Source organism: Heteronotia binoei, chromosome 2 (genome assembly GCF_032191835.1).
Source record: "Heteronotia binoei isolate CCM8104 ecotype False Entrance Well chromosome 2, APGP_CSIRO_Hbin_v1, whole genome shotgun sequence".
NCBI classification, from domain to species: domain Eukaryota; kingdom Metazoa; phylum Chordata; class Lepidosauria; order Squamata; family Gekkonidae; genus Heteronotia; species Heteronotia binoei.
In genome coordinates, this window is record NC_083224.1 from 84140664 (window position 1) to 84283538 (window position 142875).

General features: G+C 43.6%; 2 protein-coding genes and 1 non-coding gene across 3 annotated transcripts; 2 read left to right on the plus strand and 1 right to left on the minus strand.

Moving 5' to 3' along the window:
* The first annotated feature begins 6436 nt into the window (after positions 1-6436).
* On the plus strand, positions 6437-13734 carry RPS10 (ribosomal protein S10). Its single transcript, XM_060231481.1, has 5 exons — positions 6437-6654; positions 6904-7075; positions 10276-10353; positions 10917-10972; positions 13641-13734. The coding sequence occupies exons 1-5, from the start codon at positions 6505-6507 to the stop codon at positions 13680-13682; spliced, it is 498 nt and encodes a 165-aa protein (XP_060087464.1). The 5' UTR covers positions 6437-6504; the 3' UTR covers positions 13683-13734.
* A 16126-nt stretch (positions 13735-29860) lies between these two features.
* NUDT3 (nudix hydrolase 3) lies at positions 29861-104547 on the plus strand. Its single transcript, XM_060231480.1, has 5 exons — positions 29861-30319; positions 89313-89423; positions 94353-94397; positions 94859-94943; positions 100291-104547. Exons 1-5 carry the CDS (start codon positions 30221-30223, stop codon positions 100461-100463), a joined length of 513 nt encoding a protein of 170 aa, XP_060087463.1. The 5' UTR covers positions 29861-30220; the 3' UTR covers positions 100464-104547.
* Positions 39567-39633, minus strand: TRNAL-GAG (transfer RNA leucine (anticodon GAG)). Its single transcript has one exon. It is a non-coding gene; the product is annotated as a tRNA-Leu (tRNA).
* Positions 104548-142875: the final 38328 nt, after the last annotated feature.

Here is a 142875-nt window from a genome sequence, read left to right on the forward strand (position 1 = left end):
CGGATCATTTAATATTTTTGTCTTATCTTCCGATAGATTTGTCAAAAATTTGTTAGCTAAATATTCCTCTTGCTTTCCCTTAACTATGTCCACCTTTTTATATAAATCTGTATAAAAGTCTTTTATTATTGTCTTTAAATCTTCCATTCGCGATTTATGTCTTCCCTCTTTGTCTTTTAATACCTTTATTGTCTTTTTTTCCTTTTCTTTCCTGATTTTGTAAGCTAACCACTTTCCTGGTTTGTTTGCGTTCTCGAAATACTGTTGTTTGGAATACGCAATTTTCCTATCCATTTCCTCTAGCACTGCTAAGTGAAGGTTATGTTGTAATTTCCTAATTTCATCTTTAATATCCTTTTGTAGGGGATTAGCCTTTAACTGAGATTCTTTTTGTTTAATTAGATCCGTCAATTCTGCCAGGGCTCTGGAGTCTTCCCGTCTTTTGTTCGCTGTAAAGTTAATAACCAACCCTCTAAAATAGGCCTTACTTGTTTCCCAGACGGTCGTATATGACATCTCATCCTGTGTATTCACTTGGAAAAAAAAGGTCAACTCTTCTTTTATATATTCTACAAACTTCTTATTTTTGATCAAGTCAGGATACATTCTCCAACCAGATTTCCTTCTACTACTCCCCATCTCATAGAGTATGGGACAATGGTCCGCTATAGTTGAAGGGAGAATTTCTACCTCCTGCACTAATTTCACCATACCTACTGATATCCACATCATGTCAATCCTTGACCATGAGTTGTGCCTATTTGAAAAAAAAGTATAGTCTCGTCTATTCGGATTTAAGGTACACCAAATATCTACCAAAACAAGATCATCTACCATTTTGAGGAAAATCTTAGGTAAAATATTACTTCCCGACACTTTATTCTTCTTTTTATTGCTAATCGTAGAACTCCTATCCAATTGTGGGTCGCTCACTGCATTGAAGTCACCCGTAATGCAGAAATTTTCGTATTTACAATTACTCACCTTATAACATAGATCTTTATAGAATGCACCCTGCAGGTCATTAGGGGCATAGACATTAACCAAAAGAAATTTTTGTTGCTCTTTCACAATTTCTATGCCCTGAAAGCGTGCATCTTTAGCTTCAAAAATTAGCTCAGCTTGGATGTCACCTCTAATATACGTTACTAATCCTCTTTTTTCCCCCCCTCCTCTGAAGTAATTATAGCTTTCCCTAGTCCTTTATTAGCTAACAAATGCTCATCCTTCTTTTTTATATGAGTTTCTTGTAAGCAGATAACATCTGCCTTAAATTTTTTAAGTTGGAGGAAGGCTCGTTTCCTTTTCTGGGGAGAATTTAAGCCGTTAATATTTAATGAGATAATCTTCAATTTATTTGTCATGATTTGTTTTAAACTTTCTATCACTCTATCAACTGAGTTTTTTTCTTCTTCTGTAGCCTCGTTTCTCTATGTAAGCTTTCTTCTTCTTGGGCTACTTCTCCCTCCTCCCGTTCATTTGAGTATGGAGGGTCTGTTAATTGAGCAAAGTCATTCTGTACTGCCGTATCCTCCGTATCTTTAGAATTTTTTGACCTCACCTTTCTTTGCCAATTTCTTGTGTGGTTCCTGATAAAATCCTCTAGTTTAAAGACGGAGTCTATCCTATATCTGGTGTTGGCATATGTAAATAGCATTCCTTCAGGGATTAACCACCTGTACATAATACCTTTCTCTTGCAATTTCTCTGCTAACTTTGAGTATTCTCTTCTCCTACTCCTTATTGACCAGGGCACTTCTTTCATGATTTTAATTTTGACTCCTTTTATCATTAACTGCATTTCTTTAACTTCCCTCCATACCCTTTCTTTAATAACCCTTCGTGCGAACTTCACATGCACCTCCCGAGGGAGGTCATTCTTTCTGGCATATAAAGTATTAACCCTGTAAATGCTGTCAATTTCCTTCTCTATTTCCTCATTCTCCATTCCTATAATATCTGTTAATGCATCCCATTAGTTTTAATAAACATTCATTCTTCTCCTCAGGTATATTGAGGAATCTGAGAACGTATTCAGCCTGTCCCATTTCAATTTGTGCCAATTTATTGTTAAGTTCGACCTGTTTTTGCTCTAAATCCCCAACTTTACTTTCTGTCAGTTTTAATTTATATTCTATTGATTTAGTTATTTTTACCACTTCCGATAGATCCTTTTTGGTATCATTAAATTTATTATCTAGACCTTCCAGTTTGTCAGCTAATCCTTCTATCTGTTTAGATAGACTAACCTGCATTTGGTTAAGTGCCTCTACGAAATTCAGCTGTATTTCTTTGATCGAATCCTGTGGAATTGAAGCGCCAACAGCTCTTGGTTGTCCCGGAGAAAATTTAGATTTCCCTTGTTGCGACATCATAACAACCCTTGACTCAAACACAATTAGTCTTGTGCATTGGTTACAAAAAGAAAAAATAATATACCAAAAATGAGGGCAATTCTGAGATCCTAAATTAAATTCACTCTTATTAGCTATTAAACTTCTAATCTTTATAAACTTACAGACCTGAGCTGTAAAAATCATATACATTGTTTTCTCTTTAATTCTAAATGGATTTATAGATTTAAATTCTTAAGTTAAGCTTTTTCTTTTTTTTCCTTCTTTGTTCTTTCCACACCTATTTCTAAACACCCCACCCCTATTCTAGCACACTAGCACACCAAAGAATAAACACAAACCAACCAGAACTTAATAAATTGTTGACCATACCAAAATAAATAAATAAATAGTTAACCATACCAAAATTGTAAGAAAGGCTAGCCCACTCAACTAACAGCTGTTAGATCTCTTAGATCACCTGGATCTTTTTGACCTGCAATATCAAACTGAGACTGCAGCAAACTGAAATAAGCAAACTCCGTGCTATTGACCAAAACTTGGGTATTAGGTCTCTTAAATCAGCTATTACAAAAAAAAAATGAATCTTCCCTCTTTCAGTCCTTTTCAGTATTCTACACAGTCCATTGTCTGTCGTCCTTGCATCCTTGTTTCTGCGTTACAACCAGCCGGGCTGCCTAATTAAGTCTTAAAGCACCTACGCCGGAGAGAACTGTAGTGTTGCTCTTTCCAGTCTGTGCCTTCAAAACGAAATTGATCTTCTGAGCCATCGTCCTGTCCCGACCCGTCTCAGCTCTCCAGCTCCGCCCAGAATCAACAAGCAGCCCACAGTCAAAGGAAACAAAAATCTTCACGTCTTGAAATAAATACAAAAGGCATCCACCAGCAACACATCCAACACGTAGTAGATAAGAGCATTCGCCCGTTCTCCCGTCTTCACTTCAAGCCGATGCCGGCACTTCCGCCTCAACCCCCACAAACGGAGGAGGGGGGAAGAGGGCTACTATCTCCAATAGTAATAATGTAAATAGAATAATAAGTCAGACCACCGACCAAAGTATCCAAAAGGAGAGCAGAAATAAAGAAAAATCGTGCCTTTCACCGCCTTCCACGCACCAACTCGGTGGACCGGTGGCTGGAGCTATGTCGTCCTGGGACGCCTTCTGCCTTCGGGAAACAGGCTGGGAGGGAGGCTTGCTTGGGGGAAGCCGACTGGCTCACCCCTTCCCCTCGCCCCTTCTAAGTACTACAGCTCTTCCACAGAGCAAGTACGGACCTGGCGGCCCCCCGAAAAGGCTGAAAATCGGCAAGTTTCGGACCGATGGTCTGAAACGCTGCCGCTCCGCCGCAAACCGGAAGTTGTTGAGAACATTTTTTTTTGCATCTCTTCTCCCCCCCAAAAATAAACAAAAACATCTGTAAATCCTGAAAAACATTGAAATATACTCAGTGCTTTCTTATTTTACTGCTTTAACATAAGAGCATAAAAAGAGGCCTGCTGGATTATACCAGTAGTCCATCTAGTCCAGCATCCTATTTCACACAGCAGCCAACCAGTTCCTCTGGATGACCAACAATATAGGGTTGCCAGCCTCCAGGTGAGGCCTGGAGATCTGCTTTTACAACTGATATCCAGTTGGCAAAGATCAGCTCCCCTGGAGAAAATGGCAAACTCTACGGCATTGTACCATGCTGAGGCCCTCCCCAAACCCCACCCTTTCCCAGACCCACCCCCAAAGCCTCCAAGTATTTTCCAACACAGACCTGGCAACCCTAGGGTATAGTGGCCAAGGCCTTCCCCTGATGTTGCCTCCTGGCTCTGGGATTTAGAGGATTAGTGCCTCTGAATGTGGAGGTCCTCCTTAGTCATCATGGCTAGTAGTCACTAATAAGACTTATCCTCTATGAATCTATCTTTTAACAGCTGTTTACTCCTGCAGCCATTGTTACATCATCTGGCAGTGAATTCCACATTTTAACCACTCTCTGCATAAAGTGGTATTTCCTTTTGTCTATCCTCAACTTACTGCCCATCAGCTTCATTGGATGCTTTCAAATTCTAGTATTTGGGGAGAGGGAGATGTCAACTAATGCATATATAAAACTCTATCATCATGTCCCTCCCTTAGTTGTCTCTCTTTTGAACTGAAAAGTTCTACACTCTTCAGCCTTTCCTTGTAGAGAAGATGCTCCAATCCCTTAATAATCTTGGTTGCCCTCTGTACCTTTTCCAGCCCTCAATGTTCTTTTTGAAAACGGTGACCAGAACAGTTTTCCAAATAAGGCTGCATCATAGATCTATATAGGGGCATTACAATATTGGCTGTTTTATTCTCAATCCCTTTCCTAACAATCTCTAACATATAGCTTTTCACTACTGCAGAACACTGGGTTGACACTTTCATTGAGCTATCCACTGCAACCTCCCGGCAAGCTGAAGTTGGATTTTTTGTTCCAGTGTGCATCACCTTACACTTACCAACACACTGAACTCTATTTGCCACATTGTCAACTGTCTGGAAAAGGAAAAGATAAAGGTGACAACTGGAGGGTAAGGTAAACTAGGCGAATTCATCTATGTGTCTTTTGTGCCCCCTCCCCGACCTCCCTGTGCTCCTTAGCGTACTCAGAACTTAAATTCTCGAAATGTATCCGTCCGATTTGGATTGGGATCAAAGCACATGATGAACGGGGCTTACTCGCCCCCTTTTCCATACCTTTTCCAGAAATGGCCAGAAAGCTGTCATTTGTCCCACCGGCGAAACCTAAATGTACGGGGCAAAACATAACAGCGCGTCCTCAGGTAGGAAAAGGTGAATGTGGTTGGAGGGTCTCACTGAAATGGGTCTTCGTGGTCGGTATCCAAAGTCTCGCTAAAAGCATAATATTACGTAATGCAAAGCCTAGGTCTCTCATTTAAAAAAAATATGAATGTGACCTTGAATTTAGCCTTCAGAAGAAAAAGAAGCCCGCTGTTACCGTTTTGAGTAATCCCGCTTCAGTCGAAACCCTTCTGCAAACGACCACTAATCAGCCCCTTTTCTTTGGCGGCTTTGCGCCTCGCCAGCATTCCAGCACCGGCTCTCAGGCACTCGCGTAGTCGCCTCTAAGCGTAAAGGTCCTTCTGAGACAGGAAGTGGTTGTGTTGCGCATACTCTTTCCTTTTCAGCGTTTGCTCCCGCCGCTGTCGCCACGGTAAGGCCTTGCTCTGTCTGTTCAATCTTCTCATCATCGTCGCCATCCTGCTGCTAGTTGTTCGGGCATCTTTCTTGACTGCATTCAGACCTTCTGCTCCTCTTCTTTGCTGTGCTCGTTTTCACCGGAGAAGAGGGAGAGAGTGGAAAATGAGAGAGGGGTGGGAACTGGGCAGCTGTGGGGAGGCGGAAATCCAGGCAGGCCTTGGCTTTTTGTAGAGCGAAAATACAAATAGATGGTTGGTGCCTAACCTTCATTCTTTGTGTTATGTCTTTCTTTGTGCACAATATCAGGGTGATTGATTGCATTATGTGCTTGTCTGATAATTGTATTTATACCATGCTTTTCTCCCCCAACGGGGTTTTATAACAATCATTCGTTCATCTTCTGTTTTCTTCTCCTGACAACAACCTGAGATATGTTCGCCTCAAACAGAGTAACTGCTCCAAATTCTCTTACTCACATAGAGTGAGGTTTTGAAACTGGTTTCCCCAAATCCTAGTCGAACAGTATTTAACCATGACATCAGCACACTAGACTTGCATTTTCAAACGATGTAAGGGTCTTTGGGTATAGGTACTGCTAACAATGAAACTTCATTAGCTTTTGCAATCAATTTTAAACTGCTTTCTTGTGGTTGCTGGCAGGGGCTGCTGCTCCTTTGACTATTGGTAACATATAAAGAATTTTACACATACAATATGCTCTTTATATTTGTAAGGGTACACAGCATTTTACTTTGAGCTTTGTGGGCTGCTTTGACTTGCTATGTGTAATTGCTTCGAATCCTTAGGAAAAAATAATGTAAATAAATAAAATGCTGCTCACTGTTTTGGCTTGTGTGTGTGTGAAACGAGTGTATTGGATTGTATGATGCAGCCTTTCTTGATACAACTTGGGGGCTTGTTAGGACTGAAGAAGCTACTGCTGACATCTTAATTTGTATTTCTTGTAGATGTTGATGCCTAAAAAGAACCGCATTGCCATTTATGAGCTCCTTTTTAAGGAGGGAGTGATGGTAGCCAAGAAGGATGTTCACATGCCGAAGCACCCAGAGCTGGCAGACAAAAATGTACCCAATCTCCATGTCATGAAAGCAATGCAGGTAGGGGAGACAAGAAAGGCAAGGCAGTCTCACTTTCTTGCTATTGAAAGGGATTTGGTGTCTAAGCATGTGTGGTGACTTTACAATGCCATGTATCTGCTTGGTATGCCCCATACTCTGTGTGAATTTGATTACTTTTTAAAATTCATCTTCAGTGCATAGTTGGGTATTCAGTATGAAAGCTTTTCTTGTGTTACTGCTTCATGCACCTGTTGAGACTTGCTGAGTAACCTACAGTCTGTTTTCTAGTCACTAAAATCTCGTGGCTACGTCAAGGAGCAGTTTGCATGGAGGCATTTCTACTGGTATCTGACCAATGAAGGCATCCAGTATCTGCGGGATTATCTCCATCTGCCACCTGAAATTGTGCCTGCCACCTTACGTCGCAGCCGTCCTGAAACTGGCAGACCGCGGCCCAAAGGTAAGCACTGGCTGGGAAAAATGACATTTCACTTAGTGGTACTCACTGTATGGATTGGGAAGGGCTACATTTGGAGTTAGCCTCAGCCAAAAAAGCTATGTTTAGAACCATCCCCAGTGTGAGGCCTGCACTTCAGGGAGGCTTGCAACTTTTTACAGCAGCAGCAGTTTTAAGGTTGGGACCACTTGCTAACTACAGGTCCTACCAGGCAAGAACCTTGCCTGCTTTTATGAAACATGGGAGAGATACTAACCTGGGGAATGGTGCTCAGAAAAGCTGTAGATGGCATGTGAAACAGCCACTGGTAGCTCTCAAGTGACTTAAATGGTTTTGAGTTTTTGGTGAGATCCAACAGTGCTTGTCTAGATGTGCTATTGACATAATCTCTGGGCTGTGTTTTATTTTCAGAGGAAGAATTGCAAGTAGGGATGTACTTGTGTATGTTAATATAATCATGTTTAGGGTCATACTCTAAAATTTGCTGCTCAATTTATGATTGTTATGCTAGAATATATGTATTTAAAATGTTTATACTTTGCATTTCTCTAGAGCACAAGGCATTTTCCAAGTACTTTAACATTAGTTGATTAAATGAACAGTATATTACACCAATATCATAACAAATAGACACTACATGCAGCTTAGTGTAAAATATAAAGCACTAGTAAACAAATAAAAGCCAGCACATAGATCTGAATGCACTTTCTAGCAGCCATAACCCCAAGTCAGCAAATAGCTTTGCAAAAGAGCAGTACCTTAGAGGTCCTCCTGAATGTTGCTGATGAAGGGGCTCCATAAGGTAGGGCAGCTGTTGGGAAAACGCATGAGCAAGTTGCAAAGGGAGTGCTTGATAGCAAGCATACTCACCTGTAGGGGTTGTTTTTGGCAGAAAAAGCCCAGCAGGAACTAATTTGCATATTAGGCCACACCCCAACACCATGCCTGCCAGAACTGCATTCCTGTGCATTTCTCCTCGAAAAAAGCTGTGCTCATCTGCAGTGTCACAGACTGACGGTGGGGAGAAGCAACTCTTCGTTGGTGGCCTTCATTGAGTTATAGCTACATTTGTACTCACAGATTATTAGGTTCTTGGCATCAGGACAAGTCCGTGCTGATTCAGTTCACATTTTCTAAGCATCTGCTGGTGGCACTTGTGGAAGACCTCCCAATATGCTACTCCAAACTATATTTTTTAGACTTAGCATTGAAGAAAAATGGGATTGATTATAACCTCTCCTGGGCTGAGAACAACCTTGTCACTTGTACATATCCGAGGAAGCTATATTTCACTGAAGCAAAGTTAAGAAAGATAGTATTGTGAAGGAGCTTAACTTGGGGTTTGTATCAACCCTAACTTTCCAGAGGTAATCTTCTTTTCTGATGATTGACATGGAATATGTCCGCCCCCCCCCCCCATTGCAGAAAACTGCTTCATAGTCAGATTAATGCCTACGTTTGAGGGGAAACTATTTGCTCAGGTGTTGGAACCATATGCGGTTCAAACCATGATAGTATTTCCCCCAGACTAAATTCCTAATGATATGTATGTTTCATATTTTCGTGTCATTCTTTTTGGATGACGTGAATATTTGCATTTACAAACTGGATAGTTTATGAACACTGCTAAGTACAATGGGTTGGATCCAAAGGTTCTCTTTCTATATACTGGAGCCTTCTTGTGGTGGCAGAGGTGTGTTCCAACAGCCTGGAAGACACTACTGTTAGCAGAGCAGGTCCTTTGGATCCAACCCAGTGAATTCTTATTACTATTAGATGCTCTTGCATCAGTAATGGAATCACAAAGTAAGGATGGATCGCTTACAATCATTGCTGCAACCCCATATAATGCTTGGATCCATTAGGGTGATGTTTGTAGCGCTTCTGTGTTTCATCAAGGAGAACTTTACTCCCCCGCTTCCAGGTGGTAATCTTGGCCTCCAATGCTTTTATTTTATCTACAGTATTGGTCTTGGTGAGTATAGTTGTGATACAGCAGAGCCCTGCTGAATCAGTCTAGTAGTCCATCTAGTCCAACATCTTGTTTCACACAGAGCCCAACCAGTTGCTTTGGAGAGCCAACAAACTGCATAAAGGCCAAGGCTTTCCCAGATGTTGCCTTCTATTCTGATGTTTACTGCCTCTGAAAATGGCTAGTAGCCATTTATCCTCCATGAGTCTTTTTAAAAGATTAATATTGTTTTTTAAAGGAGAGACATGTTTTGGTTTGCTTAGGGCAGAGATGCCCGAACTTGCTTAACATAAGAACCACATAGAATAAACATTAGATGTTTGAGAGCCGCAAGACAGGGAGAGAGGGAAGAAAGCAACTTTAAATGCATTCTCCAAGCTGCTGGCTGGCTTGGCTTGGAGAAGTGATTTAAAGAGAGAAATGCCTTTTCCAAGTTAGCTGATGGGGTGTTGAGGGCTTCAAGAGCCACATAATATGTGTGAAAGAGCCACATGTGGCTCCAAAGCCACAGTTTGGCCACCTCTGAATTAGAGTCGCCTTGTAATGTTTTCAAATTCACTATGATGTAACATGGCTTTCATAAAGGTTTTTGTTTCGGTCTGATGGCAGATTTTGGCCCTTCTGGTATGGCTTTTTAAAAGAATGTTGCATCATCACTGTACCATTAATTCCATTACTATGGTTAATTAAATAATGTAATATCATTCTCCTTTTTAGATTTCCATTTAAGTAATAGGTAGCCAGTATGTACACAGTTTTGTACAGGCATGATTATTCAACTCAATCTCCTTCTCCAAGGAGTTCAGGGTGGTATATATGGTTGGTTCCCCCCCCCACCCCCTCCCGGTGGTATATATGGTTGGTTCCCCCCCCCACCCCCTCCCCGTTTATTCTGACAACTTTTCTGTGCATTGACCTCCTTTGTGCAAGCATGTGCATTCTGCTATTTGTGAAGAAGGGCAGTTGTGGGAGATGCAGGCCAAAGAACTTAGGTTGGACTGTGTGGTGGTTTATGGTTATTTTAATTAAGTCGTTGACATGAAATTTTATTATGGCACAATTTAGCTGTCTAACTCTTTGAAGTATTATTTTTCTTGTAAATGCTTCTGGAAACTTTGAATAATAATTTAGCGTAGTCATATTTGGCAAGACTCCCAGATTGATTGTGCATTTTTATTGTATTGTTGCAGACCACTTTTAAGAAACTTTAATTGTGCCATTCTGATTTCAGGATTGGAGGGTGAGCGTCCTGCTCGCCTTACCCGTGGTGAAGCTGACCGGGACACATATAGACGTAGTGCTGCTCCTCGTAAGTGCTGAAATCATGGTCAAAATAGTAGATTGACAAATCTGTTTTTTCTGTATTACCATTGGGCTTTATGTTGTCAAAGATGATACAAATTTTGGCTGGTCTTTTAACCAGATAAAATAATGAAAAAAACTTTTCAGCTCTTTAGAGCAGGGGTCCCCAACCACCAGGCCGCAGACCGGGCCGGGTCTGTAGCCTGCTAGCAACTGGGCTGCGGAGTGAGGCACAGGTGCTGTATAGCTCCCACTGTACAGGACGTGGGCAGACAAAAGAGGCAGTGCAGCCTCACTCCGAAGCTGCCTCCCCTTGCAGGGGAGCAGGGAGGTGGCAGAAACAACTCCAATTACACATACCCCATTTAAAGGCCCCCATGGGGGCAGGGGCAAAAAAACCCAGTGAGGGGGGGCAAAAACCCCGAGTGCTGCCCCCCCCCCCCCCCCAGTTCGTGGAAAAATTGTCTTTCATGATACCGATCACTGGTGCCAAAAAGGTTGGGAGCTACTGCTTTAGAAGCACAGTGTGATATAGACAAGCTCCTTCCAAATAATGTTTTCTTTTCCCAGCTGGTGCTGACAAGAAAGCTGAAGCTGGTGCTGGTGCGGCTACTGAATTTCAGTTTGTAAGTATTGTCATGTGAAATATTTAGACTTGTACAAATGCAAGGGAATATTCTGGAGGAAATAGTGCTCTTATGTCTCCTGAAATTGCCTATCTGGCCCAGCTATTATACGGTCAAGTGTGTGCATTCTACAGTTCTGTTTATACCACCTGGATTGCATGCTAGTAAAATACCATATTTTTTGCACCATAAGACGCACTTTTTCCTCCCAAAAAAGTGGGGGGAAAAGTGTGTGCGTCTTATGGAGCGAAGGTACCATACGTACCTTCCTCCCGGGGGGGGGGGGTGATCCGCTGCCTTTGTCCTGGCGCTTCCCGCCCCTGTCTGCCTGGCTCCAGCTCTGACGCTTACAGCAAGCGCCAGGATCGCTCCCTCCGCCCTCCGATCCCAGCGCTTGCTTTAAGCATCAGCGCTGAAGCCAGGCAGGCAAGCAGGGAGAAAGCACGCCGCCCCCTCCACAGCCAGCGCTTGCGAAGCGCTGGGTTTGCGGAGGGGGCGGGTGCTTCCTCTGTCCCTGTCTGCCTGGCTTCAGCTTCTGCTGATAGCAAGGGCTGGGTTCGGAGGCAGCCAAGCCTCCGATCCCAGCCCTTGCTATCAGCAGAAGCTGAAGCCAGGCACAGAGGAATCACACACCCCCCCTCCGCAAACACAGCGCTTGGTGAAGCGCTGCGTTTGCGGAAGGGGGGGGTGCTTCCTCTATTCCTGTCTGCCTGGCTTCAGTTGCTGCTTATAGCAAGGGCTGGGATCCCAGCCCTTGCTATAAGCAGAAGCTGAAGCCAGGAACAGAGGAATCACCCCCCCCCCCCGCAAACGCAGCGCTTCCCGAAGCGCTGTGTTTGCGGAGGGGGGGGGTGCTTCCTCTATTCCTGTCTGCCTGGCTTCAGTTGCTGCTTATAGCAAGGGCTGGGATCCCAGCCCTTGCTATAAGCAGAAGCTGAAGCCAGGAACAGAGGAAGCACACACCCCCCCCTCTGCAAGCGCAGCGCTTCCCGAAGCGCTGCGTTTGCAGAGGGGGGGGGGGTGCTTCCTCTATTCCTGTCTGCCTGGCTTCAGTTGCTGCTTATAGCAAGGGCTGGGATCCCAGCCCTTGCTATAAGCAAAAGCTGAAGCCAGGCACAGAGGAAGCACCCCCCCCCCCCTCTGCAAACCCAGTGCTTCACGAAGCGCTGGGTTTGCAGAGGGGGTGGCATGCTTTTTCCGTGCCTGCATGCCTGGCTGGGAGACAAGCTGCGAGATCGCTTCCTCCGACCCCACCGCAAACCCAGCACTTTGCAGGGAGCGATCTCGCTGCTTGTCTCCCAGCCAGGCATGCAGGCGCGGGGGAAGCACGCCAGCGCCTGCGTGCCTGGCTGGGAGACAAGCGGCGAGATCGCTCACTGCGAAGTGCTGGGTTTGCGGTGGGGGTGGAGGGAGTGATCTCGCCCTTGTCTGCCAGCCAGGCACCTGCGTCTAATGGTCCGGAGCGTCCAATGGACCGAAAAATAGGTAATTATCTCATTCAATTTAGTATGCACTCAGAATAAAAGTCAAGGGGCAACCAGGATGGGACAGACCACAGCGAAAGTGTACTTGTCAGTAATTGGGCACATGCCACTAATGGTGGTCCCAGACACACATTAAAGGATGCATCCAGCTACTTTTCAGGCTTGGATGCATATCACTAACACAGTTGGAAATGCTGACACAGATATAACTTAACGGTGAGCACAGAAGGCTGTTGATGTGCTGTGATTTTGTACTGGGTGAAATGGCAATACAGGATTTCTGTATTTTTTAAGCAAAAGAAATGGACTAAAAAGTGGATGTAGCAGTAGAAGTGTGGAACATAAGATTCTGCTTTCTGTGTGTGCGTATAGAGAGAAATCTCCATTGCTGCTTTTGTGCTAGCTAACTTCCCATGTGTTTTTCCTGCATTGTCACAGTGCACCTTGTAGAAGTTATGAATTGATCCCTGTACAAAATGTCTTCCCCTGCCAACTCAGTGCTGAAAACACCTTTTACATGTGATGCATTCAGTCTTTTGAAATGCATACCTCTACAGTTCCAGCTTGAGAATTTTGTATTTAAAGACCCTCACTGAAAGTTACCCTGTGCTTAGAGGCTGAAATTTCAAATGCTGGAGCTATGTCATACTGCTTTTCTCCTGTATTCTCAAATCTTGCTTGCTAAAGCAGTTCCTTAGTAGTCTCTTTGTGTCCCAGTAAACTCCAGTATTTGCTGTAATGTAACCCTTGTAACATTAAAAGAAGAACTGCAGATTTGTACCCCGCCCTTCTCTCTGAATCAGAGACTCAGAGCGGCTTACAATTTCCTATATCTTCTCCCCCCACCACAAACACCCTATGAGGTGGGTGGGACTGAGAGGGCTCTCACAGCAGCTGCCCTTTCAAGGACAACCTCTGCCAGAGCTATGGCTAACCCAAGGCCATTCCAGCAGGTGCAAGTGGAGGAGTGGGAAATCAAACCCGGTTCTCCCAGATAAGAGTCCATGCACTTAAGCACTACACCAAACTGGCTCCCCACTCCACTCTATCCATCTTAGAGCTCTACTGTTTGGCTTCTGAGACAAGAGGTATACAGACATTAAGGAGGCAGGTCACAGACAGATTTTGGTTTAGTAGTTATGGATGTGCTTATAATCTGTGTCTATTTCTTTTTCAATTTGCAGAGAGGTGGATTTGGGCGTGGACGTGGTCAGCCGCCTCAGTAGAAATCTGCTGCTGTTGGTGTGTGTAGTGTATAATAAATGGATGTCAATTTCACTGATTGTATCCTTCAGTTATTCAACTTTTTTGAAGCCTGATGGAGGAGGGGTGAAGTGTTGGTTTAGCTGCAAACTCCCAGTGTTTCTTTTTAAATATAATAGATGAGCCTCAAGATATAATGAGAAGTAAGATGGCATCATGGACAGATCTCAGGTGTTCAAGTTTTGAATCCTGATGAATGCAAATAAGGCTGTGATTGGCAGTGGACGGCAGTGGCTTCCATTTGTCTGTGGGGTGGGGACAGGTGGACCTGGCACTAGTTGTTGGTACACTTTCTGTCTTGGGGCCATTCTTTCCTCATTCTGCTGAAGTCTTCCTTGTCCTTTCTGGAAATGTTGCTCAAAGACAGATCCTGGAAGAGCAGTATGTTGCACAACATTACTAAATGATGTTACTGAGCTCATTGCTTCTTGTCTGATCAAACCAAACACTGGAAAAAATTAATTTGAATTAAAAAGGGAGCCTGTTCTGTAAGTGACTCATCAGGGAAGAGAGAATTTTACCCTAGCCTCTTATCAGTTGTGGGAATTACCATATTTAGAGGAAGGAGATATTGGAATTATACCCTGCCCTTCACTACCCAAAGGAGTCTCAGAGCAGTTTACAATTTCCTTTCCCTTCCCCACAACAGGCACCCTGTGAAGTAGGTAGAGCTGAGAGAGTTCTAACAGAAACTGCTCTTTAGAGGAACAGCTCTGCAAGAACTTGTGACTGTCTCAAGGTCACATCAAATGTATGTGGAGGAGTGGGGAATCAAACCTGGTTCTCCTAGATAAAGTATGCACACTTAACCACTACACCAAATTGGCTGTACCTGAACATGACTCCTTCCCCCCCCCCCCCCTTACAAAGTTAAATCCAGAAACATTACCCTGAATTTAATGTGGTCTACCTTTCTGCTTGATCTGGGAGCTGCTCAAAGCCCAGAGACCCCACGGCCATTGGAGGTGCTCTTGCATGCACATCTTCTCGATGAACCAGGAGGTGTAGAACCAGCAAACTCTGTTGCTTGCTGGGTCCTGGGAACTACTCCAGACCTTGGTTGGCAGGGGAAGCATTCCCCTTCCCCATTCCCCCCACAAACACTTCGGCAGGGAGATGTAGGGTGGCCCCTGACAAGCTTGGTCACCAAACCAGTAGGTGGAAGAAGTCCCCACCAATCACCTGGGTGTAGTAGACCCCAACTTTCAGCACGGTCATATATCCAAATTGAAAATGACACACCCACTCCAGTTTTAGAGAGTCAATGGGTCAGTGTTGTCTTAATGTGATGGTTTGTTTTAGACCTTGTCTGAGATGCTGGTCATGCATCTGTCTTTGTGAGAACCATGTTACATGGGTCACAATGCCATAGTATTGGTGGAGAACTAAAATGGAGGTAATGAGAGGCCCAAAGCCATTCTTTAATGATTGAACCCAAGTCAGTCTATCAGTGGTTAAAGCTTTGGAAGAGAACTTGGAAAGAAAAAAGTAGAATACAAAAGTGATCACTGAAGGATGTCTTGTCTGCTGATTACGTAATGGGATACTGAAAGTACTTGCTAAAATGATGTAAATGGTATGTAGTATACAGTTTTGCCAGTAGATGGCACACCAATATAAAAGTAGCATACAAGTCCTGTTGCTTACATTTCTGGCTCAAATGTATCACAGTATTTCAGAAGCCCAGCATGTCTGCTTTTATATCTGTTTTGTAGAGAGAGACTGTTTTCACTTAAAAATACAGTCAAATTCTGTTCCTTGCAGTATAGAAGAAGAAGAAGAAGACTGCAGATTTATACCCCGCCCTTCTCTCTGAATCAGAGACTCAGAGCGGCTTACAATCTCCTATATCTTCTCCCCCCACAACAGACACCCTGTGAGGTGGGTGGAGCTAAGAGGGCTCTCACAGCAGCTGCCCTTTCAAGGACAACCTCTGCCAGAGCTATGGCTAACTCAAGGCCATTCCAGCAGGTGCAGGTGGAGGAGTGGGGAATCAAACCCGGTTCTCCCAGATAAGAGTCCACGTACTTAACCACTACACCAAACTGGCTAGTCTAATGTCTAGTCTAATGTCCCTTGTTCTGAAACATCCATAATACTTTTGAAGGTTGAAAATATCATGGCTGGTTCAAGCACTGTTTTTGCAATGTGTGGTGTTCTGCAGTAAGCACTGCTGTACATATCAATCAGTTTGTATTGCATTAGCAACAAAATGCCATAGCAACTAACAACTAGACTTAACAGTAGAAAAAAACTCAAGTAAATCGTTCAATACAACAATAAAATTATATGAATCATGATAAGCTGTACAGATCAAGACTACACAATCTGATGGAGGCACTCCTGGAATTTCCCTGTGTTACCTCTGCCATGGCTAAATTCAAGTATTTGAACAAGTTAAAAAAGCTAGATTAGATAGCTGAAGACCATGTAGCTAGCCTTTAAGGCAGTGAAGGTGGGTGGTGAGCAATAAGAGTTAAACCTGATAGCCTAGTACAGGGGTGGCCAACGGTAGCTCTCCAGATTTTTTTTTCCCTACAACTCCCATCAGCCCCAGCCATTGGCCGTGCTGGCTGGGGTTGATGGGAGTTGTAGGCAAAAAACATCTGGAGAACTACCATTGGCCACCCCTGGCCTAGTATATTTGCACCCTGGATAGCCCATATTTTGGAAGCTCAGTGAAGAAATGATATGGCCGTAGTTCTGATTTTAAGAAACCCAGTATCTAGATTTCTTTTTCTACCACAGTGGGGTTACTATGGTCTGGTACTTACTTGACTCTAGGCCTAGGATTCTAAATATATTGTTACAAATTGCTCTTGCATAAACCTGGATGGCTCAGGCTGTTCCTATCTCATCAGATCTTGGAAGCTAAGCAGAGAAGCTAAACAGGCCCTTGGATAGTATTTGGGCGGGGAGAAAGAACAACTTTTCTCCCTTTCTCACAATACAATAACTCATGGATATTCAATGAAATTGCTGTGCAGTTGCATTAGAACTGATAGAAGGAAGTACTTTTTCACCCAAAGGGTGATTAACACATGGAATTCACTGCCACAGGAGGTGGCGGCTGCTTCAAGCATAGCCAGCTTCAAGAGGGGTTTGGATAAACATGGAGCAGAGGTCCATCAGTGGCTATGAGCCACAGTGTATTGTTGGAACACTCTGGGGCAGTGATGCTCTGTATTCTTGGTGCTTGGGGGGCACAGTGAGAGGGATTCTAGTCTCCTGGCCCCACTGATGGACTTCCTGATGGCACCTGATTTTTTGGGCCACTGTGTGACACACAGTGTTGGACTGGATGGGCCATTGGCCTGATCCAACATGGCTTCTCTTATGTTCTTATGAGACCTCTAAGGAATACCAGGGTCATGACAGGGAGATAGGCAATGGCAACCACCTCTGAATATATCTTTCCTTGAAAACCCTACAGGGATTGCCATAATTTAGCTGTGACGACAGCAAACAAAAAGTATGTTTGCACAAATACAGAACTGGTTTCAGAATCTTGATGTGGCCGTCTTCCTGTTAAAACAAGCTTCTAGTTCACTAGACTACCAAGTTAGCCTTGAGTTCACCTAGCATCTGCTATATGCTCTCAGAAACCTCATTTCCAGAGAACAGAGTTTCAGTGATTTGCATAGCTCCTTGCTTTCCCCCTTGATTCTCAGAAATCAATACATCTTGTATCATGTATATAAAATGCAGTAATTAGCTTTCTATTTTAATATTTTGCTCTGCTTTTATAACACTCTGGGGACTCACAGCAGCGTACAAAATGAAGTCTGCTCATACCACTTAAACTTACAACTCAGAAGGCCCCAGTACCTCCTTGAAGCAGGTAATACGGTAATCCCATGGTTGTAATGGTTCCTGCAAGGCTCTCGCTAGACCATGGTTGTGAACTAAAGGCTAAGATGCAAGGGCCAGAAGCCCTGTTTGCTTTTACTTGATGGTTGCACCAGGCTCCAAAGGAGAGAGACAAACACAGCTTCTAGCAGTGTCAATTCTGCCCTTTTCTCTCATATATACACACACACCCCAGGGGTGTCAAATGTTCAGCCTGCGTGACAGAACTGGCCTGCCCAGCACCGCCGAAGTTCCCAGCGCCTCCTCCTTTGTCTTTGCAAGCTGAAGCAGGAAGCAGTTCTGGGCTTGCAAAGAAAATGCAGAATGGACTTTCAATTAAGGTCTCTGAGCCCTGATAGACTACTCTGGGAGTGGTCCATTGGCAGAGACTTCAATGAAAAATCTGTTCCATGTTTTCCTAAGTCCAGAGCATTTTATATTTTTGGTTTATATTTTTGTGTCTGCTTTGATCCTTGTGCTTTTTTCGAAGTTTTTGTTTTTAAAATTGCATTGCCAAATCCCACTATTCCCCCACTTTTCCATTTTAAACAAAACATTGCAAGCATTTTAAGTATGTATTTTAAGTAAAAAATATTGTGTTTCTCTGTATCTTTTATAAAGTTTATATCTCCACTACCTGGCATTACAATTTATGATACACATGGCCTGATCCATAAATGGGACTTTGTCGGCCCTCTGCCCCTTGTAACAAATTAGTTTGACACCCTGGTGTACCCAAATAGTCTATATGCTATAAGATTCCTGCCACTGTAGTTGCAGTAGACTATAAGATGTAGTTAGGTCAAAATGGTTTAGCTGTATGACAGAATGCAGCTAGAAGAATGTTTAATTGACTTAATTCAAACTTGAGTTAATATTTTCAGTCTGTGCTGACTTTGAAAAGGCATTTCTCTCTTTAAATCACTTCTCCAAGCGAAGCCAACTGGCATCTTGGAGAATGCATTTAAAATTAAACCTGTTTTTTCCCACCTCTCTCTCCCTCCTCCCTTCCCCATCTATCTTCCTTCGTCTTGTGGCTCTCAAATCTGACATTCATGTCTTGCAGCTCTCAAGCATCTTACGATTATGCTGTGTGGCTCTTACATTAAGCAATTTGGCCACCACTGAGATAATCTGTTCAGTTGCACACTAGGAAATATGTGCTGTGTGGCTAAATAATTAAAAGTTCCTATTTGGTAATTCATTTATTTGGCATATAAATGGTATACAAATTGGTTGATACAGTAATGATAAAATCCCGTTATTCTATTTAGGAGCATAATCAATAATTGGCCTGAATTCTATGTTTACTGTAAAATTATATTTGCAAGGGTTGGTAAAGGGAATTGTGAAATTTATTATGGATGCATATATAAGATCATTGATGTAAATGAAACCCTATGCCTATCAAGTGGAACAATGGTAGTAATTCCCATTGTATTCAGTGGGACTTGAGTACAGAGATTTAGAAATACTTACGGCTGTAGCTGTCTACAGTTTTCCAGAATCAGTGGCTTCGCAGTTAGAATAGTGTTTGTGGCCCTAGCACCAAGGGGAGGGTGTGGGAGAGGTTGCCAAAGGGTGAACCCTTATTCCCCATGCCCCATTAACCCGTTTTATGACCCAGATTTGAAAACCACATGGCAAAGAGGGAGACCTGGAGTGCCTTGGCACCTTAAATGGCCCTATTGCTCCCCTGTCCCTTAGCCCTCTATGACCCCTGGGATAGGTTTGGCAGTGGGTCAGGATGGAACCAAGCTTCCTGTACTTGTTGCAGCCCAGCTGGCAAGAGCTACCCTAATCGCCATCACCCTCTTTGCCCTTCCTGCAGGGCCACAAACAGGACCCATGGTAAATCCAGACCCTAGCTTCTCTGTGACAAAAGTATGCTATACTGTTTAGTTGGTAAATCTAAACACAAGACATGAGTATGACATCACCCAAGGTCAGTGGAGATTCTGGCATCTCTTAAATCTCTGATGGTGTACCAGTTGGTGGGTCTTATAGGAATCCCATCATAATGATAAAAACATAAATGACTATTATATTGTTAAAGCTTAACCAAATAAGTAATATTTTATCCTATAGTCATTATACAATTTTTAGTTTTTAAACTGGATTTATCAGTGAGGTTTGTTTAGGTTTATATATTATTGAATACTTGGTATCAGATTAATTTTACATTATGTTCACTCTCCACCAAACTGCTGGCTGTGCCATGCATACACCAGACCTAGAGGAGAAATCAAAAATAATCTCCTGAAACATTATAAAATACACCTCTGAATGGTTTTTCATGGATATCTAAGAACTACCATTATTTCTTATTTTCACTTAATAAAAAAATAAAATCATGTTTAAAACACCCTCAGAAGAAGTTGTATTCTCCACCTTGATGTTCAACACCTGAGATTTCTCAAGCAGTTCTAAAAATATAGCCCAAGATTAACCAAAGGAACATCAGTTACAATGTGATGACTAAAATCCTATACTCTATACATATAGAATGCTTCCAGAATATACATATGCTACAGGCAGCACTCATTAAAGGGTGCTGCATAATTTTGTGACCAAAATCTAACTGCTAACTGAATTATTAAGAATATGTCATTGCATTTCCAGGTTAACTACCTCAAAATCAAGATTTATTATTCTCATTGGGTTGTATTCTGCTTTGGAGTGACTAGAACATTCACTCATGTATGCTTTGTGTCATCACATTACTTCCGAGTAGCCCCGCTATGAATCAATGACCTCCATGATGTCCTATAATTAACAGCCTTGTTTGCAGCAAGAATGAAATGTCCTACTCGTGACAATTTAGGCACCAGAGTATACTGCGAATCTGCATTTGCCCCCAAGAAACTTGATTCCACTCAATAAATACTGGAAATATTGTGAAAATTAGTAATGTGGATATGAGTTCTGTTTTCTACAAAGTGTTATGAGTAGGCAAGGACATGAACTAGGAAAATGGTGGCTTGTGTTTTGTTTGATTGCACAAACCACTAACTTACATGGATTTTTTCAGTTCCTGAACTGGTTGTGGTTTGTGGTTTGTTTGGTTTGAGAGGTAGTAGGTAGTAGAACAGCCCCCTTACAAGTTAGAGACAAGCTCTCAGGGAGACTTCAGTCTGTCCTCCACCCACCCTCCAAGTTTGGCAAAGATTGGATTTGGGATGTCTGAGTTATAGCCCACCAAAGTAGGTGCACCCAAGAAAGCTCAGTTCTGATTTGGTCCCTGAAACCACAGCAAGGAGCATCTTCCCAGCCAGAAGAGATGTTTAAAAAATTGTCCCACTGTGTGTAGGGGAAAAGAGTCCCTCAAAGCTTCCTCTAAATCAGTCATGTAGCAAACAATTTTACTGCTCTCATGACCGCTAACTCTTCTCTCTTTGTGCTGCAAAGTGAAAGCAGCTGAGTCAGAGTGTGGTATTATGCTGGTATATAATCTTTCATACAGCAGAATGGGAGCTCCATGGTTGGCTCCCAAAGCTGCCAATCAAACCATGGACAACTGCTTTGGTGTTTCTAGGACTCTCTACAAGTCCACCCCCAGCATTGCCTAAGAATTGATTGAATCAGTGCCTGGCTGTTGGAGAATGAATCACAAAAACAAATCACCTGAACCTCCATGGAAAAAAGTTCGTTTTTGGGCTTGGGAATGATGTGACCAAATGGATTCATTCAAAATGAACTGTAAACAGACCCGGTTTGTGCTTGAACCACAGTTCAATTTTTGGTTTGTGCCAAATACAGGACTCAGAAGCCCCTGCTTTCATCTAGTTTTCCCCTCAACTCATATACAGAGGTGGTAATCATTAGGATCTGTTTATTCATTTACTTTATAGCTTTAGGTTGCTGGGCCCTGGCCTCACTTTGTGAGCACATGTGTTTATACTCTTCCAATTGAGGCTTCATGCACCTGAAGAATTGGACTATGTCACAAAATCTTATGCTAGAATGTTAATTTATAAGAATCAACGGGCTTCTGCTTAGTTAAATAAACACAAGTATTCTGAAAATCAAATGGATTTTATTCTTGGTATAAGACTGTCCATCCATGCCTAGCATGTTTAGAGGCATGGAGGGTAAGGAGATACTTCCTGTAGTATCTCCTACTTCCTGTAGGACAGCCTGCCAGCATGGATGTTCAGGGGTCACACTATGCAGGCAGGGGTGGGGTGGGGGTCAGATTTCCATTCCATCTCAGCTGGAAGGTGGTAACTAGGTTTTCAGGCTGGGACCTGAAAAGAAATCAAAGAAGAGAAATCAGAGGCATGCTTAATCCATTGATGGAATAATTCTAGGCTTGCCAATCCTCATGTCCCAGTGGGGGTTCTTCCGCTTTCCCAGGCTCCTTCCCGCCCCCAGTCAGCTGGCTGGTGGGGGGGAAGGGGAAATTTCTGCTGGGCACTTCATTATTCCCTATGTGGAGATCAGTTCTCATAGGGTATAATAGGGAATTGATCTGGATGTATCGGGGGCTCTGGGGGGGATGTTTTTTGAGGTAGAGGCACCAAATTTTCAGTATAGCATCTAGTGGCTCTCCCCAAAATACCCCCCAGGGGGTCCAATTCTATGAGCCCCAAAAGAAGGTGCCCCTATCCTTCATTATTTCCTGTGGAAGGAAGGCATTTTAAAAGTGTGCTGTCCCTTTAAATGTGATGGCCAGATTTCCCTTGGAGTTCAATTATGCTTGTCACACCCTTGCTCCTGGCTCTGCCCCCATTGTCTCCTGGCTCTACCCCCAAAGTCCCCAGATATTTCTTGAATTGGACTTGGCAACCCTAAATAATTCTCTAGAAATTGCTTTCATCATTGCAAACAAATGTACATATTGATGATGACATCAATACAGTGCTTTGGTGTAATCCCAGTTTATCATTTCCAAGAGCAACAATCATTAGCATTAAACTGAAACAGCATGTTTGTCATGCCACAGAGTTTAGTATGACTGCTTCATCTGTTTTAAAAAAAAAGTGGCTATTGCATGCAGTCTCCTCCATACTGATTTCTCCATCTTTGTATATCCTTATTGTCAGGACTTTTTTGTGTGTGAAAAAAGCCCAGCAGGAATTTATTTGCATATTAGGCCACACCCCCTGACACCAAGCCAGTCAGAACTGCGTTCCTATGTGTTTATAAATCTAAACTTGTGCGATTACTGTCACGGTACCTAATGAAGTATTAATCTATCACTGGGTTTATAAAGTTTTATATTCATGTAAGTGCACTAGAGTAATAGTTAGAAAAAGAGGAGTAAAGTATGTACTCTGTTTAAATAGGTAGAGGCATCAATATTTTAGTGAGCCACTCAACTGGTGCATTGGTGCAACTGCACAAAAGCAATACAAAAAAAGGAGGAAGTGGGAACTTTGTGCCTTGATTTAAATAGGCAGTGGGCAGTCCAAGTAGGTCAAGGGGAGGGTGTATAGAGGAGTCTCTTAGCTATTGCAAAGCAACAGACTTGGAACAGTAGACCACATTACAGAACAAGGGTGGCAGCTAGAATGGAATAATTTTAGTATACTCTGTAAAGTTGTGCTGTTTACACAGTGAAAGTGAGCAGTGATCTCTGATCAAGTGAAGGATAAAAGAGTGAAGAGCAGTATCAAATGGGAGAAAACATTATAAAATGCCCTTGATTACCTGGAAGTGCATTCATTGTGTTGATGGAGTGCATTGTCTATGTGATGTTGAACTTGTTTGCTAGGAGAGCGAGATCTGACACAAATGGGACTTTTTGGGGCTGGGCCATGTGCTATGCTCCCTCTAAGCTGTGGAGTCTTGTGAACACAAATTCTACTTTGTGAGTTATTGGCATTAAAGCTGTGAGCTACTGCATAAATTAGTTTGCTCTGGGGCCATTTTTCCTGAGCTAAGACAAAAATGAGTGAGCCAGAGGCTAAAAAACTGTGAGGTAGCGCACACTAACTCAGTTTAGGGGGAACACTGACCATGTGTGCCATAAAATGTATTGTTAGGTAGCAGAGATATAAACTTTATAAAGGACACAGACAAACACAATTGAAGATATTATTTAACTTAAAATACAGACATGCCTAAAACTCTTGCAATATTTTCTTTAAAATTGAAAGGTGGAGGAATAGTGGAATTTGGCAATGCAATTTTTAAAATAAAACATCAAGAAAAAGCACAAGGATCACAGCAGAAACTAAAAATATAAAATGCTCTGAGCCTTGGAAAACAATGAAATGGCATTGCAAGCTTCTCCCCCCCACCCAGGGTCTACTCAGATTGGCAATGGCTCTCCAGTGTAATATCCCCCTTTAGCTGGAGTTTCCTAGGTTAGAGTACTCACTAAGTCAGGTCCATTCAGCAGGGAGAAGCTGGCTCAAAGCATCAACCCTTTATTTGCAAGGACACAACTCCAGGAAGCATGAGCTGTTTATATAGGAATGCTGAAAATTAAACTGATCATTGACACACACTGCAGCACAGAAAAAGTTGCAAGGAAAACATGGAATAGATTTTCTATTAATGGAAAATCCATTCCACATTTTCCTCGCAGTTTTGCTTCCTGCTGCAGCCAGCAAAGACAAGGCAGAAAAAGCAGGGAACTTCAGCAGCCTCAGAGCTTCAAAGGGTGAAGATGGGGGGGGGGGGAGAAAACAGTCCCGTGGGCCTCAATAAAGCCCTGGGCAGGCCAGTTCTGGCCCACGGGTCAGACATTTGACACCCACTGGTTTACTATGTGGATAATTCCTTAAAGTATACCAAAGTCTCCACCCTAGCATGCATATTTCTGTTCAGCTTCCCCCTTGACCAAGTCATATCTTTGTGTTTGCTAAAACTTCTAAACATCATTCTTATACAGTCACTATAAGATCAGTAATAATTTCATAATTAGTTCCCTTGTAGATTCTGTAATTCTGTAATGTAGTCAATGCATTAATGCATGTTTCCATAATTTAAAGGGATTTTGATCTAAAGTTCTCTTACACATAACAATCATTGTTATTATTAAGGTCTTAATATAAACTAAGAGATGGTCTTGCTGTCATATGTAAGTACTCCTGTGGTCGTTTTTTTTCATATATCTTAAGGGAGAAATACTATTTTTAATTGAATACCCTGTATTAGGGATTTTCTGGCTATAGAGTGTCTCATTAGGCAGTGCAAAACGGCTGTGCAGTCAGCAACTTTCATATTAAAATCTTATGGCTCAGCGCTGGAATAGAGAAGTGAATTGTACTTCTATCTAGGCTTCTCAAGGGTCATATAGGTTTTCTATTAATGTTTATGCAATGCTGTTTGCCTGTTATCCTGAGGGCTGCCAAATAGGGAGGTCAATTTGATATGCTGTGCAGGGCTGCTATTTTTTAAAAAGCTATCTTTATAGTATTCACATCATTCAAAACAAGGTATAGCCCATCTGCAGAAACACAGCCCTATAAAAGACTTGAACTTCCAGTTCCAAATGCATGGAAGGGCCACAGTTATCCGTGTTAGGGAAAACCATTCTGTTCATTTATTTGGAGATGTTCTCATATGTTCCTAAAGTTATTTCAGAAACTAAATGAGCTTAAAGCCCTGGTTCTTTCTCACTTAAATAGAATTTGGGCCTCATTTAATTTGGGTTCGCTGAAAATTTGATTTTGATAATTACAAGAAATCATTAATGTATTGGTAAGTGTTAAGGTAGTGTTAGCTTAGAGCTAGTGTCTGTGACATGCTTGCCCGCTGGGGTGGGAAGAAAATAGGGCTAGGCAGGGCATATGAATCATACCTATTTTGCATTCCTCCACTGGTTCAGTTCAAGGTACTGGGTAACATTGACAAAGCCCTTACTGGCCTTTGACCTGCATATCTGTATACTGTTTCTCTTACTATGCTCTGCAATGACAGCCTTACTTATCGGAGCAAAATCTTCTGAGGCCGCCACCCTGTAAATGGGTAAGATCTGCAACAGCCTGTACATGTGCATTCTCTGTTTTCTGTCATTTTGCAGAAATGTTCAGGAAGGCAATTGGATGTGTAGTAAAATGGAAAAGCTCAGGAGGATGCTTTCATAAGGGAACAGGATTGTAGCCTATTGTAGTGCTTATTGGATGTAATACCTTGCTTATTGTCTTCTGCATTTGTAATCTACTTTCTGAATTCTGGTATTGACATGCGTTTGACTAGGGGTGGCCAAACTGTGACTCTTTCACACATATTGTGTGGCTGTTGAAGCCCCCATCAACCAGCTTGGAGAAGGCCTTTCTCTCCTTAAATCACTTCTTCAACCCAAGTCAGCCAATGGCTTGGATAATGCATTTAATGTTAAAGTTGTTTTATTTCCACCTATCCCTCCCTCCCCTCTATTTGCCTTCCTTTCTTCTTTGTGGCTCTCAAACATCTGACATTCATGTCTTTCAGCTCTGATATTTATCTGGTATTTGATTATCTGATTAAATCTGATCTTTATGTGGCTCTTACGTTAAGCAAGTTTTGCCACCCCTGCGTTAGACAGTTTGTTGCTTGCATTGTTTTCTAATTCTGTAATCCTATTCCTATTGTGTTGTTTATTGTATGTTGTATGCTTCTTAATATATATATATATATAAATTTATTTACTTCACTTATACCCTACTTTTCTATCTAATGGGGGACCCAAAGCGTTTACACTGGTCTCCTCTTATCTGTTTTATTCTCACAACAACCCTGCAAAATAGATTAGATGAAAATATGTGACTAGACTAAGGTTATCCAGTGACTTTTCATGGCAGAGTGGGGATTTCAATCTGGGTCTCTCAGATCCTAGTCCAATACTCTAATCATATTGTTTCCAATTAGGTTTTATAATCCACCTTGAATCTCTGTATGTGTGTGTCTGAGTATTTTGTGTGTGCATGCCTGGAAGTCATGGCTGACTTCTGGCAACCCCTAATGGGGCTGGGAAGCAAGGACATTTAGAGAGAGAGCTTATTATTGCCTGTCTCCGCATCTCAGCCCTGGTATTCTTTGGAGGTCTCCCATCCCAGTACTTGCCAGGGTCAGTCCTGCTTGGTTTACAAGATCTGATGACATTGGGCTTGCCTGGGCTATTAAGGGCTGGGCCACCTTGAGTCTTAATGAGAAAGGCAGGCTGCAAATGAAATGGTAGTTCAGTTATAGCAATATAAGAACATAAGAGAAGCCATGTTGGATCAGGCCAATGGCCCATCCAATCCAACACTCTGTGTCACTCAGTGGCCAAAAAATTTATTTATTTGAATATATGTGTGTGTGTGTGTATATACACACACACATACTGTGGCTAATAGCCACTGATGGACCTCTGCTCCATATTTTTATCTAACCTCCTCTTGAAGCTGGCTATGCTTATAGCTGCTACCACCTCCTGTGGCAGTGAATTCCACATGTTAATCACCCTTTGGGTGAAGAAGTACCTCCTTTTATCCGTTCTAACCCAACTGCTCAGCAATTTCATTGAATGCCCACGAGTTCTTGTATTGTGAGAAAGGGAGAAAAGTACTTCTTTCTCTGCCTTCTCCATCCCATGCATAATCCTGTAAACCTCTGTCATGTCACCCCACAGTCGACGTTTCTCCAAACTAAAGAGCCCCAAGTGTTTTAACTTTTCTTCATAGGAAAAGTGTTCCAAACCTTTAATCATTCTAGTTGCCCTTTTCTGCACTTTTTCAAATGCTATAATATCCTTTTTGAGGTGTGGTGACCAGAATTGCACACAGTATTCCAAATGAGACCACACCATCGATTTATACAGGGGCATTATGATACTGGCTGATTTGTTTTCAATTCCCTTCCTAATAATTCCCAGCATGGTGTTGGCCTTTTTTATTGTAATCGCACACTGTCCTGACATTTTCAGTGAGTTATCTACCACGACCCCAAGATCTCTCTCTTGGTCAGTCTCTGCCAGTTCACAACCCATCAACTTGTATTTGTAGCTGGGATTCTTGGCCCCAATGTGCATTACTTTGCACTTGGCCACATTGAACCTCATCTGCCACATTGATGCCCACTCACCCAGCCTCAATAGATCCCTTTGGAGTTCCTCACAATCCTCTCTGGTTCTCACCACCCTGAACAATTTAGTGTCATCTGCAAACTTGGCCACTTCACTGCTTACTCCCAACTCCAAATCATTTATGAACAAGTTAAAGAGCATGGGACCCAGTACTGAGTCCTGCTTACCGTCCTCCACTGCGAAGACTGCCCATTTATACCCACTCTCTGCTTCCTATTAATTAGCCAGTTTTTGATCCACAAGAGGACCTGTCCTTTTACTCCATGTCTCTCAAGCTTACTAAGGAGCCTTTGATGAGGAACTTTATCAAAAGCTTTCTGGAAGTCAAGGTAAACAATATCTATTGGGTCTCCTTTGTCCACACATTTGTTCACCCCCTCAAAGAAATGTAACAAGTTAGTGAGGCAAGATTTTCCCTTACAGAACCCATGCTGAGTCTTCCTCAATAACTCGTGTTCATCAATGTGCCTACTCATTCTGTCCTTGATAATGTTTTCTAGCAACTTTCCTGGTATTGAAGTCAGACTGACTAGCGTGTAGTTTCCCTTTTTAAAGATGGGGTGACATTTGCTACCTTCCAGTCCTTAGGAACGGAGGCAGATTTCAATGAAAGATTACATATTTTTGTCAGAAGATCCACAAGTTCAACTTGTATGAACTTGTCCAGATGTATGCCATCTGGACCTGGTGACTTATTAGTTTTTAATTCGTCAATCAGTTGTAGAACCTCCTCTCTTGTCACCTCAATCTGACTCAGGTCTTTCAACATCCCTTCCAAAATAAGAGGTTCTGGAGCAGGCAAACACGTCTCATCTTCCACAGTGAAGACAGAGGCAAAAAATGCATTCAGCTTTTCAGCTATTTCCCTATCCTCGTTCAGTAATCCTTTTACCCCTTGGTCATCCAACGGCCCCACTGCCTCCCTGGCTGGTTTCCTGCTTCTAATATATCTAATATATCTGAAGAAATTTTTATTTTTGGTCTTTATATACTTTGACTTTTATAGAATATGCAGTAGACATTTAGATTTTACTTTTATGCAGAATTAATCTCATCCCATGAAGGTTTTGCAGCACTTTAAAAGATGGACAAACTTGTGTGTCACAATCTTTTATAAGGCAGAGCCTGCTTAGTCAGAAAGATTATGGCATAATAAATTAATCTGTAAGGTGCTGCAAGTCTGTTATTTTGCTGACTAATCCTCTGGACTTTGCTTGCAGAAGGAGCCACTTTCAAACCCCAGCCTCTCCCTCTTTAAAAAAGAAAGATCAGATGGATCAGTTACCTGCTATTATATAAGGCATGTTCATGATGCCAGATTCTTAACAGCATCAAACTCTGGAGCTCTAACCCAGTGGTAGAGGATGGCCACAGCTGTCTTCTGTGGAAGGAACTCCCATATGAAAAAGCCAGAGTCCTTGGATAGCTGATCTCTGGCAGATTAGCTACATGGACAATAGGTTGAGATATGAAGTTACTCAGAAATCCCACTGAGGTCAACTGGATATATTCCCAAGTAAGTGTGCATGTATCCATCATCTGCAGTGAATGTGGATGATAGCAGACTTGAAACCCAAACTTCAAAGAGCAGCTGCAAGGAGTTCTGTATCTGTGACAACTGTACAGTCACCTTCTACAAAACATTTGGTATCATAACATGATGCTGGCTGAAAGACATGGCGAACACACCATATTTTCTTAGTGATAAAATGTTGCCACGTGTGGCAGGCAACCACGATTTCCTCACAAAAGACATGGGAAAGGTCCATTAGTTTCAGTCCCTCGCTAAGGGGATTGAAACAGTAAATTATTTGGCGTTACACTGGTGTCACTTTATTTTGCATAATGCTAAACATACCCTTTCTTCAGCCTATCTAAAACCATCCTTTCCTCGCCCTCTTAATTTCAAGCTTAGACTTCTGCTTCGCTACGTTTTTGGCGTGCTGCTGCTCCTCGCAACGGTGGGCATTGTTTCTCTCGAAGTAGGCGTTTTACGCAAAACCGCTGTCAAGCCGGCAGCCATGTGCAGACCCTACGCCAGATATCTGGCTCAGCGGTATTCGCCTACGGAGGTGGCGTGAGGGTGCGATGGCAGCGGAGCGCGTCAGGCGCCCCTCCCCCTTATTTGCGATACGATTTTACTGAGTGTAACTGGGCGCAAACCTCGCGCTGGGAGACGCTCTGTAACGGGTGTCCGGTGTGGAAAGGGGCGAACGATTCCCAGTTCTCGTATACGCAGTTTGCGCAGTGGTGGCTGCAGAAGAAAGGCCGGCCCGCGCCTTTCTCCGCCTGCTGCTTTTGCGCCGTTGGCGTAGCATGCCCCAAGATGGCGTCGCGGTCGTCGTCGTTGGCGGCGGTGGCCGGAGCGCTGGTAGCAGCAGTAGTGGCGACGTGGGAAGAACTGAGAGGGGGAATGAGGCGGTGGGCGGCGGGCGGCAGCATTAGCAGCCAGTAGCGACCGCAGAGAGGGGGGTCCCCCCTCCCTCCCGGTGCGTGAGAGATACTCCCCGGGATAGCGGGTCCCCCACCCCCTTCGGAGAGGGAGACCCCGACTGCTCCCCTCCAGACCGCAAAGCCGACGACACCGTTTGCTGGGCTCTTCCTGCAGCTGCTTCCCGGGTGGGTCTCCCCCCCGCCTCCTCACAGCAGAGGATGATGAAGCTCAAGTCCAACCAGACTCGCACCTACGACGGAGACGGATACAAGAAACGGGCGGCTTGCCTCTGCTTCCGCAACGAAAGCGAAGAAGAGGTGGGTGAAGAAGCAGATCGGGGGGGGGGGGCGGTGAGAGAGCGGGGACGATGGATATTTAGCGGTAAGGGAGCGTCCAAAGAGGCATAGTAATGGGATACTCGACATGCAAGAGACGAGGAGGAGGTGTGGCAAATGGGCTCGGGTGTTGGGAATGAAGAGGGGGGAGGTGGCTGCGTGATGTTGAAAGAGACCGAGAGAGAGAGGGGAGGGGAGGAGCTTTGGAGGGTGGGGATTCCTGAAGGATTAGTAAAGCGGGGGAGGGAGTTTAAGAATGGGTGCATGCGAGTAGTTCACTTTTTTCTGTACACCTATTCTGTAGAAAGCGTATACCTTAGTGACGAAGATCTGTAGCGGCTTGGCGAGAATCGACTCGACGCCCCTTCTTAACAGCTGCTCGTAAATTATTCTGGGGCGAGAGTTATACTTCCAAAAAGAGTGAATGCTCTCTGCTTTGTTGAAGGAAGGCACACCGTCTGTGCGTTCTCGTATGATTGGGAAAGGTGTGTGAAGTAGATAGTCTTATGATACAGTTCTAAGCATGGACGTACCCAGACGTAGAGTCCACTTTTTTCAGTGGGGTTGCTCCCAAGTAAGCATGCATGAGATTGTTGGCTGCTTCTGCTAGAGTAAATTACTGTGTGAACATGAGTTAAATGGGAGGAGCTAGATTAGACCTGCTCTTGAGTCTTAAGTATCAGAAATTAATTTCTGAAGAGAAATCTGGGTAGGTGGTGAAAGAATTTACTGGCAGGGAAGGAAAAAACGGATGTGTTAATCAGCATTTAATGAGCAAGAGGTAAAAAGGTAAAGTGAAAATTGAAGGTGCTGATTAGGGAGTAAAGAATGTAAAGTACTTAGTTTTCAGGAAGCTGGATTTTTAAAAGTAATATTGCTTTTTAAAAACCCTGCAGTGTATCAGGTATGCAGAGTGATAAGAATTGCTTATGTAGATGCCAATTTGTATGAGGATGAGAAAGAAGTAGGAACCTGTCCTTTTTTATATACAATTTAGTCATATATGCTGCTGACATGGAATACATAATGTCTAACAGCAGCTTCCTGTCTCCATCCTTAGTCAGAAGCATGGACAAGCAGAATATATTTTGTAATATTTTAGAATGTAAAAGAAACCTTTTGTGTTTCTCTCATTTTTGGTAGTCTCGTTGGAGGCCCAGGTCACAGCAGCTGCCAGGTCTGCCTTCTACCATCTACAGCAGATCAGGCAGCTAGTGCCATATCTATCCCCCCAAGACCTGGCTACAGTAATCCATGCAATGGTCACTTCCAGGTTGGACTACTGTAACTCACTCTACGCTGGCTTGCCCTTGAAGCTGATCTGGAAACTGCAGCGGATGCAGAATGCGGCAGCTCGCAGGCTGACTGCATCACCTGTATGGGTGAGCATATGGCCGGCACTCCACAGCCTGCACTGGCTGCCCATAGAATACTGGGTCTGTTTCAAGGTGTTTTTTTTGACTTTTAAAGCTTTGCACAGCCTGGGACCAGCATACCTGTGGGACCATCTCTCCCCATATGTGCCCTGGAGGTCGCTTTGTTCGGCCTTCCAAGATCTCCAGCCCAAGAGATGCCCACCCTGCCTCTACCAGGGCCAGGAATTTCTTGGTCCTGGCCCCAACCTGGTGGAATCAGCTCCCTATGGAGATCTGGGCCCTACCTGGCTTGTTAGCCTTTCATAGGGCCTGTAAAATGGAGCTGTTCCGCCAGGTTTTTGGATGAGTCGGCGGGCATCTACTTGTTAGATCAGTTGGCCTCCTCTGCAGTACTACTGCAGGTAGTACAGTAGCTACCACACTACTGTACCATCCTATTATATCATTCTGTTGGACCATCCTGCTGTACTACTAACTTGCTATTGTAACTGATTTTATTGTAATTTATTGCGATTTTACTATTATCTGTATTAATGTACTCCATCCTGAACCCCCATGGGGGAATGGGCAGAATATAAATATAATAATAATAATGTCTTGAGGAGGCCTAGGTACACTTGAGAGTCAGCTTAGCTGAGACTTCTGAGATGATGTATATAAGATTTGACTGCAAAATGACTGAATTTGGTGTAGGAATAGCCCTTCCCAAGTATAATTGAGAAAATGAGAGTCTTCAGTATAGCCCTGGAAAAGCACACACACACACACACCCCAGCACACAGAATGAAAGATTTACAACAATAAAGGGTGACATGAACTGGTATGGCATGGCATGGGTTTTGGCAGAGGCCTACTGCTTCCATGCTCAGTTAAGCACATCATATGACCTGGCAGAAAGAAATTTGAGTCTGGATGTATAAAAAGAAACTAGAATAAAAGGGGCGGATTCCTGCCAGAAATTGTCATTAGAAAAGTTGGGATGGAATTAGATTAGTTCGCCCTGAGTACAGTTTTCTGTCTGCTCATAGGAATTTGTTTGTATAAGTTTAGCAGTTCCTTTTAATATAGCATTTATTATGGTATTAGGAGTGCTAAGTTATAAAACAAACCAAAAGAGAGCCATTATAAAGAATGTGTTCCTAAGCAATTTACCAAGAATAAATTTTAAAGGAGAAGCCTTGCTAGTGTTCTGCAGCAAAAATAAAGGGTTATTGTATTTAAATGCTGAAAGATGCCTTCATGTTTTTACTTGGAATACATTTCATTGAAATTTATATTTATATAAAGCCCCAAATACTCTTTCTCATTGATTCTTACAAAAACTTTTTGAAGTAGGTCAGGTATTACTATACCTATATTGCAGATGTGGGGTAAGGCATCTTATCTACAGCTATCTACTGATCTAGAGTTGAAGATTTTCTGAGTAACATTCTTAGCTACTACACTGCCCCCTTTATTTAAGTTTCCCAGGTAAAAGATTATGGTGTGGAAGAAATGGGGAGAGGTGGTGTGTATAGGCTCATGCAATACTTCCATGCAGTTTGAAACAGCTCATGCAAGATGGTACTTCATTGATCTTCTCAGACTTGGCTGCAAAATGCAGTACCCAAGCTGGTCATTGGAGGGTGGTGCTGTAGAACAGAAGTTTGAGTGCAAGCTGTTATTGTAGTACCGAAGGGAAATAAAATTATTTGGCTCTTTTGCTCAGGTCCCAAGTTCTGACCTTTGACATCTTATAGGGTGCCATTATTATGTCCATTTAGCTGTATTTGGTTTACTGGTTCATAGACATATATCTTTGCTATAGTTGTATCTAGTAGAATGGGAAGGGGATAATTTACTAAAGGAAAGTGAATTGGAATACAACTTTTTGATGGTGCAAAGAAGTAACCATGCTGTCATGATGTTAGTTAATTAATGCTTTGAATAATGGTGGTTGTTATTAAAGCATTTGTAAGTGAGTTTTCTCCAGGATCCAAAGTAGAGGCAACATAAACATTTAAAACAATTAGTACAGTTCCTTCTCTCTAGTGAACAGGGTGTGGCTCAAAACTTGCAGAAATTAATATTTCTGCCTCCCTCAGCCACTGAGCCCCATGAAATTTTACTTCTGAAGACTAGGGGATTCTTGCAAACAGGATGGTGGCCAATGTGGGGGTCTGATTGGGTGGTGGTGTTGGCAAAATCCTTCCATTCTCTGATAATGGAAGGATACTTTTTCAGTGGACATCATTATTGCAGTTTCAAAAATGAATATAAAAAGTCATATCAGTAGCAATTCTGTTTCATCATATAAATAACTTGTATAAGAGAAGTGTTCTGCAGTTAAAAAGGAATAATGGCTACAAAAGCTAACATGTTGTAATGGTTTTGTGCTGCTGCTTATGTATATATGGAAGCTGTATTTCTGCAAGAGAATACTTGATGCATGTATGTCAGCATTTTTGAGTCAAACTTTGATACTGTTATTCTCTACAAGCATGCTTCAGCCCAGCTGGATATTGATGGGCCAAAGAATTTTTAGGCTGCAATCTGCACCAAAGGCTGGGCTCCTTTGCCCCTCTGGCGTGCTCTGGATCAACGCTGGGTGCAGCAGCGGTGAGTGACCCGCTGAAAAAGCAGCGGCGCCCTTGCCTCCTCCCCAAACTGGCTGGGCAGCATCTGCACTCCGTGAAGCCTGCTTTCCATTGGGAAACGCAGACTTCAAGGAGCACACAAGCTGCGCATGGGGAGAGGGGGTGCCTGGCATTACCCACTAGGTCACATGGTGCCCTAGATGGCCACCTACTTGACCTACTCCCACACACCAGCCATGTTCACTGTATAAGGTATTTTTCAGGTATTTTTAAAAACTCAGCATTGCTTGAATGCACACCCCTACATCTTTTCTTACAGAATCCATGATGGTTCTTCTTCCAGAGCTTTTGTTCCTCAATGTGCCTGCTAATTCTATCTTTAAAATGGATTCCACCAACTTACCTGGTATTGAAGTTAGACTGACCAGCCTGTAATTTCCCAGATCTCCTCTGGAACCTTTTTAAAACATGGGGGTTACATTAGCTACTTTCCACTCCTCAGGTATGGAGGCAGATTTTAGTGATAAGATTGCATATTTTTGTCAGGAGATTCACAAGTTCATGTATGAGTACTTTCAGAAATCTTGGATGTATGCTATCTGAACCCGATGATTTGTCGGTTCATAATTTGTCCATTAGGCACATCTTATCACTGCAATCTGAATCAGGTCTTTAAACACCCCTCCTGAAATTGGTGGTCCTGGAATGGGCAAACACCTTCCAACTTCCACAGTGAAAACAGAGGCAAAAAATGCATTCAGCTTCTCTGCCATTTCCCTGTCATCCTTTAGTAATTATTTTACCACTTGGTCATCCTGTGGCCCCACTTCCTCCCTGGCTAGTTTTCTGCTTCTAATGCATTTGAAGAAAATTTTATTGTTGGTCTTTATGTTTTTTGCAATATGTTCCGCATAATCCTTTTTTGCCTGTCTGATCACCAACTTGCATTTTATTTGCCAAAACCTGTGCTCCCTTTTATTTACCTCACTGGGATTACCCTTCCACTACTTAAAGGAATCTTTCTTACCTTTTATTACTTCCATTATTTTGTTTAACCATGCAGGCCTTTTAAAATAGCTATGTGTACCTTTCCTAACTCGTGGTATGCATTTTATCTGAGCTTCCAGGATTGTAGTTTTAAACAGTCTCCAAGCTTCCTGAAAGGAGTTGCCCTTTCAGTTTCTTCTTCACAAACCCTCTCATTTGAGAGGTTACGCCTTCTAAAGTTGAATGTGATGGTGTTGGCCCTTTGGGGCAATTTGCTAGTTACATAAATGCTAAATTTAACGGTGTTATGGTCACTGTTCCCACTGGTGCTATCATATTTACATCTCTCACCAGGTCTTCAGTATTACTTAAGACCAAGTTCAAGATCGCCTCCCCCTGCTAGATTCTGTGATCTTCTTTTCCATGGCACAGCCATTGAAATTATCTAGAAGTCTGATCTCTTTTTCTTGAATTGAACACATATTGATCCAATCAATGTGTGGATAGTTAAAAGGAGATTGTGAACTGCTCTGAGATTCAGAGTGAAGGGCGGGATACAAATCCAATATCATCATCTTCTTCATCCTATTATGACACAGTTATTTAATCTAGCTGCTTTTTAAAAATTCTTTTACTGTTTTTAAATCGTTTTCTAACCTTTAATCTGGGGGGCAATAGCAAACTCCCAGAGTTAAGTTTCATTTTGGGCACACTAATTCCACCCATAGTGTTTCTGTAAACTAATCTGTTTCTCTTACGTTCTCAATTTTACTGGACTGTATATCCTTTCTGACATACAGAGTCACTTCACCTCTGACCCTTCCCTCCCTGTCCTTCCAATATAATTTATATCCACGAATCACCCGTATCCCATTTATTACCCTCATCACACCAAGTTTCTGAAATGCCCACAATGTCTATGTTTTCCTCTGGTACTAAGCATTCCAGTTCCACCATTTTATCTTAATCACTTTTAGCATTTATATATAAACTTCTATAATTTCCCAGACACGTTAGGCCTGCAGCCTTTCTCCTGTGGCTTCTAGACCTTGTCAGGCAATCAGTATTGTTTGTCACCTCCTCAGTGGCCAGTGCTAATCCATTTCTCTCTAGAATGGTAATAGTTACCCCTTCATCTCTTAGAGATGAGCCAACTTGAACCAGAGACATAGAATCATAGAGTTGGAAGGGACCTCCAAGGTAATCTAGTCCAACCCCCTGCACAATGCAGGAAACTAACAAATACCTTCCCCCAAATTCACAGAATCCTCATTGCTGTCAGATGGCCATCCAGCCTCCAAGGAAGGAGAGCCCACCACCTCCTGAGGAAGTCTGTTTCAATGAGGAATCGCTCTGATGGTCAGGAAGTTCTTCCTAATGTTGAGCCGGAAACTCTTTTGATGTAATTTCAACCCATTGGTTCTGGTCCTACCTTCTGAGGCCACAGAAAACAATTCCACACCATCTTCTATATGATAGCCCTTCAAGTACTTGAAGATGGTTATCATATCACCTCTCAAATGACTCCTCTCCAGGCTAAACATGCCCAGCTCCTTCAACCTTTCTTCATAGGCCTTGGCTTCCAGACCCCTTACCATCTTTGTCACCCTCCTCTGGACCCATTCCAGCTTGTCTATATCCTTTTTAAAATATGGTGTCCAATACTGAACACAGTACTCCTGGTGAGAGCAGAGTAAAGTGATACCATCACTTCACGTGATTTGGACACTATACTTCTGTTGATACAGCCCAAAATTGCATTTGTCTTTTTAGCCACCACATCACACTGTTGACTCATGTTCAGCATATGGTCCACTAAGCCCCCTAGATCCTTTCGCACATACTACTGCTAAGACAAGTCTCCCCCATCCTATAACCATGCATGGGATTTTTCCTACCTAAATGCAGAAATTACATTTATCCCTGTTGAAATTCATGTTATTAATTTTAGCCTAGTTTTCCAGCCTGTCAAGGTCATCCTGTATCCTGTTTCTGTCTTCTAACGTATTTGCAACCCCTCCAAATTTAATATAATCTGCAAATTTAATAAGCATTCCCTCTATTCCTTCATTCAAATCATTTATAAAGATGTTGAACAAAACAGGTCCCAGGACAGATCCTTGAGACACTCCACTTGTCACTCCTCTCCAAGAGGATGAGGAACCATTCACAAGCACTCTTTGGGTGCGATCTGTCAATCAGTTACAGATCCACCTAACAGTAACTGGATCCAAACCACATTTTACCAACTTGTCAACAAGGATAGTATGTGGAACCTTATCTTACTGAAATCAAAATAAACGATGTCCACAGCATTCACCTTATCCAGCAAGGTAGTCACTTTCTCAAAAACAGAGATCAGGTTAGTCGCAGCCATCCTTTCTAAATGTTCCAGGACTGACTGTTTGATTATTTGTTCTAAAACTTTACCAGGTGTAGACGTCAAGCTGACAGGTCAGTAGTTACCCAGATCCTCCTTTTTTTCCTTCTTGAAGACGGGAACAACATTCACCCGCCTCCAGTCTTCCGGCACCTCTCCTGTTTTCCAAGAATTCTCAAAAATAATAGCCAGAGGCTCAGAAATTACATCCTCAAGCTCTTTTAGAACCATTGGATCTGTCCCTGAGGACCTAGTTTCATTTAGAGAAACCAGGCGTTTATGTACTACCCTTATGCTGATCCTAGGTTGGAACTCCATACCTTCATTATATGTTCTGTTTTTACCATGTTGAGCACTGTTTCTCTCAGAAGAGAAGACTGAGGAAAAATAGGAATTGAGCAGTTCTGCCCTCTCTTCATTACCTGTTAAAATTTCACTTTCCTGCCCTTGCAATGGGCCTACCATGTCCTTGCTCTTTTTCTTACTTTGAACATAAGAAAAGAACCCCTTTTTGTTGTTTTTAGCATCTTTGGCCAGCCTAAGCTCATACTGAGCTTTAGCTTTCCTAATTTTTTCTCTACAAGCACTGGTGATTTGTTTATATTCATCCTTGGTTATAAGGTCCTCCTTCTGATTCCTAAAGGAGTCTTTTTAATTTCTCAAGTCTTTAGAGAGCTGTTTATGGAGCCACCTTGGCTTCTTTGGGCTTCTTTTTGATACAAGCAGGATTTCATGTCCTGTCAGCTTTCCCCGAAGATTTAGTTTAAAAAACTGCTATGCCACCTTCTTGATTTTAAGTGCCAGCGGCCTGGTTACTTCTTGGGACAAGTGGAGACCGTCTTTTGTAAAGGTCCTGCTTGTAGCAAAAAGCATCCCAGTACCTAACAAACTTTAACTCATCCCCCCACACCATCATCTCATCCATGCGTTGAGACTCCTAATTTGTGCCTGCCTGGCTTTGTGTGGAGCAGGCAGTACTTCTGAGAATGCTACCCAAGGTCCTGGCCTTGAATCTCCTGCCTAGCAGCCTAAATTTTACCTCCAGGACCACACAACTACATTTCTCCACATTTGTGCCAACATGTACCACAACCACTGGTTCCTCCTCAGCGCTGTCTACCATCCTGTCTAGACCTCATGTAATCTCTGCTGCCTTCATATCAAGCAGGCAAGTCTGCAGGCAGTTAATTCATGAATTTGCAACTTGCCTAAGGATTGAATCACCAACTGCCAAGACTCCCCCCTCCCTCCCTGCGCAGGGATGGTTCCTTGGTGTAGAAGGATACCTGTTCACCAACTATAGGAGTGGTCCGTTCTGAGGGAACATTCCCCCTTCAGCATTGTACCCTGTTTCCCCTTGACCCTCATGCTTCCTAACAGTGGTGGAGCTGCCATTCTTAGAGTGGGACACAACTAATGTCCCTGAGAGCCTTATTCATGTACCTAACTGACTGTCTCTGCTTCTCCAGGTCAACCACCTTGACCTTGAGGGTGCAAACTCATTCCCTGAGAACCAGGAACTTCTTGCATCAAGCCCACACCCATGGCTTCTGTCCAGCTGGCAGATGGTCATACATGTTGTACTCAGTGCAATACACTGGATAGTCCCCACCCCCTTGCAGGCGTTATACGGTCATATTTTTTTTAAAAAAATATCTTCCCACCAATATTTAATGAGCACAGTGTCAGGGCCTAGTTAAGTATATTTTAGAGCAGGCTTGGCTGATTTTAGAGAGCACCCATCACATTTATATTCGGTGGAAATAGAGTATACAATGAACATATGAAGCTGCCTTATACTGAATCATACCTTTGGTCCATCAAAGTCAGTATTGTCTTCTCAGACTGGCAGTGGCTCTCCAGGGTCTCAAGCGGAGTTTTTTTCACACCTATTTGCCTGGACCCTTTTTTGGTGATGCCGGGGATTGAACCTGGGACCTTCTGCTTCTCAAGCAGATGCTCTACCACTGAGCCACCGTCCCTCCCCAAAGGATTGTCCCCAAAGGACAATCCAGTCCAGAAGCAGATTCCTAATTTTATTTCTCATCGCTTGTAAAACTTAGTTAGATTTTCTTTGTATTCATTCTTTCTCTGTCTGGTGCACATTGTGAGACTGTGATGGTGTGCACTTATAACCATCCAGTCTGATTCTCAATGTAGTGCATTGTCATTGTGCGGTAATGGAATAATTGTTTACTACCGTTACCTGAGCAACCTGGGTCTCTCTGCAACCGAATTTTTAAATTAAAATATTATAATATACAGTTTCAGGAACAGTGTATTACTGAGCATGAACACAGTGAACCTAAATGAATCTAAAACTCTAGCACTGATCTGAGCATAAGGCCAAAAAAAGGGGGGGGAGGGTAGTAAACTGTTTGTTGTTCATTGTAGGGTTAGCCAGTGTGGTTCAGTGGCTTGCTAAATTTGGACATGGAGAACTAAATCAGTTTGTGCTGAGCTATGAAAGTCATTGGGTGATCTCAGGCTTCCTCTTTCACTTAATGTAGTAGCTTATATTGGTGACTGTCACTAATAATTTTTGTCACAAGTACCTTTTTGTCACAAGTACCTTTAGCCTTTTCTGTTTTTAATAGGTGTAAGGGAATGTTTAAAACTAGCAGTTATGCACATGGTTGTTGAAAAGCTTTCGAAATATCATAAAAGTTTACTTTTCTATTATTAATAAAATAGCAAAAAAGTTACCACTGATGAGCTCTCTCTTTCTGCTTCTTTTCCGTTACATTTTCTTATTCTACACAGGTAGTTGGGTTAGTGTGGGCAACCTGGGGGACTCTAGGGGTGAGTTATCATTGTATCATTTATTTAAGAAAACTGAATAAAAATCTTAAGATAGTGTCATGAACTGAGGCTTAATGCAGCTTAGAGGGCAGGGAGAAACCTGTCTTGGAGTAGATACAGGGTCCTGCATCTCCCAGGATTCCTTCTGTCCCTTTGATTGGGTGTCAGAGTTTTGGAGGGACAATTAGCCCAGAGGGGATGGGACCTGGGAGGAAGGCATAAATAGGCCTGGCTGGAAGGAGAAGTTGTTCTCTCTGGAGAGGCTGCAGGTAGAATAGTTCTCTTTGGAAGGGTTGCAGTCTGGAGAGAAGACTGTAGCTAGAAGAAGAGATCCCTCACCCAAATGGGGTGGTGAATTTTGATAGTAGCAGGGAATGTCTAGTTCAGGGGTGTCAAACATACAGTTTGGGGACTGAATCAGGCCCCCGAGCAACTGACTTTCATCTACTTCCTTCTCCCTCTCTCTTGCTTCCTTCTGCATCACAGTTTGCTTTGCCAGACTTGCTCAATTGCACAGGACATACAGAGCAAAACCTCTGTTTTCTCCATTGGCTGAGGCTCCTCCCTTGGAGAGGAATGGGGGAGGAATAGCTTGCTTTGCCAGGCTCTCTCAATTGCACAGTAGAGCTACTGTGTACCAAACTGAATCTTGGGGGAAAACCAACAGGAGATGAAATGTCTCTGGTTCAAGATGACTCATCTCAAAGAGATGAAGGGTTAGCTTTTACTTTTCTACCAGGCAATGGATTAGAGTTGTCCACTGAAATGGTGACAAACAGTATGGACTGTCTGCCAAAGTCTCAAGGCAGCAGGAGGAAGGTTGCAAGGCCTGACTTGCCTGGGAAATTATAGATGCTTATATACAAATGCTAGAAGTGTTTTAGGTAAAATTGAGGAGTTGGAATGCTTATTTTGGGAGGGGTATTGAAAGACCTGAGTCAGATTGAGGTGACGAGAGAGGAGGTCCTACAACTGATAGACAAATTAAAAACTGATTAAGTCACCAGGCCCAGATGGCATACATCCAAGAGTTCTGAAAGAGCTCAAAGGTGAACTTGTGGATCTCCTGACAAAAATACGTAATCTTTAATTGAAATTTGCCTCCGTTCCTGAGGACTGGGGGGTAGCTAATGTCACCCCCATCATTAAAAAGGGTTCCAGAGGCGATCTGGGAAATTACAGGCCAGTCAGTCTGACTTCAATACCGGGAAAGTTGGTAGAAACCATTTTCAAAGAGAGAATTAGCAGACACATAGATGAACAAAAGTTATTGAGGAAGACTCAGCATGGGTTCTGTAAGGGATGATTTTGTCTCACTAACCTGCTAGAGTTCTTTGAGGGGGTGAACAAACGTGTGGACAAAGGGACCCAATAGATGTTGTTTACCTTGACTTCCAGAAAGCTTTTGATAAAGTCTTCATCAAAGGCTCTTTAGTAAGTTTGAGAGTCATGGGGTAAAAGGACAAGTCCTCTTGTGGATCAAAAACTGGCTAATTAATAGGAAGCAGAGTGTGAGTATAAATGGACAGTTTTCGGAGTGGAGGATGGTAAGCAGTGGGGTGCAGCAGGGCTCAGAACTGGGTCCGATGCTTTTTAACTTATTCATTAATGATTTGGAGTTGGGAGTAAGCAGTGAAGTGGCTAAGTTTGTGAATGACACTCAGTTGTTCAGGGTGGTGAGAACCAGAGAGGATTGTGAGGCACTCCAAAGGGATCTGTTGAGGCTGGGCGAGTGAGTGTCAATGTGGCAGATGAGAGTCAACGTGGCCAAGTGCAAAGTAATGCACATTGGGGCCAAAAATCGTAAATAAAAATACAAATTAATGGGGTGTGAACTGGAGAAGACTGACCAAGAGAGAGATCTTGGGGTTGTGGTAGATAAGTCACTGAAAATGTCGAGACAGTGTGCGATTGCATTAAAAAAGGCTGGGAATTATTAGGAAGGGAATTGAAAACCAGCATAATAATGCCCCTGTATAAATTGATGGTGTGGCCTCATTTGGAATATTGTGTACAATTCTGGTCACTGCACCTCAAAAAATATAGCATTGGAAAAAGTGCAGAAAAGGGCAACTAGAATGATTAAAGGGTTGGAACACTTTCCCTATGAAGAAAGGTTAAAACGCTTGGGGCTTTTTAGCTTGGAGGAACATCGACTGAGGGGTGACATGATAGAGGTTTACAAGATTATGCATGAGATAGAGAAGGTAGAGAAAGAAGTACTTTTCTCCCATTCTCACAATACGGGAATTCGTGGACGTTCAATGAAATTGTTGAGCAGTCAAGTTAGAACGGATAAAAGGAAGTACTTCACCCAAAGAGTGATTAGTACATGGAATTCACTGCCACAGGAGGTGGTGGCGGCTACAAGCATAGACAGCTTCAAGAGGGGATTGGATAAGCATATGGAGCAGAAGTATATAAGTGGCTATTAGCCACAGCTTATTGTTGGAACTCTCTGTCTGGGGCAGTGATGCTCTGTATTCTTGGTGCTTGTGGAGGGCACAGTGGGAGGGCTTTTAGTGTCCAGGCCCATGGTGGACCTCCTGATGGCACTTGGTTTTTTTGCCACTGTGTGACACAGAGTGTTGGACTGGATGAGCTGTTGGCCTGATCCAACATGGCTTGTCTTATGTTCTTACTGAGCCAAGCCTCTTTTCTTTCTATTGGCTGAGGCTCCTCTCTCCTGTCCCCTGGGGAAGGAAAGAGCCAGAGCTTCCTTTGCCAAGTTCCCTGGATCCCATGGGAGAAATACAAAGAAAGCATCTTTAAGACTAATGAGTGCTAACATTTTCAGTTTTTTAAAAAATATATTTGTGTTTGTGTTCTTTATAAAATTTATATATCTGCTACCTAATCTTAAATAGGTACACACATGACCTGGCCCGACATGGCCTGATACAACGTCTCATTTATGTCAGATCTGGCCCTCATAACAAATGAGTTCGACACCCCTAGTCTAGTTAGATGTGTCAGGACATTTACTTCTTTGTCCCAACCTTTACTGTTTTCTTTATTCACTATGCACTAAGAAGTTTTACAATCCACTTATTGTTTTGAGCACTTGTAATAAATTTCTTGTTGTTAGTGTTATTGCCTGGATCATCACAACTCTTCGGTCATGGTTAAAAGCTTTTGCTAAAAAGGATGATACAGGGGTTGTTGGGTCCTCTGTGTCCTCCCATACTGACCCTTACCAGAGTGGTGGCAGCCAGTAGAAGGCCCTTCCTGGTCCCCTACTGTGTGACAGATACTGAAAGAGCTTAAAATAACTAGAGCTTTCTACAGTAAATGGTAATACTGCCAGAATTGCTCTTTTTCATCTCATCTGGATCATTCTAAGCTCTTTTTTGTTTTTAAAAACAATTACTGAATCATTAAACTTTAAAAAAATTGCCTAGGCAGTGGTTTAATTGGAAAAACAGAAGTGTCTTGCACTCAGCGACAGCATTTTGTGGTTTCCCGGTTGTGGTTGTGGCTGTGACTGCAGATGAAATGAAGTGGCAATGGGACTTCCACAGGATAGGGTTTCTCACAGTTTCACTGACCAAATCTCCCCAAAGCAGCCACCCTTTCACTGGGCCATAAGGGCTTCTGCAATTTTTAAAATCACAGCTTTTGTTATATTGGTATAGAAATGTACTGATAAGTGTAGCAGTTTCTCTGACTTCCCAGCTTTCATTTAAAAAGTCTCTAATCCCTTCTTGCAGAGGTTTTTCTTAATATCTTCACAAGGGAAGGGACCACTAGACACTTAAAAAAAGAAAAAAAAAGAAATCTGGGAGTTCAGTGTAGCTGCTAGGCTTTTTGATACAATGGTGTATTGATATAATATTTTAGTGCCAGTTCTTTAAAAAATAAAACACCTTTCGGGATGCAGGAGAAGAAATGGCTGCCATGGGGTGCCAGCTGGTATTCTGTGGCAGGGAAATAAGCAACAGGCACACTGGCATGGCACAGACTGCATAGTGATAGTGCCAGGGCTTTTTTTGAGCAGGAACACACAGAAATGTGGTTTTGAGCAGGAACGCACAGAATGCGGCTTGGTGTCGGGATGTGACCTAATATGCAAATGAGTTTCTGCTGGTTTTTTTTTTTTGTTACAAACCCCCTGTGCAAAACAATGGTGACATCAGGGGATGTGGCCTAATATGCAAATAAATTCCTGCTGGGCTTTTTTTACAAAACAGCCATGGATAACAGTGGAGCTTCTAGCAACTCTGACAACACCCACCAGTCAAGGAGTGACATCCTGCTGCTGCCCTTTGAGTGACACACAGGGGCACAGCCATCCTAAACTGTCAAATGCAGCTGTGGTTTTCTGATGTCAGGTGAATAGTACACCAAAGAAGAAAAGAAAGGCAAGAGTCTCGTCTGCCCACTGTAAGAAGCACTATGGTGTGATCGTGAGGGGACACAGGTGGAATGTAGCCCAAGGAGCTCTACAGAACTGTTTCTGGGGGCATATATAGAAAAGGATGTATAGCTATTCCAACAACAGCATACCTGTGTTCCAATACCTCATTCATCAGGGCAGCCATGATAGAAACCCCCTCCTCATTCAGAGGTTCGGATCCCAAATGGGGGATTAGTCTTTTGCCTAGCAAGAGCAATTTAAACACTGAGGCAACAGCAGTGAAAAACACAACTGCACCCTTCACAAAGGCAATCCTGATATCTCATGATAGCTCACTGGGATAAGGCACCTATGTGGCAAATGATGTAACAGCCCCTGAATGCCCCACAGAGGAACACACCTATGAACACACTGTGCACAATGTACACTCTTACCCTCTGAATGCTGATGCTGAACAGTGGATGCTGGTTGTGCCCCAGAGAGCACTGAGATCCAGCTCACAGAACTTACTGACAATCCCTGGGCCAAGAGAAGCCAGGCTGAGGGCCACTAGGGAGCAGGCCTTCTCGGTGATAGCCCCTCGTTGGTGGAACGACCTTCCGGAGATGGTGCGAGCCCTGCGGGACTTGAACCAATTCCGCAGGGCTTGCAAAACATGTCTCTTTCAGCTGGCCTTTGAGATGGAACCCGACTAATTTGATGAATGGACAACTAGTCATCTTGTGGATATCACGACTACAGCATTTAGCACCTATTTTATTATATATTTAACTTTTAAATAATTTTACTGTAATTGATATTTAAAATTGTTTATGTTGTTTATGATTCATGGGATTCCCATGCCTGTCAGCCGCCCTGAGCCCGCCTCGGCGGGGAGGGCGGGATATAAAAATAAAATATTATTATTATTATTATTATTGTGTGTGTCAGTGTCTCAGCAAACACAGATATAAACAAATGGCAGCCTGTAATATGGGCCTCTCATGGATTGCTGCCTTGACGTGGAGAGAGGGCTTGCACGGTTCAATGAGACTGTGAGCTATGCCATGCAGGGCCACCCAAGATGGACAGGCCACAGCTGAGAACCCAGACTAAATGTGATCCACTGGAGAAGGAAATGGCAAACCACTCCAGTATCCTTGCCAAGAAAACCCCATGGACAGTAACAAAAGGTTAAAAGATATGGCGCTGGAAGATGAGCCCCTCAGGTCAGAAGGTGCCCAATATGCTACTGGAAAAGAGCAGAGGGCAAGTCCAAGTAATCACAGAAAGAGTGAAGCTGCTGGGCCAAAATTGAGAGGACGCTCAGCTGTGGATGTGTCTGATGGTGAAAGGAAAGTCCGATGCTGCAAAGAACAATACTGCATTGGAATGTGGACTATAAGATCTATGAATCAAGGTAAGCTGGATGTAGTCAAACAAGAGATGGCAAGACTGAACATCAACATCTTGGGAATCAGTGAACTAAAATGCATAGGAATGGGTGAATTTAACTCCAGGGGTCACTACATCTGTTATTGTGGGCAAGAGTCCCATAGAAGAAACAGTGTGGCCTTTATAGTTAAGAGAGTGAGGAAGGCAGTAATGGGATACAGTCTCAAAAATGATAGAATGATTTCGGTCCGTATCCAAGGCAAACCGTTCGATATCACAGTAATCCAAGTCTATGCCCCAACCACTGATGCAGAAGAGGCTGAAGTGGACCAGTTCTATGAAGGTCTACAACACCTTTTAGAATTAACACCAAAAAAGACATCCTCCTCATCCTAGGGGACTGGAATGCCAAAGTAGGAAGTCGAAAGGTAACCGGAACAACTGACAAGTTTGGCCTTGGAGAACAAAATGAAGCCAGGCAAAGGCTAATAGAGTTTTGTCAAGAGAACAAGCTGGTCATAGCGAACACCCTCTTCCAGCAACCTAAAAGGCGACTACACATGGACATCACCTGGTGAGCAACACAGAAATCAGATTGATTATATACTCTGCAGTCGAAGATGGAGAAGCTCCTCACAGTCAGCAAAAACAAGACCTGGAGCTGACTGTGGCTCAGATCATAAGCTACTCATTGCAGAATTGAGGCTTAAACTGAAGAAAACTGGGGGAGCCATTAGGCCATTCAGGTTTGACTTTGATCACATCCCTTATGAATATACAGTGGAGGTGAAGAATAGGTTTAAGGAACTAGAGTTGATAGAGTGCCTGAAGAATTATGGACGGAGGTTCGTGACATTGTACAGAAGGCAGCAATCAGCACCATCTCAAAGAAAAAGAAATGCAAGGAAGCAAAGTGGATGTCTGATGAGGCTTTGCAAAAAGCTAAGGAAAGAAGGAACGCGAAAGGCAAAGGTGAAAAGGAAAAGAGTCACCCAACTGAATTCAGATTTCCAGAGAACAGCAAGGAGAGATAATGAGGCCTTCCTGAAGGAAAAATGCAAAGCAATCGCGGAAAATAATAGAATGGGAAGGATAAGAGATCTCTTCAAGAAAATTGGAGATATCAAGGGAACGTTTCGTGCAAAGATGGCCATGATAAAGGACAAAAATGGTAGGGACCTAACAGAAGCAGACGAGATCGGGAAGAGGTGGCAAGAATACACAGAAGAATTATACAAGAAGGATCTCAATGTCCTGGACAACCATGACAGTGAAATCGCTGATCTTGAGCCAGACATCCTGGAGTGTGAAGTCAAATGGGTCTTAGAAAGCATTACTAACAACAAAGCGAGCGGAGATGACAGTATCCTAGTTGAGCTATTCAAAGTCCTAAAAGATGCTGCTGTTAAAGTGATGCATACATTATGTCAACAAATTTGGAAAACACAACAGTGGCCACAGGACTGGAAAAGATCAGTTTATATTCCAATCCCAAAGAAGGGTAATGCCAAGGAATGTTCAAACTATTGCACCATTGCACTCATTTCACATGCCAGCAAGGTCATGTTAAAGATCCTACAAGCTAGGCTTCAGCAGTATGTAGATCAGGAACTACCAGAAGTTCAAGGTGGGTTTCAGAGAGGTAGAGGAACTAGAGATCAAATTGCCAACATTCGCTGGATTATGGAGAAAGCACGGGAGTATCAGAAAAACGTCTATTTCTGTTTCATTGACTACACTAAAGCCTTTGATTGTGTGGATCACAACAAACTGTGGCAAGTCATTAAAGAGATGGGAGTACCAGCCCACCTCACATGTCTCCTGAGAAACCTGTATAAGGGTCAAGAAGCAACTGTCAGAATGGGATATGGAACAACTGATTGGTTTAGAATAGGAAAAGGAGTTCGACAAGAATGTATATCGTCACCCTGCTTATTTAATTTATATGCAGAGTACATCATGCAGAATGCTGGCCTGAATGAAGCACAAGCCGGAATTAAGATTGCCGGGAAAAACATCAACAAGCTCAGATATGCAGATGACACTACTCTAATGGCAGAAAGTGAGGAAGACCTAAAGAACCTCTTGTTGAGGGTGAAAGAGGAGAGCACAAAAGTAGGCTTGAAACTCAACATCAAAAAAACTAAGATCATGGCATCTGGCCCCATCACACCTTGGCAAATAGAAGGGGAAGACATGGAAATAGTGATAGACTTCACATTTCTGAGCTCCAAGATCACTGCAGATGGTGACTGTAGCCATGAAATTAAAAGACGTTTGCTCCTTGGGAGGACAGCTATGGCGAACCTGGGCAGTATAATAAAAAGTAGAGACATCACCCTGCCAACAAAAGTCCTTATAGTCAAAGCGATGGTATTTTCAGTAGTAATGTATGGCTGTGAGAGCTGGACCATAAAGATGGCCGAGTGCAGAAGAATAGATGCTTTTGAGGTGTGGTGCTGGAGAAGAATCTTGAGAGTCCCTTGAACTGCAAGAAGATCAAATCAGTCTTTCCTAAGGGAAATCAACCCAGGCTGTTCCCTGGAAGGTCAGGTGCTGAAGCTCAAATACTTTGGCCATCAAATGAGAAGGGAACACTCACTGGAGAAGATCCTGATGCTAGGAAAGACAGAAGGCAAAAGAAGGGGACGGCAAAAGATGAGATGGGTTACTGATGTAACAAACACAAATTTGAGCAGACTTCGGAGGGTGGTGGAAGACAGGAGGACCTGGTGTGACTTTGTCCAATGGGTTGCAAAAAGTCGGACTCGACTGTGCGACTGAACAACAACAAAAGGAGATGAAGAAATAAATCTGACCTATGTGACCTTTTCCCTGACCACCTCCTACTCTGGTAAGTATGGAGGCCAGCTGGGTCTGGTGTCCTTTGGAGTGTGGCAGTGTTCCCTAAATATATCCTGTGACACCTCGCTGTCTCTGGCTTACATCTTCATTGTGTTTCATCTTTGTCAGTATAAACAAACTCTGACTGTTTTCCTCTGGTAAACAAATTTTATGTTAATTCTGGGGTTATTGAAGGAAAATTGTTGCTTCTAAGTATAGCATTAAGTCAAGGATCAATCAGATTAGTATCAGTTGGTCATCTTGCACCTGGGAAAACATCCTGAGAGGATGCTTCGCACCCATTTTTGTAAATGCGAATCAAGGTTCAAAGCTAAGAAATTTCCTTCCCCCCGGCTCAAGAATGCACACTCACATCCCCTAAAATTGTATAAAAAGTCACCCCTACTAGAGCTCAGTGTGATTTTGTTGGATGTCCAGGTAGCAGACTCCCCTGATTAATATAAAGTCTTGGTACATGCATTGTTGGTTGCTGCATGCAGCCACCCCCTCGCAGACCTTCAGGCTTGTCCACCTTCCTAGATAGAAGTACTTATTTATTATTTTATTATTATTACTTTCAATTTATATCCCGCCCTCTCCGCAAGCGGACTCAGGGCGGCTTACAACATCATAAAATACAATCAATCCTATAAAACCATAATTTACGTATATCAGCTTTAAAACCATTCTATAGCGCTATTTCAGTACAGTATAGGCGGTATTGAATTCTTGACTATGATCGCCAGCATTCTGTAAGAAGTATCACCCATACCTCCCCCTATTGTATCTGCTATTGCCGTTTATTCCAATATCTTGTTGAATGCTTTGATCTGAATGTATATATAAATCCTGTTATCATTTTTCCACAATAAAACTCACTTTCTTTCATACCTGGCCTGGTTTGTGGCTCCCATAAAGGGTGTATCAGGGACAGCTCTCCAAAAACATAGATTGATAGCTCCTGCTTATACCTCTGCCCCTTTACTGCCCTGCCTTTGAGCTAACTTCCCCATCTTAAATCAAAAGGAAGAATATTCAAACCAGCTGTTATGGGGTAACAATGGGAATTATGAGCTCAGTTACCAGGAATGGTGATGCTGGCCAGAAGGCAAAACGCACTTTTTGCCCAGCAGCAACAAAAAGGAGGCAGAAGCTGTGCTCCATCCACTTGGGAGTGGTTCTGTAACTACTCACCTAATGGGTACACAGAAATGTGACATGGCAGAACACATCAAGGCTGCAAAGAAATACCTACTTTTTTTGCTAATGATATGTAGCAGAGCAGGGGAAAGGCAGGCACAGTGGAACAGCACAAGTGCTGCACACCCAAGGTCCAATTCCACATTATTTATTAACTTAGAAATTTTCTGTGCTACCTCTCCAGGGAACTTGCACATGGAGAAAGCCCTAGGGCAGTCCCAAACTCAGCTGAAGTTTTGTCTCATCACACAAAGTCAAATGGATGCACTTGCTCATGCTGGTTGGCTTTGCAATTCCAGTTGTGGGAATGCAGCCTCCTCTTTGGTGTCCTGGGCAAGTATCTGTAAGAGTTCTGAGCAGTGCAGTGTTGGGCAATTGCAACAAAAAATGCTTGGTTTTTACCCTGTCTGCTTGCCCTGAGTGGCCTCTCTGGTGATAAATGTCCTTTAGGTGCATTTCCCACTATCATAGTGCAAGGTTCTGTAATGTTAAGCAGGGCTCAACAAATCCCAAGGTGTCTAGAAATTTCATTGTGGCACCTAGTATTTTTATCAGACATTTATTGTAAGGGCTTCTTGGTGATTCCTATTTAGGGATAGAGGTTAGGGGGTTTTTTTTTGTGATAACAACCAGATTACCTATTATTTATTTATATGCTCCAGTGCTTTTGCTACAGCTGTAAAAAAAGAGACAAGCAATGGTGAAGACTTTAGGATTAAATTTTGTGGTAGCAATAATCAGAAAGTTTGGCTGTTAAAATATAAAACCCTGAAGGCTGAATAATAAGTCTATCTTCTGAATTTTTGGAGTGATTCATAAAGCTGATGAAAAATGTTCAAGGCCGGCTTTTAAGAATTCATGGCATGAGCCATAGAGATAGAAACTTTGCCATGAACTCTAGCATCTAAATTCTGTGTTCCTTGCCAAGAATTAATATGGTGTTGTGTGGGCTGTAGTTGTATGCCACGGATGTGTGTGAGTGTGTCACTGTCTGCCGGGGAGGGATGTGATTGCCTCCAGACTTTTTAAAAATCGGCAATTGAATAATGTTGTATTACTATAATGTTGTAGCAGTCTATATAAAGATTATCTGAATGCTCAGCATTCTTCTTTTCTAGCATTTTTTGTGTGTATGCGTATGTGTGTTTGTGCCCCTGTGCCTGGAAGTCATGGTGACCTCAGTCTACTCCTGTCGGAGCATGAAGGAAGTTCAGAGAAGTGGCTTGATAGCTTGCCATTGCCTCTTAACCTTTGTGTTCTCTGGAGGTCTCCCATCCAAACACTTGCCGGGTTTGGCCCTGCTTAGCTTCTGAGATCTAACGAGATCAGGCTTGCCTGAATGCCCAGCTTTCATAAGTCTCCAACCCCTTTTATTTTGGAGATGTGGGGGAGAGACTATAAAAAGATGAAAGTAGGGGATTCAAGGAATCTGTTATACAAATTGTTGCAATGTTATACAAAAATGTTACTCAATTGCCAATTTAAAAAAAAAATCTGGAAAAGCTCATTAGGCAGGGCTGGGGCAGAGAAACACAGGGAAACCTGTTATGTGGGAACCTAGTGCTTCTGTACTGTATCAGCAGCAAAGAGGAGACTACACAAGCTTGTCCCTGTGTGAAAACCATCATATTTCAGTTTCTTTCCAAATTTCCTTTTTTATGGCTTCAAGGTTTTTAGATATATTATATTTCCACCTGTTAGTCATATGTACGTGTTAGTAGTCTGACAGGGCAAAAAGAGAACCACTTCCTTCCAAAACCTTTTCTTGTCTACTGAAGCTTTTTCTTACCTGAAGAACCAGCAGCAACTCACAACGACTTTCTCCTTGTACCTCAGATGCGTAAACATGTGCGAGATGTTAAGATATTATTTTTAAGAATTTAAAAATTAGGAGACTTCCGGTTTTGAGTCATGGAGGATTAAGGTGCTTCTCAGTAGAGGAGCAAACCAGAGCCTCTGTTCTGGGCAGAGAAGGCGATCCAAATGCCTGCTGCCTTCTTCTCCCAGGCAGGGAGAAGCCCAAGACATGCATGTTAAATTCTGAGGGGATTTACTTTGGCTGACGAGGAACTCCAGTGGGGTTCCTTTTTGGCTTTGAAGGGTCCCCGGAGAAGGATTGCATTCCAACGTCTACACAGGACTTCTGAGGTCATTAAATTGACTTAAATTCACCAGGATTCAAAGCTTCTTTGGAACTGAATAATGTCTACTTTTGAAGAGAACGGTGTTTAAAAGGATCGCAGTTCTAAAGGAAAACATCTTTATCACTCCGGGACTAAAATAAGACTTATTTGAAATAAAGATAAAGGTCTGGATCCAACTATGTTATGTTAAAGTAAGGAAGATAAAGGAGAGGGTAAATTTGGAACTAATGAACTTGGAGAAATAAGGTTAAAAGAAGGAAAACAATTGTTGTTTTGAATACCTGTGGTTGGGCTTGACAACCCCCTCCGAAAACAGATCTGCTGACTTGTGGGATGTCACAGGTAATGACGTTATAGAACTAACGCGAGATTTCTCAACTATCGAAAACGAGACTTCGTGGCAAGAAAGGAAGGAAGTGGCCATTAAGAGAAGAGAAAAGTGCAAGCCTCCTAACCCTCTTTGGGACTATAAATCATAGAGAAGTATTGGCGACCATTAAAAGAAGGTCAAAAGTTTAAAAATTTTTAAAAAGTAAACGGGACTTTAAAAAATAGTGGAGCCGGAAGATATCATCATTATAAGGTGAGATCTATTGGACTATATGTTTTGATTCAATTTTGGAACACTCCAGCAGAAAAAGGAAATTTTTTTAAAAAGCAAACAGAAAGGGGGGCGGAGCGTCGCTGGTGCATGGCAGACGCGTTTTGAAGAGGCTCCTGAGCTTCCCCCCTTATGTCTAATAATTAACGACACCAGACTTTACAGTTGAAGTCCTCCTGATGGGACAGCAAACAAAAAACAGAAAGAGATCATCTTCCAAAGGTGGAAAATCGGTTGCTGACTTCTTTAAAGCAGATAACTCTGAAAAGGTTAGTCTCCCCCGTACTAGATCAGTTTCAAACATGGCCGCTAGCAATCCTCCCTCCCCGAGATTGAGCCAGGAAGACGAAGAAGTGCCTCTATGTAAGAGGGACCTAGATGGCCTGAAGGCTGATATCCATCGTTTCTTCACAGAATCGATGGAAAATTTTCTTAAACCTATTCAGTCCCGTGTGCAGGAACTCTTGGAGAAGCTGTCAGTAACAGCCAAACTGGCTGAGCAATCAGCGGAGGCCGCCATGGGGCTCAAAGAGGACATTAAAGCTATGAAAAAATATGAGTCCTTGCTGGAAAACAGAATTGCGCTGCTGGAAAACCGTTATAGAGCAGCTAACCTCAAATTTCGAGGCATAGAGGAGGGGGAGGGAAAAGGCACAGATCTACCCATATTCATAAATAAATGGCTGACAAAGGCCTTAAAAATGGAGGAGGGGTCTTCCATCGCAATAGCAAAGGCCCATAGACTTGGTGTAATGGTGGCTGCAAAACGCGGGAGACCACGAGACATCTTAGTGAGTTTTGTTTTCCCAAAAACAAGAGACATGATTCTGAGAGAGGTGAGGCTGAATGGGGCACTTCTCTTTAAAGGAAAAAAAGTGTTGGCTCTACTTGATTTACCCCCTGAAGCCCTGATGAAGCGAAGGAGACTCAAGCCCTTTGTTGCAAAGCTGCACTCAGCAAATGTACGCTTTAGATGGAGTCTGTCGTCGGACATTTTAGTTTTCAAAAATGGCGCGATGCACAAAGCTTACAACGTTGAAACTGGGAAAGAACTAATGAACTCCTTAGCACTAAAACTGTCTCCTGCTGAAGAAGAAGCCCTATCAAATGAGGAAGACTCTGGAGAAAATGCATCAAACGAAATATAACTGACTTAAATTGTACTTTGGTTATAAAATAACATCAGCAGTCTTTATTTGTCTTTGGCGCCATTTCCGTTAATGTTTGATTTAGGAGAGACGGTACTTTGGCGCCCTTTGAAACAGCGCGTTCGGCGGCTCAGCACTCATTTTTTTGAATATTTAGTTACATGGTGCCTAATCGGTATATTAGTATAATAGTGGCAGGAGTGCCAGTGATATGTTTGGGCATAAGTAAGAAAGATGTAATATTCCTTACTGGAGTAACTGTAGTGGAGTGCTATGAAGGAGCTTTTTATGTATGGTATTTTTTGATTGCCTGACTGTTTTGGGTCTGAAGTCTGTTTAATTAAAATAGTATTTTGTGGGTGATGTTCTGTGAGAGATGTGCGCGTGGGTGAATTGGTAACTGAGGCTGTTAGGGGGGCGGAAGTGAGAAGGTGTGACTGGCAGGATGGTGTTTATATGTGGTATAAGGTGAGGGAGGGAGTGTAGGATGAGAATGCGTGTATTGAATGAAATGAATAAGTGTGTAGTTGAGTGAGTGAGGGAGTTCTTTATGTTAAAATAACTAATGAAATATCTGGGGTGGGATGCTATTAATGAATTGCTCTTTATATCTAGACACTGAGAGGGAAATCTGCTAAGCATATACTGGGTGGAGTTTGAGTGAATGACTGTGGTTATGTGTGGCTGGTTTTTATCCTGATGATTGCACTCTATAAAATATTCTTTTTAAAGCTTTAACTTTCTACTCTGTATGCTCAGCACCTTTAGAAGCTCCTGGAAGATCTGAGCCACTGTTATTTCTTGGAAGAGAACCTTGAACACTGTTGGATATTGTTTGCTGTTCATAATCTGACCACAATGTCAAAGAAGTTTGGATATGTATTTTTCTTTTCTTTCTCTTTTCATGGGGGGGGGGGGTGATGGAGCTTTAATACTTAGATTGTGTACGTAAATAGCTATACTTATTGCTCCCCAGTTGGAGTTAAGCAGTTTCATGTTAAGGGAGTACCTTGCGTACTTCTCCCTTGTTCTCCTAACATTGGGGGTTGGTGAAACTACTCCTCTGAAGTGGGGGAGTTGTGTTTCTTGTTATATATATAATTTAACTGTTGGGTGAAGCCCTTTTTATTTGGGTGCATTGCCTGGTTCTTTTAATATTTAGGTGTTGGGTGCTTTTGAACCCAGAATAGAGGGTGAGAGTGTATTTGGACTCATTACTTATTTAACCTCTTTGAAACCCTCTCTATTTAAGTTGGGGGGGGGGTAGGGAAAATTTGGAATATTTTTGTGTTTCCCTTTTTGTATTAACTGTTTGTTAAGAGTTGGGCTTTTTGACCCAGGTTAGTTTTGTATGGTTAGATGGCTGGTCACATCAAAATAGCCTCATGGAATTGTAGGGGGTTTAAAAATCCTATAAAACGTAAACGCATCTCTAATTATTTGGAAAAGAAAAAACTCAATATTGTATGTTTACAGGAAACTCACATCAAGGAAAAAAAGATCCATATCCTTAAATCGCGGTGGTTTGTCCAATCCTTCCAGGCTCCAGGTACCTCGAAAGCGAGAGGGGTAGCTATACTAATTTCAAAACACACTCCTTTTGTCTGCTCTCAAACAAAGCTAGATTTTTATTCGTTAAAGGGACACTAGATGGGGTACCTACTACAATCGCCTCAATTTATGCCCCTAATTCTGGACAGATTGACTTTCTTGAGAATGCGTTCTTGGAGCTGCAAAACTTCCAAGAAGGCAAAAAGCAAACAGAAAAGCTGTGGATGCCATTTTGAAGAAAATAAAACTTAAAAAAATTAATATCTTGATTCAGGAGCCTCTGAGAACGGCGATTATAGGCTCATCTAAAAGGGCATGCCTTAATCTATAAGACTGTGATATTGAAAATTAATTTGATGAGGTCAACTTCTAAGCCTATTTCAGCAATGGGCAGACAGTGATGTCTGTGAATAAATCAGGAGCAAAGCAGTTTCGTACGAGGGCTAAGACACTTGAAGAAGCAAAAATATCTAAATGGCAGGAGGCAATAGAGGCCATGGAGGCAAGATTGGTAAAAGTAATAAAGGATTCAGTAACAGAGAGTAAGAACGAATTTTAAAAAGACATTGAATCCAGTGCAGAGGTGATTAAAAAAGAATTTAAAAAAGAAATTGAAGATCTCAGAAAAGACTCCCAAGCAGCGTTAAAGAAAGTGCAGGAGGTTGAAGGAAAGGTGAAAGACCAAGATTCAAGAATTGACACAGTGAATTCCACTATAAAAAAATGCAGGAGAAAGCAGTGCTACAAGACTGTAAACTAATGGAAAACCAGATACGTTTGAGATGGGTGCCTGAATCTATTGAGACTGATTTAAGGACATACATAATAAAAATCATTGCAGAATTTTTGGGGGATGATCCTGATGAAACTAGTTATTTTTATGACTATGTTTACAGGGTTAATTCAGAGTATGCCAGAAAAACAAACTACCAAGAGATGTGGTTGTAAGATTTGTGACAAGAGATATAGTGGGAAAGATTCTAAGTAAACAATTTGAAAATGCATTGGAGGTGGATGGCAGTAGTGTAAGAATCATGAAAGAATTGCCAAGGAAAGTTATAAATGGCAGGAGATAATACAAAAAAACTGACTGAAAAGCTGAGAGAAAATGAAATGAGATACAGATGGATACTTCCAGAGGGTTTAAGTTTTGAACATAAAGGAAAGAGCTTTACAATTACAAGCACCCAAGAAATGATGAAGTTTTTGGATGAACATAAGGAGTTTGGGGGTACAGAATAAAAATAGAAAATCATGATGGATTACAAGTTAATAACTTGGAATGTAAATGGACTTAATTCACCACAAAAAAGAAAGGCAACGTTTAATTGGATTGGGAAACAAAAATGCAATATAATTTGCCTACAAGAAGTACACATTAAAAAAATGGATTATAAATTTTTATGGAATAAACAACTGGGTGTGGAATTCTGTTCATTGGCTAAGGAGAAAAAAAGGGGTGTAGTTTTCTATGTTAAACAAGAATTGGACCCAAAATTGATTTTTAAGGATGATGATGGCAGATATATTGTGGTGGAAATGACGTTGAACTATAAAAGAACTTTGTTATTGGGATTGTATGCCCCAAAAGACTCTTTCTTTAAAGACATTATGTAACAATTAGACCAAGTGACATATGAGCAAATTATGCTAATGGGGGACTTTAATGGAACAGTTAAAAACATTCTGGACAGATCTGGGGGGAAACATAATGAAGGAAAATTACCAAAGTCATTTTTTGAGTTAGTAAAACAAGAAAGTCTGGAAGATATATGGAGGGAATTTAACCCTAAAGAATGTGATTATACTTTCTTTTCAGCAAGGCATAATTCTTTCTCAAGAATTGACATGTTATGGAGTGCAAAAAATCTTAGACTTATAACGAAAAAAATAGAGATTCTTCCTAAAGTAGGAGCAGACCAAAATCCATTAATGTGGTCTACAAAACCCGTAAAAAAGACTCTAAGATGGCGGATAAATTAAGATTTGCTACAGAAAAAGGAAGTAGTAGACTGTCTGGAAAAGGAGACCAAGTCTTTCTTTCAAATAAATGAAAAAGAGGACAATCAATATCAAACTGTGCGGGATGCATATAAAGCGGTAATGAGGGGTGTTTTAATTACATTGAACAATGAAGATAAAAGAGCCAAAGACAAGCTAATGGTGGATATTCAGAAAGAGATTGTAAAAAGGGAGAAAGAGCTTAAAAAGAGACCTGGGAAAAAGAAAATTATAAGGGAGATTACAATATTACAAAGTCAATTGAGACATTTGTTAAAGAAGTGGAATGGAATTTAAAAAGACTTCAACAGAAATCTTTTGAAGGAGCGAATAAACGTGGAAAATATTTGGCCTGGCAAATGAAAAAAAAAGGGAGAATAAAATTATTAACAAAATAGTATCGGGAGGTAAGGATATTGTTAAATTAAAAATGTGTGTGTGTAGAGGTCCCCCAGGTTTGCAGAAAAATTGGTTTGGGGTAAGTGTGGCCCCAATCCCTGAGTTTAGTTATCTATAGATAGCTATACTTGGGAAATATATAGGTGTATTACTTCAAAATCTTTTAAATGCAATACCTTGCTGTTGGATTTCTAAAACCATTTTTATCATTGTCATTTCAATCATTATCAGTCTTTTCAATCATTATCATTGCCAGCTCTCTGCAGGGTTGGGAGAAGTCCTGGAAGTTGTAAACATCTACAAAAATTATTCTATTTTATTCTAAGGGTCTTGGGACTTGATAGAGTAGGGGTGGCCAAACTTGCTTAATGTAAGAACTGCATAGGATAAATGTCAGATATTTGAGAGCCAGAAGGAAGGAAAATAAATAGATGGGGGAGGGAAAGTTGGAAAGGAAGCAAATTTAATTTTAAATGCATTATCAAAGCTGCTGGCTGGCTTGGCTTGGAGAAATAATTTTTAAAGAGACAAATGCCTTCTCCAAACCCAGTATGATTCCCCACTCCTGCACTTCCAGCTGCTGGAATGGCCTTGGGTCAGCCATAGCTCTCCTAGGAATTGTCCTTGAAAGGGCAGCTTCTGGGAGAGCTCTTCTCAGCCGCACCCACTTCACAGGATGTCTGTTGTGGGGTGGAAGGTAAAGGAGATTGTAAGCCGCTCTGAGGCTCAGATTCAGAGTATAGGGCGGGATATAAATCCAATATCATTATCATCATTATTCAAGCTGGCTGACAGGACAGTGGGGGCTTTGAGAGCCATCCAATACGTGTGAAAGAGCCACATATGGCTACTAAGCCACAGTTTGGCTACCCCTGTTCTAGAGTGTCATGTGTGTTATCAGTGGTAGACAGTGGTCGTTTTCGCACTCACCTCCAGCCGGCGCGACCCCCCTCTTCACTGCGCAGGATCTGCGCGGATTTCGCACTAAATGCCGTGGAGCAGCCTTTTGCTGGAAACTCCTGTCGCAAAAGCCGCGCAAACGGAAACTGCTTTTTGGCGATTTACGTTTGAGCGGCTTTTGCGCCGGGAGTTTCCGGCGCAAAAGGCTGCTCCGCGGCATTTAGTGCGAAATCCGCGCAGATCCTGCGCGGTGAAGAGGGGGGTCGCGCCGGCTGGAGGTGAGTGCGAAAACGACCAGTGTGACTTATGAGGATAGAACAGCAAATGGAGCATCTTACTTTTAAAATAATTTCACTTACTGAACTCTATAATACAATTTGACTGCTGTTTTTATTAAGATAACTTCTTCTTTATCATTCTCTCTAATATTGTATACCAGGGGTGGCCAACGGTAGATCTCCAGATGTTTTTTGCCTACAATTCCCATCAGCCCCAGTCAGCATGGCTGATGGCTGGGGCTGATGGGAGTTGTAGGCAAAAAAATCTGGAGAGCTACCGTTGACCACCCCTGTTGTATACAAACGGTCACTTGTAGAACGCAGATTATCAGTGCAATCCTAAAAACACTTTTTTTGGAGTAAGCTCCATTGGCTACATCTGAGTAGGATTCTTAGTAGACCTGCTTGGAATGACACTCTGTATAGTTCCCCTCACCCCTTCAGTGTATTTGACAGTTCCTCAGTCACTTGTCATAGTGCATTATACCTGAGTCCTCAGTATGTTGAAAGAAAAGAAGAGGTGGAAAAATGATGAGGAAGTTGGTCATTTGTGCAAAATACTTGATAAAGAGACTCTTTCATAAATGAAACTTGTGATCCCAACCCTTTCCACTAAATTAGGTAAAGGTGTGATGTAAATAGGGATTATCCTAGCAGATAATTCTTGCTTCTTTTCCTTTGATGTGGTCTTATTTCTTTGTTGCTAAGGTAAGCAGAAATATGACTAGGAGAAGTGAGTCATTTATCCCTGCTGTACTTAAGCAGTTTGCTATTAAGCTTCATGAGGCAGTTTCGTCCCTCCTTCATTCTGACTCTGCTGTTCGATAACTATGCTGAAAGGTCATGGGACTGGAGTACTAGGATCCAATTCCTGTTGTGTTCCTCACACAGTTGAGCAGTCTGTATACACCATAGTGACCTTCCTTGTCTTTCAAAAAGTTTGGAGAAGTGCTGTTTTAATGTTTTTAAAAAGAAAATTAGAACACATTTATTTAAATAATGTTAATTGTATCTGAAAGTTGTAAACAGAAGGGTCTCCAAAGCATAACTCAGACCTTTTTCACACATCAGTGTTGCTGCTGTTTCCTGGCTGATGCTCTGACTTTACTGCACCCCTTTTGCAAAAGGACATTTATTTCAGGGATTTTTTTTTCTTTAATTCACATCCGACCCTTCCCATGTGTTCCACAGTTCTGTTGAAAGGGGGTTGTCATGTCATTGTGTACTTTGTCAGTGAAGGAGCCTCTCCCCACCCCCCTGTGTGCAGTAACATATAATAACATTGCCTTTTCAGAGGTTCCTCACTCCTCCTTAGTCACCAACTAATAAATGGCTGGCGATCATAGAACTGGATATACCAATTCATAACACCGTTATTCAATAATTATGAAGCATGTTAAATGTGATGGAAACTCCTCCTTTGCAAATACTTGTAGTAGTCATCTCACTTTCCCCTGTACCCTTCTATCTACACTTTTCCCCTTTCCTTTATCCTAGCAGCCCCATATCCTCAGGAGTGTTATAACAGTAGTGTTATAACATCATAATATCATTTTAAAAGGCCGGGTGTATCATGGTGAACATGTCAAAGATCTCCTCTTAGTAGTGAACTACAAAAGTGACTGGCGATTGTTGAACTGGATACACCAATTTATAACAATTCTGTTCTATAATTATGAAAGCACAAACTAGGGGTCTTAGTGTTGAAAATGAAGAAACAACACAAGTGTGCAGCATCAAAACCTACTCACCAAAAAAGAAAGAAAATAAAGGAACGTCATGAAACCTCATTGTCTGTTTTGTCCCAATGTTATAACATTGCTGTATAATAATGGGGGGGGGAAAGCTTTTGTGTTGTAATACAATCAACATTAGGTTTAAAAAATTTAGCAGATTGCTCAGGACAACCAGAGGGGGTGGAGCAGGTAAACACATGACACTGATGACACAAAAGGATGGCAGAAAGCAAAAATTGAAATTGGGAATTCCTCACTGGAAAACTGAGTTCAGATCCGAAGGAAAATAAATCACAGAAAAAGTGGATTTGGAAAATGCAGGGTAGTGGGAGACTAAATTCAGATCTACTCCTAGGGAGACAAAAAGTTGTGTGGAAAGTTTTACAAACCAGTTGTTTACGAAATCCAATACAGAGATTTGCACTTGTGTGGAAATGGTCTCAGTTGGATTATGTACCTAGCATTTACTGAATAGTTAGCTAATCAGATTGTTTTCAGAATTTGATTTTAGCTTCCCTTAAGAAAGAACAAACAGTTTGAAACTTATTGGGAGGGGGGTGAGAAAGGGCTGTAGTAGTCACTAAGAGATAAGATATAGGGCCAAGGCTGATGAAGTGAAAAACTGGGAACGTTGAGTAATAAAAAAAAATCAGCATTCTCAAATTGTTTTCCCAACAGGCTTCTTCAGGGAAGTCTCTTTGTTTTGCGGTGATTCCTCAGAAAGTGTAGAAGATCAGCCCTGATGGTTTTAGTAGGTAGTCTTGGACTCTATCTTTGGAGGAATAATTTCTCTTTCTCAACACTCTTGTTATGTGCAAGTGGGACACAACCACTGTGGAGTATACAGGGTTGAATCCTGCCTAATGCCTCTGCTGATGGGTGGGAAGTTAAATACAGCTAAAGATGGGGGGGGCACATGAAAGATGCAGGTTGTTTGGCTGGTGGGAAGGAGAGAAGGAACCAAGGAAAGGTGAGGATATGGGGCTGCTAGGATAAAGGAAAGCGAAATAGTGTGGATAGAAGGGTACAGGGAAAGTGAGATGGCTCCTACAAGTATTTACAGGGTTTTTTACTACACAACTGAGCATGACCCAAACCAACAGGAGGACTTGTTCAACTTGGCCAGAGTTTTCCAATGGAAGAAAGAAGGGAAAGCTGAAGACAGAGGTAGATGAAGGTAGGTTGGCTAGTGGTTGGGAAGCAGGAAAATAGGAGAGGCTATGGGAGCTTTCAGGGAAGGTAAAGAACTAGTGAGGGAGGGGAAGTGAGACTCTCCCTTACAGGTCTTTATGAGTACACCACTTGTCTTGAATAATTTTGTGACTCCTGCAAGCTTAGTTGATTCATTAGTCACTGGTGCATTCAGTTGTGAATGTTAATAGGGTTTGTTCTAGTACAACTTTTATTGGGGGAGTGTTATACGTTGTACTTTATTGTAAAAATTGTCCATTCTGGCTCTTAGATTAGATTTAAACCTTACTGGTAATAAGAGACTCTTTCCTCTGAATCTAAGATCTTTGCATTTATTTAAGAACATAAGAGAAGCCATGTTAGATCAGGCCAATGGCGCATCCAGTCCAACACTCTGGGTCACACAGTGGCAAAATTTTATATATATATATATATATATATATATATACACACACACACACACACACACACAATACACACTGTGGCTAATAGCCACTGATGGACCTCTGCTCCATATTTTTATCTAAACCCCTCTTGAAGGTGGCTATGCTTGTGGCCGCCGCCACCTCCTGTGGCAGTGAATTCCACATGTTAATCACTTCCTTTTATCCGTTTTAACCTGTCTGCTCAGCAATTTCATCGAATGCCCACGAGTTCTTGTATTGTGAGAAAGGGAGAAAAGTACTTCTTTCTCTATCCCATGCATTATCTTGTAAACCTCTATCATGTCACCCCGCAGTCGACGTTTCTCCAAGCTGAAGAGTCCCAAGCGTTTCAGCCTTTCTTCATAGGGAAAGTGTTCCAGCCCTTTAATCATTCTAGTTGCCCTTTTCTGCCGCCCTGATGATGATGATGATGATGATGATGATGATGGACTTTCTCTAATGCTATAATATCCTTTTTGATCCTCTGAGGAGCAATTTGACCCTGAACCGAAAACAGTCTCTGAGACAGAGTGTGGAGTGGTGGGCTGACCCCAACAACTGATACAGGACCAATCCAGTGTCTCAGATCACATTCTGCAACTTTTCAGATGTGAATCTCTCTAGCTGGAGAGCATCACTGCTCGGCTATCAAGCCCAAGACATATGGGCATCAAAGGAAAAGACAATGGACACCAGTGTCTTGGAACTCAGAGTGGTCAGGAAAGTACTCACCTTCTGGGCAGATGTCAGGATCAACATGTCCTCATCAGGATGGAAAATATTTCAGTCAAGACCCATATCAAGCAGGGGGGCGGGCTCCAGATCATCCCCTACACATAGATGCCAAATTTATCACTTTTCTAGGCAGAAAAACCACATATCCTTCACAGCAGAACATATTCCAGGAACTCCTGAACTTCTAGGCAAACTGGATTAGCAGACAGAGCATCAGCAAAAATGAATGGTTCATCAAATGGGAGATCTTCCTACTGATTGCAACCAAAGTTGAAATGCTAGAAATGGATCCATTTGCCTTGGCACCCAATCATCAAGTACTAAGATTTTTCTCCACATACCATCTCCCTTGGTCAGAGTGAGTGGATGGTCTAACCTCTCAGTGACCCAAGGGCCTACTGTACACACTTCTACCCTTCTCAGTGTTGCCAGGCTCTATGGAAGATATGTGAGGAAGAGGTGGAGGTGATCTTTGTGGCTCCAGTTTGGCACCACTGGCCATGGTTTCCATCCTTGGTGAAACTCTCAGTTAAAGCCCTCTGGGAGATTCCTGTGAGCCCCAGACATGTTGTGGTAGGTTCAATTTGGCAACCAGATTCAGAGTGGCTCCATCTTACCATGCGTCTTTTGAAAGGAATGGGGTCCTGAACCTTGCAGAGACCATTGCGGCTTCCTGGAGGGCCTCCACGGGATATGTCTGCAATGCTACAGGGGGAAAAACCTTCCTCAGGTGATGCCAATGCAGGCACATCAACCCCCTCAGTCCTGGCCTAAGCCATTGGTTGGCCTTCCTTCACAGGATGTTCATCAAAAGCTGTGACTGGACACTGCTATTGGAAGTCCCATTCCAAGATGCCCTCCTTAGAGAGAATGGGACCATAGATATTCAGTGTGAGGGTTCCTTCTGCTCTGAGGTTAAATAGGCATCTTGTTTCCCCTTCCAACTCCCCCCCCCCCCTTGAAAGAACAGAGGACTATCTGCAAAAGTGAGATCCTGAATCTGATCAAACTTACATGATCAGGTTGCTGAAAAAGATGCCTGGTGGTTCTAATCCTTCATTAACCCTGTTCATATTTTTTCTCTGGTTATCATTGGTTATGCTTTTAATAGTAACTTGCCACTTCCCCTACTTTCCTGTTCCTGGGTTCATTAGCTTGTGAAGTAACCAAACACACAAGAGACAGGAAGTTGAAGAGTTTAGTCCTGCCTCCATAAGCAGTTGGTGGGAAGCTCCCATTCCAAGATGCCCTCATAACCTCAGGAGAAGGAATCCTCACAGTGAGTATCCAAGGTTCCATTCTTCAGTTCTGGACAATGGATTTCATCCATGCATAGTTGTTAAGGTTAACTGTGAGTTTCTCCATCTAAAATTCTTTGGAAGCAGAGGTTCTCTTTGGTCCGATCCTTTTGCTTCACTCTGCCTCTTTAAGGTTGAACATAAATTCATACTGCTAAATTAATTTTGACTTTGTCTTGAAAGCTGTAAGAATTGACACAGATTGTTGTCTTCACACAAAAGGTAACATTTCTGACTGCCATTTAATTAATAGAATGGAATACTCCAAAGTTACAGGAGTATGCTTACTTTGGTGCTAGAAATTACCATTGTTTCTGTCAAAAATTACAAATTAGTATTAAAAAACCCATCAAGCATCAGATAAATTATTGTATAATCCTGTAGATTAACTGTTTAATTTATATTTACTGCGTCCAAGTAAATAGTTTAAACTGAACATCAAAACTCTGGCGCTGAGGTTTTTGCCGCCGCTTGCAAGGCTCCACCTCCCGCCCCTCCAGTGGGGGAGGGCCCCCAGTGCCTGCCCAAATGCGGGCCCGTTTGCATGGAGAGCTCCTCTTGAGGAGCCCTCTGTTCAAAAACCCTCCCTACTCGACCTCCCCGTGGCATGGGGAAGCTGAGCGGGCCAGATGGCAAACACCCACCCCCTGCTTGACCTCCCCGTGCAGCTTGACCTCTTGAGGAGCCCACTGTGCAAAGCCCCCCCAACTTTCCCGTGGCGCAAGAAAGTATTGGGTGGGGAAAAGAGGCGGCGTGGGCCCTCTGCCTCGCTCTCCGGCTGCCTCCCCTGCAAGTGAAGGCAGTCTGGGAACGAGGCCAAGCTGCCTCTTTCCTCTGCCTGAGTCTTGGGTGGGGGAAAGATGCCATGGGCCAGCTGGCGTGTGGGGAGGGGCACAGCAGCGCACTGTAGGCCATGCAGTACCCTAGGCAGCTGCCTACATGGCCTAATCCCATGTGTCAATTTCATAGGTTCAGCACAGTTCCAGTATAAAATAAAAGGCATCCAGTATCAGCAGAAAATTCCTTGCAGATAACTTTTCCACCTGTTTTATGTGCAGAAATTTTATCCATGATTGGAACAAAACTGACTATAACACTTGGCATTTATTTTGTAAGCCAAGCTTGTCCTAATAATAAAAATCTTTGAAGGGTTCACTCTGTTGTTTCTTTTAATGGTCCATAGACTGGAGGAGAGGGGTTATTTGGTTTGTTTTAAATTGAGTTTTATCTAAATTTGTAAGCTGCCTTGAGCTGGAAAGAATGACAGGATATAATTTTTTTTTAAAATACCATTCATTTAGCAGTTCATGTTTTTTATTTGCTATGGTTAGTTTCAGAATAAGGAATGATGAAGGTTTTCTGTTAATTATGACTGCATTTTAATTGTGGATACAAAGTAATCTGTGCTTTCAAGACTTTCCAGGGTTGTCTGAGTGATGAGAAAATAAAAACATGGTGATATCCAAAAATATATTCTGCTCTTAGTTTAGTTTAAGAATTTTCGTTTCCTTTGGTTGTAATGGGAAATAAATGTCTTGTAACATCCTCATACTCTGGAAGGATGAAATTATGAGGAATCCTACCCTCATGCAAGGATTCCTACCTTCCAAATTTCAGGCAGGTAGATATAAGAAAGCATTCCCATTCTGTAGACAATCAATATTCTTGCCTGCAGTTAAAATTCTTGCCTGCATGGATTACCTCAGTTGCCATGCAAGTGAGTTTTTGTCCCCTTTCCTGTTATCCTTACAGGGATTGAGGTATCTTTAGGGGTTTTTTCTTTTAAATTAGAAATGGAGCATGTGGGTGAGGGGAGCTGAACTCTGCTCCTCCCGCTAACTCACTGCCTCCATTTCTTTCAGCATTTTTCTCCCAGCCTGGCTGACTTCCCATATTGGAGCTTGGCCAATTTTACTTCAAACAATGGAACCAAAATAAGGTAAGATGAGATGGAGGACAGGGTTTGCTTCCTCTGACCATGTCTTCCAGTTTTATTTAAAAATAATTACTTTGCTTTACACTTGAACAAAGGAGTCTTATGCATGTTGAACCCCCTCCCCCACAATACTTTTCAAGTACAGCATAGATGCCGTTGAGAGCTCAGATCTTGAATTAGTGGTTCTGTCACTCATTGATTCTTTATCATCAGTTATCTATCTTAGCCAGGTCTCCTAAATGTGACTACTTGCTCTTTAATATCATGGGGAAATGCTTCTGTCACCCTCCCCCCATTTGGAAAAGTGAACTGTTAGTTGTCAGAGGAACAAAGGCTGTGTTTTTGCCTCTGCCCCCCCCCTCCAATCTCTGCAGTTTATTTTCCAGCATGTGCAAACAAAACATTTGTCTCCTGAACCAGCAAGTAGGCTGGCTTCCTTTTGTGGCTGACTTCTGCCTCTATTTATTTACATTTAGTTACTTAAAACATTTCTGTGTAGTTTTTCTGCCCAGTTAGGGTCATCAGGTTGGCAAACAATTAAAAAGACATTTAAAACCAACTTTTAAAAACAGTACATATATAAAACCAACAATTAAACAAACAAAGAGGAGGCTAGGTAACAATATGCCAGATGACACGGAAACATCTTCACCCACAAAAAAAAGACAGTGACTGGGGGACATAGACCATTTCCCTGGAGACAGAATGCCATAATTTTGGGGCCATGACCAGGATGGTTCTTTCTCTGGTCACCACCTATCTAGCCTCAGATGTTCCCCTCAGTGTGCTTTGTGTACCTGTCAGTGGATAGAAACACAACTTTGTCTCAGTCTACTATATACAGTTCAAAACCACAAAATCTATACCTGTGTAAAATCAGAAATCCCTCCTAGAATCAGTGACATGGTGATTCACAGGCAGTGGAAGAATTATGCACAGAAATTTTGGTTGGAATGATCATCTTTGGTGGGAATACAGGCCAACAGTTAGGTTAAATGACATCCTGATGCATTGCATTCCCCCTTTGGTGCACTCCTAAATGCATGAGGAACTGGAACCAGACAGTGAGGTAGAATAACTTGTCAGATTGGAAGTTTTCTGATTACTCCTGACTATTCTGTTTAGATTTGGAGCATTTACTATATTTGTGAATTACCGTTTGGATCTTGATGAGTTAAATATCTTATCTGCACATCCATAGGTGAGTCAATTGACTATTTTATGGCAGTAATTTAGAAAGCTAAGCTAGCAATTTTGTGTACATTTATTAGGGAGGAAACCCTACTAATAAATATAGTAAAGCTTACCTTTGAGTAAAATGCATAGGATTGGTCTGCAAATGTGGAGTTATTAAACCATGTAACAACAATATAATTTGTTATGACTGTGTTTTTTCTTCATTCTTGAGTTCAGGGTTGGAAAGTGATTCATAATAATAATAATAATAATAATAAATTTTATTTATATCCCGCCCTCCCCGCCTAGGCAGGCTCAGGGCGGCTGACAAGAGTTCGATAAAATTATACAATATAAAATATACAATATAAGGTAATTTAAAACAACATTTAAGTTATACATTGATTTAAAACAACAATCTAAAACCAGTTCCAAATGTCTGGATCATTCCATAGTTTAAACGGCGGTGATCTTCCTGATGTTATCTGTACACTTGTATTATGGCAGGGGTCACTAGATAAATAGTTGGTAATTAAACAGCCATCCTATCAAGTTCTACAAACGCCTGCTTGAAAAGGATGGTCTTACAGGCCCTGCGGAATTGGTCCAAATTCCGCAGGGCCCGTACCTCCTCCGGAAGTTGATTCCAAAGGCACGGGGCTATAACAGAGAAGGCCCGTGCCCGTGTACTCTGTAATTTCGCCTCCTTTGGCCCAGGGATAGTCAGCGTGTTCTTCCCTGCCGACCTCAGTGCTCTTTGGGGCTCATATGGGGAGAGACGGTCCCTCAGGTAGGCAGGTCCTCGGCCATATAGGGCTTTAAAGGTAATAACCAGCACTTTGTATCGGACCCGGTATGTAACTGGCAGCCAGTGCAGTTCACGCAGCCCCGGCTGTATATGCTCCCATTTCGGGAGTCCCAATAACAGCCTGGCCGCTGCGTTCTGCACTAGCTGCAGCTTCCGGGTTCGACACAAAGGCAGCCCCATGTAGAGGGCATTGCAGTAGTCTAGTCTTGAGGTGACCGTCGCATGGATCACTGTTGCCAGGTCCCGGCGCTCCAGGAAAGGAGCCAGCTGCCTTGCCCGCTTCAGGTGGAAGAATGCCGACTTGGCAGTGGCCGCTACCTGGGCCTCCATTGATAGTGAAGGCTCCAGTAGGACTCCCAGGCTCTTGACCCGGCCCGCCGCCTTCAACGGCGCACCGTCAAAAACCGGGAGAGGTATTTCCCTTCCCAGAGCGCCGCGCCCCACGCAAAGGACCTCTGTCTTCGTCGGGTTCAGCTTCAACCCACTCAGCCTAAGCCAAGTTGCCACGGCCTGCAGTGCCCGGTCTAAGTTCACTGGAACGCAGTCAGGCCGGCCATCCATTAGCAGATAGAGCTGGGTGTCATCCGCATATTGATGACAGCCCAGTCCAAAACTCCGGGCAATCTGGGCAAGGGGGCGCATGTAGATGTTAAATAACATCGGGGAGAGAACTGCTCCCTGAGGCACCCCACAATCTAGTGTGCGCCTCCGGGAAAGCTCACCCCCGATTGCCACCCTTTGTCCCCGACCTTTGAGGAAGGAGGAGAGCCATTGTAAGGCCAGCCCCCTGACCCCTATGTCGGCGAGGCGGCGGGTCAGTAGCCGGTGGTCGACCGTGTCGAACGCTGCCGACAGGTCTAACAGCATCAGCACCGCCACGCCTCCTCGATCCAGTTGCCGGTGGAGGTCATCTGCCAAGGCGACCAGCACTGTCTCCGTCCCGTGGCCCGGGCGAAAGCCGGACTGGCAAGGGTCTAGGACGGAAGCGTCATCCAGAAAACCCTGTAGTTGCAGCGCCACTGCCCTCTCAATAATTTTACCTAAAAACGGTAAATTAGAAACCGGTCGGTAATTTGCCAATTCGGCCGGATCTGCTGTGCATTTTTTCAAGAGGGGGCGGACCAAAGCCTCTTTCAGAGGTGATGGGAAACGCCCCTCCGTGAGGGATCTATTTATTATGATTCAGATTCTTCTATGTCTTATCAAGTTAGACATAAACTAATACTGAGAAATTTGAATTATTTTCCAGCCAGTTATGACTTCATAATGTACATGCTTTTCCTGCTCATACATGTTTGATCATTTAACTTCAAATTAGTTTCTGTTGTAACAGATTGTCTGCAGTACCATTTTAAGAAAATGTTTCTCTCTCTTTTTTTTTGAGTAACATGGGGGTGAAGGCAGAAACTTTTCACAGCTTGCTACCTTTGAATGATTTGCTTTTCATTGTTCTGCATTCTAAAGTATTGGAGGGAAACCTTCATGGGTTAGGTCCACTGGGAAGGTTCATGAAAAAGTTGACAGAGTTGATCTTTCCCTGCCTTCCCCAAGGCATTAATCCCAGAACTCTGGGAAATGCCCCAAAAAGCTATAGAAGGAGAGACAACCCCACTCAGTACAGGAGTTTGGCAGGGAAGAAACACAGTTGGGCATTACCTCCATTCCCATCCACTCAGATGAAGAGGAGGGGGAGTGGCTGGGGAGGATTCTGAGGACAAAGACACATCCTCCAAATCGTTCCAGCCTGAACACTTTCAGAGATTCCTCAAGAAAGTTATTTCTACCCTGAACTATTCCTCTGAGACAACAGATGACACTACAACTTCAGCTTCCTCCAATTTAGACAGACTGATACAAATGTCGATCTCCAAACCATGGAGACTTCCACTCTGGAAAGACTTACTAAGTCATGGACCAATTCTCCATCCATATCCAGATTGGATAAAATTGATGGCATGGAGGTTGAAAGGGGGGACTTAAGAAAACTCAGGTCTGTCAAGAGAGATAGTTGATGCCACATTCCAAGCAAGATGTCTGGCAACAAGACAGATAATAGAATCATAGAGTTGGAAGGGACCTCCAGGGTCATCTAGTCCAACCCCCTGCACAATACAAGAAACTCACAAATTTCTCTCCCTAAATTCACAGGATCCGTATTGCTATCAGATGGCCATCTAACCTCTGTTTAAAACCTCCAGGGAAGGACACCCCACCACCTCCTGAGGAAGCCTGTTCCACTGAGGAACCGCTCTGACTGTCAGGAAGTTCTTCCTAATGTTGAGCTGGAAACTCTTTTGATGCAGTTTCAACCCATTGGTTCTGGTCCTACCTTCTGGGGCAACAAAATAATTCTGTACTATCCTCTATATGACAGCCCTTCAGGTATTTGAAGATGGTAATCATATCACCTCTCAGCTGCCTTCTCTCCAGACTAAACATGCCCAGCTCCTTCAACCTTTCCTCGAAGGACATGGTCTCCAGCCCATCACCATCTTCATTGCCCTCCTTTGGACGCATTCCAGCTTGTCTATATCCTTCTTAAAATATGGTGCCCAAAATTGAACACAATACTCCAGGTGAGGTCTTACCCAGAGCAGAGTAAAGCAATACTGTCATTTCTCGTGATCTGGACACTAAACTTCTGTTGATACAGCCCAGAACTGCATTTGCCTTTTTATCCTTTGGATCTATACTTATACCTGGTCAGCATTCAGGAAGTGTGCAAAAGAACAGCGAGTGGATCCTCTGAAACCATCACATTATGACATTCTTGCCTTTCTTCATGCTGGTTGGAAAAAGGGATCTAACACCTTGAAATATCAGGTGGCTGTGATTGCAGCCATGTTGGGAACAGAGGGGTGGTCAAAGTGGCAGCTAACAGACATGTTAAAAGGTGTCTAAAGTTAAACATAGCTTCCCTACCTGGAGCCTATTCAAGGTGCTTCAGGAACTAGTCAAACCTCCCTTTGAGCTGCTGAAGTCCGTAGGAATTAAGACTTCTATCTTGGAAAGTTGCTTTCCTAGTGGTCGTAACTTCTGCAAGAAGGGTGCCTGAAGTGAGCACACTTTCGGTGAGAAAGGAGCTGTGTACTTTTTACAGAGTTTTGGTACTTTTCACAAAGTTTCAGACCCATCATTCATTCCTTAAAATCTATTCAGCATATCATTTAAACCAACAAATAATACTTCCATCTTTTTACCTTAGGTCTTCTCACCCGAAAGAGAAGATGTTGCACAAGTTGGATGTTAGGAGGGCCCTCTGGATTGACATCAAACAAACTGCCATGTTTAGACTATCAGACACTGTTCGTATCCCACGGGACTATGAATATGGGGGAAAGGGTCACTAAACCAACCATAGCCCAGTGGATTAAGTTGTGCATCTGTCAGGCATACAAGGACCAAGTCCCACAAGTACCTGTGGATCTTCTTCATGGTCTCTGTGCTTCACACTCATGGGATAGAGTGCCTGCGCCGATCCCCGAATCGGTACCTAAAAAGCCCGAGATTTTTTCATGCTCGGCACCAGCGGGCATGCGCAGGCGTCCCAGTACGCATGCTCGCCAGCGCGAGGATCCCGCCAGTTCCTTTCTAACCGCTGCGCTGAGAGGATCTCCTTTCGTGTCCCTGGTCAGTAAAGTAATCTTTGGATTATTTCTCATAGTTGTATATAGCCCATTTGTTGTTTTCCTAGTGTAGTTAGTTAGTTGTTAAGATAGTGTTGTTTGAAAAAAAATTGTTGGACTTTGCCCTTCGGGGCCCCGTTTTTCCCGTTTCTTCCCCTCAGAGTTATTTTCTGTGTGGTTTTTTGTTGGCGTCTATGGAAAGACGTTGGTTTTTTTTTAAGAGGTGCCGTTCCTGCGGAAAAAAGATCGCACCTCCCAACGGCCACTCTCTCTGTCTCCTGTGCTTGGGCGAGGGACACCGCGTTGATTACTGTCTGCATTGCCTGAGTTTTTCTAAGCAGACTTGGAAGAATCATGCGGCGAGACTTTCGGCTGCTCTGGTGGAATCGGCACTTCGTCCTTCGAAGATGGCATCGGGCCCGTCTGTACCAATGGGAGAAGCTGTGGCCCCGGTGGTCACATTGGTTGGTACGTCGCCGATTCGGACCAATATGCCAGTCAAGTGAGGGCGTTCCACGAAGCGGCCCTCTGAAGGGTCAGTGGACACCCCGGCTAAGAAGCGTCGGGATGATTCGGGGACCAGATCATCCTTACTGAAGAAGGCGAAATCCAAGGAGAAGTGGAAGAAAAGACCGTCCCGCACTCCTTCCCCTTCTCAGGACGCTTCAGCACCGACTGCTCAACCCAGAAAGATCTTGGCATCTCCACTTAAAAGCCCTTCGGTGTTGAGAGGCAGTGCTTCACAGCAGTTGCGTTTGTCGGCATCGGAGCACGAGATCGACTTAACCCAACGTTCCCACTTATCGGGATTGTATCGTCGCAGTGAGAGTGGTTCTGTCTTGGAGGTAGAAGTTTCGGTACCAATGGAGCCGTCAGCACCGCTGGATCAGGCGAGGGGACGGAGAGAGCTGGAACCAACCACCATCGCTCATCATTTCCCACCGCTTCCACCGTGGGATCAGCACAAGTGGCCTTCTCCCTACGCCTACCCATACCCACCGTACCAATGGTACCCCCCGCGTGAATTTGCTGATTGGGACCAACAGTCCGAGGCATCTCATATGTTGAGGATTTCGCAGCACTCTAGGTGTCGTCCGTCAGCATCGGTGTCCATCCCGCCTGAGAGACGCGGCATGATGGTGGAGGAAGTCCGGGCTCGGTCATCAGTGTCGATTCGGTCACCTGTGAGAGAGTCAACCCCGGGACTTTCAGAACATTCTTTGAGGAGGGATTCTTCATTGTCGGACTCCGAGGTCAGTACTGACGATCCGGACAGGGCTTTGGAGCCTTCGCCAGTGTCACATACCGCTGAGGATCTTCCCATATCACCATCGGAGGATCTAAAGTCGTATGGGGACCTGGTGAAGAGAATGGCACTCTCCCTCTCCCTCCCGGTGACGCAACTGCAACCAGTCGTAGACGATACTGTATTCGACATCATGCAGCGGGACACGTCGATGGCGGTTGCCTTGCCTGTTACGGAGGTCATCTTACAGGCGGTGAAGGAGCCCTGGGCGAAGCCGGCTTCTACACCTGTGTCTTCAAGGAGATTGGACCACATGTACCACGTCCAAGAGGCTGGTGCTGAATTCCTTTTCACCCACCCGAAGCCAAACTCAATGTTTGCATCCTCATCTAAGGCATGCAAGACTCACTCCTCCCCACCAGAAAAGGAGGGAAAGAAGCTGGATAATGTCGGGAGAAAGTTTTATTCTGCGGGAGCGTTGGGGGTAAAGGTATCTAACTATGCTGCGTGCATGGCTAGATACCAATACTCTGTGTAGGAACAACTCACCCCCCTCCTGTCTTCCCTGAGTGAGGAGAAGAGGTCTGCCGCTAAGAAGCTGCAGAAGCAAGGCTTGGCTGTAGCCAAGCAACAACTGGCTGCAGCAAAGCACATGGTGGACGTTTCAGCAAAAACAATCACATCTGCTGTCTGTCTCCGCCGCCACTCCTGGCTCAGATCGACGGCTCTTCAGCAGGACACCAGGGCCTTCGTTGAAGATCTGCCCTTCAAGGGCAAAGGCCTCTTCAGCTCGACCATGGACAATGCTCTTCAGGAGATGGTTAAGAGCATAAAGACCTCTAGGAACTTGGGTGTCCTGCCTTCTTCTCGGGCTGCTAAACCGAAACAGTGGCATAAACCCTGGTCCCAAGAAGCCATACCAAAAATTTTCCCCGGAACAACAGTGGAAACCTCGCTCTGCCCAACCTGAGAGTAGGTCCTCTTATGGGGAACAACAGAAACCGCTATGCTTCAGCTCAGACCACTGGCAAGTCTAAGGGTGCTCGCCCGTAAAAGCAAGGCCTTTGACTTTCTGGTAGCACGCGTCACTGCCCCCACTTCTTCAACTATCCGCCTTCGTCCATTCCTCCTGGCCTGGGAGTCCATCTCTTCAGACAGGTGGAATCTTTCCATCATCGCAGAAGGCTACAAAATAGACTTCGCTCAGGTTCCGAACCAATCCGTGATAATCACCACACCCCCTTCCCCACCTCTGCTGGCGGAGGTGAGCAACCTCCTACAGAAACAAACCATAGAATGGGTCCTGGTGGAGGCCAGAATGGGAGGTTTCTACTGTCGTTATTTCCTGGTTCCCAAACGGGATGTGAGTCTGAGACCAATCATGGACCTTCGGAATCTGAACAAGTTTATTGTGTACCAGAAGTTCAGAATGTCTACCCTGCAACCAATTCTTCCCCTCATCAACCAAGGGGACTGGATGGCTATGCTGGACCTCAAGGATGCCTACTTCCACGTCAGCATCCATCCTGCGTACAGGCATTTAAGAACATAAGAGAAGCCATGTTGGATCAGGCCAACGGCCCATCCAGTCCAACACTTTGTATCACACAGTGGCCAATTTTTTAATATATATATACACACACACACACACACACACACACACACACACTGTGGCTAATAGCCACTGATGGACCTCTGCTCCATATTTTTATCTAACCCCGTCTTGAAGCTGGCTATGCCTGTAGCCGCCACCACCTCCTGTGGCAGTGAATTCCACATGTTAATCACCCTTTGGGTGAAGAAGTACCTCCTTTTATCCGTTCTAACCCGACTGCTCAGCAATTTAATTGAATGCCCACGAGTTCTTGTATTGTGAGAAAGGTAGAAAAGTACTTCTTTCTCTACCTTATCCATCCCATGCATAATCTTGTAAACCTCTATCATGTCACCCTGCAGTCGACGTTTCTCCAAGCTAAGGAGCCCCAAGCGTTATAACCTTTCTTCTTAGGGAAAGTGTTCCAAGCCTGTAATCATTCTAGTTGCCCTTTTCTGCACTTTTTCCAATGCTATAATATCCTTTTTGAGGTGTGGTGACCAGAATTGCACACGGTATTCCAAATGAGACCGCACCATCGATTTATACAGGGGCATTATGATACTGGCTGATTTGTTTTCAATTCTTTTCCTAATAATACCTAGCATGGCGTTGGCCTTTTTTATTGCAATCGCACACTGTCTTGACATTTTCAGTGAGTTATCTACCACGACCCCAAGATCTCTCTCTTGGTCTGTCTCTGCCAGTTCACACCCCATCAACTTGTATTTGTAGCTGGGATTCTTAGCCCCAATGTGCATTACTTTGCACTTGGCCACATTGAACCTCATCTGCCACGTTGACGCCCACTCACCCAGCCTCAACAGATCCCTTTGGAGTGCCTCACAATCTTCTCTGGTTCTTATCACCCTGAACAATTTAGTGTCATCCGCAAACTTGGCCACTTCACTGCTTACTCTCAACTCCAAATCATTTATGAACAAGTTAAAGAGCATGGGACCCAGTACTGAGCCCTGCGTCACTCCACTGCTTACCTTCCTCCACAGTGAAGACTGCCCATTTATACTCACTCTCTGCTTCCTATTAATTAGCCAGTTTTTGATCCACAAGAGGACCTGTCCTTTTATTCCATGACTCTCGGGCATACTAAGGAGCCTTTGATGAGGAACTTTATCAAAAGCTTTCTGGAAGTCAAGGTAAACAATATCTATTGGGTCTCCTTTGTCCACATGTTTGTTCACCTCCTCAAAAAAATGTAACAGGTTAGTGAGGCAAGATCTTCCCTTACAGAACCCATGCTGAGTCTTCCTCAGTAACTCGTGTTCATCAATGTGCCTACTCATTCTGTCCTTGATAATGGTTTCTACCAACTTTTCCGGTATTGAAGTCAAACTGACTGGCCTGTAGTTACCCGGATCTCCTCTGGAACCCTTTTTAAAGATGGGGGTGACATTTGCTACCTTCCAGTCCTCAGGAACGGAGGCAGATTTCAGTGAAAGATTACATATTTTTGTCAGAAAATCCACAAGTTCAACTTTGAGTTCTTTCAGAACTCAAAGGATGTATGCCACCCGGACCCGGTGACTTAGTTTTTAATTCGTCTAACAGTTGTAGGACCTCCTCTCTTGTCACCTCAATCTGGCTCAGGTCTTTCAACACCCCTTCCAATAGAAGTGGTTCCAGAGCAGGTAAACACTTCTCATCTTCCACAGTGAAGACGAAAGCAAAAAATTCATTTAGCTTCTCAGCCATTTCCCTATCCCTATCCCCTATCCCTATCCTTTGACCCCTTGGTCATCCAAGGGCCCCACTGTCTCCCTGGCTGGTTTCCTGCTTCTAATATATTGAAGAAATTTTTATTGTTGGACCTTATGTTTTTGCAATATGCTCCTCATAGTCCCTTTTTGCCTGCCTGATCACAGTCTTGCATTTGATTTGCCACAGCCTGTGTTCCCTTTTATTAATCTCACTTGGACTAGCTTTCCACCGCTTAAAGGAGTCTTTCTTACCTTTTACAGCTTCCATTACTTTGTTTGTTAACCATGAAGACCTTCTTTTATACCTGTTTGTACCTTTCCTAATTTGTGGTATATATTTTATCTGTACTTCTAGGATTGTAGTTTTAAATAGCCTTCAAGCTTCCCCAAGGGTTTTGACCGTATTTACTTCGGTTTGCAGTAGGTTTCCACTACTTCCAGTTCAAAGCCCTTCTGTTCGGTCTGTCCACTGCACCTCAGGTGTTCACCAAGATGATGAGTGTTGTGGCTGCTCATCTCCGGCTTCAGGGGATAGTCGTCTTTCCATACATCGACGATTGGCTCCTTGTGGCAGAGTCGAAAGAAAGTCTGTCCAGGCATATTTCCACCGCTCTTCGTCTTCTTCACACCTTAGGTCTGCAGGTCAATATGGAAAAGTCACATCTTACTCAATCACGGACAGTTCAGTTCATAGGGGCTTCGTTGGACACGAACCTTCACCGCGCCTTTCTGCCTCAGCAAAGAGCGATGGACATCATCAATCTTGTCAATCTTTTACAGAGCAGGAGGTGGGGCACGGCGCAACAGCCGCAGCAAATGCTGGGGCTGATGGCGGCGATTACAAGCGTGCTGCTGTTTGCGAAATTGAGGATGAGAGGCCTGCAACTGTGGTTTCTTCTACAGTTTTGACCGTTAAGAGACTGACCTCGGAAGAGGTTTGTAATTCCATCTGTGACACTCAGAACACTGCAGTGGTGGAAATCAAAGGACAACATTTGTCAGGGAGCTCCCTTCCACCTACCTGTAACAACAGTGACGATCACCACAGATGCGTCTTTGTGGGGATGGGGGGCTCACATGGACTCTCTGTGTGTGGGGGGCCCTTGACCCTATGCAATTGACTCACTGTCATATAAATTACCTGGAACTGCTGGCAGTTCATTTTGCTCTTCGGTCTTTCCGCCCCATGGTGGCAGGGAAGGTTGTTGCACTGCTGACAGACAATACTACTGCCCTGTGTTATATCAACAGGCAGGGCGGGACAGTTTCTCGACGGCTCTGTGCGCTGGCACTGGAACTGTGGTCGGAGTGCCTGGAGCACGACATCTTCGTGAAGGCTGCACACCTCCCAGGGGTGCTCAATCTGCAAGTGGACTCGTTGAGCAGGGGTGCAGCTTCCCTGCACGAGTGGGAGATACAGTGGCGCTTCCTTCAACCTGTGTTTCAGCTCTGGGGGTACCCTCAGGTGGATGTGTTTGCCATAGCCAGAAACCAGAAGTGTCCTCTGTTTTGTTCCAGAGGGGGCACGGATTCGTAGTCGTTGGGAGACGGTCTGTTTGTCCTTTGGGAAGGTCGATTCCTATATCTGTTTCCACCTCTGCCACTGCTGACAAGAGTTGTCAACAAAATTGCAAGAGAGGGGCCATGCTGCATCCTGGTGACACCGTGGTGGCATCAGCAGAACCGGTTCCCGATCTTGCTTCAACTGGCGAGGGGGGTCTTCTATCAGTTTCTGGCGAAACCGGACCTTCTGCCAGCTCAGGATGGTCATGTATTCCATCACAACGTGCCTCACCTGAAGCTGACAGTGTGGTTCATCGACCCTCTGAGTTCTCCAGCAGAGTCCAACACGTCTTCCTAAACAGCAGGAAGTTGTCTACCCGAGCTTCTTATGATAGAAAGTGGCGGAAGTTTCTTCAGTTTTTAGTTGATCCTGCAGTCTCACCCCAACGAGTGGGACTATTGGTGATTTTTGAATTTTTGTTATCTCTGGTGGATGCTGGCTTTGCCTTTTCATCGGTTAAAGTTTATTTGGCAGCAATATCTGCGTTCCATGACCCAGTTGAGGAGCATTCAGTTTTTGCACACCCTCATTCTAAGAGGTTTTTGAAGGGTCTGCTTAGGCTTCATCCTCCATCGAGATCACCCCCACAGTTGTGGGACTTGACTTTAGTGTTGGACAGGTTGACTCGGCATCCCTTCAAGCCAATGGCCACATGTTCGTTACAGCTTCTATCTTGGAAGACTGCTTTTTTGGTAGCAATCACATTGGCACGCCGTGCAGGGGAGCTCATGGCTATGCGTTGTGACTACCCATATCTAGTTTTTCAGGAGGCTGAATGTCATTAGCTCCTGATATTTCTTTTCTCCCCAAGGTGGTTTCTCAGTTTCACCTTAAGTTAGAAGTTTGGTTGCCTACTTTTTATCCTGCACCTTCCTTGGATGAGGAACGTAGGTGGCATGCTTTGGACGTTAAGCGTGCCTTATTGTTTTATTTGAGTCGCTCCAAGATTTTTCGTAAGGACCAGCGTCTTTTTGTTCCTTATGCTGCTCCTAAGTTAGGCTTCAGAATTTCATCACAGCGGCTTTCAAAGTGGCTTATTGAGACTATTAAACTGTGCTACTTGTTGGCAAAGAAGCTGTTGCCTGGGCCCATTTGTGGACACTTTACAAGAGCGATGGCGACGTCAGTGGTATTCCTGAAAGGCATGTCCCTGACGGATGTTTGTAAGGCTGCCACCTGGTCCTCTCTGCATGCTTTCATGAAGCACTACGCTCTGGATGTGCATGCTCAGCAGGGGTCTTGTCTGGGAGCTGTGGTGCTGCAAACTGTCTCTTCTGGTTGACCGTCTTCCCACCTCCAGGTATGTCTTGCTTGCTAATCGCCCATGAGTGTGAAGCACAGAGACCACGAAGAAGATAGACAGGTTGCTTACCTGTAACTGTAGATCTTTGAGTGGTCATCTGTGCATCCACACTCCCCGCCCTCCTTCCCCACTGCTGACGGTCTCGCTCCAGTAGGAGCTTCCAGCAGTCAGGAAGGAACTGGCGGGATCCTCGCACTGGCGCCGGTGAGCATGTGTACTGGGACGCCTGCACATGCCCGCTGGTGCAGAGCGCAAAAAAATCCCGGGCTCTTTAGGTACCGATTCAGGGATCGGCGCAGGCGCTCTGTCCCATGAGTGTGAATGCACAGATGACCACTCGAAGATCTACAGTTACAGGTAAGCAGCCTATCTGTATCATGGCACATTTCACCAGAGTGGCAGTGACTTTAGCCACTTTTGCCATGAGAGCACCTATTGAGGACATTTGTAGAGCAGCTGCTTGGTCTTCATTTATTACCTTTTGTTAAGCATTACAGGATCGACCAGCAACAGTCAGTAGAAGCTGTCGTTGGGAGATGGATACTCCAGCAGGTGCTGGAGTGATCCTTATAACATGCCCTCCCACTCAGTTTTGTACCAGCTTGGTTACTAACCAACATGAATGACTTCCTCCACCAAAAGAGAATGTAGCATTGGACTTACTTGAAGTTTTTTTTCTCTCTGGTGGGGCAAAGTCATCCAATATCCTCCCTCTTCACCAGTTGGATATTCTCTGTTGGCTACATTCAGGGTTACTGAGATTGTTGATAATATGCTATTGGGTCAGAATTTGAATTTTGAAGCTTGGCTATTCTCTGTCTGGAAAGACAGCCCCCTCCAGGTCCTAGAAGACATATAGACTTTGCATAGCCCTGCCTGGAGCAAGATGGGGTGTGACTTAACCAACATGGGTGATTTTGCCCCACCAAAGAGAAGAAACTTTCAGGTAAGTCCAATGTTTTGTTCCCTTGTCCTCTATACATGCCCTTGCTGATTTTTTCCCCCTAAGACAGAGTCTGTAACTTAAAAGTTCCTGTTTTCTAAAAGCTTCCATTACCTTAGAATTTTTGTCTAGGCAGCCTGTCCTTTGTCTTCTCTATGTGGCAATGGCAGCCATCAAGATGGATCTCAAGTGTGAGAGCTCCTTCCTCCAGGTGTATTCAGCCAGAACAGACCCACAAAAGGTTCCCTCTCCTTGCATTCACAAAGGGATTTTATCTCGTGTGTTTCTACCCTCTTGTGGGTCAGAAAATCCTTTCCTGGAATCTCCAGGAAGAAACAATCTGGCCTCTTGCCATGTAAGTTTCTGTGTTCCTTCTGGGTGTCAGATTTCAGCCAAGGTGTGAGCTGGCCATTTCACTGTCTCTGGATAGGTTGGCCATTAGTATTTCCAAAGCTTTGATGGTTGGTACTTGGGTGATACTTGGGAGCAACTGACTTCCCCCTTCCTTTCTGTCTTCTGCCAGGAGAAAGAAAGCATTTTAAAGGTGGCTATGAGCTTGTTGTCAGGCTTCAAAGTTAAAAGGTATTTACACATACACACACAGGTAGCCAAGTGTGAATTAGTATGCCAAGCTCAACTGCCAAAGCAGCAGAACCAGCATGCACAGACATGAGGTCCCAGATGTCGTGTGAAAGTTATTATCAAGATTACAGGCATGCCTTTGTTACAGGGGCCGATTTCAATCTAGTACCATAAGCAAGTATGAAAAAGAAACTGGCCCAGAAAACCAGAGCACTTACCTCCCAACTGTCCTTTAGGACATTCTTGGACTCTTTCAAAACTATAGTGATAGAGTATCCTCCCCCCCCCCCCCCCCAGCACAAAGAAGACCCTGGGATATGGACGTTGCAAAGTATGCTGAAGGTTAGCCAAGCAGGATATTTCAGGGGAGTAGTGCGCTTGTGTAGTGGCTCAGTCACAGCCTGGTATATGGGGGAAAGTATCCTTCAGGCCACCCTGCTTGAGAATATCAGAACAGCCCAGAAAGAATGAAGATGAATGTGAGAGCACCTGTCGCAAAGCTTCTGGGGCCAGTACAGAGTGGAAGAGCCTCTTCTGTAGCAAGAGGACATCAAGGCCAGTGCCCTGTATCTATTAAATGGACTGTTTTGACGAGAGTACCCATGATGGGATGTGAAACTGACTGGGAGGTGGTTCTGGTTGGCTCATCAGATAATGATTAGATTCTTTGTCATTATAATGGGAACAGAACTCTCAAAAGAATGCCTAGAAGGTGTCTTTCCTCTTCTCCCTCTTGAGTTCATAGAATCATAGTCCCTACCTAGAGTATTGTGTTCAGTTTTGGGCACTACATTTTAAGAAGGATATAGATAAGCTGGAACATGACCAGAGGAGGGCAACAAAAATGGTGAGAGGCTTGGAGAACGAGAGGTTGAAGGAGCTGGGTGTGTTTCGTTTGGAGAGGAGATGACTGAGAGGTGATATGTTCACTATTTTCAAGTACTTGAAGGGCTGTCGTATAGAGGGTAGTATGAAATTGTTTTCTTTTGCCCCAGAAGGTTGGACCAGAACCAGTGGGTTGAAATTAAATCAAAACAGTTTTCAGCTAAACATTAGGAAGAACTTCCTGACAGAGCAGTTACTCAGTGGAACAGGCTTCCTGAAGAGGTCCCCCTGCTTCAGGGTCATCAGAAAGTGGGGGTGGGGGAGGAAATATCTGCTGGGCACTCCATTGTACCCTGTGGAGACTGATTCGCATAGGGAATAATGAATAATTGATCTGTGGGTATCTGAAGCTCTTGGGGGGGGGCTGTTTTTTTTTATAGATGCACCCAATTTTCAGCCTAGCATCTGAAGCCTCTCCTCAAAACACTCCCAAAGTTTCAGAAAGATTGAACTAGGGAGTCCAATTCTTTGAGCCCCAAAAGAAGGTGTCCCTATCCTTCATTATTTCCAAATGGAGAGAAGGCATATAAAAGGAGTGCAGCCCCTTTAAATGTGAGATCAGAACTCCCTTTGGAGTTCAATTGTGCTTGTCACACCCTCGCTCCGGGCTCCACCCCCAGTGTTCCTGGCTCCACCCCCAAAGTCCCCAGATATTTCTTGAGTTTAACTTGGCAACCCTAGTAACATCCTTATGATTGCAATTTATAAATTAACTATTAAAAACAGTTCTTTAAAAATAATCGCAGCAAAGAGATGGCACATAACAAATGCAAATAACCTAATCAGGGGAAAATTGATTACATCGGAACTGGGGAAAGGCAGGAGAGAAAAGAAAGCAAAAGGGCCCAGTCAGATGAAGCTGTCTTTCTTTCATCTGTGAGAAAGCTTCAGCCGTAGGTCTGATGGAACAGCTCTGTTTTGCACGCCCTGTGGAACTGTAACAACTCTTGCAGGGCCCAGATTTCAGCTAGAAGAGTGTTCCATCAGGGCAGGGTTAGGGCTGACAAAACTCTTGACTATAGCTGAAGTTATTTGACTGCTTCTCAGTCCAGAAATCACTAGATCTTTATCGCGAGCATAATGCTCTTGGGGATTGTACCAAGAGAGGTAGTCCTGAAGGAATGTTGGTCCCAGACCATGTAAGGCAGAGGTGCCGAACCAGACATAAATGAGACCTTGTCAGGCCGGGCCATGTAGGGCTGGGCCATGTGTGTACCTATTTAAGATTAGGCAGCAGAGATATAAACTTTATAAAGGACATAAACACGATTAAAGTTTTTTTTTTTTAATAAAACTTAAAACGTGTAAAACATTAGCACTCATTGGTCTTTAAAGGTGATATTTTTCCCATGGGATCCAGGGAACTCGGCAAAGGAAGCTCTGGCTCTTTCCTTCCTTCCCCAGGGGACCAGAAAGGGGAGAAGCTTCAACCAATAGAAGGAAGAGAGGCTTGGCTCAGTAGTTCTGCTATGTGATTGAGAGAGCCTGGCAAAGCAAGCTATTCCTCCCCCCCTTCCTCCGCAAGGGAGGAACCTCAGCCAATGGAGAAAATAGAGGTTTTGCTCTGTAGCTCCTGTGTAATTGAACAAGCCTTGCAAAGTAAGCTGTTACACAGAAGGAAGCAAGAGAGAGGGAGAAGGAAGCAGACAACAGCAAGTTGCTCAGGGGGCTGATAGGAGCCCTTCAGGGGCCTGATTTGGCCCCCAGGCCACATGTTCGGCACCCCTGATTAAGGGCTTTAATAGGAAAAGAGCCAGTTGCCTATCCTGGTGCTGATGTAAAAATGCCAGTCTGGCAACATCTGTGATCTGGGCCTTCATTGTAAGAGAGGGATCCAGGATCATATTCGGACTCTTGACCATTGCCACTAGTGTTAGAAGCACATTGTCGAGAGTTGAGAGTTAGTATCTTAAGCCCAAGTCTCCCCAGCCTAGCCACAGGACCTCTGTCTTCTGTGGATTTAATTTCAGTTGGATCTGTTTCAATCACCTGAACACAACCCCCAAATCCTCTGCCAGGTTTCCAGGGTGTGTGTCATCCTTCAACAGATATATCTAGGTATCATCTGCATGCTGTTAATTGAGGCAGTGAGGAAGCATCTACTATAGCAGTTTACCAGTATTGGGGGTTAGCATATTTGCCACCATAAATGCCACTCCAAAATGTCTGTCACAGTAGGAGCCAAATGCAGTACTCCTTTTAACTTTGCAAGTGAGGACCCACAATACTTGTGAGATGAGGATCCCTCCATCACTGCTTTGACACAAATTTGATTCCCTTCTTAAAGCTCAGTGTGTGTGGGTGGGAGGATCCCATATCCCCCTAGTTTGCCCAGCCTGGTGAAGCTCCAGCCCCCTCCCCCCACACACACTGAGTCTGACTTCCTTCTGTGTTGCAGCTGAGCCTGGCACAGCTGCTGGTGTCCTCCACCATGGCCCAGCATGGTTGCCAGTGTCCTCCTCTACTGCAGCCAGGTGTGACTGTTGGCGTTTGCTGTGGCCAGGCTCAGCACAGCTGCTGGCATTCACTGTGACCAGGTTTGGTGCAGCTGCTGGTGTCCTTCTCTGCTGTGGCCCAGGATGGCTGCAGTTGGTCTCCATGACAGCTAAGCCTGGTGTGGCTCTTGGCCTCCTCCCCCACAGCCAGGCCTGGTGTGGCTTTTAGCCTTCTCCACCACTACTGCCATCCTGTGACACTGAGGCTGGACCCAAATGTCAAGCATGTTATTTCTGAACGTTATATTGCCTATATTTCTCTCATCTACCCTTATCCCCTCTCCCCCTTTCTTTCTTCTATCCTTACCATGCATAATAAATCTCACCAGCTCAGGATGTGCCAGTAACCTTGTAATAGAAATGTAAATGCCTCTCCCACAGGTTCTCACCAAAGGGGCTTATCAGTATGGGAAGAGTGTATGAGAACAGGAGATGTTGCCATTCCGTAGTGACCAAAGAGATAGTTGCTTGTAGCCTTTGAATCCCAATGCAATTCACATCCTACTGTTATTCTTTTGAAGTTATGTGTAACCCCTGCCTTTGAAGTAACCTTTAAGATGCTATGCAAAGTAACAACCTGTATTACTTCCAAGGTTTCTGTCCTTGGAGCAAGTCATAGAGTTTCAAATAAAACGAGTCTTTGATTTAAAAGCTTGATTATTTTGAAATATCAATGCTTTGCACCAAAGTGCCTGTCAGTATCTGCGGCTGGGCTGGGCTCTGTTTGGTATTTTATTTTTCAGTGGATTTAACCACTCTGGTTTGTGTGTGTGTGTGTGTGTGTGTGCAGATTTTTCTGCAAACCTCGAGAGTGCCACAAGTTTGCAGAAAAGTCTCTTTGGCCTCCATGTGGCCTTGAGCCATGGATTTAGCTATCTGCAGATGGGGACCATATATGGCTAATAGTATATAGATAAAGTGGGAGAATAAAAAGAAGGAAAGCCTGAAGGGGAAATGGAACTACACACTGTCTAAGCAAAGTACAGAGATTTACCAGTACTCCTGATCTTATAGTGGCTGCGGCTGCTATTGCGGTGAATGACAGCAGTCAATAACAAGCCCTGCTTCAATTGGTAAAGTTCTGCTTTCTGGAAAGCTTGGTGGGCATCAAGGAAAGTTCTGGCAGGCACTGCAGTGGGCACCATGTTGGGGACCCCAGATGGACAAAGTGGATTCCCTAGTTCCTCTGTAACATCAGTTATATAATTTTGTAAAAATGTCTAATGAGACTGTCCAAAATCTTTGTCTCTAAATTCCTTCCTTTAATCTTTAAGCCAGGGATGTCAAATGTGCAACCAACAGGTCTGATCCTGATCCCACAGGACTCCAATCAGGCCTGCAAGCAAGTGGCCATCCTCTGCTTCCTTCTCCCTGTCGTCTCCGTTCGGTTGCCATTTTTGTATTTCTTTGGTGTGATGCAGCCAAACAAAGCAGCCTCTGGTTCTTTCCCTCTTCCCTTCTCCCTTTTCTCCAAAGTAGGAGGAGCCACAGCCAGTGGAGGAGCTTGGCTCTGTAGCTCTGCTGTGCAGTTGAAAGAGCCTAGCCAGCTAGAGCTCTCTCAATCAAAGCTGGAGCTGTGCCAGACTCTTTTAATCAAACAGCCGAGCTACAGAGCCAAGCTCCTCAATTGACTGAGGCTCCTCCTCCCTCCTTGGAGAAGAGAGAGGGGGGAAAGGGGAAAAAGCACATTTAAAACCACAGGTATTCAAGGTAAGAGCTTTTTGCCTTTCTACCCTGTGTGTGTTTTATTAAACTCATTTTGCCAGGGCTCTCCTGGGTGCAAGTGGGTTCCCTCCACCCTCTTGATAGGGTCTTTCTCAGTAGGAAAGCAATGTGAACTATTTAGATGAGGAGTATTCACAAAGTGAATTAGGCTGACAGTGTTTGTCCAGCGCATATTTTTTTTTAAAGACGGGGGATTTTGAACCTAGGCTTTCTCAGATAGTAGGCTGATCCTGATCACTTTACATTGCTGTCTCTGCACTGCCTCATAGGGGTTGCAGTTGCTTTTCTAGGAAAGACTATAGTTTTGTAGATAAACACATAGCCCTCAGTCTGTTCCATGGTACCTTCACATGTTCTTGACCAGCACACAAAGCAGCTTACATAACAAAAGCTCACAATGCCCAGTCATTTATTTTCTCGTGGGTCCTAGGTCACAGAGCATTTACCATGAGATTTCTGTAATGACTGTCAGTAAACCAAAAGTAGGTTTGCAACTTAGATATACACCTGAACAGTATACTCAACAGTATACTACAGCACACATATTGTCTCCAGATTTTGATGCAATAATTCAGAGCAAGAGGTGGCAGTTATCAAAGTTTAAAAAATTGAGCTGTGTTTGTCTGTGCTGTATAAAGTTTATATCTCCACAACCTGGCATTACATTTTATGACACACATGGCCCGGCCTGACAAGGTCTAATTTATGTCAGATCCAGCCCTCATGAGTTCGACACCCCTCCTTGGTCAACATCCAGACCTTGAAAACATACTGTGAAATGAGGCAGAATGTTTCTTTTGTATAGAATTCACCCTCCCCTTTTGTATATTGAATCATTCAAAGCACTGTGGTTCCTTTACAAAGTTATTTTCAGAAATTTGAAAAAAACAAAAACTGTAGTTTGAACCTATGATATTAGAAAATTAACAAACTTCCATGAATGTTAAATGAAAAATCTAAAATAATTTATAGCAATTTTGTATCTTGAGATATTTTTCTGCCCTAAGTTATCAGGAACAGTTATCAGGTTGTCAGGAAGGGCTGTATCTCATGAGAGCACTTAAAATGTTTCCCTGGATCAGTGTTTTCTTGATAAACTCTTGGGGTATTTTTTATTTTGTTATGTTAAATAGACTTGGAGTAAAAAGAGCCCCAGTGGCAAAATGCAGATTTGTACCTCATGTACTTTTTTGCTTACAGAAAGCAAACTGTAAGCAGTATCTATCTGTACTTCAATTACGGTACATTGTTTGCTACTGTAAATATGACAGTGTCCTCAAGGACAAAGCAGTTCAGCCATTTCTTTGTCTTCTGCAAAAAAAGTGTACCTGGAGTTGGAAATTCATTCTTATAAACATTTAGGGTTTTAACAGATAACTGAAGTTGCATTATGAGGTGATGTATTTAATTGGGACCGCAATGAACTTATCAAAATTAGCACATTGATTTTAATGGAATAATGATATCATAAGATCAGCAAAAAACAAAACTAGAAAAACCAGCTTTGTATAAATATTTTCAAACAGGATTTATATTAACCATTAGGTGACTTTAAAATTTCTAAGTGTCATAAACATGACTAACCTTAATAAACAAGTATGGGTAGCTTCTATAAATAGGCTAGCCAGTTCCCAGGTCCTGGTGGGGGATCCCCCAGTTTTACAGGCTCTCCCTGCTGCCAGCCAGCTGGCCAGTGGAGGAAGCCCCTCCCCAGCAGCCACCATGTGCCTTTATATCTCGACAGGCTTAGAAGAAGCCTGTAAACTGCCTGTGTTTTGGACTGAGTGTGCCTTTAAATCCTGTGGTTAGTACTTGGATGGGAGATCAAGACGAAAGCTGAATGGACGGAGTGAGTAGGCAGAGCCACATAGGTCTTCCCAGTGAGTGTGTGAAGGAAGAAAAGTGAGCAGAGTCCCTCTGTTTGGAGGAAAGCTCCACCCCCGCCCCAGGCTGCTCTGCTTCTGTTTCCCTGTTAGTATGAAGAAGTTTGTTGAAATATAGCAGATGGTTACATTCAGCAGCTCCAGTGTGTAAGTTGCCCCAAAATGTGTGCGTGCAAACTGTGCTTTTTTTGACTGCTTTGTGAGAATGTGTGTGTTTACTTTTATTTAGTGGAAATACAGCCAGTTGCTGGGGAATGAGGAAAAGACTGTATCCAAGGGAAATTCACTGCTGTATTTATATTTATTTATTTTAGGGAATGGGAATGTCTCCTGGCTCCACCCCCAAAGTCTCCCTAAAATCCCCAGGTATTTTCTGAGTTGGACTTGGCAGCCTTATCTATAAACTACGTTAAATCATGACAAGTGTTTACAGAATCGAAACAAAAGTTAATCTGTCTGGAGTTTTTAATCAGCTCAGTTGAAAGAAAAGCTAACCCCTCCCCCCCAAAAAAGCCCAATGATATTTGAATCCTTAAATGCTAAAAGAAATCTATTTTTACAATTACAGTTGTTGAAGACATGGCTTGTCCAGTGCAGATTTCATGCATGTCTTTTTGAGAATGTGACATAATACTTTTTCAAAAAAGATTGTGTTGAGGAATATGGAACAAATGACTACTGTTGGTGTACTAGCTGAATCGTTGTGTTTTACTGTATTAGATGATGTAGTAAGAAAAGAAGATATAGAATATGTTTTTGCTAACTGCTGCTAAAATTGGTATACCATTTTATTAAAAACAATTTTTTTACCTTGGGAAAAATGATTTTATATGGTCATTTGAAGGTATATGAGGTTGTGAAGGCCTTCTTTATTTGGAATACTAATATTCATTTAGTATTAGGAATAATAAATTCAATGGCATAAGACCTTATGCACTGTATCCTTTTTATAAAATAACAACAATGACAATAATAAATAGGTATTTCAAGCCAAAAATTAAATATAACTTGAGATTTTTCATGTTTGCTTCATTCAGCACACTATGTAGGTAAACAGAGGATCTGAGCGCTCATAGGCGATCAGTTATTTCTCCAGTTAAACTTTTCTCACACAGCAAAGTTATATTCCCAATTTATGGCATCTAAAGTTGCACAGCCATATATAAAGTGTTTTGTTTTCATTGGTAGGTGTTGTTAGTGAGCAGTAGTCGTCATCCGGATAGATGGATTGTTCCTGGAGGTGGTATGGAGCCTGAAGAGGAGCCCAGCGTGGCTGCTGTGCGGGAAGTTTGTGAAGAGGTGAGTCACTGATTAGAGACCTGCTTGAAGTACAGTTGTTGGTATAGTTTACTAACGCCTCAGACAATGAACACAGAGGAAAAAAGTAATTGCAGTTGCCTTGTGGATTCAGCATTTATGAAAGAATGTGTAGCTCTTAATTGAGATAGAAATTGCAGTAGTGTTCTTCTTTGATGTAGCATTGTGTAGTATGAACTGTAGTACAGTTCATTCTCAAAAGTGAAGCAAGGCTGGTGCTTGGATGGGGGAGCGCCAAGGAAGCCTTTGCAGTAGAAGGCAATGGCAAACTATGTTTTATATGTTTTATTATTTTATTGTTTTAACTGCTGTAACTTGATGTATTTAAATCTAAAATTTATGTTAGATCTTATATGTTGTGAGCCGCCCTGAGCCACTTTGGTGGGAAGGGCGGGATATAAATTGAAATAAACTGAAACTGAAACTACTTCAATTTAATTACTTGCCTTGAAAGCCCTTTAGTCTAGTATCTATAATACTGGTTGTGATATGGAAAAGGGATCTTAAAACAGCAGATGAGTTCCATACATTTGCTTGTTTGTAGAAGCAGGATTAGACATGTACTTTGGGAAAGATTTAAGGCTGTTTCTTGCAGAATTTATTGCACAGATTCTAGGGCTGGTTTTACTGGAATAAACATCAGATGTGTGAGAGCTACAGGACATGAAGAAATATTACACATGTACCTTTATTAAAACTCTTAATACTTTCTTTGCATAGAAAGGTACAATATGTATATATACACTTTACAACATGACCATGCTAGAAGGACACTTAAAAACAAAGTCTGCGAATAACAGTAAGACCAGCATAGGGAAAGGTTAGAGAAGACCAGCATAGGGAAAGGTTAGGGAATTATTTTTTTACACTAGTGGAAGAAGGAAACACACATGTACCATAGGAATCACAGACCACCATTTGCATTTGTGAGGGATGGTCAGGGTTAGCTTGGGGAAGTGACCACTGGGAATTTTTCTGTCAAATTCACCCAGTACCTCAGGCACACAAACTAAAAATCCTGTCAGAAAAATAACTAAGCACCACACGTTTTCAAATTCAAAACCATAAAGTATATTTATTGATTTATGAAAGGCAAGGAGGGGAGTGAAATAATAGTTATTGGTTTGGTTAATAACAAATCAATTGGCAGGCAGGAGTTCAACTAAACAACAATCTGTATCACCAGAGATGTTAGCAGGCTGAAGTAATATAAAATCAACTGGCAGGCTTAAGATCTATGAAACTAACAGTTTCTAATCAGGCAGGCAGTGCTTCCTTAGCACTAGGATAAACTGTATTCAGAGAATGATTATAAAATAAAAAAGGGTCACACACTCTTTGTCTTTCACACAGAGGACTATCTGACTTGTGCCAGAAATATCCCCACGCAGACACTCTCTCACTAGCATGCAGGTACACTCCAGACCTTAGAGTGATACCACAGGACTCACACCTTTGAGTGCTATCTTTACAAGCCCCGCAATCCCATGTGTCTCAGTCCCATCCAGCTAGTGTCCCTGTCTATCTTCTGGGATTTCATCTCAGCCACAAGAATCTATTCTCACTCTCAGTGCCTTTGTGTGATCTTAATTGAACCAGGAGTCTGCCCTGAAGTACTAACAGTTCTCCTCAGCAGAGTCTTCAGTTTTCCTCTGCTTCCACTCAGAGTTTCCTCACACAAAAAGAGCCCTGCTTTGCCCCTTCTTCCAAATAACTTTCTTTCTCAGACAGAAACTCAAAATCAGTTCTGTCTTCAGGAACTCAGCCGACAGACTGTTCTCAGCTCCTTCCCAGTTGGTATCTTCAGCTGATCTCCTTCAGTATTCAGACTGAACTAAACTGTGAGGTGATTTTCCCCACTGCAAGCCTTCTTGCAATTGATACATATGGTATCCATGGCTGCAGCTCAGGCAATCAGAGTGAGTTGTTCCCTGCTCACCCAGGCTAACTGCTTCAGTCCCATTACAGCATCATTATGCATCTCTCTTTGCCTTGATACCAAGGTTAGTAAACACAGTTCCTACAAGAGCTATGAAACGTAAGAGGAACCCTGCACTGTCCTTTTTAATTCTGTCCCTCTTCCAGTGACTCCTTTGGCTCTTGTGCTGTCTTTCCCCACTCTAGGTCACTGGGCAAGCTCTGTGGTGGAGGAGAAGAACTTGCAAGCCTGCCTATTTCCCCCTTCTTTCCCGCTTCACACACGGTGGAAATAGTCACCTACGTATGGGTCAGTGCTCAGAGGTTGACTGAGGTCCTGATGTTAAGTATGCTTACTTGAGAATAAGCCTGCATTACATTCCTCCTTAACCTCTGGGAGTTGCACAATACGTGTGAAAAAGCCACATGTGGTTCCTAAACCACAGTTTGGCCACCTCTGTTCTAGGTTAAAAACGTATGTGCTTTGCATTCTCTCTGAAAAGCAGAGCTTTTTTTGTAGCAGGAACTCCTTTGCATAATAGGCCACACACCCCTGATGTAGCCAGTCCTCCAAGAGTTTACAGTAGGCTCTGTAAGAAGAGCTCTGGAAGCTCTTGGATAATTGGCTACATCAGAAGGGTGTAGCTTAATATGCAAAGGAGTTCCTGCTTTAAAAAAAAGCCCTGATGAAAAGAAAATACAGATTTAGATCTCAATTTTTAACATAGTGATTTTGAATTTCAACTGAGTAGTTCAGGGGTGTCCAGCTTACAGCCCATGGGCTGCAGTTGGCCTACCCAGGACTTTAATTAGGCCCTCGGATCTTTTCTCTCCCTTCCTCCCCCTCCCATCCTCACCCTTTTGAACCTCTAAGGCTACCAAAGTTCCCAGCTCCTTCTGCCTTGTCCTTGCCTGCTTCAGCAGGAAGCCCTTCTGAGCTTGCAAAGCTGCAAAGAAAATGTAGAACAGATTTTCCATTAAGGTCTCTGGGCCCAGATAGACTACTCTCAGAGTAATCTGTTTGGGCATAGAGTTGCATTTTCCTTGCAACTTTTATCTGTGTTGCAATATATTTCAATGGAGTGGAGCTCAAGTAGTTTCACTTTCCAGCATTTGTATAGCCAGTTGAAGCTGTTGCTTGCTGGAATGGTCTCCTTGCAAATAAAGCGTTGATGCTTTGTCTCTGCTGAATGGACTTGAGAACTGGTATCTAGTGGGAACCCACAGCCAAAGGGGGATATTACACTTGAGAGCACTGCCAATCTGATTAGCTGCAGGGGAGGGGGGGGGAGCTTGCAATGCCCAGCCATTTCAAGTTTTTCTAGGCTCAGAACAATTTATATTTTTAGTTTCTGCTGAGATCCTTGTGCTTTTTCACGATGTTTTATTTTTAAAATTGCATTGCCAAATCCCACTATTCCCGCACGTTTACATTTTAAACAAAATATTGCTAGAGTTTTAAGTATGTTTGTATTTTAAGCTTAAAACAATCTTTAATTGGGTTTGTCTGTAGAACAGACAATTTATATCTGTATGAAACAAGTCCCTGGCAAGGTTTCATTTCTTGGTTTCTGTTCTCTTACTGACGTTTGCATTGCTGATGTTATTACTCTGGTATTATTCTCCTTGCCTATTAACAAGTTCATGTTCAATGTAGCCCGTTATGATTTCCATAATACTAACCTCATTGTGTAGACTTGTGTATATGGCTGCTTTGATACCAGGGCCAATGGAGGGTTCAAAGTGTCCCATGATGTACTTGTGTCTCTTGTGTGTGTGGAGGGGCAATAGTGTACAAAAATGGTATTCAGTGTGTCTGGCGTGTGTTCTGGTCCTGCCTCCTTCTATTTTGCTGCTTATTTGCTTGATGCTGGCCTGAAGATGGGCAGTGTCTTGTTTTCAGTTTCCCTCTTGATGGAATTTGTACCCCTAATTCCTGTTTTTCCTCCATATGTTTTTCTCCATTGAGTTACTGGGGAGATGATTTGGAACACCTTCTGTGAATGTGTAGTTGTGTTTTCTCTTGTTGTTTGTTTTAGTGACTGTCTTGTTCTAAATAGCTGTTCCTATTTCATAACCCACCTGTACATGAGAGAAGCCCTTGTGGGGACTTTCTATGCCAACGGTGGTGTTGATATGTCTGTCCTTTCTTCCCTGTATATCCCCTATAAAAAGGTATGCATTTGCTGCAGAGATCCCAGGAACATATTAGTTATAGAACTCCTACTGGGCATGCCATAAGCCTCCCCACAGCAGAGGGTGCTTGTTCCTTCTCTTGGTCTTTTCTTTCTTCTGTCATGGGATGAGGGTGTGGGTGTTGGTTGGCTGCTTCTGTATAAGGTGGAGACAGGGGACTGTTGGAGTGCTGCTCCATGATAAATTGGTATTTCTGTGGACTCCAGTTAAGTTTCTATTTTTTAAGTTCCCTAGAGTGGTTTCTTTTCAAAATTTATTTCATCTACTGACATAGCAAAGACTTACGGATTAGCTGTGTGTCTGGACCTTAGGCTTAAGCTGTTAAATAGGCAGCTAAGACATTTTTAATATTTTTGTAATAGTGCAGTTAGAGGCAGCTTTGTTATGGGGCAAGGTGTGGCAGAGTAGGAAAGAAAATTACTACTTGTATGTGGGGTTATGTTTGACTTTTCTTACTTGGGCACTAAAAGAGGTCTAGGATCTCATTTATCAAAGAATGTTAAATTGAATATAGCATTGCTACTAGAGCTTGACTTGTTTCTTTTAGGGTTGTTATGCTTTCTATTTGATGGAGACAGTGGTAAGATGATGATTTGTAATTTAGTGCGTCCAGATTCCTAATGTGTGCACTAATGAAGTAAAACATTTTCAATTCTGCTACTTGTATTTTACATAAATTGTTGCTTGCAGTATTTTTTCCCTTCTTGTTCATAAACTGGGTAGCCTAACTGAAATAAGGAAACAGTCATTCTGTAAGTTAGGAAAATGATTTTCCCCCTTTTTTTTAAATTTTCCTAGGCTGGTGTGAAAGGGACATTAGGAAGATTAGTAGGAATTTTTGAGGTAAGTGTCAAAACAATTATCACCGTTGATCAAACATCTGTCTGTAAAATCATGCATATTATGTGATCATGATTTGAAAACTTTTAAAGCTTTCAGTGAGGTGGACAGCAAGATAATTCATCAGTTTCCCCCTCATTTATAGCCCTTCAAATGTTAGAGGACATAGAAAACAGTAGTATTTGGCAAAGGCAAAAGTACAAAGGTTTATTCTGGAAATATTGTCACATTGTCTCATGTTCTAAGCACTTTCTTAATATCCCTAAGTGACCTCGATGTGGTATTACTGTCAGTATAGCTTTGTAGAGGGAATGGTCTCGCTATTACTTAATACAGTGTACTTGCTGTTTTTTTAAAGGCAGTTTTGTGACTGCCTGTATTGCCTTAAAAAAATACTTTAATAATTTCTGCAGGCATTGTGTACCCTGCATCTCACTTTTTAATGTTGGCCTTGCTCTTTTCAGAATGAGGACAGGAAGCACAGAACATATGTTTACGTACTTATTGTCACAGAAGTGCTGGAAGACTGGGAGGACTCTGTGAATATTGGTAAGACTTGAATAGTGCAGATGCTTTAACATGAGACTAGTAGCTAAATTCCTTTCTATGCATTTGAGTTTTATGCTCTTTTTATTTCTTGGAAGTCAAAATATATTGGACTTAAGTTATTTTCATGGCATTATCTTTTTTGGGGGGGGGGGGCTCATTGTTTAGACCTAACACAACTCCTGAAGCACTTTTGGATAACTAGGACACTCTTACCAGGACACTCTTACCTCAGAACTTTCAGGGTTTTTTTAAAAAATCTAATTTTCATAATTATAGTTTAATAGTAGTGAATATTGAACAATCAAACAGTGCTAACAGTCCAGCTGTGTTGTATCAAACTGCTGGTGGTTGATTAATTCCAAGGCAGTCTTGCCTTCCAGTGTGAATCAACTTGCTTACCTTTTTAACCGGTATTTTTTTCTGTGTCAAAAAGATATGCAAATTTATTTCATATATTGAAAATCTGAAGATTGTGGCTTTTCTGAATTATGGTTTTTATTGGCCCTCTTTGCTGAACCAATCGCCCACTGCTGTCCTGACCTGAATGTTTCAATTACTCCAAAAGAGTGCATGAAATATGGATTCATATTGTCTTCCAGATCTTACTCTTGTTTTCATTTAAGGTTCTTACAGTGCTATCCTGTGCAGAATCTCTCCAGTCAAAGCCCACTGAAATAAGTGGATTTAGACTGGAGTAGCTCTGCAGAGATTGCATTGTTAAATTTTTATTCTAGTATAAAAAGTAAATCTTAAGATAAGAGTTTAGGCTCATGCTCCATAATCGTGGAAATTGTAACAGATATTTTGCACACATATTTTATAAGCAGTAAAAAAATTACTTATTTATAGTCTCTCTTTCTCACTGAGACTCAACAAAGATTACAGGATATAAACAGTAATATAAACTTACGGTGCTTGCTCACACTCCTAGGAGAGTGTCTTTTATACCAGTGCCTTGACCTTATAGTAGCTAGTGGACTGGTTAGGTATAACATGCTTACTTTTACTATAAGCCATACCTAAATAATATATGTACATACAAGTGTAACCATAACCAAATAAAATGATGTGCTAGTAGGCTGGAGCAGGAAGAGTTAATAGCTGTGACTTTATAGGTCTTTGAGGGGGCAGTGGCTGTTACTGGTATGGAGGCTAAGACAAATTGCTAAAACATTCTGGATGTACTAGAAGTACATACAGATGTGCATGATTTCATTATAAAATGATGTTTTAAAAACACATACCACACACAATCTGGAATCTTGATCAAATTTGTATTCTAACCTAGTCCTGGCTCTGTTATTTACTAGCTTTCTTCTTTTACTGGTTTTAATGTACTGTAGCAAATAGGGAGTTTATGGTTTTCCCAGCATCTCAGGGTATTCTCCAATAGATGAGTCATGGAACTACATAAGTAATATGAATGAAAAGTCATCACATCAACTTATCTTTTCCGACATTGGTAGACCAAGCATGCATAATACAGGACAAACAAGGGTGAGGCTGCAAGGATCTGAGTGTGGGGGCTGCAACATACCCTACCCATTTCCAGGAAGGGGCAATCTTAATGATTCTGGGGGCTGGGGCCCAAGGCAAACTTGAAGGTGGGGGTCTCAGAATCAGTAAGACCACTCATCTCTCATACATACTTGCACACAGGTATATCAATCACAAAACTACTTCCTGTCTGCCTTGGAGCATTATTAAAGTGGAACAAAACTCATAACAAAATTGCAGAATGAACATAACCATGCCATATAGCACTAGATGAAAAAGATTAAAACAAATACAGCAACTGAGGTGAAGCATTGGAGGGGGAACAGCATTGAAATCAAAATAACCGTGTCTCTAATCTGAGGTACTGCAGATAGATTCCTTAAGTTTGAAACACCTGTAGATTGAGACTTTCCACTACTGCTTCTGTATAAAAACAGTTTGAATGGAAACTTTCACCTCAGCTTAACTAGGAACTAGTGGGTGGTAGCTCTTTGACATATATTTCCTGCTACTGCTGTCACAGGCTAACAGGCTCTGTTCTTTTTTGGCATCTCAGGGTGTTGCTTGCTGCTTCCTATATACTAAGTTCCTTAGGATTTTAGTAGCCATAAGAACATAAGAGAAGCCATGTTGGATCAGGCCAATGGCCCATCCAGTCCAACACTCTGTGTCACACAGTGGCAAAAAATTTTATATATACACACACACTGTGGCTAATAGCCACTGATGGACCTCTGCTCCATATTTTTATCTAAACCCCTCTTGAAGGTGGCTATGCTTGTGGCCGCCACCACCTCGTGTGGCAGTGAATTCCACATGTTAATCCTTTTACCTCCTTTTATCCGTTTTAACCTGTCTGCTCAGCAATTTCATCGAATGCCCACGAGTTCTTGTATTGTGAGAAAGGGGGAAAAGTACTTCTTTCTCTACTTTCTCCATCCCATGCATTATCTTGTAAACCTCTATCATGTCACCCCGCAGTCAACGTTTCTCCAAGCTAAAGAGCCCCAAGCGTTTCAACCTTTCTTCATAGGGAAAGTGTTCCAGCCCTTTAATCATTCTAGTTGCCCTTTTCTGGACTTTCTCCAATGCTATAATATCCTTTTTGAGTTGCGGCGACCAGAACTGCAAACAGTACTCCAAATGAGACCGCACCATCAATTTATACAGGGGCATTATGATACTGGCTGATTTATTTTCAATTCCCTTCCTAATAATTCCCAGCATGGCGTTGGCCTTTTTTATTGCAAACGCACACTGTCTTAGCCAAGATGCTAAAAACCAATAAAATGAATTTTAACAGGGATAAATATAAAGTTTTGCATTTGGGTAGGAAAAATCCCATACATGGTTATAGGATGGGGGAGACTTGTCTTAGCAGTAGTATGTGTGAAAAGGATCTAGGGGTTTTAGTGGATCATACGCTGAACATGAGTCACCAGTGTGATGCGGTGGCTTTAAAGGCAAATGCAATTTTGGACTGGATCAACAGAAGTATAGTGTCCAGATCACATGAAGTGATGATATCACTTTACTCTGCTCTGGTCAGACCTCACCTGGAGTATTGTGTTCAATTTTGGGCACCACATTTTAAGAAGGATATAGACAAGCTGGAACGGGTCCAGAGGAGGGCGATGAAAATTGTGAGGGGTCTGGAGACCAAGTCCTATGAAGAAAGGTTGAAGGAGCTGGGCATGCTTAGCATAGAGAGCAGCGCTGACCCGAGCCTTTTTGGTGTCCTAGGCAGGGCAGCACAGCTCCGCCCCTGTGTCTGCCACCTACTCGCAAGTAGCCACCCGCCTGCTGCCTACTCATGAGTAGGCCACAGGCATGGGGCTACTCACGAGTAAGCTGCAGGCATGGGGCTGCTCACAAGCAGCCCCCCCCCCTCTGCTTGCCGGCCCAAAGGGAAGGCAAGTGGGAGCTGGCAGTAGTGGCAGGATGAGCGGGGGGGGGGGGAAGAAGGGTGAGCGGAATTTGGCAACCGCCTAGTTGGTGAGCCGGCCCTGCTAGAGAGGAGGCAGCTGAGAGGCGATATGATCACCATCTTCAAGTACTTGAAGAGCTGTCATATAGAGGATGGTGCAGAATTGTTTTCTGTGGCCCCAGAAGGTAGAACCAGAACCATTGAAATCAAATCAAAAGAGTTTCCGCTCAACATTAGAAAGAACTTCCTGACCGTTAGAGTGGTTCCTCAGTGGAACAGGCTTCCTCGGGAGGTGGTGGGCTCTCCTTCCTTGAAGGTTTTTAAACAGAGGTGAGATGGCCATCTGACAGCAATGAGGATCCTCTGAATTTGGGGGGAGGTATTTGTGAGCTTCCTGCATTGTGTAGGGGGTTGGACTAAATGACCCTGGAGGTCTCTTCCAACTCTATAATTCTATGTACTGTGCAACATGCACAGGAGCAAAGGCGCTTAGGCTTGAGATGGTAAATCTGTGTCTACGTCTTCTGTACAAAATGCCCTGCAGACAGAAACTTCCTTGTTAGCTAGCTTTCTCATATGAATTTTTAAAATGGAGGAACACTTAGTTAAAAGAGTTCTCACCAGCAATTTAAAATGTCATGGTCCAGATACAGGTTTTTACTACCCCAGTGAGAACTAGGCCTTAGATATGACCTGTATGCTTGTCATTGTAACATTAAAGATACATACTGGGTTGTCAAAAACGAGACAAAGAGCACAACTTGATGCCAGCCTGAATTTTTGACAACATTGATGCCTTCAGACAGTTAAACTATGTTTCTCTGTTCTACAAAGACATCTCCTTTTGACAGCATGTAGCCCTCCATACCATATTTTATATCGATACCTCAGTTTCATAAGGAATAGAATGTTTGTAGTTTAAGTAGTGAATGCCTCATACTTTAAGATAGAGCCACTTTCACAGCTCTATAACCTGAAAGTCTTTATTAAACTTTTGGTATCTGATGTATGAATACCTAGTTTTTACTGGATATTTGTCAACACAGATAAGCAACTATGACTAAAAAGCATGTGCATTATAAAAGGGTCATTATCCTGAAGCCATACAGTATAACCATAGTCATGCTGGTGGTGGTGGAAAGTACCATCAAGTCACAGCTGGCTTATGGTGACCCCATAGGGTTTTCAAGGCAGGAGACGTTTAGAGGTGGTTTGCCATTGCCTGCTTCTGTGTCATAACCCTGGTATTCCTTGGTGACCTCCCATCCAAATATGTCTTGGTGATCTCCCATCCAGGGCTGACTCTGCTTAGTTTCCAAGATCTGACAAGATTGGACTAGCCTAGGCTATCCAGGTCAAGGAGGAAGGTAAATTCCATGCTCCCAACCACCGCATCTTTTTTGCCCACTGAAATCATGCTCCTTTGGATCAGTGGACCCAGACAAACAGAGTGGAAGGCAAGCTCGGAGTCTGCAGCAGGAATGGGGGGAATAGGCAAGCAGAAAAGCAGTTCCATCAGGGGAGCTGCTGTTCTTTCAGGAACTGGCCATTTGAAAGTTTAAGGAAGAAAGCTAAATCCTTACAAAACACAATGTTTCTCACACATTCTTTCTGTGTTCTTGAAAATGGTCAAATAAGATCTTTGTTGAACCCAAAAATATTTTTTATACTAAAATTTAGTTTTGTAATTATATACCTGTATTATTGAAAGTTGGATCATTTCTTTTTAATTTTGTTGAGAAGACCTTGAATCAGTTAAACATTTCATGGCAACTGTTATTGAGTTACAAGTCAACTATTTCAGAACAGTTGTTCTTGACACAGATATACAGTCTGCCTATGTAAATTGTGAAAGGAAGAAATTGTAAAATCTTCCATTGTTTTGCTGTATTACTAACTTTTACCCCTTTTTTTTACTTGCAGGAAGGAAAAGGGAATGGTTTAAGATAGATGATGCCATAAAAGTTCTGCAGTATCACAAACCTGTGCAGGCCTCATACTTTGAAACCTTGAGGCAAGGCTGTTTGGCAAATAACGGCACTCCAGTTGTGACCACATCATTCTCAAAAGAGAGCACTATGTCTGATATCAGATGACTGAGGATGTCTTTATAAGAAAAACAGATTTTGAAAAGTAGACTGAAACTTGGATTTCCCTTACTCCTTCCCTCTTCTTGCCTCCTTCACATGCTTCCTCTGTCAAACAAGACGTGCAGCAACCTTTGGCAGAGCAAATGTTTGAGTGTTGCATTCTAGTGGAAAGTGGGGTTTTCTTGCTTTTTCTTGGATATGTATTTTGTAAAACACCTCTTGTGCATGAAGTGCCCCTTCCCTATTAACAAAAATTTAACAACCTGGGCAAGGCTGTTAGCTTCCTTTCTGCCTTGACTTCTGAAATGTTCTCTGTGTGTTGTCCCAGCCATAACCAGAACCTTTATCTTTTCAGTTAAAAGAAGGCTACAAATGCAAGATTGGTTCTTTAAGTCTTAGACTATGTACAGTAAGGTGCTGTTGAGATCTGTTTGGTCACTTTCTCAGTGCATGTGTATAAACTATTTTTTAGATGGAGAAATCTAACACTTTGATTTTTGCAGAATTTTTTTTTAAAAAAACATGGGCTTCTTCTACAAAGAAGGGCTTCATAATCTTGTTTGCCTTGTTTTTTGAAAGAAACTTTTCTTTGTGACAGTGCTAGTGACTGGGCCAGTTTGACTCCCTGCACCTACTCCCTGAACCAAATTTAGTACTTTGACACTTAGAAGAGAAGGCCAAGTTGTAATCACTTGCAAGACATCCCTGGTGCTTTGTTCTTTCTACAGTTTCAACCAATATGTCATCTTTAACATCGGACACAAGGAATTGGTCACTATCAAAGGTTTATGGCCTCAGAAACTAAATGTATTTCAGCCTCAGTAAATAGGAATCAGGGATTCAAAATGAGTTTAAAAACTAGTGAACTGGAGCATCAAGCACCAGTGCTTTCTGCTGGTCTGGAATTCTTTTCCTTCCTGCTGCATTTTGCTGATGTCTCTTCTTGTCCACATGCCTTACACTGTACTGAACTGGATATTGTAATTTGTGCTAAAGCATTGGATTGTACTTTCTGAGTGTCATTGCATGGACCTTGATGAGATGGTCACAGGGTGTCCCTGAAAAGAAGTTCCAAGGGTAAACTTCAGGTGTTCAGTCTCCTTTGTCTTGTAGCATTGAAGCACTTGTTATTGCACCATGGAGCATGCTCAGAATGGTAAAAATTTGCCCCACGGTGGCAAAGGTACAACTGGCTCTCAAGCAGAAATGTTGGTGTGGGAGAACTGTCATTTAATAGGATAGTTAACCTGATGCATTGGCACATGTCAGATTTTTGTTTCTATTGATGTATGTTTCATGCTGTCTTGATTTGCCAACAGTGTTGTTTAGTTGGGAGACTTTGGAAAAGGTTGGGGGTGGGAGTTGGGTTGGGTGGGCTGGGGAAGGTTGGGGTGGGGCATTAGTTAATCCCTGGCTTGGGACAGGACCTAGTTGCTATATTTGGTGACTTCTTCTTTGTCAGAATATAGCCAAGATGTGAAATTAAATCTGCAGTACTCTTATTTAACTAATCATTCTCTTCTCATTACATACTTAACAGAGTGCATGCATGCACACAAATCTGAAATGGTCATGCAGCCTAAAGTAATGTAAATTAGTATACTTTCTGCTTTGGGAAGGAGCTTGAAATTTCAGATCAAATTTTATTATTTTTATTTCAATTCTGTGCTTTCAGAGTATGGGATAGCATTCCAAAGTGTGGGATCACAAAGACAAAAGTGATCATTATCGCCAAAAACTCTACACAGGAAAAGACTGAGAGGTATTATTAAAGAAGTGGCTTAAACCTGAACATCCAGAATGGAATCCTAAATTATGCTATGCCACTTCAGTGCCCTTCACCTTAAAAATCAAACAATAAACAGTTGACTCAAAGGGCTTGACTGGTGTCTTCAAGTGTACAGTATGATTTCTCTTAACCTATATGTGGCACTTTCCAATATAGAAACTGTTGCCTTCAGCTAAGAGGGTTTTATGTCTCACTAAATAGATTAGAACATGAAAGATTGTCTGAATGACTTCTGAAAGGGTGACTGCAGTTTTAATATCTACAGCATGCACAGACTTTTTAAACTCTAAAATGTTTTTATAGGGCTGTTAAACTGACAATTTAGGATAGAATATTGTTAATAATTTGCTAACATCTTTTTTGTTGGGTCAGGAAAAATAAATTGTGCCAAGAAAGTAGTGTAATGTGGGATGAACTGATGCTGTTTATGCAACTGCATTGACTAGCTGCTTGCTTCTTAACTGGAAAGAGAAGATGTAGCTCCTCTGGTGGAAACAATTTGGAATCTTCAGCAACTGTGTATTCTAACTCAGTCCTCATTCCTGTGGTTTACTAAATCTCACCTTTTCGCTTGCTTCTACTGCACGGTAGAGTCCACAGTTTTCCCGCTATCTCAGGGTATTCTCTAATAAATGAGTCATGGAACTGCTTAAGAAATATCAATGAAAAATCACCACATCAACTCCTTACCAAAACATGTTTGCTTATACTGGAACTTCCTACATTGATAGAGCATACATCTGATACCATACAAGCAACTGATATTTTGAGTTGAATACAATCCAGTGTTAAGTATCTAAAGTGACCCTCAGTTTGAAATTTTAAGGGATTGTATATTTTCAGTTAATGCCTAATTTTATGATAAAATGCAGCCACCTTCAGACCATACATGTAAAACATGCCTGGACTTACATATTGACATCAGAGCAAATGTGCTTGGAAGATTCTTTCTCAACAATAAGCCTTAGATTCTGAAGACTACATATGACCCTATGCCTCTCTAGTGCATCCCATGGACTCTTAAGAACCCTAGCTTTCATTTTTATAGGTACATATTTAATCCACTGCAGTAGCAGAGAAGTGGTTGAATAATAAAATTGCTGACCTTGTGGACTTCCTGTTTTAGACAGATGCTAGAACAGCATGAGCAGTGTTACAGATTTGTTGGTGTATATTTACAAATGATTTCTTACAAGAATAGATTTGATGCCAATGCTTACTACATTACTGACCTCATTTAGAAAAGGTCTAAGTGGGTATTTGCATTGTGCATACCATGTCTACTTAAATCAGGGTTGACAGTGCTGCTTAAAACTATTTTTGGCAGTGAGTCTTCACATAGCTGCTGCATAACCTAAGTGAGTCTGAAACATTAGTAGTGCTGTGAGTGAGTGCACAACCTGTGCTACATTTGTTCAGCATAGGATGGAAGAATGAAGCCCACTTCAGGCTTTCAGCAGTAATATCTGTCACCTTGTCTACAATGCAATAGTGATTTTTAATATCACTTCTGTGTTTGTGTCATAGATTAGAAAGCCTGTGGTATAAAATTAATAGCATATGCTGGAGTCTCTTGACGTAGCTGTTAATCTTTTTGGGCTTAGCCTTGATTTAGCTCTTGTTAGAATTTCTGACAATGGGAAAAATCATCATTGTATGAAGAGCTTAGCCTAAAATTTAGTCACATTTTTAGATGTAGCATAGCTGCTTTTCTTCCAAAACATATTTGTTGTTAGCCATACTTGTGTATCTGTTCCCTCGATCTATCTTTGCTTTTTCAAAAGGCCCTTCTTTGTTTCCTGGTTTTTAAAATCAGCCAATAAGAAAGTGAAGTGCCACACTATCTTTGTAGTGGTTATATGAGAACGTATAAGTGGGAAAGTGTAGAAATGTCTGCTGTGATATTTTAATGGAAGTGAGAAAATTGCTTAATTTCTGCTAGATAGATAACTGATTCTGAGATCAGGTTCCTGAAAATTAAGTTTGCTTACAGTATGGGAATTGGAATATGTACTAATGGAAATTTCAGGAACATTTGTGTAGTGGTGTCTCTGCAACTGATTTTTCTAATGTTAAAAGTGTGACTTTTCCTGAAAGGGGCTATCTGTTTTAATCAATGATTGTGCATATTTTCTAATGCTTTGCCAAGTTTTGTTCACCTGTTAATACCTGTACCCAGCTACTGGGTGCTGTGCTTAAAAGAAAAAGAGAGAGAGAGAGAAGTGTTATGTGTCTACTTTACACTGGAAGGGTATGTATGTATGTTCTAATTCCTATAATAAAGAAGCTGCTTTGAGTACAGTTTGCTACATCTTATAACAACAATTTTATCAGAGCTGTTAGTTTTTTCAATATGCTTGTTTGATAATGAGTGCTGAAATATTCCTGTCCTGTATGGTTTCTCCCCCTTCAGAGCTAGTCATCAGAGAAATTACAAAAAAGAAGATAGTTTCAGAGGGTAGCCATGTTGGTCTGCAGTGGTATCTGACAAAGGGAACTTTGACTCTTAAAAGCTCATGTGCCAAAAATCCGGTTGGTCTCTAAGGCGCTATTGGCCTTGAATCTAGCTGTACAAAAAAGAAACAAGTTTCACATTCTTGAAATGCTCACTCCACTCTGGTAGTTTTAACAAGCATAGAAACATGAATAAAATGCAGGTGTGGCTAGTCTTGTGAATGTAAAACCCTTGAAACGCCAGTCCTGGCTTCTCACTCCCTGGACAGAATGGACTATACAGTGTAAGTGAGCTAATGCTTTTTGGTTTTCTTAATGAAATGGGCATGCATTTTTACTTCGGCATATTTATGGTGAGTTTGCCTTTCTGAGGCACTGAAAAAGACTATCATTCTACATATGTAAAGATTATGAAGCCAAATTTAAGGAAAATCTGGTGGTATATGAATATAGCCATACTTCATTAGAATACATTATATAGACCCTTCATGACATTTTATTATATTTCCTATTTGTGGAAGGTTTTTTTCCTGTTGCTTTTATGAAAGTTCTATAGAAACTAAGTTTAACAATATTAGGAAACAGTTATGAAAAAATGCATCACATGTATTTACAAGCCCATAAAAAGGTCATGTAATTTGTACAGTGCCAGCATGGAATGGGAACTATTCAAGTATTCTGGTCAGCAATCCAGTATACTGTGCTAAAGGAGCTCTAAAAAAAAAAAAAGAACTTCAACTGTCTACAAAATCATTTAAATATAAACCCAGGGTGTATGGGAAATATCAGAGAAGCTGTTCTTCTTCAAGGGTTCTGTTAACTTGTGTCACTGGGAATTTGCACTTGCATTTATTTACCAAGCAAGTGTAATTATTCTTGCTGATGTTGTAACTGTACAAAATTAACTGGAGACATGATTTTACCTGTTCTAAAAACATCAAAACATGGGGAAAGCACTGACTGACTGAAGTCTTTTGGTTTCGAATATGTGAATTATTAGTTTTTTACCACTGTTTTTGTTTTATAAGAATTTTCTTTCAACCGTTCCTATGCCTCCTTTATGCCTGGAAATCTTATACAGTGGGGAAAAACTTAACAGGCACACTGTGTGATAAACAGGACACCACATGCTGTTGAAGATAGTATTTATAATTTGAGTTCTCTCAGGAAAGCTGTTGTCAGTTATAGCGAGTGTAGTTAAGGTCAACAAGCTGTCTTTCCTCTTAGTGGGGTGCTGGCTGCCAAAGAAACTGCTATAATGAAAATCTACAGTCAATCTAGGCTTTTGGTCTCCAGAATGTGTATTTGCACTGCTGAGTCAAAGGCTGCCTTTAAATTTGTAATATCGCACAGAGCCTTTTAAAACCATGTGTATACTTAAAGCTTTTTGTTTTTGTTAAACCAGCTGGCTACCATCCTATTTTCTAATCAACTCAAACTGCAAATTCACCCATTTCCTCTTTAGAAGCAGGCTACAAGCTATTTCTCAACCAACTGAGCATCAAAGAAATGCAGTTTGCTTGTCTGTAACTGTGTTTTCTGAAGAGTCTATTATGCTACTTTTCATCCACATATTGCATTTAAGAACATAAGAGAAGCCATGTTAGATCAGGCCAATGGCCCATCCAGTCCAACACTCTGTCACACACAGTGGCCAAAAAAAAATTATATACACACATATACGTGCTGTGGCTAATGGACTGAGGACCTCTGCTCCATATTTTTATCTAACCCCCTCTTGAAGGTGGCTATGCTTGTGGCCGCCACCACCTCCTGCGGCAGTGAATTCCACATGTTAATCACCCTTTGGGTGAAGAAGTACTTCCTTTTATCCATTTTAACCTGTCTGCTCAGCAATTTCATCGAATGCCCACGAGTTCTTGTATTGTGAGAAAGGGAGAAAAGTATTTCTTTCTCTACTTTCTCCATTCTATGCATTATCTTGTAAACCTCTATCATGTCACCCCGCAGTCGATGTTTCTCCAAGCTAAAGAGCCCCAAGCGTTTCAACCTTTCTTCATAGGGAAAGTGTTCCAGCCTTTTAATCAAGCCCTTTACTTGAAAGGAAGATCACCCTGAAAGTAAGATGACCCTGCCCACAAGTTATATATACACACAATTATACTGGACATAACTGTATCTTGTATGTAAATGTAAGACAACCCCCTCTTCAGGTGTACCTGGGGGTGTGTGGAATTGGTTTTGCATTTGTGTAAATCTTCATTCTTCAAACACAGCAGGACCAGAAGTAACCATTTGAAATAACAGATCTTATCAAATTTTTGTTTCCTGTGGCCCATCCTGGAACTGTGCACATCAAGAAGGGGGTGGGAATGATGAATCAGTGCAGACTAAAAGCTGCTTTAACTAGTAATGAACCCAAGAACATGTTGACAATTCCAAGCAAGCAGCTTGTATTTTCCTGGCTCATGGCTTTTACTACCAAATCCATATTTAAAAACTTTTTGTGTATGTTTTTGTAACTATGAGAATCTTCTCAAATTTTTGTTTTACTTTCTAGGAAATTTTGGCATTTAGTCTTTCATAGATACTTCTGTAATGCAAACAGACATTCAAGAAATCTTTGTGTAATTCGACTAACCTCAGCATTAACATGTCAACCACAGCAAAATTCTAGAGGGATTTTAGTAAGACAATTGCCCACTGTGAAACTAGAGACTACTGAAACTGCTTAAGGCTTGTTAGTTTGACATGATCTGCTATACCAGGGGTCTCCAACCCCTGGTTCATGGACTGGTACCGGCCCATGGCCTTTTAGCAACTGGGCCATGAGTTGTATAATTATCTCATTATATATCACAATGTAGTAATAATAATAATATGTTGGATTTATATCCTGCCCTCCGCTCTGAATCTCAGAGCAGTTCACAATCTCTTTTACCTTCCTCCCCCACAACAGACACCCTGTGAGGTGGGTGGGGCTGAGAGGGCTCCCGCAGCAGCTGCCCTTTCAAGGACAACTCCTGCGAGAGCTATGACTGACCCAAGGCCATTCCAGCAGCTGCAAGTGGAGGAGTGGAAAATCAAATCCAGTTCTCCCAGATAAAAAATCCACACACTTAACCACCACACCAAAAAAAAGTGCACAATTGTATAATCCCAAAACCATCCCACCACCCCCGGTCCGTGGAAAAATTGTCTTCCACAAAACTGGTCCCTGGTGCCAAAAAGGTTGGTGACCACTGTGCTATACTAACCTGGCACTTTTATTTGACTCCCTTAAGAAGCTGTAGAGTAATTCACAAGGAGCTTCACATTTTTTGTCAGTTCCAGCCCCATTCTGCTTCATTTAGTCCCTAATTTCCAAATCCATTTTTGTGCCTTTAGTTTTTGCTTCAGGTTTTTTTTTTTTGCCTAGGGTTTTTTCCAGTTATTTTGAGACCACTTTTGCCCTGATCTTTTTCTGGAAGCTGATTTTGAATCTCCCTTTTTCCTCATTATAATGTTACTGATGGGTTTTCTTTGTCCTGCATACTCCACTCACCTCCAGCCCAGTTTTTGATCATTGGACTGTCATGGTCAAACCACTCTCTCCCCTCCTTCCCCAACCTGAAGATGAGTGGTTTCCTTTCCTTTTAAAAAATGGTACTAAAATATTGATATATTGGTAGAATGTGGTAACAATAGCCTTAGCAGGTTATCTGAATTCCCAGCTTTCATCTAGCCCTTCCCTCACAAAGTTATAAGGAAAAAGGCCTACAGAAAGGAAGAATATAAACTGACCCCACGACTCTGTAAATGAGAGGGAAGACAGACATGCGGAAGAACCATGCGCAAACTGATTCCAGTGCTTGTGGATCAACTGTCAAGAAAATCAGGAGTAAGTCAAGTGTGCAGAAAAGCCCTGTGTCTCTTACCAAATCTTTGAAGCAGCTGTATGAAACCGGTGCAGAAAAGTTGACTTACAAATTTTTGTGTATCTATCTTATTTATGGTTTTGTGTGACCTAAGATGGAGGATGTGATAATAAAGTGCTTGAGGACCATTCTGCCAAATGTCAGCTGTGGGCCCTTTCACATGGAATCTTTTAAGTTCTTTTACATGCATACATGGTTTTCTGAATAAGGAGGGACTGAATTCTGTAGGCTGCAGCAGGTGAATTGTACCAACCACTTCTTTTATTTTTAAATATTACACTGTTACCTTTGAGAAACAGAACTGCAAAATGGGGAAGGTCACTTGAGTAGAACACAGTGGTACTATAAAGTTTAATAATATGTCAAGTGGCAGCTGGTGGCAGTCAAAAATGAAACCATTAAGCTCTTGTTACCATATGATGATGTGTTGATTAAAAGAAACTTGAGTAGTGCCCTTTACATGGGAGAAGAAATTATCATTCCTGTGTTTGTTTCACGCTGACAAGTAAATATTACTGCCCAGGATTTTTTTTTGTAGAAAAAGCCCAGCAGGAGCTCATTTACATGTTAGGCCACACCTCCTGATGTGAAACCAGCTGGGGCTGCATTCCTGTGCATTCATGCGCAAAAAAAGCCCTGATACCCATACACAATTTGACAATTGCCTTCTAAAGAGAATGACTTTTTAAAAATTCTCTCCTTTTTTCTTTAAAGGTCTCTCATCCGCCTCCCCCTCCGCAATCCCAGTTTTGGTATACAAAACTGGGCAGCGGTGTCAGCTTTAACAGCTTCTTTCCTTCCACACACAGCCCCAATCTGCAATGACTGTAGTCTTGTATCTAAGCAGATCTTTTTTTCACATAGGTCTCATTCCCTGATGCCATGCCACTCAGAACTGTGTTCCTGTGCATTCCTACTAAAAAAAAACCCTGTTACTGCCTAAAACAAGATAGGAACACCTTCTTCTAGTCTTTGCAAGAAGAATTCCGTTCCAGCTGTACATTCACTCTGAATGCTGTCTAATTAATTTGACACTCAAGGGTATTAGGTTTTACATGTGGAATTTTATCAATTTAGCCATCTGAATTTTTTTTATATTATATAAAATGAAGTCAGATGTATATAATGTGTATGTTTGGGTATGTTTATGTGCTACCATTTTGATCATCTTAGTACAAAAACATTTCATCAACTCTTAAAAGAATATGGGTTAATACTATATTTTGCTATAACATGGACATGCATATGCACTTTGTTTCAACTGCAGTTTCTGTCGCATTTCTCTTCCTTTACCATGTGCAGACTGAACTGGGAAACAATTGTGATCAGAGCAGATTTCTGTAAAATAATTACGTGGGTGCTGAGTATTGGGTACTGAGGTTATCTTTTTAGATCCATTTACCCTATGACTTGCCTATTTTATTGACCACTTTTGGTACTGACAGAAGTGCAACTTTGAGGAAAGGTTTGGGAACTGGAAACAGCATTATTACAGAAAAAAGCAATAAATGGTCTGTGTGGAGAAACGCCATTTTAGTCGGTGGTGGTGCTTCATTTGGCAGGGGTCAGTAAATCCCTCAGCAGGCTTTGTAGCCTTCCCCTCACTCCCCCCCTCCCTTCCAGAGCCAAACCAACAACACTAGGGGGAAAATCTCCTAGAGAGGCAGGAAGTGCTTTTGTTCTTGGCATGTGTGTTAGCAGGAAGAGAAGGGCAGTTAGAAGCCAGCGCTCGAGCAAGCATGTGGTGAGCAATGGAGGCCCCTGCCTGGGAGGCCCCAGGCAGGCAGACTAAGTAATTCACAAGACAGGGCAAGTGTAGATCAGGGCCAGCAGAATGCGTTTATAATCAACTTTTCTTTATTATGCTGTTTGCTGTGTTGTGCGGTGCTGTGCTAATTTTTTAAACGCAACTGTTTTTGGTTTGTTTTTCTTCCCCTATCTGTTTCTCTTTTTGAATAAATATATATTTTACTGTTTAAATGCTGGCAGTCAAACTCTGTACCACATAGATCCCCAGACCGCTTTAGACCACGCTGTGTTGAGAAGGGGGCCCCGGGGAAGGGGAAGGCATGCAGTTGAATAAGGTGCCAATCCTCCAGGGGTGCCCCAAAGAAGCGCTGAGGTCTCTGTGAAACCCAAGTGCAGGGTGGCAGAGGACCTGGAGGCCTGGCCTCATAGCGGGAGAGGGGGATTGGGAGTCCTGTTCCTCTCAATCTGAACCCCGGGACTGAGCAGGTGGTGGCAGCGCGCCCAAGGGGCAGGAGGAGAAATAGCTCCCTCCAGGAGTTGGCGACTCAATAGGGAGCTGACGGGACCGGGCCTGAAGGCAGAATCGGGCCGGTTCCGTCACACTTGGCGGCAGCGGTGGGATAAGAACAAACAGAGAACTTGATTGGCCAGGCATTTTTGTTTGTTGATACGTGCAAGCACCCAGAGCGGTTTTGTTTTATTTTCGGGTCAACTGGAATAGGGAAAGTTCAGTTTAGTTAGGATGGAGCGTGCTAAGATGCGGGAAATCCTGAAGATGACAAAGCCACAGCTCCAGGAAGAGTGTGCAAAGCACAAGCTGGAGTGTGACAACATGACTGTAGTAGATATGAAAGACCTCCTTTTGGAGTATCATCAGCATGCAGGGGCACCTGCAAAAGTGCCCCCTACCCAGTCAGAAGCAATTTTGCGGCTACAGATGGAACTGGAGAGAATGCGTATCGAGGCAGACCGAGACCGCAGACGGGAGGAAAGAGAGAAAGCTGAGATCCTCAGACAGGAGGAACGAGAGAGAGAGGAAAGACAAAGAGAGAGGGAGCTGAGATCCGCAGACAGGAGGAACGAGAGAGGGAGCTGAGACGAGCTGAGATCCGCAGACGGGAGGAAAGAGAGAGAGCTGAGATCCACAGACGGGAGCAGGAAGAGCAACGTCGCCATGAGCTTGAGGTGCTACGTCTGGAAGCTGAACTAAGCAAAGAGATCCAAGTCACCCCCAAGGACTTTGCAGTGTACCAAGAGGGAGAAGACCCCTCCATATACCTCTCCAACTTTGAGAGGGCAGCCAAACAGTGGGGGATTGCAGAGGAAGACTATATGTCTTACCTCTGTAGCAACCTGACTGGAGAGCTTTCAGCCATCTATTACAGCATGCCTATGGAAGATGGGGGGATGACTTTTGCAGCCTATAAAGCCACTGTATTTAAAAGGTTTAAACTGGGGCCAGACCACTCCCGAAAGCAGTTCAGGGGTTTGGCTCCACAAGAAGGTAAATCCTATTCTGAATGTGGGGTAATGAAGGAACAAACAGTTCCAGTGTTATTGGGCCGGGATTTGTTGGTTGGCCAGTACTCTATCAATGCTGTAACCCGCAGCCAAACCCTCAGAGGAAAGTGGGAGGAGGAAGGCAACTTTAGGGAAGCCACCTCACCACCAACCAGGGAGGGGGAGGACCAGCCTATCTCAAGCCCTGGAGTAGGGTGTTCCCAAGGGGAAGAGGGGTGTAGCTTTCCCCAAGTGCAGCAAGAGGCTGTGGATGTTCCTAGCAAGGAAGGGAACCTGTCTAGCGTAAAGGATGTGCAAGCTGAAGAGACCGAGGTGGAGAGTGGAGATTTCACAGGAGGTTCTGAGAGCAGCAAGGCTAATGTGGGCTCAGAGGAGCACATAGCTGAAGGCTTGGGGGGACGGGAGCGGTTCCAGAAGGGGGTCCGGAGCGGCCTTAGGTTGGAACCGGTTCACCAAGTAGCTGTGGATCAGGAAGTGGGATCGTCCGAGACGCTCTCAAAACAGATCGTCTTGAAGCAGGGCAGACAGGAGTCCTGGGAAGCTGTGGGACCTTCCAGGCAAGAAGGGGGTCAGTTTGGTAGTGCTGAAAAACCAACCGAGGGGACTGAGAACCCAAGCCAAACCCTCAGGGGAAGGTGGGGGGAGGAAGGCAACTTTAGGGAAGCCACCTCACCACCAACCAGGGAGGGGGAGGACCAGCCTGTCTCAAGCCCTGCAGGCGGGTGTGCCCAATGGGAAGAGGGGTGCCAATTTCCGCAAGGGCAGCAGGATGCGGTGGAGCCTTCCAGGCAGGAAGGAGCTCAGTTGGCTGACACTGAAAAACCAACTGAGGGGGCGGAGAACCCAGATCAAACTTTGGCTGAGTGTTCTGGAAACAGAGGGACTAGGGGTGGCTTGAAGGAACAGATGATAGGAAGTCTGGGGGAGCCAGAAATGTTCCTGTCTGAGGTTCAAAGTGACCCTAGGCTGGATCCACTGTGTGAGGTGGCAAGGGACCAGAAAGTGGAGTTCTCAGAAGCTGAGACAGGGGATAGGGTGATGGTTTTCCTGCCCCTTCATACTGGTGAACGGAAAGTGGAATGGGAGGGACCCCATATGATTGTGGATGACCTGGACGATGCTACTTATGTGGTGGCTATGGAGAAGACAGGAAAGGCAGTTAAAGTGGTGCAGGTGAATATACCACAGCCATTCTCTGCGAGGTCCATGGTGTTGCATATAGGTAGGAAGGAAGGAGACAAAAAGAAGCTGGGACAGCAATTGTTTGCAACACCAGAGGTAGTTTTCTGGGAGGTCAGAGTGGACAGAGGGAACATTCCACCAATGAGGGATAAAGAAGCAACTTTGTGGGAACTGGGCAGTTTCCAACTTCAGATGTGGGGCCAGGAATTTCCTCCTTTGATGGACCACTCACCCCAGCAACAGCAGCAACGACGGAAGAGCACCAAACTCCAGAGGTGGTCCTGGGAGATGGAGGAGTACATCCTAAAGATTGGACATTCCTTCTGCATGCATCAATGCAATGTTTTGTCCAGAAAGGACATGGGCACCTAGGGTGCTGGACTTTGTGTATTATTGGAGAAATACCTGAATGTTTGTGTAATATTTTGGTTAATGGGTTTCTCCTTGTTTGGTTGGATTCTGCTACGGGGTCACCTCTGTAGGAGGCAACCCCTCCGGCTCAGAATTTAAGGAGGGGGAAGTGTGGAGAAACGCCATTTTAGTCGGTGGTGGTGCTTCATTTGGCAGGGGTCAGTAAATCCCTCAGCAGGCTTTATAGCCTTCCCCTCACTCCCCCCCTCCCTTCCAGAGCCAAACCAACAACACTAGGGGGAAAATCTCCTAGAGAGGCAGGAAGTGCTTTTGTTCTTGGCATGTGTGTTAGCAGGAAGAGAAGGGCAGTTAGAAGCCAGCGCTCGAGCAAGCATGTGGTGAGCAATGGAGGCCCCTGCCTGGGAGGCCCCAGGCAGGCAGACTAAGTAAGTAATTCACAAGACAGGGCAAGTGTAGATCAGGGCCAGCAGAATGCGTTTATAATCAACTTTTCTTTATTATGCTGTTTGCTGTGTTGTGCGGTGCTGTGCTAATTTTTTAAACGCAACTGTTTTTGGTTTGTTTTTCTTCCCCTATCTGTTTCTCTTTTTGAATAAATATATTTTTACTGTTTAAATGCTGGCAGTCAAACTCTGTACCACATAGATCCCCAGACCGCTTTAGACCACGCTGTGTTGAAAAGGGGGCCCCGGGGAAGGGGGAAGGCATGCAGTTGAATAAGGTGCCAATCCTCCAGGGGTGCCCCAAAGAAGCGCTGAGGTCTCTGTGAAACCCAAGTGCAGGGTGGCAGAGGACGTGGAGTCCTGGCCTCACAGCTGGAGAGGGGGATTGGGAGTCCTGTTCCTCTCAATCTGAACCCCTAGACTGAGCAGGTGGTGGCAGCGCGCCCAAGGGGCAGGAGGAGAAATAGCTCCCTCCAGGAGTTGGCGACTCAATAGGGAGCTGACGGGACCGGGTCTGAAGGCAGAATCGGGCCGGTTCCGTCACAGTCTGAAACCATTAAGGAAATCCAAAATGGAAACTTTTCTAGTAGATCTTTTAGATTAGAAAGGAAGGTGTGCAGCAGTGGTGTTTAAAGTTATAGAATCTTAACCCATTCTCACATATTTCATCTTCTATGTAACTGCCAGCCAAGTAGATAGCTATCACCTGTCCTCTTACAGAAACTTTTATATGAAAGTGGGTGGAATAAAGAATGTTCGTAGACTTCCATATTAATTCTTACCACTAGTCCTCTCCCATATTCTGATGTTTTTAAAACAAGAACTTTTTTCCTTTGATGCAATAATTATCTCATTTTGTAATTTCAGAGCTTGCAAGACTTGATTCCCAGGAATGAACATAGTATTGCACTCAGCACAAATCTGTTAATACAAATGCTTATGCTTCTGAAGGGTTTGACTTTGTACAAGCCACTCTCTTTGCATTTGGCTTTCAGCACTAATCTTATGTAGTCAACTTTTTAGCACTCAAAGCTGACAAGAGATGTGCAATACCAAGATGAATGCACCACTTTTCCTATTATCTGAATTAGAGTACCCATTTTTGTGAATTTTTAAACGTTGTCAGGAATCCTATTTTATCACTAGTTAACTTTATCTGCTTGAAACATTTTATATACTTTATAGTGTATACTAACAGAATACTATGGATGTTTCTTTTGAAAACGAAGCATGGCATTGAACGTGCACTAAATTTCCAGAATTCTGTAGATGGCATTTCATGTGAAAGCTGCTCTTTTAACTGAACCTTGATGAGGGCTGGGGAGATTACACCAGCAAAATACTGAATATCCAAATGGAGACCACCGAACTCAAGAGATGTCAAACAATAATAGGAAGGGTGTCTTTGTAAAACCATAGCAATGTCTTCAGCTTGGCTGATTGGAGTACAAATGCCTAGAATATGGTTCATTGTGCCTTACATAATGAAAACATGTGTCAATAATTGCAAATCTATCATCCTGTTTATTTGACTCACACTTTCTGAAACTGTATGCTTGAGCTTAATTATGAAAGTTTGAAAGGTCTTTTGCAAAAAGTAGGTTAATGTGTCCAGAGGAGGGCAGCAAAGATGGTGATAGTTCTGGAAACGAAGTCCTATGAGGAAAGGCTGAAAGCTTGGTATGCTTAGTCTGGAGAGGAAATGACTGAGAAGTAATACGATAACCATCTACATGTACTTGAAGGGCTGTCATATATAGGATGGTGCAGAATTGTTTTCTGTTGCCCCAGAAGGTTGGACTAGAACCAATGTGTTGAAATTAAATCAAAAGAGTTTTCAGCTAAACGTTAGGAAGAACTTCCTAACAGAGCAGTACCTCAATGGAACAGACTTAGTTGGAAGGTTGTAGGCTCTCCTTTGGAGGTTTTTAAACAGAGGCTAGATGGCCATCTGACAGCAATGCTAATTCTGTGAACTTAGATCATGAGAGGGAAGGTGGGAAGAGTTGCATCAGTGCTTAGTTAACACAGTTGTTTCTTACATGCTCAGGGAAATGCTGATCACTACTTTATCAGGAAGCAATTTTTCTCCAGGCCAGTTTGGCCAAGGATTCTTGAGGGGTTGTTTTCCATCTTCTGGGCATGGAGCAGGGGTCACTGGGAGTACATGAGGGGCGGGAGGTATTTGTGAATATTGTGCATTGTGCAGGTGGTTGGACTAGATGACCCTGAAGGTCCCTTCTAATTCTATGACCCGTGATTTTCACTGCTGGGGGATATGAGGCTTAGCCAGGGGTTGTTTTGTAGAAAAATAGGTGGTGGAGCTTATTAGCATAACTCATTAGCATATGCCGTGCCCCCCCCCAGCCAAAAGCAAGCCAGTGCAAGAAAGGAGATAGGGTTGCCAAATCGAACTCCAGAAATATCTGGGGACTTTGGGGGTGGAGCCAGGAGACTTTGGGGGTGGAGCCAGGAGACACAGGTGGAGCTAGGGGGAGGGGCGGAAATGGCGCCAGGGAGCGTAGCGAACCGCCCCGCAGCCTCTTCTCCGCTCGCCGTGCTGCTCCTCCGAGATGGGCTCAGCCTGAGCCCATCTCGGAAGAGCAGCCACAGCGAGCGGAGAAGAGGCCGCCGCGCCGCTGCCGCCTCGCCCACTCCGCCTCTGGGGTGGAAGCGGAGGTGGGGGGGTGGAGGTGGGCCGGGGGCATGGCGAGCCGCAAGTCCGGGTCCTAGAAGGGCCCGGATTCGCAGCTCGCCATGCTCCTGGCCTGCCTCGCCCTCCCCTGCGCTGCTGCCGTCTCTTGGCTGCTCCTTCGAGATGGGCTCAGCCTGGGCCCATCTTGGAGGAGAAACTGCGGGGGGCGGCAGCAGCACGGTGCGGCGGCCTCGCCGGCTCCAGGATCCGGCGGCTCGGTGCCGTTTCCCCCCTCTCCCCCCGCTTCCATTTTTTGGGGGAGTGGGGGAAGAGGGTGGAAATCCTGGGGTCCCCCGCCAGGGCGGGAGCTTTGGGAAGCCTAAAAGGAGAGCCCCAGGTGAGCAGGGCCTACTTAGACTGGCTAGAAATCCAGCCAGCCCAAGAAGGCCTCACTTGCCTGGGACTCTCTTGGGCTTGCTCCCCCCCCCCCCCGATTAAAAGGCCAGCGAGCCACCTGCTGCCCAAAATTGCATAAGAAGTGGACAAAGGGTGGTGTGGGCTTCTCCAGGGGTTAATGAGGGCTGCTGGGGCAAAGCCCCTGGTGGCTGGCTGGCTGCCCACTCTCCTAATCCAGGGATTGTTATGCAGCTGCACCTACTATTCAATGGACAAGGTACAGTAGGTGGGGAGGAAGAGGGGGAACCCTCAGAAAGGTTCAGGAGCTGTGCTCCTGTGAGCTCCTGAATCTGAAGCCTGGACTTAGCTTTTTATACAACAGAACCATCAAAAAGAATATTCCCTTCTGCAAGGACTTTCAGTGCCACCAGAGGGCAGACATCTAGAAATACACTACAGTATGCATTCCAATGAGGTTTTCTAGAAATGGATTGCCTTTAATTTTGGGGACTGTGTTGATTGGTTAAAAGGCAGAGAGAGAAAAATTCATCCATATTTGTACAATAACAATAAAAGTTGTTTCCACTATCATTTCAGACTTTAGATGTTTCACAGCCTGATCCGCCCAGGAAGATACACATGCTGTGCTTGCAATTTAGCAGAAGTGTAGTGGGAGGAGCACTTAGCTTGTACCTACAAGTTTGACTTGAGTATGGCCAAGGATTCTGTTCTTTTCCTTTCCTCCATTGGTATATGCTGGCTGAATGGAAGATAGGGACCTTATTGTCTATTTCACTTTTTAATTTCTTTCCAAATCCCCATGATTGATTAGATTGATCAGTGGAAGGGTTCCTGCTTAATTTGCTTGCCTTTCTTAAAGCACAATCATAGTACAGTCTGCAACAGCAGGAGTACATTGTTCTTAGCAGCCTGTAAAGTAGGTATTATGCCTGTCCTGTGTCACATTTCTGCAAGTTTCTGAGGACATGAATATTCATATGTCCAAATAAGTTTGTTTCAACCATTACAAAATTTCCCATAGCTACCACTGTAAAATGGAAAGCATCAAATATATGTTTAAGAAACTGGAAAAAACATAGCATGGGTGATTCTATTCATTACTTGTAAACCAGTAGTTCAATAATGAACCACACATGACATGATAGTGATGTAACTAACAATCGAGACTATATGCATCATCAAACTTCTATTGTCTGCAAACAGGAAATCTTATTGTTGCTATAGATGTATGCATCTTACTGCCCTACATAGTGACAAAGTTGTTCTTTGTCTCCTTGCCACAGATAATAGCTATAGACACAGCGGCACCCCCAGTAATCAGCTGTTTATATGAAGACTGTAACTTGCAAAGTGAAGAAAGCCAACAAGAGGACAAATGAACATCCCTGCTTGCTCCTGTGCAGCAGTAGCCACCTTCTATGACAGCCAGTGTGGCATAGCAGTTAGTGCTTTAGAGCAGGGTCTGCCAGACCCAGGTTCTTGCTGTGGAAGCTGACTGGGTGATTTTGGACCAGTCACAGACTTTCAGCCTAGCCTACCTCACAGGGTTGTTGTGCAGTTCAAAAAAAGGGAAAGAAGGATGATGTTAGCTGCTTTGATGCTTACTGCAGATAAAAACTCTTCTTTTCCTAGGTAGAGGCTGCGGGGAGGGGGAGGTGATGGAAAGCTGAAGTCAGAGGAGCAGATAAAGGTAGGTTGATGGTTGGCTGGGAAGGAGGTAGGGTTGTCAACTCCAGGTTATGATATTCCTGGAGATTTGAGGGGTTGAGCCTGGAGAGGGTGGGGTTTGAGGATGGGTGGGGTTTCAGACAGGTACAATGCCATAGACTCCTCGCTCCAAACCAGCCATTTCCTCCAGGGGAACCATTGTTGTCAGTCTTCAGATGAGGGCCCTCCCCTGGAAAAAATGTCTGCTTTGAAGGATGGACTCTGTCATTATACCCTACTAAGATTGCTTCCCTCCTGCTTTGATCCCCACTGTGGAGAAAGACTACTTTTCCTAGGTAGAGGTTGCTGGGAGTAGGGAGGAGATGAAAAGTTGCCTTGAGGTGCATATGGTATAGCATAATACAACCATGTCAGGCCAAAAAAAACCAGATCTTGCCACAAGCACAGGCTGATGCTAAATTTGACAAGGAAGGCCAAATATGATAGGAAAAGGTAGCAAGAATGCACTGCAGATAAAAGGAATGCTGAGCTTCAGCATCTGTGTGATTGTCATCATGCTATGATGCCACAGCAAACTGACACTGAGTGCCCAAGGCCAGGACACTTGCCAAAGCCTTTTTTCACAATGGGCCTTATTCCTAGTTAGAAATAACTAGTGTGGGCCCACAATACTTGTGTGGGGGGAATCCCCCTCCACTTTCTCACTGGCATGCTTAGCAGGGCTCCCAGGTTATGTGATTGCTGCCAGGCCCAGTGCGACCCCCAGCTTGTGCTGCCACTGTTGGACCCAGTGCAGCTCTTCAGCACTGCCACTGCTGCTGCAGGGGCTCAGCTGGGCTCTGATGATGATCACCAGATAGGGCTGGACCTCCCACTAGGCAACTTAGGTGATTGCCTAGGGTGTCACTGGTCCAGGGGCACAGAATTGGACCCTTCTGGACCAGCAGGGCTGTCTTCCTGCTTTTGCACCCTGGGGTGCAAACGCAGGGGAAAGATCTCTCCCCCCATGCCTCTTAGATTCTCTGAGAGGTGCAGGTGGCAAGGCTTTCTTCCTGCTTTTGCAAAAGCAGATCTCTACCCCCCCCCCCCCCTGCATGCTTCTCAGAATCTCTGAGAGGTCTGGACTGGTGGGGCAACCCCTTCTCTGGGGTTGGGCCGCAGTGGCAGCCTGATCTCTCCATTCCATCATATGGGTCCATAGGATAGAACAGAGTCCATTCTTTCCTATGGGCCCATAGGACATAATGGAGAGATTGGGCTGCCGCTGCAGTGCATCGCTAGAGAAGGGGTTTAAACTTCAAACCCCTTCTCTGGGGTTGTGCTGCAGCCCAATCTCTCCATTCTGTTCTATGGCCCCATAAGATAGAATGGACTGCATTCTATCCTATGGCCTAGGGTGCCGAACAGTGGGTGTCAACTAAGTTTAGGTATCCAGAGATGGGAGCTACACTTGGAAAACAGTATATACATTACACATTTTCCCCTAAGAAACAAATAGTAGTTCCCTAGGGCCTTTTTAGTTCATACATATTCTAGTATTTGGGTGAAGGGTTGGAGTTTCCCCCTTGTGCTATTAGTATTTGAATTGAGTCCTTGCTCTTTGGCAAGTGAATCTTTTTTTAAAGGGGGGAGGGGGCTCCTCATACATAATGTCCAGCATATTGTCTAGTGAGACCCATAAGACTGTTGGAGTCTTTGTAACAACCACAGCTGCTGTTAGTTGCTTGAAAGTCTCTCTCCAGTCCAAGGCAGCTATTTTCTCCAGGGGAATGGGGAACTGACCTCTATCATATGGAGATCACTGTAATGCCAGAAGATCTCCAGGCCCCATCTGAGAGTTTAGCAACTCTAGCCTGGAGATCTTGCAGAATCACAACTGATCTCCAAATTCCCCTCGATCAAATGACAGCTCTGTAGGTGAACTCTGGCACTATATTCCACTAAGGTCCCTCTCCAGACTCCACCCCTAAATTAGGAATTTCCCAACCCAAAATGGCCAGCCTTGTTACACAGTCCTGCTGGTTCCTGTTTTGTACCATTTTTGCAATGGTAAACAACTGGACCCTGAGAATAAGGATGTCTTCAGGAACAGGGCTGACCTTCATTAGCTCCCTTTTCCTTTCTGTAGAACAGGTATCAATCCTCAAGATGGTTGACAAGAGGGGCAAAACTTAAGACTCTCCACCCCCAACCAGTGGTAGGATTCACAGGTCTGGCACCCTTTCGCCATCATTTAGCTAATTTTTTAAACCTTGTGTTGCTACAGCAAAATTTGAAGCACTGCAACTGACAGCCCTAGGACAATATGAGAACAAAAATGTTACTTGTACATTCCCCATTAGCAACAAGCACCAGTAGGGGGGGGGGGGTGCTACCCACACACTGTAAGGCCGCCTCTTAATGGTTGGTGTAGCAGACCTTTGGGAAGTCTAAGTTACCATTTTCTTACTGAATGTCACTTTATGCCATATGTTGAGTCCCTTTCCGCACATGGAAGAGAATGATTGCACCACTTTGGACAGCATAAGGTGAATTTTAACTTAAAATGTTTGTGTGTGTATATAAAGAAAAGCGTGCAAATAGAAATAGCACAAGGGACAAATATTCTGCCTCCTCTTTGTTTGCTGTGCTAGATCTTCTTCGTGGTCTCTGTGCTTCACACTCATGGGATAGAGCGCCTGCGCCGATCCCCGAATCGGTATCTGAAAAGCTCAGGATTTTTCCGCGCTCAGCACCAATGGGCATGCACAGGCATCCCAGTATGCATGCTCACTGGCGCCAGCGCGGGGATCCCGCCAGTTCCTTTCTGACTGCTGCGCGGAGAGGATCTACCGTTCGTGTCCCCGGTTGCTGAGATAGTTGGTTTTTTGCCTTTATTGTTGTATATAGCCTGTTTGTTGTTTTTCTTAGTGTAGATAGATAGTTATTAGTTAGTTTAACAAAAAAAGTTTGTGGTTGTTGGACTTGCCCCTCGGGGCTCCCCCCCCCATTTTTTCCCCTCAATTTTTTTCCCTCGGAGGACTCTGAGTGGGTTTTTTTGTGTTTGGCGTCTATGGAAAGATATTGGGGGGTTTTCAAACGCTGCCGCTCTTGTGGGAAGAAGATTGCCCCCCCAGACAGCCATTCCCTGTGTCTTCTCTGCTTGGGTGAAGCACACTGCGTGGAGTCCTGCCCACATTGCCTCCGCTTCTCCAAGCAAACCAGGAAGAATCGGGCGGGGCAGCTTTTGGCTGCTTTAACTGAGTCGGCACTTCGACCTCAAAAATCGGCATCGGACCCGTCGGCATTGACGATGGCAGACACTGTGGCCCCGACAGTCACATCGGCCGATGTGGCACTGGTCTTGACCGAAATGCCAATCGAGCGAGGCCCCTCCACAAAATGATCCCATGAAGGATCAGTGGATACGCCCGCCAAGAAGCATCGGGATGACTCGGGGACCCGAGCATCCGTACCGAAGAAGGCAAAGTCCAAGGAGAAGCAGAAGAGGTCCCGCACTCCATCACCTTCTCGCGACGCTTCGGCACCGATGACTTCTGCTCTGCCGAGGATGATCCTGGCATCCCCGTGCCACAGCCCATTGGCATCAAGAGGCAGCGCTCATCAATCCCGTCTCTCGATGTCCGAACGTGAGATCGACTTCACTCAACGATCCTCTTCTTCTGGATCGAGGTGACGTAGTGGGAGTGGTTCGATCTCTGAAATAGAGGCATCGGAGCCGATGGAACCATTGACCCCAATGGAACCTAGAGGCAGACGAGATCTGGAGCCTTCCATGGCACCATGCCGTTTCCCACCGATACCACCATGGGAGCAGTGTCAGTGGCTGCCCACCTATCCGTACCCTTATCCACCATATCAATGGTTTCCACCAAAGGAGTTTACGGAGTGGGATCAGCAATCGGAGGCATCCTACATGTCGAGGCTTTCGCACCCTTCCAGAAGGCCTTCGGCATCGATCCCTCCGGATAGGCGTACTGCGCTAACAGCTGAAACTCATCGGTGTGCATCGGCATCGACCCATTCACCCATTCAGGAATCAACACCGATCCTCTCCGAGCACTCCATACAGAGGGAGTCTTTCTCGTCGGACTCTGAAAGCGGTATCGACAACCAAGAAAGAGCCTTGGAACCTTCCCCAGTGTCCCATACGGCCGAGGATCTTCCTATCTCGCCATCGGAAGATCTGAAGTCATATGGCAAGCTGGTGAAGAGGATGGCAACCTCTCTCTCCCGGCCTGTGACACAACCACAACCCGTTGTGGATAACAATGTCTTTGACATTATGCAACGGGATACATCCACAGCAATTGCTTTGCCGGTCACCAAAGTGATTCTGCAGGCAGTCAAGGAGCCCTGGAAGAAACCATCTTCTGCGCCAGTGTCATCTAGGAGGCTGGACCACATGTATAGGGTCCAAGAGGCGGATGCCGAGTTCCTTTTCGCCCACCCGAAGCCGAACTCAGTGGTTGTCTCTTCCTCCTCCAAGGCGCGTGAGGTCCACTCATCTCCACCTGACAAGGAAGGGAAGAAGCTGGACAACATGGGAAAAAAGGTCTACTCTGCAGGGGTAGCCCCTAGGAGAGTAGACCCTAGGAGTAAAGGTATCTAACTATGCTGCATGCATGGCTAGATACCATTACTCCATATGGGAACAACTCACCCCTCTCCTCTCTTCCCTGAGTGAAGACAAAAAAGCTGAAGCCAGGAAGCTGTGGCCAAGCAACAATTGGCTGCAGCAAAGCACATGGTGGATGTATCCACAAAGACCATCACGTCCGCGGTGTGCCTCCATTGACACTCATGGCTAAGATCAACAGCCCTTCAGCAGGACACTAGGGCCTTTGTTGAGGACTTGCCCTTTGAGGGAGACGGCCTCTTCAGCACCACTACAGACAGTGCACTGCAGGAGACAGACAAGAGTCTGAAGACCTCAAGGAACTTGGGTGTTCAGGCCACCTCCAGAGCTCCCAAGGCAAAGCAGTGGCACAAACCCTGGGCAAGCAGCAATGGAGGCCTCGCTCGGCCCAACCTGATAGTAGGCCCTCATATTCAGGCAACAACAGGAACTGTTATGGCTCCCAGGCCACTGGCAAATCCAAGGGCACTTGCCCTCAAAAGCAGGGCCTTTGACTTTCTCGTGGCACGTGTCATCATCCCCACTGGTTCTACATCTATCCGCCTCCGCCCTTTCCTACCTGCCTAGGGGTTGATCTCTACAGACAGGTGGGCGCTGTCCATCATAGAAGAGGGCTACAAAATAGAGTTTGTTCAGATTCCGAACCAATCTGTGGTAATCACCACTCCCCCTTCCCCACCTCTGCTGGCGGAGGTGAACAACCTCCTACAGAAACAAGCCATAGAGAGAGTTCTGATGGAGGCCAGGACAGGAGGTTTTTACTCTCGTTACTTTCTGGGCCCCGAGCGGGATGGGGGCTTAAGACCAATTATGAATCTTCGGAATCTGAACAAATTTATTCTGTACCAGAAGTTCAGAATGTCCACTCTGCAAACAATCCTGCCCCTCATCAATCAAGGGGACTAGATGGCGACCCTGGACCTCAAGGATGCCTACTTCCACGTCAGCATCTATCCGGCGTTCAGGCGTTTTCTTCGGTTTGCAGTGGGTTCTCAACACTTCAAGTTCAAAGCTCTTCCGTTCGGCCTGTCCACTGCACCTTGGGTGTTTACGAAGATGATGAGCGTTGTGGCTGCCCATCTCAGTCTCCAGGGAGTTGTCGTCTTTCCATACATCGATGACTGGCTCCTTGTGGCGGAGTCGAAGGAAAGTTTGTCAACTCACTTTGCCATCACTCTACGTCTTCTCGACACCTTGGGGTTGCAGGTCAATTTGGAGAAATCTCACCCTACTCTGTCAAGGACAGTGCAGTTCATAGGGGCTTTGCTGGATACGAACCTGCATCGCGCATACCTGCCTCCGCAGAGAGCGAGGGACATTATCTGTCTGGTATGACTTCTACAGAGGCGAAAGTGAGGCACAGCGCAGCAGCTGCAGCGGATGCTGGGGCTGATGGTGGCGACGACAAGCGTGCTACTTTTTGCGAAACTGAGGATGAGAGGCCTACAGTTGTGGTTTCTTCACCAGTTTCAACCACTCAGAGACTCACCTCGAAAGAGGTTCGTCATCTCATCCATGACTCTTCAGATGCTGCAGTGGTGGGAGTCAGAGAACAACATCTGTCAGGGAGCTCCCAACTCCCACTGTGACTATCACAACAGATGCTTCCTTGTGGGGTTGGGGGGCCCACATGGAAAGTCTGTGTGTGGGGGGCCCTTGGCTGCCAAAACTGACTCAATGCCACATAAATTACCTAGAACTGCTGGCGGTTCATTTTGCCCTGCGCTCTTTCCGCCCCTTGGTGGCAGGGAAGATCGTGGCATTACGGACAATATCACTGCCCTGTGCTACATCAACAGGCAGGGAGGGACAGTTTCTCGCCGGCTCTGCGCATTGGCAATGGATCTCTGGTTGGAGTGTCTACAATATGACATCTTTGTGAAGGCTGCACATCTTCCAGGGGTCCTCAACATGCAGGCAGACTCCCTCAGCAGGGGTGGGGCTTCCCCACACGACTGGGAACTGCAGTGGCGTTTTCTCAAGCCTGTATTCCAGCTTTGGGGGTACCCGCAGCTGGATGTCTTCGCCACGTCTGAGAACAAGAAATGTCCTCTGTTCTGTTCCAGAGGGGGAGCGGATCCAGCATCACTGGGAGATGGCCTCCTGCTTCCTTGGGAGGGTCGGTTCCTTTACATGTCTCCGCCTCTGCTGTTGTTGACGAAGGTGGTCAATAAGATAGCAAGAGAGAGACCATGCTGCATCCTGGTGACTCCTTGGTGGCCTCGCCAGAACTGGTTCTCGATCCTGCTCCAACTGTCGAGGGGGGTCTTCTACCTGTTTCCGGCAGAACCGGACCTTCTGTCAGCTCAGGGTGGTCACATACTCCATCACAACATGCCCCACCTGAAGCTGACAGCGTGGCTCATCGACCCTTGGGGTTCTCTGACAGAGTCCAGCAAGTCCTCATGAACGGTAGAAAACCCTCCACCAGCTCTTCCTATGACAGGAAGTGGCGGAAGTTCACTCAGTTCTTAGTTGATTCTTCAGTCTCACCTAGCAGGGTGGGGTTGTTGGTAATTTTTGATTTTTTCTTTTTTTTCCTTTTTTTTTGTAAAAAGACTTGGGAACCAATATATGTATGGGCAAAAAATATTGGGTTTGTGATGAGACAATAGAATTTGTATAAAGCAATGGCCTTAAACTCCTTTTATGAGTGGGTGCGTAGGTGGTGGTATAGGTGATGGTAGGTGGTTTATATGTTCGTATATTAGTGTATCAGTATGTGTGTTTTTCTTTACAACAATAAAAACTTATAAAACAGTGAATTTTTTTTTTGACTTTTTGTTATCCCTAGTGGATGCTGGCCTTGTTTTCTCCTCCATTAAGGTGTATTTGGCAGCAATATCTGCTTTTCATGATCCAGTGGAGGGATATTCTGTTTTTGCGCACCCTCATTCCAAGAAGTTTTTGAGGGGTTTGTTTAGGCTGCATCCACCATCAAGATCGCCCCCGCAGTTGTGGGACTTAACTTTAGTGCTGGACAAACTAACTCGTCGCCCCTTTGAGCTGATGGCCACGTGCTCTTTGCAGCTCCTATCATGGAAAACTGCATTTTTGGTTGCTATCACGTCAGCACGTCGTGTAGAGGAGCTCACGGCGATGCGTTGTGATTATCCCTATCTTGTTTTTCGGGAGGCTGGAGTTTCCTTAGCTCCTGACATTACTTTTCTTCCTAAGATGGTCTCTCAGTTCCACCTCAACTTAGAAGTTTGGTTGCCCACTTTTTACCCTACCCCTTCCTCGGATGAGGAACGTAGGTTGCATGCTTTGGATGTAAAGCGTGCTTTGCTGTTTTATTTGAACTGTTCAAAGAGTTTTCGTAAGGACAAGCAGCTTTTTGTTTCATATGCTGCCCCCAAGTTAGGTTCCAGGATTTCGTCTCAGAGGCTCTCAAAATGGCTCACTGAGACTATTAAACTCTGTTATTTGTTGGCAAAGAAGCCGTTACCTGGGCCTATTCGTGGACACTCTACAAGAGCAATGGCTATGTCAGTGGCGTTCCTGAAAGGCGTGTTCCTGACTGATGTCTGCAAGGCTGCCACCTGGTCTTCTCCGCATGCCTTCATGAAGCACTACGCACTGGACGTGCATGCTCAGCAGAGGACTCAGTTGGGAACTGCGGTGTTGCAAGCTGTTTCTTCCGGTTGACCATCTTCCCGCCTCCAGGTATGTCTTGCTTGCTAATCTCCCATGAGTGTGAAGCACAGAGACCATGAAGAAGATAGACAGGTTGTTTACCTGTAACTGTAGATCTTTGGGTGGTCGTCTGTGCATTCACACTACCTGCCCTCTTTCTCCACTGCTGACGATCTCCCTCCAGTAGGGGCTTCCAGCGGTCAGGAAGGAACTGGCGGGATCCCCGTGCTGGCGCCGGTGAGCATGCGTACTGGGATGCCTGCGCATGCCCATTGGCGCCAAGCGTGGAAAAATCCCGGGCTTTTCAGATACCGATTTGGGGATCGGCACAGGCGCTCTATCCCATGAGTGTGAATGCACAGATGACCACCCGAAGATCTACAGTTACAGGTAAGCAACCTGTCTTTTTATATCTATAAAAAGCTTTAGCAGAGGCTCCTTATACTTAAATGTGAGCTTTCATGACCCTCCACCTGCCCTTTGCGGTGGTGCAGACCCTGACCCTTCCTTGGCCTCATTATGCCGCATGCTGTGTAAATCCCGCTTGAGTTGGGACCTCAAACTCTAGCCGAGTCTGCCCTTCACGTGCCCGGTTCCTTCGGAGAGGAGCGCTGGCCCGCTCCTCCACGATGCCACGCGCGAACGCACATATGGTCGCCCACGGACCTGGGGCTTGTGGCAAAAAAGGGGGGAAGGGGGTGGAGGAGCGACGAAATCCCTTTCCTTGGGATCGAAGTGGAGCTGATCAGTAGGAGCGAGCGCACGGGTTTAAAACCAAGGAGTGCTGCACAGTGGAACATCCCTCTGGCATCTGCATCCCCCACCTTTACGGTTGTCTCTGGAAAACCCGAAGGCAGCTGCTCCTCCTTGGGAGTTGGAAGAGGCGCGTAACGGTCGAGGTATCAAACGATGTCCCTTCCACCTCCAGAGGGACAAGACTAGGCGCAGGGTTGATAGAGGGCGTTTTGACTCCGTCTTTAGTTAGCCTAGAGTGCGCTCAGAAAGGAGAATACATTGCTTGAGCAGACAAAAAGCTCTCCCGCACACTCTGTTGTCCGGCTGCACTGACTGGCCTTGTCGCTCTTCCTAAGCACCGCTGTTAAGGTCGGGTGTGATCAGAATTGCTTTGCGTGTGTGTGTATTCATCTCCCACGCAGGTGAAACAGCTGTCGCGTTGTTCTAGGGTGAGTTAGCTGAAGCTTTCATTACGAAGAGACAGGCTGGGGGTTCTACTCTCTAAATTGTAATCTCTTTGCTGTCTTTAACTCCAGTAAAAGCCAGCTGAGCGCTTTGCAAGTGCTATGGGAAAATTCTGCTGCTTTACCCACACTTTGCATCGCATTCATGGCAACTGTCAGCTCCAGTAGCCCTGGTTGGCATCTAGAGACACCTGAGGAACACGTGTTCCAAGGTTGCTTCAAGGGTGGCTTCTCAGGAATATAGCGTGGGCCCTGACAAATTACTCTATGCATGGGTAGGTATGTGGGGGTGGGAGAGGACGTTATGCTCTGCTCTTCTGCAGTTGATTGATCCTGCCTGCCTCCTTCGCCGACTAGCAAAGCAGGTTCACTGCAGCATGTGGGACCAAAACAGCAACTGAAGTTGGTCTCTCCTTCCCTTTCCCCGAGTCAAGGCTACTCACGATTTTGTACAGGTCATATAATAGCAGGGCAGAGTGCTGTGTATGGATGGTTCTGAGACACATTCTTAGCTGGCAAAAGGAGCTAGCTATGACAAAAGCTGTACCATAAAAAGTGATACATGCATGCTTTTGGCTGTTGAGTTCCATCATCCCAGGCAGCTACATGTGTAATTAAACTGCAGGCTTGCTCCCTTAAACAGTTTTTAATCCTGTGTCTGAAGGGAAGTTGTTGTTTGAAAGGCTTTTAGCCAAAGTGCTACATGTTCTTATTGAAAGACAATACCATGATTGTTGTGCACAGCTTACACACTGTGTAGGGGAGAGACAAACTTAGCTTTTGCACAGAAATTGAGAGTCAGTTGGGTGTAGTGGTTAAGTGAGCAGACTCTTATCTGGGAGAACCAGGTTTGATTCCCCACTCTTCCACATGCAACTGCTGGAGTGACCTTGGGTCAGTCATAACACTCTCAGAGCTGTTCTGCTCAAGAGCAGTTCTTGGAGAGTTCTCTCAGCCCCACCTACTTCACAGGGTGTCTGTTGTGAGGAGGGGAAGGGAAAGGAGATTGTAAGCCACTCAGACTCCTTTGGGTAGTAAAGAGCAGGGTATAAATCCAATTTCTTCTGCTACTTCTAGAGCAAAACAAGTGGAGGCCCACAATACTGCAGGTGGAACAGTTGCTTTCCCCCTTAACTTTATTCCCCCTGTCACTGGCAGTTAAGAGAGGGAAGTATCCCTGCAAGTATCATGACTTCTGCCCCCACCTCTGCCTCCACCCCCCCCCCCGCAAGTCCAGCATAACACCCATCTGCAGTGGCTCCCAAAGCACCTCTGCCCTCAAGGGTTTTGCCACTGTGCTCCCATCCCTATCCCTAACCCAGGCCTCACTGCCAAGTCAGCTGCAACTGCCAGATCCCCTCCCACCCTCACAGCTGATGCCAGCAAGTCCAATGCAGCTCCTGGCTTCACCTGCTGTGACTCCCCCCCCCCATTGAGACTTCAGTAGAGGGGACCCGCAGGACTCACGGTATCCCATCCCCCCACTTCCTCACTAGCACAGCCTCTGGGCTTTCCAGCCACCTCTGGACCCAGTACAGCCCCCAGCCTGTTTTGCCACTTCCAACAGGCCTGGCTTGCCCCCAGAATTCTTTATTGCCTAGTGTGACATCAGTGTCCATGCTATATTTCTGAAAAGCCACTACAGAAGCAACCTTGGCTTATGGGGGATTTAAACCCACCGTGTATTTCTAAAAAAAAAAATCTGGATTTTTCTGCAAATCTTTGCTGGAAAATCTGCTTAGCATCCATGTGGCCCTGATCCACAGATTTAGCAGATGAGAGCCATGAGTGGCTATTAGAATATGATAAAAGTGAAAAGTGGTTTCTGGGATTAGATTTAGTGGTGTTTTTCTGTTTTTTTAAATGGCCAAAGGTTTATGACTGGCACCACCAGTCTCTGCTGATTGAGGTGAAACAGGTCAGTTGCTGCCCAGTTCACTTGGCATCTTCCTCTACTCTCCAGATAACTGCTTGAATTCACTGAGCCATTTATATGTATGGAAGGACTGCTGCCCACGGAGTGTGAATTTCTCTCCTCCCCTATCCCTTGCCAGTCCAAAAATACTCCCCAAATGCAGCTGTCATGGGCTCTAGGCAGAAATTTTTAACTGTAATACTACATTATACTACACTTATGAAGTAGGAAACCCCATTAAACCTCTGAATAAATGTGTTAATGATCATGCTGCATACCATGCATTGCTTACCTTAACTGAGCCACAAAATAGGGAGTATTCAAAGATTTGATTGGCAGACATATACTTACTATTTTTCCTTCCCATCCATATTTTTCTTGGCTGCAGAACTATAAAGGAATCACTGATACCATATTCTTTCAAAGAGACAATTCACCTCCAAATACTGTAACAATGATGTTTTATTATCTGCTCTCACATTTGAAAAATGTATTTTTACTAAAACTATTGATTTTACTTGTATGTAATTACTCATAATATTTGAAATGTTGATGAATTTATATTTCCCCCTTCTCCTTTTTCTCTTCTGCACCCCTCCCCCTTTTAAAAAAAAATAAAAACATAATCACAAGGAATCTTGCTGACACATTAAATACTGAAACTTATGGTGGCATAAGCTTTCAGAAACTACAGTCACTTTATCAATGCATGAAATGTTCCTTGGGTGGATAAACTGTAAGCTGTGGGATCAAAAGGCAATTAAATGCACAAGGAATAACCTCCTTGAGGATAATTTCAGGTGGGCAGCCATGTTAGTCTGTAGTAGTAGAGCAAAATTTAAAAGTCCTCACCAGCTCTGTCCACTACTACCTTAAAGATGAACAGAATTTTCAGGGCATAAGCTTTCATGAGTCAATGCTCACATCGTCAAGAGGTGAACTTTTTGGTCTTCGAGGTTCTAGTGGACTGAAATCTTGCTCTGCAGAAAATAAGAACAGTGTAACTGATTACTTCCTGTTCAAATTTCAGTGATTCAGAAAACCTGCTGTGGCAGTTTTTTCTTTTGTGTTTCAGGGAATAATTACTTCCTGAGAGGCAACTGCTGTTATAATTTTTTAAAAATTGTTTCAGCAAGAAAAGGATAGAAGTGTGGGGGGAGGGATAGACATGCTTGCATGTCAAATTTCTGAAATTGATGTGAGCATTGATTGTTTCACACAGGGCTTTTTGTAGAAAAAGGCCAGCAGAACAGAATAATCACATAAGCTTATGCAGAGCCAGTGGTGAAGAACACTGACACGTTGCAGCTGACTTATGGCAACCTTGTAGGATTCTCAAGGGACAAATAGAGATGGTTTGCCATTGCCTCCCTCTGCATAGTGTTCTGGCATTGCTTGGTGGTTTCCCACACAAATACTGACCAGGGCTGATGGAGCCTGCTTAGCTTCCAAGATCTGATGAGATTGGACCATTCAGGTAAGGACACACATAGTTACAACCTTTTGTTAGTCAGTAGATGGGTTTAACTGCTTAGGATATTTTCAGTAAAAAGACTTGTAGGAGAAGTGAAAATTAACGGAAGTTCAACCAGGACACATGGAAAGCCAACCGCCCTCCTTTGATTCCTAGACATTAACTGTGAGTTATCTCTAAGTAATTGTTACATAAAAGCAGCTTCTGCCAGTAGAAAAGAGCAAGAGTCCTGAAATGAACAGGAATACCGTTTCAGTTGGCTTGGTGTCAGGGATGTGTGGCTTAATATGCAAATTAGTTCCTGCTGGCCTTTTTCTACAAAAAGCCCTGTGTGAAACAATAGTGGCATCAGGGGATGTGGCCTAATATGCAAATGAGTCCCTGCTGGGCTTTTACTACAAAAAAAGCCCTGCTAACACAGCTATCCATCTAACTGCTGTCAAAAAATGGCAAACACTTGTTCTGCTCCTTGCCCACCTATATATTGTCTCATAGTACTTATGATGTTGTCATAATATCTTTCAATATGCATTACAGAAGGGAGAGACAAGTTATGCATATGTTTGTCATGTCTAACAGCAGTCCTGATTTACTTTAATACCTAGTTTGGCCCTTCTGTTGTCCCTTATCAAATTGCCCAGGAGACTCTGCCAGTTTAGCAAAATAGCAAATAGGGCATAAAGTAAAGTGGTAAAGAATTTACTCAAAATCAGATTTTTCTGTTTTTATCTCACATATTACTGCAAACATGCAAGACTTGCCACACAGAAACACAATTTCCCCATGAAATTATCTTCACTTTTTAGGCTTTTTACAAAAAGTTGTAATGCTCTCTATGACCTTCTATAAATGCACCTGTTGCAAGATCCATGATGTCTTTATGAGAAAGGGTGTTTTCTAGTTAAGAATAATACATTTCTTGAATGGACCTTCCTTTTAATTCTACACTGCTTGCTTCCTGTTTTTGCAGACTTTGGCACTGCACGAAAGAAAATTTTTTTACATTTAATATTTGTACCTTGAGCATAGCTTTTAGGATAATAGATGTTTGTTCTATTTTCTCAGCCATGGAATCCTAGATATGGTCTTGTCCTAGCATCCTTTTAATGCTTGGCATATTTGAAAATGTAGGAAAGGATAAGGCCATGTTGGTTCTTTCAGTAAATCACATGCATATGGTGTCTGCCTGCATAAACAAATGTAGTGCAAAAATTATTTTAAAAACAACAACTCAATTTCATCTTTTCAACCAACTGTTTAGAAAATTCATTTATTCATAAGGAGTTGCAAATTGCTTTAGGAAGAAAAATAGTATTTTCAAAATGCACGAACTGTTGTAGAAACCCTATTTTCCAATGTAGGTTCTGACCAGTAGAAAAGAAAGATCTGCATAGTTTCTAAGACAAAGACTTCCAAGTCCATTCAGGAACCCATTGCCTACCCAGATTTGACTCTAGTTCAGGTTTAAGTAGCTAATCCAGTTCATGTTTACTCAGAAAAGACCAACCTTGTACAATAGGGTTTACACTGAGGTAAATGTGCACAGGATTTCAGCTATACAAGTGCAATCCCATGCAGAGTTATTCTAGTTTAACAGTGTCATCCTCAGCAATAAATCAATCAATAGATCAGTGGATTTAAAATAGTATACTGTTGCTTAGGATGGCATTGTCAACGTATGGACATCAGTGGCTTTAGGCTGAATCAAGTCTGCATATGATAACACTGTTGGTCTTGTACCAATTTGAAGGTCCCACATGATTCTCAGGGGTTCTCTTCTCTCCCCATCCCCCCCCCCCCATAAAACCCCCAAATATTTGGTAGGCTTTTGGAACTGTGTCCTGAAGCTCTTACAGCTAGGCAGTTTGCCCTTCTCCAGAACAGGGGCTGTCCTAATATATCAGATATTCTGCCCTTAGGATAATATTTTCCATAACACTGACATATTCCTGATTGGGATTCCAGGGTGCTTCTTGGGGGAGGTGCCTTTCCTGGGTACCATGGGCTAGATCTGTCTTCGTTTACCTGCTGCAAGAGGATGGAAAGAATTCACAATAACTTGATAAAGCTGTCACATTAGGAACTCTCTGTGCTTCACAAACAGGCAATTTCTAGGTTACTTGCTTGTCTGTTTTGATTTCTAGGTCATTCACCTCTGTATCTAGAAATCAGAAAAAGTAGAAACAACTGGAAAACAATGCAATAAAATAGTCAACAAAAGTCAGAATAGAAGTGCTCCAAGCCTATACCCTAGCCACTAAAAGCCAGCTCAAACAAGAAAGCGTGCTTTATCTACTTTCTGCTTCCCACATCTTTGAAATATTTTTTCCTGTGGATTTCTTGGTGAATGTATGGATAACTCTTAGATGTATAAGGAAGACTTAGAACTGTGCTGAATGTATTAGTCACATGCTCAAGGAACAGAGTTCTGCATTCAGTTGCTGGAAGTGGAATCTGATTTTCCCAAAGCCATTGAGCTCATTGAAAAGATTAGATCTGGCTTCAATTCCTAGGAATGCCAATTGTTGAAAATTGCTAAAAGCCAGCTCGAATCCATGTTTGCAAAATCCAGAGTGAGTGACCTCATTAAGTTTCTTCTATTAGGCAAGCACAAGAGAGTTAGTTTGGAATATTTATTTTAAAAAATTGAACAAAACAGCATCTTTGCCTTGAAAGTCACGGCAAGCATGGTGGGAGAATTTTAGTAGTGCCCTGATCTTATGAATATATTTTGTGCCTGCAGTTTGTTTTGAGATCTCTAAATGACATGACAGCTGTTCATAGATTTGTGGGTTAATTATAAGCCACCTGATTGGGGGACAGGGAACCACAGGTTTGTCAGCATGTCAGGAGAGATGGTCACCTCTGCTTGGATCAGTTTGACAGTTTTAACACATCAGCATTTGGCCCTGTTGTAAATTTAATGCAACAGCTCATTTCCTGTTGTGCCACCCAAGCTTAAAGAATAACACCGGGGAGAGTTCCATATAAAATGCTTATGCTGCTATTGCCAGGCTAAAGTAAAAAGCATGGGGTCAGACCATGGAATATTAAAGCGATCTGACTTAATTACACTTGGATATGGGGGGGGGGGGGAGCCCTGGTTTTTTTTGAGAGTCATCTTTTGGATTGGATTAAACTGCTCAGGGAACAGCATTTGAACCCAATGGCACCTTTAAGACCAACAAAGTTTTATTCAAGGTACTGTTCAGGGGTCAGTTATTCAGTTTTCCTATAAAGTTAGCTTACCCATCTGGGAGAATTACAGCAACATGTAAGGTAACAATACACAACAAAGGGCTGAGTAACAAGTTATAAGTTACTAGCCTGGCCCAATATTGACATCGGTGTCCAAGAAGCATCTTGCTGCATCTCCACTCTCTTGCTTCGTTACTGATTTGAAGATACTGCAATTTGCCTGTTTTTATGCCTGTGCATGTAGAATGCTAGACTTTGTTATTTTATATGCATTTACTTATATTGCTTATGTTTAAGCCTGAAGCACTTTGTAAATTTCTTTCAATAAACCTTATAGCTTTTATTGGTTTGTTTGATTGCATATGTAAGAGTCTAAACGCGGTCTTGGTCAGACTATCCAAAGGGAATTTATTCCAGGGTTCCAGGTGTGCAGTCAGGGAAATCAAATCACTCTTGAGAAGGCACATAGTCCTGAATTACAGAAATGAATTTCTTGTTGTAAATTGAACTATCTTTCCATTTGAGTTTAACTGTGAGAGGTTGTATTTTACTTGTGTTTCTATATATCAAGAACAAACTGCATTTCAAATGTCAGTTCTTATTTAAGATTCTATAGTTGGACATTCCCCTGCAGCAGAAGCTGTCTGCATCTGCAGGTCTCCACTGCTCTGGTGAGCTCAACTGATCCCTACCTGGCCTTTAACTTAGTCAAATGAGTACATTCATTTAGTCTGAGGTGTATGGGGGACAGAGTAGGAGACATTAATTGTATTAGCCAGGTTGGCTAAAAACTCTCCTGGAGCCATTCAAGCTGAATTCAGTTGCTGCCTGAGGTGTTGAATGCTGTAGCTAGTGCTGGAGTCTTCAGCAGTCCCTTGCAACTGCAGGTCGATGTCTTTGCTGTACATGCAAGTGCTTTTATATTTGGGAGGAGAGGAGATGACATTGCTAGGCTTTGCTGGTGGTGAAGCAACTGCAGCAGAAAGTGTTTGCATGAAGAAACAGGAAGTTAATTTATTTGGTTTTTCCAAATACTGGTGCTTTTCATCTGCCTTTTTCCTAATTAAGTTTTGCTGCACTTTCTTTGATGAGGGTATTGTTCTATTCTGTCTCCTTATTCTTCCAATACATCACAGAATTGGTGCTAAAGAACATATTTTATATTTAATCCTTTAGTGAGTTTACCAAACAAGTTATTGCTGTGTCAAGGCAAGCTGAAGTGGGGTGTCAGCAGGAGATGGTGCTGTGTGAACGATTGTTTAGGCTTTGAAGCCCCATCTCCCAGTTCCATCAGTTCTGAAATTCTAGCAGGGCAATACAACCTCTTTAGATCACACAAGATTGTTTAAAAGTCTGTTTGCAATTGCAGGGATCCCCCCTCCCGTTTTTCTTGTTTTTGCAGTGCAAGGATGCTTGACTATTCAAGGAAGCTTAGTACTTGATAGTCCTGGTAGAACTGCAGTCTCCAAAGGAATGACATGCTACTGTCAAGATGATAATGAGTGAACTGATGAATTGGTAAAGATTGTACATCTTGGTATGGGTATCTTCCTTTCTCAATCTTTTCCATCATGTTTTAGGTGTCAATAAAACAGGATGGCATTTCATCTCAGATGCTCATAGTGAGGTGGCTCCCTCTTTTGCCTATCTTTCACTGGTCAGCATATGGAGTGCCATTTCTTTGATAGAAAAGATACTTAAACTATGAAATCTCCCAACACTGTGATCAGCAGAGAGTACTTGCTTTGAACATTTATCCTTGTGACTGTAAACTGTGTACTCAGAAAATGTCTGAGGATGATGGTTCAGACTTTGAGTGGATTGGGGTCACCATGAAGCACTTGGAATGAGCTGGTAAGATGGAATGAAAGCTGGGATGTGTTGTGAATGTTGGATCATACAGGTGGATATTGGCAGAATTTTCACAAGCACTGTCTATGATGAGTGGGTCATTGTGGCCAGTTGGACTGTGATTTTTCTACCTGAAATGTCAATGTCTTTATTTTAACATGGCTTAGATAACCTTTGAAGGGGCCATATTCCATCAAGACTTCATAATTTCTTTCTCTTGACAAATCATGATAATCATGATAAAATAAGGCATAACTTTTCCGTAAGTGTCTTCTGAGGCACAGTCATTGGTTGACTAGTACTCTCATGTCTTTCCTTCCTTGCCCGCATTGCTTAGCAATATGTTAAATTTGGTCCTTGCTAATTGTGCTTTTTCTTGTGGGTGAGAAATTGGTACTGGGGACCCATCCATGCTGTTGAGGCAAGCAGTCTTCTAAAGTCTGACTAAGAAGGCTCCTTCCTGATATGTGGCAGCTCCAACTCAACTTGTTTACTGTGTCAGTAGCATCCGGATATGCTACTAAGCAAGGCACTTTGGATTTGACTCTTCCATCCTGGTGAAGCCCCAGATTCCAGAACTTCAAAGGTGCTATGGATCTGACCCAGTTTTATTCCTTAGCCTTGTATTAGCCGACTGGAACAGTCCAAACAAATCTCACCCACCTACAAGGACCCACCTGTCCACTTGAAGTTGATCAAATCACTATGGTCGTTTTCGCACTTAGCGTTTGCTCCCCTTATTCTTCGGCGCAATTATGTCCGGATCATTTTCCTTGTTTTCGCACATTGCCTCTTTAGTGGAGTCGCTTTCCATGAAGCCCCAGCTCAAATCGTTTTTGCACTAGCATCGACTTGAGTTCGATGCCCTGTCAATCATTTTTTTTTAAGCGCAAGTCTAATTGCGTAACAACGTAACAACGTAAACCGCATCACGTGTGCCGCTTCTGCTTATGGAGTGGCTGCAGCTGTAGTATCCTCCACAGCCCTTTATGTATTAACAGAAGCATTCACAGTGGAGAATCCCAGCACTAGATTCCCCCCCCCCCCAACACAAATTCCAGAGTTGCGTGTGTGTGTGTATGTGGCAGCTTCTTCCTTTCCCAGCCTCGCTCCCTCCCGGGTGGTGAAGCTGGGATTTCCTCCGCGCTCTTCCCCCTCCCCGGCTGGCGCTTCTGTGGCGTGTGTGAAGAGCGAGCTCGCGTCTGTTTTCTAACCGAGCGGAATGTAGCCAGGGAGGAGAATGCAGGACTCCAACTTCCCATTTTATACATGGCGATTTTGTGCAGGTCCAGAAATGCTGGTGGCACAGCTGAGGGAGGCATTGCCTTTTTAAAACACACACACATGAACGCTTTGGCCGACGCCGGCACTAGATTCCCCCCCCCCCCCCAACAATGGATAATGTATAATGCAATTTCGAAATAACGCAACAGCGGAAAAGCAACCTCACATACCCGCCGCTTCAGGAGGGTTTTTTTTTTCTATTTGTTAATTTCGAAATATCGCTATTACGCAAGAAAGATGAAGTTTAAAAAAAAAAATGGCCGTGCGGGCACTTTTGGGAAGCGCCGCGAATGGCTGATGATTGGCCAAGGGGGGTGGATGGGGTGGGAGGACGGAAAGGGAGAGGGTGACGCCCACAAAGCAGTCGATCCGGCGTGGATGGATTTCCCACAGCAAACTCCGAGGAGTGGATCCGGTGTGGATCCGGAGGTTTTCAAAAACTCCGGAAGGAGGTGGATCTAGATACTCCGGCGTGAAACCCCTGCAGCACCGGAGCAAGACGCAGCGCCGGAGCAACAGGTGCGAAAACCAGGAAAAGATCCGGAGGTAAATGGGGTGCTACGCCGGAGTAAACGCTAGTGCGAAAACGGCCTATATATTTCCATGCCTACTTTGCAACATCGTGTTGATTGGTGATCAACAGAAGCACCCAACAAGCGATCCTTCTTCCTCTCCCTGTGAGGCTCAAGGACTAACTTCTTCAGTACCCATACCAGTTTTGTCAGTCAGTTTAGTTTATTACAATCAAAGATCAATTGCATGTAAAAAATTCTTTGCTAAAATACATCAGAATTAAAGTTGGAGCTAAATACAATACATATAATAAATATAAGTAAGATTAATTAGTTAGAATAAGTACATTAAACCAGGAACAAATTCTGCTGCCTAATTAAACATGCCAAGGCACAAAACCTAGCTACCATGGAAATTATTTCATTACAGTGATTACCAAGAAGCAGAAAAGTATAAAATTGATTAGATCTGCCTCGAAACCTGGAAATAAATGGAGTAATATATGAAGATCGGATGTTCTGGTAAAGCCTGCAGGGTAAAAGGACATATTCAATTGTATTTATTGATCCAGATTGGCAAGGACAGAGATGGAATACGTGGAATACATACGTATCTCCCTGCCAGCAAGTTTGATAGTAGCATGTTGAATCAAGCCAGGGTAAAGGCTCTATGATGCTTAGCAAATTCCAGCAAGTAAAGGTAATAGGCTGGAACAAAATTTTGATTACAATTCCCCACTGCCAGAATGGAATAGACACATTGTCTGTCCATCTGAAGGGAGATATCACATAATCTTTGTTTGACTATGGCTTTAGCTCCAAGGTAACCAAGATGCAACAATGCTGAACTGGAGTAAGAGTTTGTCCTTGATTACTCTCATCCACTTTGAACAAAATTTAAGGAAATTCGTCCAAATTAGCCTAAGCCAGAAACATATAGCACGAAACCAACTCTATGCTTCTAATGATACCAGGCCTGCCTCTAACCTGAGTAAGGTGTTGGGAACACAGTGAGGTACTCCAAATATAGACCTTAAAATTTTAGACTTGACTGCTTCCAACTTACAGTAGTTGTGATCAGGGCTTTTTTTGTAGCAGGAATTCCTTTGCATATTAGGTCACATACCCCTGATATAGCCAATCCTCCAAGAGCTTACAGTAGACCTGTACGTTCTTGGAGGATTCGCTACATCAGGGGGGTATGGCCTAATATGCAAAGGAGTTCCTACTAAAAAAAAAAGCCCTGGTTGTGATACAGGAAAAGCTGTGATCCATACATGAGCTGTGGGACCACCTTTCAACATATGTGGAATATGGGAGTCCCCTTCTGTGAAGAAAAATCTTAAAAGTTGCCTTTGAGCAGATTCCATAGCCACAGGGCTTTTTTTTTTTTTTTTTAAAGCCCAGCGCCGGGAACTCATTCGCATATTAGGTCACATCCCCTGACATCACCATTGTTCCACACAGGGGGGGTTTGTAGGAAAAGCCCAGCAGGAACTCATTTGCATATTAGGCCACACCCCTGACACCAAACCAGCCCAAACTGCATTCCTGTGTGTTCTTGCTAAAAAAAAAGCTCTGCATAGCCTGAGAGAGATGTGTTGTCCCTGAACCAGAAGATCCATACCAGTTGTAAAAGATGTTCTGTCTTGATCAAATTTGGTGCTTTACCAGTATCTCATGATTTCATTAGACTAATGTAAAACAGGCAAAGAAATGTGGCTTCTTTTTTTTTTGGTGGGGTAAACTTCATTCCTACCCATGGCAGAACGATACATTTTTTTTCTTCCTCACACAACAGGAATTAGTTTCTTTCTCCTTCACTGGGCTGTAGGAAAAGTATTTCAGAGATCACAATTGAAATTTCAGAGTTGAATATCCTAAATGTGTCAACTGTAGTGCTGTAAACATGACTGGTGCTATGAATAATTGATTCACTGGTGCTATGAATAATTGATTCACAATTGCTTTTGCACTAGCACTTTATCACTGACATAAGCTTGGCAGTACCATGGTGAGCATATTTCACTAGCATTACCTTGGACAAGCAGGTATCTTCAGTGGTGAAACAGGCTTTTTTCTATCTCTGCCTGACTCATCAGTTGTCTGGGTCTGACCCCACCACAGTGATTCATGTGATGGTCACTTCCAGACTAGATTACTGCAATGTGCTCTTCATAGGACCGCATTTGAAAGCACTTGCAAACTTCATGTTCAGAATACATCTGCCAGGCTGTTGACTGATTCCCTGTAGCTTACACACATCCAGCCTATTTTGTGGCAGCTGCGTTGTCTTCTGTTTGGTTTTAGGGTCACATTCAACATGTTGGTATTAACCTTTAAAGCCCTAAATGATCTGGGGCTATCATACCTAAAGGACTGCGTCTTCTGTTATGACCCCTCATGGTGTCTTCATTCAACCACATATGGGCTTTGGTGGTGCCTTGCCTTCTATTCGCTTGAGTGTGATGAGGGCGAGGGCTTTTTCAATCATGGCTCTGATCTGATAGAATGCTTTGTCTGAAAAGACTTGTGCTCTGCGGGACTTGTCTCTGTTCCACAGGGCATGTAAACAGTTATTTCACCAGGCATTCTACTGATGTAATGTTGGTAGACTCTACCATCAATGCTCTTGATTTTTGTTATGCCAAAAGGATTAGTTTGCTGCCAATTTCTTAATTGGATTTCACTTAAATTATGGTTTTCCACTGTACTGCTGTGTTAGCCTCCCCATGTCCCATTCTAGGGGAGAAGTGGGGTAAGAATGTGGTTCTCATGGGATTGTACACACTTTATCCATGGCCATGGCAAATTGCTCCCCCCCCTTTTAAAATTTATCACCTCAAAATTTCCCTGTCGTTCTAAAGCCTGCTTCCTTGGGAAAGGTTAAAAACAAGTCTTCCTCCATGTGCAGATTTGAGATGGTACAACCTGTGATCCACACTTTGTTTTGAACTTATGTTGAAGGGCCAGTGCAGTCAATTCCAATCTGAAATGAATATAAATCTCACCTTACAAAAATAATAGAATCACAGAGTTGGAAGGGGCCATGCAGGCTATCTAGTTCAAACTCCTGCTCAACGCAGGATCAGCCTCAAGCATCCCAGATAAGTCTTTCTCCAGCCATTGCTTAAAGACTGATAGTGAGGGGGAGCTCACCACCTCCCTTGGCAGCAGATTCCACTGTTGAACAACTCTTGCTGTAAAAAAGGTTTTCCTATTATCCAGCTGGTACCTTCCCGCCCTTAATTAAAACCCATTATTGCGAGTTCTGTCATCTGCTGCCAACAGGAACAGCTCCCTGTCCTCTAGGTGACAGCCCTTCAAATACTTAAAAGAGAGCAATTATATTCCCACTCAACTTCCTCTTCTCCAGACTGAGCATTCCCAAGTCCCTCAGCCTTTCCTCTCCAGGCCTCTGATCATCCTCGTCACTCTCCTCTGCACCCACTCCATTCTGTCCATGTCCTTTTTGAAGTGAAGCCTCCAGAACTGCACACAATACTCCAGGTGCAGGTTGACCATTGCAATGTATAGTGGGACTATGACCTCCTGCAATTTGGATGTTCTGCCTCTGTAGATATACCCCAAGATTGCATTAGCCTTTTTTGTTGCTGCAACACACTGACTGCTCATATTTAACTTATGGTCACCCTTACCCCAAGATCTTGTCCACACACACTGCTAACAAAAATGAGGAACATGCATACTGGATGGGGGATATACCTAAGTGTATCCCCCATCCAGTATGCATGTTCCTCATTTTTGTTACCCGGATGTAGAACTTGGCACTTATCCTTGTTAAATTGTATCTTGTTCACTTCCACTGACTTTTCCAGCATGTTCAGATCTTGTTTAATTCTGTCACGTGTTTGTTTCAGTTTGGTGTCATCTGCAGATTTAATGAGTAGTCTTTCCACACCCTCATCCAGATCATTTATAAAAATATTGAAAAGTACTGGGTCCAGAACCGAACCCTCTGGCACCCCACGGGACACCTCCCTCCATTCAGATGAAATACCATTGACAACTACTCTTTGAGTGGGGTTCTCCAAATAGTTCCCTATCTACCTAATTATCCTAGAACCACAGTCCTCTAATTTACCCATCAAAACATCGTTGGGAACCCTGTTAAGAGCTTCACTGAAACCCAGGTAAACAACATCAACAGAATTCCCTTGATCTAGTAAGCTTGTCACTCGATCAAAGATGGAAATGAGGTTGATCTGGCAGGACCTGTTGGGGACAAATCCATGCTGACTTCCCCAGATCACCAAGTTATCCTTTAGATCAGGGGTCCTCAACCATCAGGCTGGGGACTGGTACTGGGCCGCGGCCTATTTGCAGTGGGCCGCGCAGCCTCGCCACCCCCCAGCGACACCTCCTCCCCTCCCCCCCTGTTTTCACCATTTTAAGGCTGGGGAAGGGAAAGAGGCAAGGGCAGCATCACGCTCGCCACTGCTGTGGCGGTTTCCCCGCCAATCAGCTGATTGACAGGGGGGTTGGCCTGGGAGGCACTTCATGACCCCTTCCCCAACCATAAAATTGTGAAAATGGGGGGAGGAGGTGGTGAGGCTTCACTGGGGGGGCGGGGTAGCGAGG

Bases quoted from the DNA above. Each gene is read 5' to 3' on its own strand.
- RPS10 (XM_060231481.1), top strand. From the start codon at position 6,505: ATGTTGATGCCTAAAAAGAACCGCATTGCCATTTATGAGCTCCTTTTT. The intron at 10,354-10,916 runs GTAAGTGCTGAA...TTCTTTTCCCAG, and splicing joins TAGACGTAGTGCTGCTCCTC to CTGGTGCTGACAAGAAAGCT. The intron at 10,973-13,640 runs GTAAGTATTGTC...TTCAATTTGCAG, and splicing joins CGGCTACTGAATTTCAGTTT to AGAGGTGGATTTGGGCGTGG.
- NUDT3 (XM_060231480.1), top strand. From the start codon at position 30,221: ATGATGAAGCTCAAGTCCAACCAGACTCGCACCTACGACGGAGACGGA. The intron at 30,320-89,312 runs GTGGGTGAAGAA...TTTCATTGGTAG, and splicing joins GCAACGAAAGCGAAGAAGAG to GTGTTGTTAGTGAGCAGTAG. The intron at 94,944-100,290 runs GTAAGACTTGAA...TTTTACTTGCAG, and splicing joins GGAGGACTCTGTGAATATTG to GAAGGAAAAGGGAATGGTTT.